This window comes from Stegastes partitus, unplaced genomic scaffold (genome assembly GCF_000690725.1).
Source record: "Stegastes partitus isolate 25-593 unplaced genomic scaffold, Stegastes_partitus-1.0.2 Scaffold1588, whole genome shotgun sequence".
NCBI lineage: Eukaryota > Metazoa > Chordata > Actinopteri > Pomacentridae > Stegastes > Stegastes partitus.
In genome coordinates this window covers 29,762-155,812 of record NW_007579319.1, presented here as the reverse complement: position 1 = coordinate 155,812, position 126,051 = coordinate 29,762, and the positions used below count along the sequence as shown (strand labels likewise).

General features: G+C 39.8%; 1 protein-coding gene across 1 annotated transcript; it reads left to right on the top strand.

The window, feature by feature from the left end:
* The first annotated feature begins 22,691 nt into the window (after positions 1-22,691).
* LOC103371447 (protein Jade-2) lies at positions 22,692-125,088 on the top strand. Its single transcript, XM_008300777.1, has 11 exons — positions 22,692-22,789; positions 24,792-24,946; positions 30,753-30,964; positions 35,576-35,743; positions 39,079-39,195; positions 45,260-45,736; positions 47,874-48,038; positions 87,608-87,725; positions 103,977-104,108; positions 118,836-118,981; positions 121,983-125,088. The coding sequence occupies exons 1-11, from the start codon at positions 22,692-22,694 to the stop codon at positions 122,772-122,774; spliced, it is 2,580 nt and encodes an 859-aa protein (XP_008298999.1). The 3' UTR covers positions 122,775-125,088.
* Positions 125,089-126,051: the final 963 nt, after the last annotated feature.

Genomic DNA, 126,051 nt, shown 5'->3' with positions numbered 1-126,051 from the left:
CCCCCCCTTTTCCTTATCTGCTTGTCTGTATTCAGGGCAGCACGCTGGGCTTTGATAGGGAGAAGGAGGGAGTTAGGAGAGTCTTCTGGCTTCTTCTTCTTCTTCTTCTTGAAATGGAAGATAGTGCCATTATAAATCACAGATTAAATTAGATTAGATTTGATTAGATTACGTTTGATTAAATCATCCCTTTGGGGAAATCGGGTCATCGCTGCGTCAGATAGCAGCCCGAAGCACAACTAAAAAAACAAAAATAAAAGCATGCAAATGAAAAGAGTGCAAATGAAGGATTGTGAGCGTGAGATAACCTACGTCATTGTGGAACAAGGTTCAGCTCTGGTAACTGGTGCTCTATTGCTACTAAAACACCCAAATTAGCAAAACTCTGAGGATTTCATTTTGAATGTTTGTTTCTTGGTCATTAGACATTCTGGTTGCTGGTTTTTTGGCTTGTTTTTTTGCACTAAGACAGGGAAAGAGAGAGGGATACATCGGCTAGAACTACACTGGAGGCATAATGACCAAATGGCATGCATCTTAACCACCAGGCCACCAGGATGCTTCAGGCTTCTCATTTTAGCCGCTGCTGACAGCCGCTTTTGACGGCGAGAAGACAAAACGCCGCCAGCAGATTGTCTCAGCCGCAGCTGATTAATGATGATGCCTGAAGTAACTTGCCAAAAGGCCAAAATAAAACTTTTGGGTGTCGTCTGTTAGATGTGCTATCTAAAAACTGGTGTCTGTAGATTAGATTGTAGAAGCACCTCACTGCAACAGCGCTGTGCTGATGTTTTTACAGCTCGACAAAACCAACAGATCTTTGCTGTTGAGCTGATGCTGTCGATCCTGTTGTGTCAGTTCCTGTATTTGGAATCTCCCAGGTACGCACATGTCAATATTTTCATTTCATCAGCTTCATTATTTTGAATCAACACAGTGGAAGTGATGGAAAAGAAGTTGTGGTTGTTACTCTATGAGCCCGAGGCTGTTTTCATATTAATTTCACTACCTTTACTTTGAAAGCTTGTGTCTTGGTCATTATAAAGGTGCTGTGTCTTGTTTTTCTTTGATAACAGTCTAGACAATACAGATTTTCCTTCATTTGATGTGATAACACTTCCATATTTTTGATATTAGGCTTTATATCACAGGAAAAAATACTTTATATAATGAAATTATGTTTTTACATTTATCTCGCCTTAAAAGTTTGTCAGTAGAGATCTATTTTCATGATTATCTACAGGAGAGTCTGGAATCTGGCAGTATCATAACCATGATGGTGGAATACTGTATGACTTAGCAGTTTGAAAAAGTATTTGCTTGGTGCCTAATGAAAATAGCCTTTTCCTTAATTTGTGTCCAGACTCATCACCCCCCTGCTCTTTGTTTACACAGCCTGCAGTTCAGCAGAGTTCAACTGAAAAGTCTCTGAATTACTGCTCCTTCATTGCTGCTCTCCGTTGAGTCAATGAGTCAAACTGTTTATTTACTGGCAAATTCTTAAAATGGAGAGACTTTAAACTTTTATTTAAGCAAAAATTTCAATACCACATGTCAGGAATGAGTAGTTTAGGGACTGTTAGAAACCTCAAATCAGATGATTATTTCTGTTTTTACAGTTTTGGGCTCTAAAAATGCTGTCATTTGTGTTTTGTTTTTGTTTTAATATTATTATTTATTTATTTATTTATTTTTAATAAGTTGCCTTTCAAGCCCAGCAGCAGGTTTTGTGGTTCAGAGGGTTAATGTGTCCAATATTTACATATAAATCCACGTTAATGTCGTCTTCTCATCTCAAGCTCAGATCATTGCGAAAGCTTGTCAGCATTACTTATCCTATGTAATCTGTACAATTTGACGTTATGCAGCTAATACATAAATGGTTGACCACAGATCTCAGTTTAAGCTTTCGATTTTTTATCTTCAAATATGTGTAAATGTCGAAAGATGAATACGCGATTGAAACACAACCAGAATTCAACAGGTGGATCTGATGCTGTGTTCGCATTCAATGAAATGCTATTGAGCCCCAAACCTATTACATAGTGAGAAGGTCGCAGGTGTGAAAGTGTAACTGATGGACTGCGAGGCAGAAAGGTGATGAGAGCACAGCGCTGCCTTTCTGTGTGTGTCTGTATACCGAAGCCTCATATAGAAATGTAATCCTTCCTCGCTATCAGAAAGGGCTTAGTGTTGTGTGTATATGTACGCATGCACACACACACAGACACACAGACGCACACACACACACACGTAGCAGCAGATACACACTATAACGCATTGCATTTGTTCCTGGAGAAAATTGAGTCATCCTTATCCCACAGCAGGTGAAAAGCAATTTACACACACACACACACACACACACACACACACACACGGAGCATGTCCAGTAAGTTTCATGACATCATCCAAAGCAGGATGACATGTGAGGGTGAAATTATACCAACCTTCTCTCTCTGTGACCTCCCGTCTTTTTTCAGTCCTTTTATCGTCGGCCTTTTTGCTTTTTTTTTTTTTTTTTTTTTTCCATCTCCACCTCATCTCACTGCCTTTTACATTCCTTTTTTTCCCTGCTCTCTCTCTCGCTCTCTCTCTCTCTCTCTCTCTTGCTCTGTAGCCCCCTATCTCTTTTCTCTTACTCTCTGGTCTCTTATCTTTTAAGGGAGCTTTTTAAAACAACTCCCACACGCTTACTCTGATCTGTCTTACAAAAAGCGCAGAAGCAAAAGCAGCACACACACACATATGGACACACTGTTGGCAATTTGCTTCATGCATGTAATGAGGAGTCCAAGTCCTCAAACACAATAGAGCTTCCTTAGACATTCACACATACGTACATATACACACAGAGACCCACACTGGAGATGCATTTCGCTTTCAGAGAAACTTGCATAAGTAGTGACACCATCTCATATTCATAAACGTTGCGATAATAAACACACATACACACACACACACACAGAAGAACAGAGGCGAGGCAGCGTTATCAGACTGAAAGCCTGTCAACATGTTTTTCCACAAGCCCTTTTATTTGCTCTGCAGTCTATTTTTCTGCAGCATTTTATTGGATCTGAATGAGGAGACGCATTTTAAAACTCCCCGGCCAGAGTGTCAGAGGGAACCAAAGGGCAGCTAAAGCTGTCAAAACGTGGCGCAGCAGTCTGCTTGTTTTCATCATTCTTACATTGATCTTGGGACTTTTACACAGCCTCGGATAACATGTGACAGTCAAACATGTGGTTTCTTTTTTTATTTTTTTACATGTGCTGTCCAGCTGTTAAACAGCTATTAATATGTAACAGGCATGAAGTTTCAACTGTGGGGAATGACGGAAGACTCCATAAAGATAAATTTCCATTTTCAAATGTAAATAGTGTAAGAAGATTGATGTGTTATATTTAGACAGGAGCCATACTGTCAAAATAATAGATGTTACTGATTTTAAGACAGCCCGTCATTTTGAACACATGGTTTTACAATAAAATAAGAGAAGCAAAAAAAAAGAAAAAAAAGAAAAAGAATTAAAAGCAAATAGAATATTAGAATATTACCATCCCACTATCAGTATCAGTGGGCTGAAAAATGACTGATCAGACATTTCTTTATTCTGGCGAAGACAGTGGTTTTACTTAAATATACTTTCAGATCTTAAGACTTGATATTTTGATCACTTTACTGGCTTACTAAGGCTGTGCTCAGAAAAACAAAACCCACTCATTCATTTTAATAATATATACATTGCCATCTTGTCAGCTTGAGAAATAAAGAAAATCTCAAAATCACTTTCTTTTACATGATGCATTTAAAAATGTGCACAAAATGAATTTTAAAAAAAAGATCCAGTCTTTGATGTGCCCGAGAAGCCGTTAGTGACTCTGCGACAACCAACAGTGACATGACAAACATTCAGGAACTTTTCGACTGAGCTGCAGGCTGTGTTCCGATGGAGCACATAGGAGGCAAGTATGGAAACATTTAAGTGATAAAATATCTGTAATATGTACAGCCAGATTTTTTCCAGTGATGGTAACATCTGTGGACACTTGGGAAAAAAGTTGTACAAGTTGATTCAAAGAAATGTAACTCTTGCTGTTTTCTTTTAGTTTGTGATTTATGGCATTATAGCTTCTAGCCTTGATTGTTCTGTTTCCACTGAGGTGCAGGACTTTTCTGCAGTAAAAAAATTAACCCACAGTGAGTAAAAAAATGTGACAGGAGCAACAGAAAATGCAGAGTGTTAAACTATGCTTGGCAATATGTGCGATAAAATGATTGTTTCTGTAAAAAAAGAAAACCTGTAAAAACTCAAATCTCACGGCGTTATAAAACGTTGTGCAGCGTTTTGGTCTCATAAGGCTTCAAGCTTGATCTATTTGTTCAAACTTGACCAGTTCATTCTCCCACTGTTACCTGTAACATCACACCACCAGCACCACCACTGCAGACGTGTGTGTGTGTGTGTGTGTGTTTTTATGCACACAGCTCTGTTTGCAGAGTAAGTCTAGCAGACACTCTGTGGTCGGACGGATAAAACACACAATCGCAGCAATATTAGCATGAACAAAAATATGTTCAGGGTTAAGATTTTAAGCGAGCCAGTGTGTGTGCTCAGCAGCGAGCTGAATGAGGGAGGAGTTTCTGTTGACAGAGCTGCACAATGAAGGCGTTTCCCACCAGTGTGTGTATGTGTGTGTCCATTCATTGTGTCTGTGTGTGGGTCCGTGTGTGCATACAGACTGTTGCTGTCAGTTTGTGTTTACTTGCGTCTGTATTTTGTGTGTTTCTGTTTCTGTGCGCGGTTGTCTATGTTTGTTTTTCTGCCTTTTCATGTGTTTTTCTGTGTGAATGAGAGTGTGTGTCTGTCTGTGTGCGCTTCAGCCAGCCACACACACACAAACACACACCCGGTGCCTCTTCTTGTGAACTGGCCGAGCGTTGTGTAATCATTTATATAAAGAGGTATTAGTGTTTCCTCCTAAAAGGAACATAGGGAACATTGTGGCTCCGTTGGGTGACATTCCTCTCCTGCCTTGAGGACACGACGTCTATGGAAAGCTTGTTAAGCTGCTGGTTCCCAAAACTTGTTCACATCAAAGTTGCCCTCATCACTCTTTACACAACAAAGTGCAATTTCTGTGAGATTTTTTTCCGCTTGGATCCTTGTTTTTGCAGTGCGTCGGAGCGTTTAAAGGGAGAACTCATTAGATATTCTGTTTGTAGTAACTTGTACCTAATGACAGTGAAGTGAAGTAATGGCTTTTGAATTTCCTGCGCCCTCTTAAAGGGACAGTCCACCTCAGAATTAGCTTTACCTCCTGATTCAGTCAAAATTCATATCGCTACAATATAAAATGAGGGGGTTCGAGGTATTTCACTGCATGCTTTCTCTTATTGAAGAGAAAGAGGGTTTTTTTTTTTTTTTTTAAAGGCATAAAGTGATAATCTAATTTCTCTTGAACATCTTGTGCAGTAATCAAGCACTTGGCAGCTTCCCTTTTTTCCCCCAATAAGCAGACTGAGAAAGTTATTGTTTATTCTTCCAGGAGACATGCTCAGAAAAGATCACTTTTGTTCATTTTAAACAGCCAGATGACTCACTTTAGTGGCTCTAGGAATTAATGTTGATTAATGTTTTTATTTATTTTTTTATTTTTAAGTGGCTCCCCATTTAGTTGGTATTCTGTGCACACTATAAAAATACCCCATTAAAAAAAAACTATGAAAATCTGTCAGCAAAGGTGGTAGAAAAAACCCCAAAACAAAACAAAAAACAAAAGCGCTGGAATACTGTAATGTTCAAATACAGTGGCAACTGGTAATATTAAAAAATGTAAAATTAAAAATACACTTTATGGTGTTAATGTGTTGAAATGCATTACCATTTGAAAGTTTTGGCCTGTTTTTCTGTTTCTTTTATTCTTCCAGTTAGCATGTAAATCAATACAGTTTTTCTGTGATTTCACTAGCAGTTATCTAAAATTTTAAAATATTAATCATTAATATTATTAAAATACTAAAATAAAAGTATATTATTTAAAGAACTACAGTAAAAAGAGATTGTTTTTATAGCCTACATGGATGCTCGTGTGTATGTGCACAAGGTGGAATGCACGTTGTTTCAAGCTGTTCTGTTGGTCAGCAGTGTAGACGGTACAGTAAATGAGTGGAGCTGAAGCTAGCTATGCAAACATCTCTGGGTTCTTGAATATCGGAACTCACATGTCACACAAAGCAGCCACACCGTTACTTATGCATCAATTTAAGCTTAAATATACTTGAGACAGTAAGTTATAAAAAAACATTAATGTTGATATACAGCTGTCATGAATGGGAAAAGTAGCTATAGAGACCAGAACTGTTATTTATACCAGGTTGTAAACATGTTGAACTGTAAAGTTGGACTTTTTAACATGGAGCGCTATGGGAACTGACTCACTTTTGGAGCCAGCCTCAAGTGGCCATTTGAGGAACTGCAGTTTTTGGCATCTTCGTAATGGCTGTTAGTTTTCAGCAGTGGAGGCTCTGTCTGTAGTTATTGATGGTATTGTGCTAACAAATGTAGCATTGTGCTAGTAAAGATGGAAGAAGACCACAGGCACATAAAGGCTCATCTTACTAATGTAGGTTTCTAATTCTCAGCTGTGCCGATATCTGTAAAAGTAGAACACATTCATTGTGTTATGCTAAGAAATCAGCAAGCAGAAGTGCAAAGCTTGTTTGTGTTGACCTTTACTTCAGCAGATAAAGATAATATATATTGCCAGCTGCAAATTATCAGCTGTAGGGAATTAAATTGTGTGAGTAGCTCGACAAATGAAACTTGCTAATGTTAATATGCCCATTGAAAGCCTGTTCACATCAACCAGCTTTCATGTTCCCAACTAAAGACTGTTTATTAGTGGAAGGAATTCCTCTCCGTCTGTGTGTGATTTCAAGTGCACTGTGTGTTTTTGCAGTTCAACAACAGCCTCGGAAGCAAGCTTTAATTCAATCATCTCACTGATTTTCAGCGAATTAATTATTAACGAGAACGTGCGGTTTTTGGAATAAAGTGAGTGGTGAACGTGAGGTGTGCTGAGGTATGTAGGCTTGAACTCTTGGAATGTGTCAGATTCAGATTCATGCCTTTATTTCAAGTTGTAAACATTAATTATGCTCCGTGGAGTGTCTTTGTTGTCATCTCAACCCAATCACTAAATTGTGGTTAGTTTTTACTCTGGTTCCTTAGAAATGATGAAACCTTTATGTGTTAGATCCACAATGCAGATTTAACCAACAACCTCAGCGCAGGTGGACACACGGTGAGGAAGGCAAAGAAGTCAGAGCAGAGAGAAATGTACCACAGAACATGAGGAATCTCTTTGGTGTCTCCTGCCTGCTCTCTATTGGACTTTCTCTCCTCTTATTTGGAGTCTCTCGCTGCCTGTCTTTCACTCCTGAGCCTCTCAACTAACTGGGTGGAAAATATGAATGAAAACATTCCCCCGCCTTGTTTGCCCAAACTCTGCTCAGGGCACAAACACAGCCCATCCCTCTCTCCCTCTCTCTCTTCCTCCCTCTCTCTCCTTCTCTTACCCCACTGCCTACATTTCTTCTCCTCTTGTTATTACGGGCCTCGTCTCTTTTGTTTAACATTGTTTGCACATTTCTGAGGACGGGACTGAAAGGAGGGGGGGGGTTGGGGGGTAGTTTTGGTGTTTCTTTTTTTTTTTTTTTACTGTTTGTGTAGGAACTGTGGGAGTTTGCAGAGGGGAGAGGGAAGGCAAACAGGGCAACACACCAAGAGTGGTGTGTGTGTGTGTGTGTGTGTGTGTGTGTGCGCCTTTGTGTGTTTGTATCTATTTAGGAGTGTGTGTGGTCACATGCATGCGTTTGTGTGCGCGTGCTCTTGAGAGCTGAAGTTTTGACTGTGTGTGCATGAGTGTGTGTCTCTGCAGTATCTGTATGTGTGTGTGTGTGTGTGTGTGTGCGCGCAGTAGCCTGCAGTGCTTTAGAGTAGTGGTGTTAATAAGCCTGAGTCATATCCATGACAACGGGCAGACCGCACTGGTATCTGAACCGCAGAACAAAATGGCAGCTCACTGTAAAACACATTCTGACACCGGCTTCCTGTGTACAAAGAGTCCCTGAAAAACAATCCTCTCAGCCACACGAGTTAAGAGGAGTTAAGGGGTGAACTTTGACCTAAAATGTAAACTATATGACAAAACATCTTCATCTGAGGTCAGATTTTTTAAACAGTCTCAAGAGAAGTAAGATTCATCTCCAGAAAGTGTTCCCCTAAACATAAAATCCTCTTAATTCTCCCCAAATTGCACTAGCAGATTTGAAAGGCATGTCATCTTTAAAAAATTGCCAAAACGCAACCATTTATCCAAGCCGGGAACTGCAAAAACAGAGAAAATATTTGGATTTCCAACTTTCCAAAAGCCTTTGAACTGTGACATGCTGTTCTGTTAAAATACTCAACCAAATCTCAACTTAAAACCAAAATGCTGTATTCTGCATGTCTCATTTAAAAATTCACCAAAAATAAACTGTTCACTCTACCCTGATTTTCTAAAAAACAAAAAATTCTGTTCTCCTTGGCCCAAACGTGAAGCCATTAATGAGTAAGTTGCAACCAACGGCCACATGATAAAAACTCATGGACTTATCAGGACAGAACTGCAGGTTTTATTTAAACAGAGCAGAAAGATGAAAACTATGCAAACAAATGATAAATCTAAGTCATGTTTCTCCCAGTATTGTAACACCTGTTAGCCATTTTGCATGTCTTAATACCATGTTTTTTTTTAACCTGTGTAATATAAATAATCTAAGAACTTCAACTTTCCTTTTTTCCTTTCTTATGATTTATAGTATTACAACTGTGTGGTACAACACAAAGAACATCGAGCTTCTACTTGGGCTTCAGAGTGTTAAAGAATAAACTTTGACATTAAAGGTAAACTTTATACAAAAAAATCTACGTCTGCATGTTTTTTAAACAGTTTTCCAAGCAGCAACATCCAAATGAGACTTTTAAATTGGCATGAAAAGCTGTTCCCCTGAACCTAAAATATTCAGTGACTTCTATCTGTAGCTCCACAGTCTAAAAGCACTTTACAGTGTTTTTAACATTCTTTTATAACTTGGCGTGTGGCTTCAGCTGCGTGGTAAACTGGCTAAAGCAGCTATAATCGATATTTTTATGATAGCAAATGACAATGTGTAAACTGTGTAACAGCAAAGGTCGCCTGTAGTGATGAACCTACACAGAATTATCCGCTGAATGTGCAGCTCCCCTGGGCTTAATGGAGCTTTACAGCGAGTTTTCTCAGTGACTTTAGTTGTCCATCCACAGACTTTAGCCTTTTGGTTCACTCGCTCTGCTCTCAAAGCATCATTTTCTGCCACAGCAGGCAGCTGTTTTCAGTGAAAAAACCCCTCTAAAATCCCACTGTACATTATCTGCTCAGCACATGAGAGCAGACAGACACAGTTGTAGGTGAACATGAAGTCAGATGTTTCCATCGAGAGTTGGTGGTGAATAAAAACAGGCTTAGTGAGACTTGCATTCCCCAGTTTGCAAAAAAAAAAGGAAACCCAACTCCAATTAAATGATAATGTCAGTGGTTTTTCTTTGTGGCTTCTGAGTGTAAAAAAAAAAGCAACAGCTTACTGTAAACGTGGTTCTGGTGCTCCCAAATACCCCGAAATACAAAATAAACCTAAAATATTTGTGTGTCTTTAATTTATATTTACATAAAACCATTTTTATTTGTTTGCATGTTTTAAATTTCACTATAAGAGAGAGCAACTCTGTTTCCTCCTGGTCACAAAACACATAAACTTGCAAGTAGTTGGCATGATCTTTTTATTATTACTATATATATATTTATATTTTTTTAATTCATCAGAACAAATGTCTTTCAACAGTATCACTCTGTTATTGTGATGGTTGTCTTCATGTCGGTCATGTTTGGTCAGCTACACTCAGCGACTCAGTTTTAGACAATGATGGCAGCAGCAAAGTCTGATTTTATTCTTGGTGTAAAAGCTTCCAAAGACTTCAAAAGTCTGAGAACTTCATATAATCACAGAACAAAAAGGCGGTTTATACGCTGTTCAGCAGCACAATGCACAAGTACCTGAAGAGAAGGAGCAGAGAGAATTTACATCTGTTTGCCTTACATACACTGTGTTTTACTTCACTTTACATACAACAACTATGAAAAAGTGACTGAAATGTGTCTTAAGTGTCAAGCAGAAGTCACTTTCAAGTTGCTGCACTGCATTGCAAAAATTTAGATTTTCTAACTGCAGTGTTGTCCAACAAGCTCATCGTCTACTCGAGTTAAAGACAACAGCTGTGCTAAAAGCTCAGCTACATTGACAAACAAACTGAAAAAACAACACAGTAACAATCTGTGCTTGTACAATATCCACCGAGTCCATGTTTCACTTAGTTTGTTTTTGATTATTTTTATTAGATTATTATTACTATTATTAGATTTTTGTGTGTGTTAAGGTGTTTGAGGGGTTGAGTTGCACTGCTGAGTCATCTTTTTAATCTATTTTTTATCATGTTGGCGTTTCACTTTCACTTTTCACTTATGTCACTAATACTATATTTTAAAATATTTTTTCAATAATATGTAAAAATTTGCTTACGTTTTGCATTCTGCGGTATTATACAATGACCCAAAACCTGAAAATAAGTTCGCCTTATTTTAATAATATTATAATAATTTCAATATATATTTTCACAAATATGTAAAGACTTATTGAAATTTTATTTTAAGAAGACATAAAATAAAATCCTTAAAATAAATACTAATTTTAACTTTTGGAGGAAGAAGATTAGTCAATGAAATAGTTCTATTGTTGTGGGGGAAAAAAGTTTTTAGTGTCCCTCCTACAATAAAATAGATAGAAATCACAATTTACAACAATGATGGAGAAAATGGCCAAATCATAAAGAATCAATATATTTTTATTCACTGATATTCGGTGCAGTCCTAACAGGCAAAGTTGTTGCTGATTGCAGGTGTGATATTTTTGGTGGTGATGGACAGATATTTTAAAACTAGTTGTTAGGAGTTGGAGAAAAAGAGAGAGAGAGGGGAGAAGAGAGTGACAGTGACATAAAAAGAGAGAGAGAAAGGGGGAAAGAGAGACTATAATGAAGCCACATTTTACATTCATGAGCTCCTACTTAAAATGGTAATTCTCTGTATTCTCATTTTTAAAAATGTTCTCTCCATCTTTGGTGCTCAGCGCTCATTATGGCGGTGTTTCTACACTGCACCTTCCAGAGATCAACTGTCAGTCACACAGTGTGGGCAGCTCCGTAACATCCTCTCCTTGGTATTTCTGTTGAAAAAATAAAGTTTTTCCTCCCTTTTAATCCCTCAAGCTAACTTATTTCTGCTGCAAGACAAAACGTGGACATTTCTATATTTCCGTTATTAACATTTACAGCGCATTGTGCCTTCTTCTGCTGCTTGTTGCTATGATTATTTTATCCCACAGTGGCCGTTAATGTTTCACCTAATGGGGATCATCTGATCTGGTTTGATAACAGTTTTATGGAGCATCTGTGAAGTTGAAAAGGGTTTTAGAAGCGATGCAAGAATCATGCAGTGAGATAGTCATGCTCTAAAGATTATCAGGTGATTATCTTGTAAGACTGAAGCCTGCTTTACATGATTTGTGTTTTGTGCACTGGCTGATTGCTCTGAAAGCAACACAGGGGTGAGTCATCTTGGAAAGGTCACTGTGCAAATGATGTTTGTGTGTTTGGGGCCGATGATTGATTTCATTGACATGAATATGACATGAAGATGACTCACTGCTCCCGAGGATCACTGTACAACAATTTCCAATGTGTGTGTGTTTGAGATGCACTTACATTATTTATTTCACATAAATATAACAAAGATGACTCTCTGTGCTGAGGGATTACTGTGTGTGTGTGTGTGTGTGTGTGTGTGTGTGTGTGTGTGTGTGTGTGTTTGGTATAAATATGAAATGAGGATGACTCACTTCTCCTCAGCAGCACTGTAACAATCCAGGAAGAGGTGTGTGATTTATTAACATGTGTCTGGTTCTGTCGGTCCAGTTCCTCCCGCTCTACTGTGTTTGGATGCATCTGTATTGATGACATATTGATGATTTGGGATGAGATCGGTTTCTTCCTCAGCATTCCCACTTCAGTGTCCAGAGACTGAATAAGTTCCATATTCACTCAGGAGGGGTGAACAATTTCTGATTAACCCAAAAATTCATGCTTGGGCTGTCAGATTACAGCTGCTTTACTCAGTATTGTTATATAAACAGTTGATTACATGACTGCTTGTAAGTGGAAGAGGTTACTTGTAATGAGAATAGTCAGCTGTCATTGCAGTTCAGCTCGGCTCTACTGCGTTCGTAGCCGATTTGTGGCAGCAGGCAGCTAAGAGAAAGCTACAAAATAACAGTTTGCAGGTAGTTTGCAAACATATGAGAGGATTTAGCTGCTGAAAAGTGAGACATTTCCTTCAGAAATTGATGAAGGAGCTAAAAGGAGAAAGAATATTGGGCTCAGATTCATGTCGTGGGGACAAACATGACTAAGGGCTTCTGTGGATCCATGTCCGCTCAATGTGTAAATCAGCTGCTGTTTGCTAAAAAGCTTTGCCTTTAGGGCTGAAGTAAACCAAAAAATCTTGTTTGACTGAAGTCGTGCCGACTCTTTAACTGATCGATTTGGGGAATAAAATCTGCACAGTATCTCTAAATGAACTAAATCAGCAACCGTGCGAAGAGTGAACTCTGCTGACTTATTTGCTTAAATGTGTTATAAAGGAAAATTACAAATGCTAATCGACCAGCATGCAACTTCCCATATTCCTATGATGTCTAAAAACAAAACTATATCAACTTATGATCCAAACACAGGAACTATACAGGAAGATAATGCAGATAAGTTCAGCATTTTCAGAGGATCTGCCGTGTTAGTTGTTGAGCTGTGATGTACAAAAACGCAGTTTGCAAAGTTTGCATTCAACAAAGTGCAGCCACACGGCATCTTCTTTGACATGGTGTCAGTTAGTTTAGAGGCCAACAATAAATCAGTTGGACTGATTAGTGCAGAAGTGGGTGAGTTCAGAGTTGTGAAAATGTTCACGGAAGGTGCTCACAGTTAGTCTGTTTCACCCACCGCCAAAAATAATGTATTAATCCTGAACGGCTGCTGATGTAGTGCTTCTCTCCTTATGAATATAACACCAACGATCGTCCTTCTAGTTAGAAAATTTTATGGGATTAGAGCCCCTGACCAAACAGCCAGTCTGTGGCACTATTTGCCATATCAGTTTACTGGGTGATAAAATGTTTAGTGTTGTGCTTGCAGCTTGTTTTCTCTGCAACCCAGTAGTCAGAAACATTGCAGAATTCATCACAGGGGAAGACATACAGCCCTGGTCTGGTTACAAATGCTGTGGCCAGACATTTTTGTCAGGAAGTTAACCCTGGTTTTTTATACACACACCCACCCACAGTGCACAGCGCTGCCCCTGGATGCTGGGGAGGGTAACCCCACGCTGGTTGGACGCTGACCTGATTGTCCTGCTCCAGTCTGCATGCAGATATGGGACAGTGTTTTAGAGTAGGGGGATTTGTAGGGGTTGGCCAAGGACAAGGGGGCTGTTGGCACAACACACCATCTCTCTCTCTCTCTTTCTCTCATTCTCTCTCTCACACACACACACAAAAACACACACAGAGTCTGGTGTGAAAACCAGGGGAAGAAAGAGGCGGATTACAGGGAAGAAAAGGGAATAGCCGGTTTTCTCAGCCGTACTGTGACAGTGAGGTATTTCAAGAATGAGAGATTATTTCACAGACCCGGTGTGTACGCACAGGGAGGGGATTGTTTGCATCTAACAAGAATGGCATGTCTGGACAAGTGGTTTAATCTTGTAGTCAGATTAACACCCTTATCAAGTTTTTTGGGACATACCGATCTGTTACAGGTTTTTATTGCGGTTTTAATTTATTTTGTCAGACTTTCCAGAGAGTAAAAGAAACGTCTTTGTTAGCAGCTTTAGCGCTCACTTAATACGTTTAAATTAACATTTTATTGCACTGGGCGTACTTGGAAAAAAAAGAACGTGCAGAGCTCATCAAAAGAATTTTAAATCTTAGTGTCAAATTAACTGAACTTGACACCAAAATTAAATCAATGAAAACTGGAGCAAAAGCTTCCTTCCATCGCTCCTTCTTTCTCTTCTTCCCTTTTTATGTTCCAGCTCATCTTACCACCTCCTTACCCAGATATATTACAGCTTTTTTCTTCTTTTCCTGCTGTTTTTCCACTTTCTCACCATACCTCCGTAGTGTTCTTCCTCTTTTGCTGGTTTTCTTTATTGATCTGGATCACATTATCATTCTTTTTTCCTCTGGTAGTCATTCGTTGCACTTACGGCTGATTAATTCTTCCAACATTGAGAAAGTGTGGCTTTCACTTTGCTATTAACCACTCTAGCTGTTTAACCCTCTGATCGCCAAGCAGTTTCTGGACATTTCACACTTTTCCTTTTGCATTTTTAATCACTGTGGGTTTATTCACGATCATGTGAAATCTTGCACCTTTATGGAAACAGCACAACCATGGAAGTAGGCTGAACTCAAAAAGCGCTTCGTTCAGTATGTATTAGTAAGTAAGTAAGTAGATTAGTATTTTTTTTTTTAGATTTGATTTTTAAAAATGTAAACACCTGGAATCAGTGTATATAGCTTTTTCCAGGTGCCTACATTTGTTCCCAATAGTGGGGCAAAAATGTTGTCTGTATGCACTATAGATAATCTTATTGCTTTTGTTTTTAATTTGTTTCAGTACTTGTCTAGTGTCTGCTCTGTGTATACACGGCCTGCAGTTCAGCCTGGTTCAACTGAAAATACCAGAATTTTTGTCACATGAGAGTTGATCAGAGCTGAGCCACTAAGGACTTCACAGGTGTACGAAGGAGGACAGATTTTTTTTTCCCCCCCAGAATCTGGCTAAAGCAGATAAATGTTGGCGCTTTTTTTAATTAAAAAAAAACCCCAAACAGACATAGAAAAATGTGATTATGGTGAAATATGGCAGCTTGTCTTTGGTTAGTTTGTCAGACAGAACTATATGTTAGACATGATTAGTTTACATACTGTCAGAAAGATGAAAATCCAACAGTTCTTTCTGATTTTACACTTCCTGTCAGTGATAACAGGTATAATTTTTTTTTCAAAGAAACCATTTCTTTTAAACCTGCCTAAGGGTTTTGGAATTTATAGGTTGAATACAAACTTTAACTACAACTCAGTATAACATGTCCAACTAGTGATCATCAACCTGCAGTGTAGCAGCGAATTACACTCTCACACAGCACTGCTTGATTGTGCCTGATTGGATTCTCTATTACTACATTTACCAACTGATAAAAACTCCTCTGCGTTTCTTGATGCTCTGTGATTTATAGTCAGTCACTTTCTCTGCTGATTCTGACAGATCATCTCATTTTGTGAACAGTGCAGTTAAATGCTGTTTGCCATGTAATTTAACACAACTTCTAAATCTCCCTGAATCTCATTCTGTGTCACCAAAAATGTAATAATTTCTCTTTGTTTTCTTCTCACTGTAAAATGCAGACGGAAATCCCGAATCGGGAAGCACTGGGATTTTAATTGTAGCTCGCGTTATTAGCAAAGCTGCCTTTGCGTGTTTTGAAGAGGTGAAAGTTTTTGTCAATTCTGTCTGCTGAAATGATGAGTAGTGCTGGCAAATCTAATCAGCTGTAGCCAATTAAGAGTTATTGTTAAAAAAGAAGAAGAAATTCTCTATTTTAGATAGGTAGTATAGAGTACAAAGGAAATCTCGCTGACAGATCATATCATATACTTTTTCTTTCTTCCTTTCTTTCATTCTACATTCCCTCATCTTCTACTTTCCTCTTTCAATCTTTAATCCCTCTTTTTCTACTCGACTCACTCGTCGTACTTTCTATCTGTCCTTCTTTCTCTCTGTGATCCTTCCCTCCTCCGTTTTTTTTCTTCTTCCGTTTTTCTGTTTAGCCTCATATATGTTTCCAGCCTTGTTCAGAAGCGCTTCCTGCTCTTCATGAGCGATCTGTCAGGAGTTGATGTGTGTTTAAACTAGACGTGTCCTGTGTGGGCAGAGAGTCAGACTGAGAACTGAGCTCAGCCGCTGTCACTCTGCCCACACTGGAAATGTCTTATGTAAACACCATCCACTTCATCCCTCCTTGAGAAAAGATTATTATTGACATTTTATGAAAAGGAGGGAAGTGAGATTTACACAGTGGTGAGAAACATATGGGCGCAGGGAGAGAGAAGAAGGCTAGACTGACTTTTTTTGGACCTTTTTTTTTTTATTATTATCTATCAGGCGTCTTCAAATCAAGCCGTATAGTTTCCACTGTGTTCCTTTTGGCTCACAGTTTCACTCAGTTGCCACTTCAGTATGTTAAACCAGGGCAGTCTAACACGGCAGTCCTGTAATGACTCCCACCTGCCTGAAGGTTATAATTTAAAGTGTTGATTCAACTTGATGGTCACTCTTGAGGCTGCTGCTGCTGCCGTTGGATTGTATTGTGTGATACTGAGAGGTGTCATCTACTGTCTAGACTTCATGGGTATGAACGGGGAGGTCAAAATATTAGGGTTTGGTGCCAGACTTGCCACTGTTAAGGGTACCGACCGAACTACATCAGTATTATTGAATCCCTTTTGCATTAAATCAATTGGTACCAAACTTTTTGGAGCTCAACCAGCCATCCTCTCTGTGCAAACTTAATCGAAGCATCTGCAGAAGGAAGGATTGTTGTTGGTTTTTCCTCTCAGAGAAGAGTTTATGAATGGTTACTAGCTGAATAGGATCACCTCTTCAAAATTTTTAGTCTAGCAATGTTTTTAAAAGACTCTTAAAAGAAGTTATTCGCAACAATGAAAGGAGTCTGGTGTTACCTTTCTAGATCCACAGCTCCTAACTGTGATGGAGAACATCCACCGTCTTTATTCAAACATGACTCATAGTGCTAACTAGTCTTTGCTGTCTGGACCAGCAAACATGAAACACAACATCTGGATAACTGATATATATGTGCTGGTAACGTTACTTCTCACACACTTGCAACAAAAGCAGTGCTGCTCATTTATTGGGCTTTCAAAGTTTATATTTAAAAGAATATGAAATGTGGTGAGGGGTGTTTAATTTTTAGGGCCGCTTTCTGCACCATTTCATCATAAAGTGTGACAAATGTAAAAGGATGTTCCACCCTAACCTGAGCAGCACTCCTGAACGGTCCACTTTCAACCTTCAGTCTAAACTAGTCAGGGTCTGTATGTCTAAATCTGGCTGAAAATCAGGTCCCAGCTTGTGGTCCATTGTTGGCGAGATGTGGCTAAATGTGCCAGTTCTCAACCAAAATGGAGCGAAATCCATATACACAAAGCCAAACCTGGCAACCGTCACTGTGCCAGAGCAGTTACTCGGCTGGAAGCGGCCCAAGAGTGCTGGTTATGTGGGAAAGGCCCACTGTACCTACGTCACAACCAGATGACTAAAGTACGAAGCACTTTGCAATTAAAATGTTTGCAGTGAAGCACTTTATTTAGTGAAGGAGTGCTGCGCTAAAACAAATACATACCAGAGCTAAAACTGAGAGCTGTGGACTTATTTCTTACAGCTGAAATTATGCTTTTGTTATTAGAGAAACAATATAGTACCCAAAAAAGATACCATTTGCTATCACATTCCATGCACTGGTATCAGTTTAAATGTGAGCGGTTCAAAACCCTACAAAATATCAGAATTTTCATTATTGTTAATATTGACTTTATTATCAGCATATTGCAACAAATGTAGAAAATAAGGACTACAAGCTGTCTCACTAAACTGTGTGTGATCATATTCCATATGTGCCTCAGTGTAGTTATTTCGTACAGGCCATTTGTTTGACATAATATTACATTTACATACTCATCCTGCTGTTTCTGGGAACAGAACGCCAACGCTGTAGATGATAAACTCAATAATGAAGCTTCTGCTGAGTTAAAATAAACTGGGCTAGTTCATCTGCTTGTACTTTTAGTACCATATATTACTTTGTAAGATATAATAGGACACATAATACGAGTGACCTGCCCCAGTTTTTGCATGAGAAAGTGAAATGAGATCCTGCGTGGACACATGATGATTTTCCTGGTAAGTCAGCCAAAAACTTGGTATGTTCCACTGAGGCAAATGCAGAAGAATTATTTGCATCAGTTATTTGACTCTTTTTTTTCTATCTTTCACGCACACACAAACGTATAAATCTCCCGTCCTCCCTGTCCAAGCTCGTATAACGTCCTATTCAGCAGTGTTACGCCACAAGATATACTTTTACCGTTCCCACTCCTCCGCTCCCCAGAGGCGCATCCCGCGAAGCAAACCAGCGACGCTCCTGCTCAGGGGCTCCGAGCTCCAGAGAGACCCAGGATGGAGGGGAGGTGTTTGGTTTTCATTGTTTTAAGAATCAGAGCCCCACAGTGTGTAGTTCCTCCTGAATATTTCATGGCGCACACACATTAAGATCAAAGCAAAATCAGCTGTCGTATTGTTATGACTCCAAGGAGGGAACATCTAAATATTCGCCCTCTGCTGCTCTTCTCATTAGAGGCCCTCAAGTGTAAACACAAGTGATTTTCAAGAGTTCTTTTTTTATAATTATTATTTTTAGCTGTTCTATTAAAGGGTTAAAAATGGAAAAGAAAAAAAAAAAAACAGAGAATCTCAAGCTCTGTCTGCAATAACGATTTGACCCGTTTTTGGTTAAAAGATATTTACCGATTTATGGTTGTATTTGCCTGGTTTAGGTCTTGTTTTATTGATATCGTTTCCCCAGACATTTTATGTTTTCTGTCTTTGAATAAAACATTAACCCTTTGAACCCTAACACATTTCTGATTTGTCACATTTTTACTCACTGGGGGGTAATTTTTCACTGCAATATGAAGTCCTACATACATACATATTACTAGAAAAAATAAAAACAATGACTCCAGTGTAAACACAGCCTGCAGTTCAACCCAGTTCAGCCAAAAAAGTCTCTGAGTCTTTGTCACATGACTGATTGCAGGGAAGAGTGCAGATTTTTTTTAATTTTTAATTTTTTTTTTAACAGATTCTAATTAGATCAATGACTTTATTTTTTTTGGCACATCTTTAAATGACACACATTGAACATTGATTTTGATGAAATATCCTGATTTTTAGCCAGGTAATTTTCCTGACTGAAAGGCAAATCACAATAATTGGTTTGAGGGGCATCAGAAAGTTCAAATTTTGATGTTTTTTTTCTATTTTCACAGTTTCTGGCTCTGATAGATGCTAGAATTTTGGCTGCTTTTTGTTAACAATACATGTTTTTGAAACTGGCTGGTGGTTTTCAAACAGTAGCAATCTACTGTTCACATTACAATGTACCCTACCAGGAAATGGGAGAACTGGGTCAGGAGGAGCACAGCTATTTTCAGCAGAACTGAAAGAAAACAGATGAGAAACGATCTTAATGGATGTAAAAACACAAGGGGAAAAATGACAGAAATATGTTCAGGACTTTATGCTTCTATTTCTGATAATGCCATGAATATATTACAATATTTCTTAAGAATGGAGAATCAAAAACACAAAAGCTTGACAGTGTTCTTTAAATTGACACATTTAAAATCTAATAAAAACATTTTTCTGCAAAAATTGAAAATCATTTCCCAGCCTCTGCGGAGAAGAGTGAGAAGCGAAACACCCTGTTTTGTAAAAACCGTGCACAAGAAGTACTATTTTCAGTGTTTACTAGCACACTTCAAAGCAGAATCACTCTTGTGCAACTTTAAGATGAGCCACAGTCTCTTGGCTCATATAAGCTTCTCACGCTTGCCTTTAATACAATAAAATGACAGAAAATCTATTTACAGCTTTACTGAGAGCTATAATTGTGTTCAGTGTTGACAGATGACTGTGCACTTTATCTCCACCTTTGTTGCCATGATAAAACGTGGACAATGGGAGACCTTGTGCACACACTTTTGTTTACCGACATTATGTAACGCAGCGAGTGTGTGCAGTTGCTGTACATGTGATTGAGGGATACGTGATACTTATCGGTGAAGGAACACTTTGTACTCTGACCCCCATCGGCTTTCTTCCTGTTAGATTGGATGACTTGACGTTATTATGAAGCAGTGCTTTCCTTTCATGTCCGACCTTATGCTTTCCGTCATCCAGGCTCAACTGCAGTATTACCAGAGTGTAAAAAAGTCATACTGAGTGGAAAATAGTGCTAGATTTACAAAACATGAGCTCATATTTCTTCAGAAACCCTGGGAATGTCTGTTCCAGCTGTTCTGAACTGTTATGCATAAGACAGAACGAGATCTAGTTCCATGCAGGTAGCAGCTGGGTGACTTCAGGTGTTGCATCCACTTTCAGTTTTGCTCTGATTTTACTTTCAGCTTCGGTATTATTGGTGTCAAAAATGTGGAATGTTCTTCTCTTATCTGTACTCATTCCCTTTTCCTTTTCGCTTTGTGCTAGAAGCCAAACAAACACCATCCGAGTCATAAAAACAAAATGTAATAAAGAGCATATTAGAATAAACAACACGAACAATATCATAAAAACCCAACAGCACTGCTGATAGCATCTCAGTGTATTACAATACTGACTGGTTATCACATTATGGACTGAATATTCAGTTTTTGCCTGGCTATACTGAATATTTCTGTCGCTACCAAGAAACTCGATGAAAAGACGAAAACCAAATCAATTGATCCCATTGACCAGTATTGTCCATATTGACAAAACCTGATAAAGGACATGAGGTTTAATACTCATAAGGTCCAGAAATGTGTATTAATTCTCCAGTTTCTGGGCGTTTTCTGATCCTGTCTTATTTTTACTCACTGTGATCTCATTTTTTGCTGCAATATAAAGTTCTGCAGCTCTGTTGAAACAGCACAACCATGGCCAGAAGTAGAATGAACTCCAAAATTAAAGGGACTTTGCTTAAATACCACAACTTTAGGCTTCAATTTAGTAGATTTTTTCGACAGACGGCACACCGTGATGAAGGAGGAATTTGAAATTCCAATGTTTCACTCCATATTTCTATTTATAGTTTTATAGTTTTAACCTCAAAAGATCCAAAGTCTTGTTTCATATGCATTTTTTAATAAAAAATTAAAAAATATAAAGAACTATATATGTAAAATAAAAAAGCAATAATAAAATAATCATTAAAATAATAATGATAATAATAAATTAACTACTGTGGTAATATAACCCAAAATGTGATGTACACGCATGTGGGTCTTAAGAGGTTTTAAGCTCTGATAAATGATGTAATTTGGCAATTAAAAAAAAAAATTACATGTTTTTCAAATCCTCTGGCTTTGGGGTTCAGAGGGTTAATATGGAGGTGAAATAACCCCCAACATACATTCTGTTTACTTCTGCTTAAGTGGTCTTTCCCTCCGAAAAAACTACAGCTGTTTTAGGAAAGTATTTTAATAAAAGAAACAACACTCTGTGTGTTTGAGTAGTTTTTAAATCTCCGTGTCTTAAGACTGAACCAGAAGGGAACAGGGAGGAGTTTTTTCTTTTTTCTTTTTCATGGGATTTGTTGCAAAGAACAAAATCTATCCAGTAATACCAGCGTTATCCTTTAATAATGCAGCGCCACCACCCACTAATGTAATAAGACACTTGTTGCTTTTAAAGTTACATAACTGACACAGCCGGCCCAGTGTCCCCAGTATGAAACCGATTCTCCCTCTACATGTGTGCGTCTCTTCTCTCTCCTTTCTCTGTTGCCACTTGGCTGCCCAGGCTGGTTTGTCTGGTATCAGATATCAGCCCGATGCTGGGCCAAAACAGGGTTCAATTTTCTGGCCCTTTGTCCTCACATAAATACATTAGAAATTTAAATTCATTAATGATTTCGCAGTTGCACACTGACCCTGCACTTGCGCTTTAAATTGGCCATTTGGAGAAATGGATCAGATCTGTGCTGCTGTGTCAATTTGAATTTCGCCTACGGGTGATCAGTAAAGGTACAGCTTATCTATCTAACAGGTAGATCTTTTGTTGTACATTTCTCTGTAATTATACCCATTAACATGTTTATTTTGTGCTACAATATCCTCCATATTGGTATAACTTTCATTTCACTGCTTATTTTTACTATAGTATATTTGTGTATTCGACACTTTAAAGGTGCATTTTTCACTTTTTTTCATTTTCTTTTAGTATATTTTACACTTTATTCTGCATTTTGTACTTTTATATGTTTTCTTATTTCTTGCTTTTGCTTTATTTCTGCTTATTTATTCACATTTGTGGTGGTGGTGGTCACTTCTCTCTTTGTGCTCGCTACTATAACAAGAGAATTGTCCTCTCGGGGATCAGTTAAGTATTCCTATTGTATTCTGTTCTATTCTTTTATTCCTCCTACAATTGTGGCAAAATTATGCAAGCTGATGTGTTATCTATAATTCATCGCCTGTTTTATTACGAGGTCTTTAATTGATCATTTATGATATTTTCCATTTCGTGTGTAACTGCGCCGGCAACACGCTGCTCAGTGAAGCCGCCGAATCAAACTGTGGCAGCTGCTTTTGCGATGATGACGGCAGCCGCGGTGGTGATAATGGGGAGGATAATGATAAGGATGAGGATGCTTGATGTGAGGGTGACGGCAGTGACGGAGGATGATGATAATAAGTAAGCGGTGCCATGATGAGCCGCTGAAGACGGGGGCTGAGCGGAGATCTGAGGGCTGCTGTTTGCTGCTGTGATCAGTTTGGCTTTTTAACACAAAGGTCCTACCAGGCGAACGTGTAGTAGCAGGGGTTTGTGTTGCTGTGCAAAACACAGAGAAGCTAAGTGCAGTGTTTTGTCTTTTCTCTGATTAGTCTGGTGGTGTGTCTCCCTGCGTGATGCCCTGTCTTATTTAGTGTATTTTCTGTGTGTCTGTTAGCTCCTACAGTGTCCAGATGTGTTATGTGGGCCTGTGTGTGTGTGTGTGTTTGGCTCTTTATTGGTTCCCAGTGGGTTGAGCAGAGTTCCTGACCCCATTTCCTGATGTTGTTGACAGAGAGACATTCGGGGGCCCGAGGCTCCAGAGATTAGACACTGCCTGGAGGAGCTTCCTGTCATTGCTGCCTACAACCACTTGATTTGTCATTGTTTCGTTTTTTTTCTCCTCCGTCATCCGTCAAACTCTACTCCAGTCTTTCTGGACAATGAGGTCAGGACCTGTCTGTAAGGGAGAACCCCCAGACATGAGAAGGACTTCCCAGTAATTCCTGTTGTCATAAGGAGTGCAGTGTGTCACGCAGCACTTGCTGTTTTTAAAAAAAGAATGTCCCCATAGATTTGTACGTACATGCAGCTTTGGGGGATAGCGTCGCTCAGACTGGTAATCATTAAGGACTTCAAAGTGACTGTAAACACTGAAAGAAAGACGGAGATGTGTATGGGGAGCAGATGTGAAAATCGGATATTAATTGTGGTAATTAATCAGTCTAATTCTGTGTGACAACCAGAGTTTAACATGTGACAGTGGTTTCATATCAAACAGTCCAACAGGGGTTGAGTTTAGGTCATAACAAAGCAATGAGCATTAGAGCTGCAACGGCTAACTGATTAGTTGTCAGCTGTTGAATTCATTTTTGATAATCGATTTGAAAAAATGCTTCTTAAATGTCTTTCTTTCCTCCTCTGTGACAGTAAACTGAGTATATTTTAGTAGTGGACAAAACAAGGTATTTTAGGATGTCACATTTAGCTTTGCAGACCAAATAATTAATTGAGAAAATAATTGACGGATGAATCAACTGTGGAAAAAAAGTCATTTGTTGCAGCCCTGATGTGCATCACATCCCAGTTCTCCGTTCATGTTGTCATGTTCTTCCACTAAATTCCCTCTGAGAAATTCTATAATTTCATTTTATTTACAGTATGCGCTCAAATTATCATAACCTCTAATCAAAATGCTGTTTGTGGCTGAAAAATGCTCAATATGACTCCTGATTTAGTTAATATTAAGTTATGTTGTCGAGCTCTTAAGATGGAAAATAGTCAAGGTCTCTATGCTGTTGTATATACTGAGGAAGAGGAAGTAAACATCTTTTTTTTTCTAATTCACTAAAATGAACATACAGAATGATTAAGATCATTTTACACCTTGTGCCCCCTTAGTTGTCCTTGTTAATGTCTCCTATAGTATCTCTTGTTTTATGCTTGAGTCCATTGACCAGGAAATGTTTTGGGGAAGCACACAAACTTTTAAAAATCAGTCAAGGTGAAGTAAGATAAAGTCTCTTTGTCTCCGTTGCTTGATGACCAACTGTGCATAATATGTGGCTATTTTTTATTAATTAGTAAAAATTGTATAAACTACGATTTTGTTCTTTTTTAAAAGGAAATTGCTTGACGTGCATCTTCAGTTATAATCCATTCAATTTAACATCTCATGCAGCCATAAAAGTCATAAATGCAGCATTAAAGCAGTACCGTAGCTGAGGTTGGCTCGTATTGGGACAGGTGTCGACGCTGCGCTGACACATAACCGCCTCCACAGGTGTCAGCAACCGCAGCGCTCTGTTGCTTAACTCGCTGGCATTATTGCACATTAACAAGTCCCAGAAATAGTTTTATTTAACCCAACAATAACAAGCTTCCAGACCACATGACAAACTCCCCGCATGTGCTTCTGTTCCAGGTTGCTGCCAGAGTTGACGGGCGGTCTGTGCGGCAGCGGCCAGGACGGGGAGGGTGATGCTCGGCCTCCTCCCACTCAACTCTACAGCTGCTACGACCTGGACGACCTGGATGTCGCCTGGCTGCAGCTGGTCAACCAGGAGTTCAGACAAATGGGTGAGTGCTGCATTACCCTGTGCATCATTACTATCAGCCAGAAGACAGTGATGTTTGACGCTCCTGTCATATTTTTGCTCACTGTGGGCTCATTTTTCTCTGCAATATAAAGTCCTGCACCTCTATGGAAACAGTGCAACCATGAAGAAGGAGAGTGAACGCAAAAATGTGTAGCATAACAGAGTTACAATGCCATAAATCATAACATTCCCTCTTTATGATCCGTCTCATCTTACCACCTTCTTACCCAGCTAGCTTTTTTTTTCTTCTGCTGCTGCTTTCTCGCTTTCTCACCATCCCGCCGTACTCTTTTGCTGGGTTGCTTTATTGATCTGTATGAAGTTATCATTCTTACTTTCACTTGTAGTCATTCGTTGCACTTATGAATGATTGATTATATTTTAGAACACTGAGAGAGTGCAGCTTTCACTTTCTTATTCCCCAGTCTAGTCGATTAACCATCTGACCCCAAGCAGTTTCTGGGCGTTTATTTGCACATTTTTACTCACTGTGGGCTCATTTTTCACTGCAATGTAAAGTCCTGCACCTCTATGGAAACAGCACAAAAATGGCTAGAAGTAAAGAGAACTTGTTGTTTGTTTACTATAACAACAACAAAAAACACTACAAAGTTGTACATACTATAAACATTTTAGTGTTACGTTTTTTCCTTTCAACACATTGCATCTCTGTAAGGCTTGAATGACTGAAAATTAATCAGTTATTCACATTTCTTGCTGTTTAAGCACTTTTTAAATGGGTTAAAGCATAACTGATAGTGACAGAAACATGAATGGTTGAAAGAGTTTCCCTTTCTATCTCGGCAAAAACACCTTTCATGATTAAAGATTTGGACGCAGACAGAACAAGCTGCATCGAGAGGGACAGCAGTGGTTTGATTTTTATTTAAGGACTTTAGTATTTAAGAACATTCAATAACCTGTCATGCTTTATTATTACAATCAGCTCATATCAGTGCCTTCCCACAGGAATAAGACTGGCAACTAGTGTTTTTGAGACAAAGACTGTGCTCTGTTCAAAAAGACGTCTTCTGGTTTTCTTTTACAGGTCTGTCTGGTTTCTTCATTTCCTTTACTGCCCATTTACAGTCACACAACCTTTATTAGATGCATTTAATCAAGCACAGATAGCTTTTCTAGTATTTTATCACAGGTTTTACTTCAAAAATTCACTGTAAGACATATTTCAATTAAGTGAATGGCCTTTAGAAACCTGCATATTTTTTCAAATAAGTCAGTCTTGTTTTTTTTTCTTCCACTCTCATTACCTCCTTCCTCTGTCGTTTTCATGTTCTTCTTCCACCTCAGTTTTTTTTTTTTTTATCACTCTCTCTCTTCTCTGCTTTGCTACATCCTCCATTTCTCCATGGTGACGACTGCTGACCCCGAGCATCTCGCTCATCTCCACCATTTTATTCGATATCTGATCGGCTCCTTTTAGATAAAGCACAGTAATTGTGTTTATAAATCCCCTCTGGGGTTTCAGGCCTTATTTCTGGTACACATTCTCCTTAAATCAAACACACACACACACACACACACACACACACACACACAGAAACTCTTCCTGGAGCAGAAGCGGGTTGTTTCTCATAACCTTCAGCGCTACACCAAACAAACAGACGGCTGATTGGTTCTGCTGGGTGAAGCTTCGGACACCTGATGGGATGATTCAGCATTTTCTATCTCAGTCCTCTGCATTGTTTATAGATATATATGAGTGTTGATGCTGGACATGCTGCAGTTATTTAAACACTTCTTCATTTGGGTTTTAAAGAGGAGGTTAGTTTGATTTTTGCAATTTTCAGCAAAGAGAGAACTTGTTTTCTTGCAGAAATAGAGGCCACTACAGCAGCCCCAAACACTGAACATCATGCAGTCTGCCTTCATAGAGAAAATAGCTAAGGAAGCGCTGCCACTATCAGTTCTTTCGCTGATTAGTTAATCAACCTAAATGATCCACCTTCCTCAAAAGAAAATGCACAGTCACCACTTCTTTTGCATTCATTTTACTTCGACAAACTGTACGTCATTGTATGTTGCTGCACAGCATGAAGTGTAAGCCGAAGTTTATATGTTAAAGAGCAAAACTGTACTGGGGTTAAACTGGGAACAGGAAGTAAACAATTAAAAAAATAAAAAGAAAACAGTGCTTATTATTTAAGTCAGCGGTGCAACTCTAGAAGAAATTTCAGTTTTCATCAAACCCCTTAACATAGCATCATAAACAAAGCACAGCATGGACATCGTGGATATTTTACAAGCAAGGAGCAGCTGCAGAAACTCCTTCTCTCTTTATTGTGTAATTGTAAATAATGCCAAATTCACAGCACAACCATCGTCTCTGACTTATGTATGGTGAGTTTGTCAGATGACGTCGCCGTTATAAAATCAGGATTTTAGTGATGCAAAGTAGCAGCTTGGTTAACATGTAGTTGTAATGTTATTAGTTAGTTAGTTGTTAATGTATTTGATCTGTTGTCTAACAAGAGAAATGGAAAAGTATGTAAATGAGAGAAGCTTTATTGGACATGCAGCTGTATGAAAATACAGTTTGTGTGAGCACAGAGAGCAGGAGAGAAGTAAACAGCTGTGGTTTGCCATCCAAATTCTGCACCTTTTTAACAAGCCATCTTTTTGCTCTGTGATAACTTGAAGTGCTATCAGACTTTCAAAACCCTGATTCTTTAGAAACTTTCAGACTGAACTCAGTTGAACTTTGCTGCTGCCACTATTGTCTACAACTATAGCATTGACTGTAGCTGACTGATGTCTGGAACCATCAATTATGTAGTGACATTCAAAAAAACATGTTATATTGAAAGGACTTTGTTTTTAAAAATCTGTTAAAAATGTTGGTTTTTCAACGTCTTTAATTAAACCGACCAATTGTAGCGACTCTAGTTGGTGTTATTATAATGCCTTCTATAGATTTGACAATTGTAAAGGCGCAAAAAAAACCATGAATGTTATGAAGATGAAAAGCGATACAGCCTACTGAAGCCTGAAGAGAAGAAGGTAGTGTATGTGTTTTGTGTGTTTTGAATGACACACACATTCTGTGCACACAAAATGATAAATGAATATCTCCATGTGCACACAGCTGTCACAAGCAAACACTCACAGAGAAGACAGATATACAGTAAAGTACACTCTCACTGTACGTGTGAATACTGACGTTGCCTCCTTCTCCTCGGTGCGTGTTCAGTCCATGATGTAAATGTCACAGCGAGTTAATATCTAACTCTGCTTCACCTTTTCTCAGCCGCTACAAGAGCAGCTTCCAAATCCACAGTCGCACCGCTTCTTCTTTTTAACTTCTTAATTCATGTCACCATTTGCGCTCAGGGCCAAATTCAAGACTAATGTGTGATTTTAAAAGTTGCCCCGCTTTCAACTCCAGCAGCAGATGTTGTCTTTATATTAAAGTTACTCTGCTGAAGCGCTGCAGAAGTAAAGCGTGTGAAACTGCAGCTCGGGTTACGCTTTAACTCTGCTGGCAGTGAGAGGTTCAAGAAACAGTCAGTAAAGTTTTTTATTTATTTGTTTTTGGGTGGGAAGAGATTGAATGACATACGTAATAGAGACACAGGATGTGCTGCTCCACTTACAGTAAAAAGAAAACCCCCCAAACTGAGAGCTAGATTCTTGAAATAAATCAATAAATAATCAAGTGCAGACTTCGTGACCGCATACGTTTTTTTTTTTTATTGCTGCATCGAGGAGTCTGACGAGAAATGTAAATTAATTAACTGTATTTCTTTTTTTTGTGTGGAAAGGGGCCCTTTGAAATGCTGATTCTAAAAGCGATCAACTTACTCTAAATGTTTCGTGTAACTTTAAAATCAAGATGCAGATATTGTGCCCGACCAAATGATTTATTGGACTCTACAGACTGTAATTAGATTTGTGTGTGCATGTTCTTCATTTACAGTCAGCATCCAGGATCTGTTGCATATTACAGTCGTGAATTTGCATCATCTAAAATGTTCTGAACAGTTATTCAAATAATCATCTCCAGTTCAGAAAAACAAAACAGTCTTTTTTTTTTCTTTTTTTTTAATTCCGGCTTTAATGCTTTACTGTTACCCATTTTGTTAATCACTGTAATCTCATTGCAGGTAATGAGATAATAATATTCCACATCTGTTTGCCACCGTCCTGGAAACCAGTGTTTGCTTTCCTGGTGTCTCAGTTCCTTTATTTTTTATGAGGACGAAAGCTTGCATTTGCCAGTTAAATCAGTTTTCATCAACTATTAACCAGCCTTAGAGCAAGGCATTACTTTGAGATGCAAATGGGGCAGGAATACTAATGCTAATGTCGACACACATTGGCACAGTGAGCACCGAGCTGTGCACAACAACGGCTTAATGGCAGATTCTGTCATTTTTCGGTTCGACTGCAAATGGGTTCGCAGAGCACATGTAGCGTTTGTCTTTTTCTTCTGGTTTGCAAAGAGTCAGCTGCAGCTCCACGTACTCCCACAGCTCTTTTTCAGCATGTTTCGCCTGAAGCCATCCCAACGAAAACACAAAGTGACCTTGTGAGATAAACATTCAAAAGAAAGCTGTGTGCATTTCCAATTAAAGTGTGAGACAAAGTGTTTTGGCCAAAAATAACTTGAAATTAGTAAATTGGCTCACTCCTTTTGGGTTTCATACGAACAGTTTCACATTACTGTTATCCTTGTCGCTAGCAAGACTTAAAAGAAACCTGCGAGTGTTGACCCTGTAACTCAACTCTTTGTTGTAATTGCTTTGTACAGGCTTAGTATTTTCTCTCATATTTATTCGTCCTCCCAGCGGTCATCTCTCAACCCCTGCTTTCTTGACTTTACATTTTTTGAGCAATCAGACGATCTTTTTGCTCGTGTCACATTTCTGCTCAGTGTGGGTTCATTTTTCACTGAAATATAAAATCCTGCGCTCACACACAGCCATGACTAGTAGTAGAGAGAACGTAGGAAGTAGAAGATGTCTAATATGCAGAATAGCAAAGTTCTAATGCCCTACATGATAAAAAAGAGGGGAAAATGCAAGTTTAATTTCTTTAAATATTTATTTTTAAAAATTGAAAACAACAGGAATCAGCCTGTACAGCACTTTTTCAAGCTCCCGCAGGCGTTATCAACACTGAAAAAAATGGTGGCTCTACATATTACAGATATTTTAACATCGAGATTTTAAATTTGTCTCCACTTGTCGACTATCTGCTGTGCATAGACAGCCTGCAGTTCAGCCCAATTCAGATGCAAAAATCCCTGAATTTTCTTTAGGAAACTGTTGGTTGCAGCTGGGTCACTAATGAGCTAGCAGTTGCATAGAGGAGAACAATTTTTTGTTTTTTTTACAGCATTTGCTTTGTGTAAACAGTATATTTTTGGCAAATTTCTTGTTTAAATATCAGGATTTTAAGGGTGCGTTTGGTTTTATTTTACCAACTAAATGGAGGGACACACATGATAAGTTCAAGGACAGACAGAAAACTGAAAATCCAATGATTCTCTCTGTTTTTACAGATTCTGGCTCTGATAAATAGTGTAATTGTGGCAATATTATTTATAGATATCAGACCTTTTAAACCCACTGACAGGTTTTGGGGTTCATAGAGTTTAAAAAATTTATTTAAAAAATCTGTGCAAAATCAAAACAATTTCACATTATGAAATTTGTACAAAACATAGGTGTCTAGTCACTGATAGACAACTGCCTAATAGTGTAATATGTAGCTATGATCAACCTTCATCTGAGTCCTCCCCCTGCTTTCTGTTTTCTCACCACCAGCCTTACCGGAGCTGGATGAGCTGACGATGGAGTGTGTTCTGGTCGAGCTGGAGAGTGTTTGCGAGGAGAAGATGCAGCAGGCCATTGAGACGGAGGAAGGCCTGGGCATCGAGTACGACGAGGATGTGGTGTGTGATGTCTGCCGCTCACCGGAGGGAGAGGACGGCAACGAAATGGTCTTCTGTGACAAGTGCAATGTCTGCGTTCATCAGGTCAGGAATTATGGAATTCATTTGTTTATCTCTCCTTCCTGTCTTCTTGTGGAATTATATGCATCAGTCATCCTTTGGGCTTTTTATGTATGCTTTTGCAGAATAGGAAAATCGCTTTTGGGGGAAAAAATGCTAAAAACATGAATGCAAATTACAATATCAAGGTCATTCAAAGGCGAGGTGTAGCTGCCATCTTCAAAGGGATGACTGAATAATATCAACAGCATGAAAGTTTACATACAGCAGCAGTTTCACAAATAGTGCCTGTGACAGCCTGAAGCTAGAGGGGCTCTGCTGTGTTTGTTACACAGTGACACAATGTTAATTATTGTGTTAACCCCTTCGGCACTAACACATCTTCACTGTCATCAGACTGCTGCTTCTTGCTCGCTGTTATCACACGTAATGGAAATCATCCCCCCACTATGGAGCAAATCACATTTTTAGGTCTGTCATCTAAAATTTCATTATCAATTCGAAAACAAACTAGAGCCTGACTGATGTTGGGCTGCTAAGGACGATGTCAATACCAGTAGGGATTAGGGAGTAAAAAGCTGTGATATCATTATATTGGCCGATATTCTCTACACATTTATTTAAGTTATATTGAAAATTGAGTTAGCTAGTTAGCAACTTGCTGTGAAGACACTGGTCGATTCTGCACCACTATCTGCTCAGCTGTAATGCGTACTCTGCTGCATGTGCTGCAGACAGCACTTAAAATATTGTAAACATTGGGGCAAGTTGGGGCTGCTCTGGTGGATTAACTATATCAGGAATTCATTTCTAAATGTCCACACGCATCTTCTTCTCTTATGTTCTGCAAAAAGTAAAAACATGCACGCCAATACATATGTATGATAGACTCCTCCAAACTCCTGGTTAATCCAAAATGAGCAACAAGGTGGAGTTTAAGAGGGGCTGATGTGGGACATACAAGCGTCTCTATGTCTTGGACTGTCCTGTGATGGAATCTACCTGTCACTCAAAATAGCCATACCCTTAATTATGCATCACTTTAAGCCTTATTATAATTTGAACTGGTGATTTGTATAAATATTTGCCCCCTGTACAGTTGTCAGTAACAGGGAAATTACACATAGAGACCAAAACAGTCTTTTTTATCAGGCTGTAAACATCTTTATAGTTACTGGACGGTTGGACATTTTAATATGGGGCTCTATGGGGATTGACTCACCTTGGAGGCAGCCTCAAGTGGTCATTCGAGGAACTGCAATTGGCTGCCACACTTATCATTCATCTTTAAAAAAACAATCCTCCTCAGTGCCTGCAACACCTGAAGAAAAATCATGTCGGTGGTCTAAAGTCGTGCCTAAGTTACCAATCAAGAATTGTTTTAGGGGTGTTTTTATTTCTTCTGCTCATGAAATCAAACTGGAAGAAATCAGAGTCATCAGCTCTGTTTCTTGTTCAGACAGAGGTACATTCTTTTTGTTATTCACTGTAAACACATGCAGTGTGGATTACAAAGTTTCTCACTAAAGCCTGTCTGAAATCTACACTCTTCTGCTGCTGCTGCACCTTTATTGGTCTCTAAAGTTGGCAGAAATGTGTATTACATCACCTCTCCTTTGCATGCACATGTTCATAGTACACAAGGTACAAACAATTTTGGGATCGGTTCATCAAAACATTACGCCGTAGTACTAAAAGCAGTCCAGAGCTCGCTGGGTTTCTTCAGTGTTTCCTCCAGTTTTTGAACAGGTAGGTGCCAAACACTGAGGTGTCATGGAAACAACATGCAACAAATAGTGAAAGAAATGGCTGCTCCCTGAGGTATTAAGTAATATTATTGGATTAAAGTGTGAGTACATCCAGCACTGGCTGTTCCTTCTTGAGTACGGTGGCCCCCCTCACCTTCAGCAGGTGAAACACAGGCCCTGCTCACTGAGGTGTTTTGTTTGATCAATAAATTCCTTTGATCAATAAACTGCTTTAATTGCTTTTAATGAAGACAGAGTGTTTGATGTCTCTTTTTCGTTTCCTCCTGCACTCCTGTCACTCTGACACAAGCGTGTCGGCGTCAAGTTTGGGTTTTTTTTCCCACCTTTCTGTCGTTTTATGTTCTTAGAGCTGATTATGTGTTCCAGCTTTTCAGACGTTTAATATGTGATTCATCCTTCCCCCTTCACGCTCGGAGCTTTCGGTGGGATCAAAATTTCATTTGGGCCTCGTCTAAAGGAGTGATAGTTTGACTGGACTCATCGGAAATGTGATTTGATCGTAGTGATGCAGAGGAGGAAGCAATGATGGCAGAAAGAGGAGACTTGAGAATGACTCCCTCGCCACAGTAAGACGCCCCATCAGGCAGTTAAGGAGTAAATCATGTCGGACAATAAAATCATTCTCTGTTTCTGACCCCAGGGACCGGATCTTATCAGATATAAGAAGGCATGCTATTATGCTGGCATGAAAAACTTCCACGGAACCCCTGTGTGTTAGCGGAAGGGGAATTGGGTGGAGCTCCGATGATACAATAACCTGCTGTGCTTTTAAAACAACACCAAGTGGCATTTCAGAAATGTGTTGCTTCCTTGCAGTGAGCTGAGACAAAAGTTTTGGGTGAACAATAATATGAAAGGAGGATTGTTTAAGAGTGTTTTTCTATGAGTGTTATTGGAGCAGCGGTGAGAATAGCCTCCAAGGAGCACTGAGATGAGGCAAAAGGGAACAAGGAGGGCTGCTTTTGTCACGTGTCACGCCAGATTTTGGAGATTCACTGACTCTATATGACAGAAGAGATAGGGAGCAGATTGTAATTTAAGTTTTTGTTTTAGAAGTGCAGCAACCAGTGAATGTATGCAGCTTCCAGAGATGAAGGGTAATGGGATTCTGGTTAAAAAAAAAACAAAAAAAAAACAAGACGATGGGGTGGCCTTGCGGTGGAGCTGGTAGAAATTATGCCTGGATTCAAATCCAGCCTGTTATAAATCATTGTTCTTCTCTCCTCCAGTCTGACTCCTCTCTTCCTACTTTATGCAAGAAGTTTTTAAAAAAAAAACAAAACATGAGAAACAAAACAGGTGTAAGCTGTTGCACATTTCCATAGAGAATATAAAATTGTGAATGTTATTTATTCACCTTTTTATGCCAGTGGTTGAGCATAAATTTGGCAGAAAGTGAATTTACATTGCTGGAAACCTAATAGCATACAATAGTTTTTAAATATGCTTCCAACATTCCAGGCAGCTCAATACCAGCAGTAGCCAGCAGGGACAGTTTCTGTGCTTGTAGAGTCATTCTGGCCTCCAAAATAAATCTGAGATTTGGCCACTAATTTGCTTGTGATGACCAATAAATAACCAAATTCACATTTAACTGTGTGCTGTAGAGGTGTAGGATACAGGTTTTCTACATATTTTCTCCCTTTTTTTTGGCTAAATGCTAATATATACACATATTTTTTTCACTTAATTGCAGAGAACGTCAAGTCTCTATAATAATACTACTCTATATATAATACTACTCTTATCACGATGGGCCACTGTTAGACGCAGACAGTGCTTTTCAAATTCACTCGGCAAAATAAGAAAACTACTTCAACTTACATGTAAAACACAACTGTAAACTTCATCCCACTTTAACAGGAGTGGATGATGCTCTCCTTGACAAACACTCAGCATTAGATGCAACCAGGGCAAATCTGACCTTTTTCAGAAGTTGCAAAGCAAGTAAATAAATGTAACCCTTGTGCGTGAATAGTGTTTTTAATACATTTTCTGATGGCTTGGCTTGTAAGTGCTGATGCTGACTATAAATTATCATGTTACAATAACATATATTAACAATTTAAAGATAAGGAAAAATAGTACAGGTGGCTGGAGTAAATACTGAATGGAATAGATTGTGTGTTTAAGGTAAAAGTCCAGTTCCTGTGAATATACACTGACTGCAGGAGGGTTGGAAACTATTATTTATAATTGGGCAAATGGGCTGCAAGGTGGCTCGGTGGTTAGCACTGTTGCCTCGCAGCAAGAAGGTTGTTGGTCGCTTCCTGGTGAGGACACCCGGGATCTTTCTGCGTGGAGTTTGCATGTTCTCCCTGTGTAGCGTGGGTTCTCTCTGGGTTCTCCGGCTTCCTCCCACACGGTCCAAAAACATGTTGAGGTTAATTGGTGATTCTAAATTGTCTGTAGGTGTGAATGTGAGTGTGCTTGGTTGTCTGTCTCTAAGTGTAGCCCTGTGATAGACTGGTGACCTGTCCAGGGTGTCCCCTGACTTCACCCTAAGTCAGCTGGGATAAGCTCCAGCCCTCCAGCCCCCCATGACCCTAGTGAGGATTAAGTGGTGTGTAGATGATGGATGAATAATTGGGCAAATTTTGTAGTGGAGTAAAAGCTAGCAGCTGGTTAGCTTAGCATAAAAACGACTAGCTCTGCTCTGTTAGAAGGTATCTATATTTGCCTACCATCTTTGATACTAATGTTAAAACCACAACAAGTGGATTTTGTTACCAATAGAAATAAGCTTTACCAACATCTTAAACATTTTCTTTAAAGTGATTGGGGTTAGGGTTTTGTGAAGCTTCTCTCTGTGTGTGACTCTAATCACCTCTAATATCTTTCCTCCCATATTTCATTCCGGTCGCAGGCGTGTTACGGCATCCTGAAGGTACCGCAGGGGAACTGGCTGTGTCGGACCTGTGCTCTGGGGGTCCAGCCAAAGTGTCTGCTCTGCCCCAAGAGAGGGGGAGCCCTGAAGCCCACCCGCAGTGGAACCAAGTGGGTCCACGTCAGCTGTGCCTTATGGATCCCTGAGGTGAGACCAAAGGAAGGACACGGAGGGTTTAGGTGGTGAAGAGGTTCATTTACCGTCTGATGTGGATTGTTTCTGTAATATGGAAACTGCAGTCAGCAAGTTAATCCTTTTCTGATAAAGTCCAGGATTTATTTGGCTGTAAACTGTTTCTACTGCATGTGCGCTCAGAGTTACAGTTTCCTGTAATTTGTACTGGATGCCGATAGGCACACAGTGCACAGGGGGAAAAAGAAAAAATCTGTAAAGAGAAAACTCCCAAAACATAAAAAATAGGTTTAATACTGTTCAAAAATAATGGTAGTTGTCTATGAAATAATATTTTTAACTGTTTGAAATACAGCAAAACTGTGTAATTTTACAGTCACAAACTCTAGTTGAACAAATTTCTACTAAAATACATATTTTGATGTGTACAATATTTTAGTTTAGGCCTGATTTTGTTTTTGTCAACATGTAAATTATATTTTTTGTCTGTGATTTTCCCTAACTCTTATGGGTAAAACAAGGGACATTTTATAACACCAATATAACTTTATTTTATTTTATTTTTTACCTTCTTTCAAACTCTTAATTAACAGTTTTTCAAACAGCAGTGAATATCTGTCAAATAAGGACATTTTTTGCTGATTTAAATACAGTAAAAATAGTGTATTTTCATAGTCCAACATTTTGTAAAAGAACAAATTACCATTTATAAAAAGTTAGATTTTTGTTGTGAACATTATTTATAGGTTTTGCTTATTTTTTATGCCCATTGTGTAAATGAATATTTTTTCCTGTGTCTTTATTTATCTGTAATTTAACAAAACAGGGAAAATCTTTAAATAACTGTAAACTGTTGGAATATGACAGATAGAAACTGTTGGTGAGTGTTCATTTTTTACAGTGTAGCTTCAGTAGGTTGGATTTTGCATTTTGAAGCCAGATATTTGATTACAGTCAGGATGGAGAGGACGGAGGATTACAGCGACACATGACTCTTTCAGCGTATATATTACATACATGCATCTGGAAAAAACAGAAACAACACATAAATCTTTTATGTTGCTGTGAGTTTAAGAGCCATTTGCACCTGTCACTTGTTTCCTCCAGGCTTTCTTGTTTATAATAAATGCTTAAAATACTTAATGTAGCTCCTTCAGTCAAGACCTCACTCTGTAAAGCCTGCAGATAATGCAAAATGATTCACGAGGAACCTGTTTGTCAAGTGTGCAGTCGAGCAGCCGCTCATTTTGCCTTTGATTTGTCTTGATAATATCTTTTTGGAGGCATCTATCACCTGAAAGCTCCAAATGGAGCCGCTCATTTCGGAGGTTCGGGGACTGGCTTCACGCCTCGCACACCTTTAAAACGCTAAGACAGTCAGTCATGTGTCTTCAGCCTATTCAGCAACACACTCCAGCAGCACATTTCTCAATAATAGAGTGGCTTTTGGCACCTCAAACCTTTTACTTCTAATTGCCTTCTGTCACCCTTGATTGGGCTAATTGTTTTCGTTGCTCCGTTTGCTTTTGTTTTCTCTTCCTACCGTGGAGGAGGGAGGGGGAAAGAAAAAAGAAAAAGATAATTTGCATGTCTGTGCTCAATGTGTGTTTGTGCATGTGTCCTTGCAAAGAGCTAAAGAGGTGTTAATAGCAGACCTGTACACATATTAACCTCCGCTACCGCACACGTCGCTGCAAGAGCTTGTAGATTTTTTTTTTTTGCAGAATATGATTGCAATGGAAAAGGCTGGTGTGTGTTTGCATGTATGAACGCACCAGCCAGCCTTCAAACGATACAGCCCCCCACCCCCCCGTAGTGCTGTGTGTGGAGCTGCTTTTTGCCCTCTGCCTCCAGCCCCCAGAGAGAGGTCTTCCTTCAAACTGCTTTTCACCACACACACTCTCAAAGACGCGCAGTCCTTCTTTTAAGACGCCTTTCCATTTAACAGTGTGATTTCCACCCATTTCCACTGAAGTGATTTCAAATTTAGTCAATTTTTTTTCATCTTCTGGCATTGAAACGTGAAGTAATTGAGGCTACAATACCCGTGAATGAGCATGTTAAAGACCTGCACGTGCTCACACACACACACACACCAGTATTCAAGTATTGACAAACCAAGAGGAGAAGATGGAGGGTTTGTGTAAGTGCAAACCTCTGGATGTGTGTGTGGAGGGGTTAGTATATGTGTGGGAATCATGGTTGCAAACAATCCAATCAATTAACTACACTACTCAAAAACTGGAAATCCTTTTGCCATCGATTGGCTCATACATCAACTGTATAAAAGAAGCAGGCATTGACAGTGACGGCTGTGGCATCATTGTCTGGATTGCACTTTCTATTGACATTCTCAATGGAGTGAAAATTGACCCCTACTCCAATTGAGTGTGTTGTACAAAAGACGTCAATAATAGCAGAAAGAGCAGAGGCTTGTTCTGCCGACGAGCACATGAGAGGAGAGGAAGAAAATCAGATAGAAGGACGAGTGGATGAAGAGAGGGAGGAGCACGACCTGCGGAAATCAGCCGTCAGCTTGTTAATGCAGGCGTGAAGGACAAAGACGAGAGGCCCCGCGTCTCAAATATGAGGCGATATGTGAAAGAGGTGGAACGGTTTTTCTGGAAAAAGAAACAGGCAGAGTGGAGGAAGGAAGGAAGAAAGAAATGGCGCTTTGGTGATGAGTGCCCTTCATTTGGTTCTGCATGGGTGGTTGGCACAAGTCAATGACTTTTTGGTTGTGTTTGGTGAAGGGAGGTCCGGGGCCAAAGCTGCTCTGAATGGACCTCTTAGAGAGAGTGAGTCACACTGAGCTTTATAATAACGTTTTTCCAAGGAGCACATGTGCCCTCGCTCTGGGTCCAAGGAAAGTTCTTTTTTATTTATTTTAAATTTACTATCTTGGCCTTGAAATTGAAAGACAATGAAGCTGTTTTTCTTAAAGGTTACAATACGGTGCTTCTTAACATTTATTGGAATGTTTAGTGGAAATTTTAATCAAAATTTTGATGTGCTGTGAAGCAAAAAAAGCTGGATGAAGTGACATAATACTATTAGGTGTAACAACTATTCATTTTAATGTAGTATTTCAATTGTTTGGTGTGCAAAATACTGAAAATACCCATACAAACACAAAGAGAAAACCAGTATCCTCACATTTTAGAAGATAGAACCAGAATATGTTTGACTTTTTGCTTAATTATAGTTCTTTCAGTCTACTAGTTGGTAGATAACTGGATTTTTTTCAGTGGTAAAACAAATCAAGTTGAAGTCTCCACACTGTGTTTGCTTTTCACAAATGGTGCTTCCTATTAAATGTGTGTATTCTGGTCTGTTCTGTGTCCCTGCAGGTGAGTATAGGCTGTCCAGAGAAGATGGAGCCCATTACCAAGGTGTCCCACATCCCTGCCAGCCGCTGGGCTCTGTCCTGCAGCCTGTGTCGAGAACACACAGGAACCTGCATTCAGGTACGTTACAGAACAGCTTAAAAGTGTACACTCACTTATTTTGAACCTCAGATTCTTCTTTTATAATGTCCTAAACCAACCTCCTCCAGTCAAAATCACATTTTTTTTTTTTACCTTGCTGACATGCTTATATGGTGTTTTTTATTTGCCAAAATACACACCATGAGCAAAATAAGCAGTCAAGGTAGTAGCTGAGCATTTTCACCTTGAAGCTGCAGAAGGCTGATGACAGTCCAAACTGAACGTCATGGTTTTATATGTAACAAACCTCAAGAATCAATCCTGTCAACTTACAGAGTTGAGCTTTCTGCGTCATTATTCTTCTTCAGAATCAGTTCGAACATGTGTGGCTGAATTACTCCAATTTTAGAACTTACCATGTGCAACATAGAGTAGTTTTCGTAGGTGAGCTGGTGTCGAGCTGCCTCTAGTGAGGAGGGCTGAGTGGAGAGAGATGTAGGGACTACATGCATCCAAACAATCTAGCAGCATCAACAGTGTAGAGTTAAATTCAAACTATTTTGAGTCAGGAAGGTTATTTTCATGAAGAAAATCTTCTAAATATCTGACTTTGATACACAGATGGGAGTTTTTAGGTGTTCAATCAATGACTAGAAAGGAACTTTAACTTTGCCAATTAGCAGTCTAAGTTCTTCATATCTTTTCTTCTGTGGAGGAGAAACACAATCATCACAATGTTTAGCTTCTTTTCTCTGCTTTCCTGGATTTGTGAAAAAGTTTAGCAAAGCACATTTGCTATGATGTTGAATTTTTCTCTGACAGTTACCGTCCACTAGTTAGAATCGTCTTTATTTCGTTCCTATTCTTTTACTTCTTTCTCTTTTTCCATTTTCTCACTATTCTTGGGTTGTACTTTAACTGGAAGTTGTGTAAAAAAAAAATGCTGAAAGTTTCTGTGAAATTTTGGAGTAGCAACAAAACTCCAACCCTCTGATCCTTGAATTCAGAAATACACACAGGTCCACCCACACAACACAGTATACACCTGTAAAAACACACCAGCACAGCAAAACACCTGTTGAGTTTTTGTAAAGTTTAAAATTCCATGCATGCACTATCGCAAAATGCCTCTCCACAACACCGATCATTGCATTTCTTAGTCTCTTGCTGGGCTGTTTGCATCTGTCTACAACCAGCCCCCCCTTTTAACATGCTGCTGAGTACGTAAACAAATCCCCCGCTGACTCGCTCACACTCACTCACTTTAAAGCCATTAGCCTGAGCACATTTAGCCGTAAAAGTGCCCTTAAGGTGAGCTGCGTTTCTGATGCCCCACGCTGCATGTGTGTACGTATGTCTGCTCTGCATACACACGCATGTCGGATGTATGCGATCGCGCTTGTTCGCTTAGCGGCTACGATGTATGCCGTCGCAGTATTGATACCGTAGATTAACTGCGAGCCCTTGAGCAAGAATTGCCCGTTGGGAGCGAGTGTCTCTCTCCTGTTTCCATAGCCGGAGGCAGGCGGCTGTACAAACACTCTCACTATCAGCTGCCACCTCACACACGAGGTGAAGATGCTTATACGACATGTCAGCGCGAGCAGCAGGAGCTCTTTGTAGGACACTAATGTGGGGAAAAGTGTGAAATAATAAGTCAGTTTGGCTCGCATGAGAGGATAGGAAATATGTCATTGGTGTTGATCTTTTTAACTGTTTCATATTTAAGCCTTGTGCTTTTTGATAAACTCTCAATCACCTCACGAACTCATTGTAGATCAAACATAAAGTGTACGATCTCATGAATTTGCAGCCGCCAACTTACAGCACACAATATCAGTTAGTGTGTTTTTAAAGTGCAGCAGGTCAGAGCGTCAGAGTTCTTCTATCCTCCACTATTTCTGATGGTGAAAGCCACTTTGTTGTACGATACTTCAAACCTTTTGACTAATAATGACGCCTCGTCGTGTTTCTTCTCATGTGCAGCTAATGACTGTCGAGTGTTCAGAGCAAAACATCTGTATTTAACAGCCTTCTGTATTAATTGGCAACTTATCTGAGTGTTATTAGACTCCTAATCACTGCTTTAGTAGAGGAAGGTGCACCGGAAAGGTCAGCCGGTCCGGTCTGCGCTGTATCTGTGAAAGCTCAAAGAGAGTGACTCTGTGAGCAACAGTCTTCAGTAATGGGGTGATACACTCAGCTAATTAGGAAAGTGTTTCTGCTTCATGGTTAGTTTGTGTTCTTCAAAGATTTCAGGAGGACACAGCAGCCCCTTAGATTAAAATACCTGCAGCTCTGCTATCAGTTTAACACATAAACACATATTGTAGCTGGAGCAGATCATGAAAACATGTTTTAAAGAATGCACTGATGACTCCGGTTGTTCAAACAGTGGCCTGCCAGTCAGCTTTTAGACGGAAAAACTCATTCTGTGCAACTAAGCGCTTTTCAAATATAGAGAACTTTGTGTAAAAGTCTAGTAGAGGTTTCAGAGTTCTCAAAGATATCTATTATGCTATGTTGTTTTAACTTGCATTGTATCGAATGATGGAGCCAGAAAACATACATTCTTGGTTTCTAATAATATAAACCTAATATGCAACAAGATGAAAATATGTATCTAATAATCTCAGTAGAACTAAATTATAATAATAGCAGTGGAAAATAAAAGGTCCTCAATAGAATTTAAAGAGTTGTTTTCTAAGTTAACTGTGAAAGTTAAGATTCAGATGAATTCAACTTTTATTACATTGTTATGTGAACAGCACATTGAGACCCATAAATGTTTGCAGATTTAAAAAACAAAGGTGTTGAAAATCAATAGGTATGAATGAATCAGTCTGTCCTTGTCGAAAAAGTAAATTAGTTTTAGGAATGCGCTAAAGAGCAAACGTAGGAGTAAATTAATTACTAAGCGGCTCTAACTTACAGGGAAGTGAAGGAGCGACTTGACACTAGAATGCTGTTTACATGATGACTCACATGTACACTTGTGTTCAAAGAAAGTTCATCACCCAGAAAATTCACATTTCTAACCTTGTTTGGCAATGGCATGCAGAGAAATGAACTAAATTTTGAGCAAAGTTACATTTGACAAGTGCTCTCAAAATATTACTGAATGAAAATTAGCAACCTTTACCAGCTTTGGTAAACATGTTTGACATTTATTGCTGAAAAATGATCGGGAGGCCTTAAAGTTGCTTCACTTTATCATTTTAAATGGAAAACAAAATGAAAAGTTCACCAGATGCCATCCTGACACGAGTGAAGGAATGCGTGCAACTATTGCAGAACGAGCTTTTATGGCTGAAAGTAACAACTGATGCAACATTACATCATCACATCTGCGTGTCGATGATATCTGATGTAATCTATAAGAAGTATTGCTCTATAGAACAATTACTATTTTAGGGGGTAACGTGTTTTCTTTGAACGTGGTGTACAATGTGTGTACTCAGAAGTAAAGATTGATTTATTTAGATATGTACATATTTTTTTTAGATCATTTGACATGATTTTTGTAATATTAGGATTGAGCTCTGTTAAAATAAAAAAAAAGTCTGTTTTAATATCGATGTTAAAAGCTTTGTTTTATTTGTATGAAATCTTTTTATGGCAGAAATAATAATAATAATTGATTGATTTTTTTGTTGTTTGCACTGGTTACATGTGCAAAAAAAAAAGTAAGAAAGTGTTAATTAATTAAATGAACTATTGCGTTTGAGTAACAGTCAATTACTCTGAATCACACATATGGCATTAAATGAAGAATTAAGCATTTACAAGCCAAAGAAAATGTGACATATTAGTAGTGAGTAGGCCTGAAAGTGAAGTTACATCATGCACAGGGTTTAAGATTGCTGCAGTCAGACAAACATGTTGTTGTCTACTAACCAACAGAAGTTCTCGGAGGCAGTGTGGGCACCGATAAAACACTACTAATGAATTTCTGCCAGAACAGAGCAGGTGCAGTCGAAAAGGCCAGATGAGTATTTTTTGCGATGACTTGGCTCATACCAAACAACACATCCAGGCGACTCCACGCTGTGTTCAACCTTTTGCCTTTTGACACCGAATAAGTGAGAGCAGCTGCAGCGGCTCAATCTGACATTTGGTTGGTAATAAAAATGGGTCTGTAGTGGAGACCTATGACTGCAACTCCACGTTTTAACATGATAAAGTATCTATAGCGGCGGCTTACACCGGCCAGATATGTGATTATTGGATCACGCCTTCTGTTCCTCCATCACTGACTGTTTACTCAGTGATTTAGTGGTTAGTGGGTGCGTCAGGTGAGATACGTCACCATTTTCACCGATGAAAGAACAGATGGCAAACGAAACACTCTTAACACAAGACAATACGTTGGGAGAACAACATAGTCGTCATAAAGAGTTAAAGGATCAAACTATCCAAACACCAGAAAAACCTTTTTTCAATGTCGGTGCGTATAGTGGTTTTGTTTTTATGTGCTTTTTGAAGTATTGCGTTAGAAAATGTTAATAGAGGCAACGCAAAAAAAAATAAAAATTGCAAAAAACCTGGTGCACTGGCTTGAGGCGGCTTTTTACTTTATTGAAAAAGAGTTAATGGTTTGGTTTTAAAAGTTAATGGGGAGAGCTCACATATGCTGGATAAACCAAAGTTCACTAAGACAGCTGAGTACCTATTGAAACAACAACGCTTTTATGTTTAATATCATGTTTACGCAATTAAAAATACTAGTTGTGCAATCTGCATGTGGAACAAAATCCACTGCACTTCATTCATTCATTCATTTTAGCAATTGATTGATAGCGACTGTCAATTAGCAGAATTCTTTAAAATTTGCATCCTTAGTTCATATATGGACCTTTTCATGACAGATTGAGCCAACAGATGTAGGGATTGTACATCACACAGGTAAATAATGTGCACAGCAGGCCACCCATTAGGATATTTCGCACGCATTCATTAGCTAGTTCACAAATTGTGCAAGTTGTGGTTTAGGAATGAAATCTTTAAATATCCTCCCACACACGAATAAACCTCAAGGAAATCACAGCGGGTAGCATGAAAACTAAAGCAGGTAGAAATCTCAGCAGCACTCAGGATACAGTCTAAGACAGATTCAACAAACTGCTGAAGGCTGGAAGGTGGTAATGACGGGCTGGTTCGTCTCACAGGGATGACCTATTACAGCTCAAAGACAGCGTATTGTTGTTGGGACCGTGACAGGGAGTGAAGCCGAAAATTCCAGCACAGACTATCCAAAATTCAAGGTAATTACAGCGAAAATGAAGTATAATGGCTGTTAAGGTTATGTAATTTTCGACTCAACACACAAACCGCATTAGGAAATGTTCAAAAGCCAGAACCGATCAGAACTGGACTGTTTCTTTGGGGGGAAGTAGTTCCAATTAAAACTTATTAAAGCTTTTAAAAACTTTCTATAAAGCAAGAAAAAAGGAAAAAGGATAAGAACTGGATAAGCTTAGCTGCCTCCTGTAATTATTTTTAAGCGTTAAATCAGAGAGAGGATGAGAGAGGGAGAGAAAGAGTGGAAATGTTAGACACAAGTTGTTTTCCAGATGGTGGAGTCACTACCATCAGTCAGGTTTTTGTCGCATACACAACACAGCGCAGAGTCACACACACACAAAAAAGAAAAACCCTGCTGAATGCTGAACTCCTCTGCACACACACTTACCCCCACACAGGCATTTACAAATGTGCATATACGTGCACACGGTGACAGCAGCGCACAGCCAAGAGGACTCAAACACACAAAATCACACTGTGCCTGGAGGGACACAGTGGGAGGTCGCCTCTTAGTATGACCTGTAATGGATAGCACTGAGAAACACACACACTTACACACATCCCGAGCTACCAAAATGTCAGCAGAAATGGGGGAACCATGTTTGTTGTGACTTGGCTTGTCTTTCTGCTTCACCGCACTTGTATTGGAACCTTGATAACGCAATAAATGGACCGAAAATGACACTTTAAAACAAACAGTTGTGACAAAGTGTCTGAGAAATTGAAGACAGGTTTGTGTGCGTGTGTGTGTGTGTTTTTGTGTGTCTGCCTTTAAATGTACCACATCTTTCCATTTCAGTGCTCCATGCCCTCCTGTATTGTGGCCTTCCATGTGACATGCGCCTTCGACCACGGCCTAGAGATGAAGACCATCCTGGCCGAGAACGACGAGGTGCGCTTCAAGTCCTTCTGCCTGGAGCACAGCTGCGCCGCCGCTAACGGTTCTGCAGCCGCCTCCAGTTCGACCGGCGTGAGCAACGGCAACCACTCTGCCACCAACGGAGCTCATAGCGCCGCCAGACCGGACTGGGCCGCCGGTGTGACTTCTGAGCTCCGGCAGGACCAGCAACACGAACCGAACGGCAGCGGCGACACAGAGCAGAGGTCGGTATCGCACATGGTTTCGGTGTCGGCGTCGGAGCGAGCTGAGCGGGACCAGCTGGAGAGAGAGAAGGTGAGCCAGAGGAAGCAGAAGCTGCAGGAGCTGGAGGACGAGTTTTACCGACTGGTTGAGCCGAGGGAGGTCGCTGAAAACCTGGGGTTGCCCGTCACCCAGGTACGTCCAGCTATGGGACTGACACTGAAATGATAAGATATGATACCACACTTGTCATGGGAAGAAATCGATTATCAACCTGGTCGATTATTGTGGCATATTCCCGATTATCAGTACCATAGTGGGCAATCAAAGTGATAGAAAAGTGAAAGATTAAGAAAACAGAGAAGAGCAGCAGGCGTAACTGCAGGAGACAAGCTGATCAATCTCAGTCGATTCCACATAAACAGAGGAGTGTCCTAATTTAATCACTCCTACTTCTAATTTACATTTTCAGTTAGAGTCACCCTTATTAATGAAGAAGCCTACTTATGAATGACAGGTTCACTGCAGCACATCTTGGTAAAACATTACATGTATTGTAAATCGGCCTCAAAGATTGGTTATAGATCTGTCTTGATAACCGACATTCGGCATCAGCGCTGAAGAAACCCATATAAGTGGATCCCTAACTTGCCAGTGACAGGTAGACCGCCATGTGTATCAAAAATAACTTACTCCTCAGATATAAATACAGCGTAATTACAAAGCACACAGGCAGGGTCAACAAGTTGAGTGGATGAAACGGCTCGCTGATGAGAGAGGTCAGAATAGCAACACTTGTTCTGACTAAGAGGCGGCGAGTATGCAAATACTGTAACCGCTCAGTGTGACAGCGACGTGCAGCTGAGCATCTCAGAGGACACGACTCGTAGAACCGTGAAGAAAGTTAATTTCTGTCCGCCAAGAACAAGGAGCTTGAAGGAGAACGCAGCCAGGACTGATGACATTTTTGGCGGCAACAGTGTAACACTGTATAGAAATACGACATGTGTTCTTTGTATTTGCATGCAGTTAATCTTGTATTTGTCACGATTTAGAGCGCTGGCTCGAGTGCATCAAATAAAGTGCTCCCTATTCATAGATAAACTGTATGATGAGCTACAGGCGTTTGTTTAGAACATGCTGTGATTAACTGGTCCCTGCTTTCCAAACATGATTACTGCTGCAGGCAAGTGCTTTTTTTTTATATTTATTTAAAGGAAGGCTACCACTTTAAGCAAACTGGTTTTTATACATGAAGAGGGAAATTCTGTAGCATGCTTTTATAGAATAATTGTTATTACTGATTTTTTAATTATCAAAGCAGCTTTTGATGTATTTACATTTATACATAGTAAGTGCAGTTTTTGTGATTTTCAAATATTCAAGTGCAGTATGACTACGTGGCTCCCAAAGATGGATGAGCTATTGATGTAATCTCCAGTACCATAGAGTTTTGTATCCTGCCAATGCCGCTAATGAAAGATTACTTCCTATGAACTTCAAGTAGTTTCTTGGTGTTTTTTTTCTCTTGGCACATTTTTACTCACCGTGGTCTCATTTTTTACTGCAACATAAAATCTTGCACCTCTGTGGAAACAGCACAGCCATGGCTAGAAGTATTAAAGAAAAACAAACAAACTATTTTATAAGAAAGAGAAAATAAACATTAAATTATTTTGATTATATAATTTACAAAAACTGGGGGGAAAAAAACTAAAGTCAACTTATGTACAAGTGTCCACAGGTGTTACCAACACTGGATCAATTGTTGGGTCTACACACTATAGATATTTTACTACTTATGTTTTTACTTTGTTTACATGCTGTCTGCTTTGTGTAAACTCAGCCTGTTGTTCAGCCCAGTTTGGGTAAAAAGTTGCTGAATTTTTGTTAAGTTACTGTTGCTTACAGCTAAGTCATGAACAGCTTTATGTTTGCCTTTACGGAATCTTCTTAGTGAAAACTGTTTTATTTTAGTCAGTTTTTCTAAATGATATGAAGGATAAAATTATTTTGAGGAAATATCACAATTTTAAAAACAAAAGTCACATAGGATTAGTTTAAGAAGTTACAGTTTCTTGTTCTGATAAATGGTCTAATTTTGGGAATGTTATTTTCAAAGACTAAGCTCACTGGCAGGTTTTGTTGTTTACTGAATATTAGCAAGGCAACAATACGGTAAACAGTATGGCAAAGGCTCACCTTTTTATTTTTACTGTTGTTCAATGAATTTTCTTTGCTGTTATGTTTGAAATACTCAATGTCTCAATCCAGCAACTTTCATGTGAGCATTACAGCAAAATAACCGGCCATATTTTGCCTCTTTTTCAAGGTGGACTTCTTGTATCAGTTCTGGAAGCTGAAGAGGAAGGCCAACTTTAACCGACCTCTGGTGACCTTAAAGAGGGACGAGGTGGACAACCTGGCCCAGCAGGAGCAGGATGTCCTCTACAGACGCCTCAAACTCTTCACACACCTCCGACAAGACCTGGAAAGGGTGAGTAGGAAAACCAGATGTATGTGTGTGTGTGTGTGTGTGTGTTTGGTATGAAGCCAGTGAAACTTGTTTAATTGCGCGGTGTGTTTTATTGTGGATGCACTCCTCGTGTGTGTTCAGTGCTTGAGCCATCCAGTATTGCTGATATAGTCAAAAGGTAATTTACATTTTTTCTGAATGTTAATTAAAAAGATCATTGACAGTATCATGTAAAGTTGGTTTTTCCTCTCATGAATATTAATGCTAAATGAATGAATAGCTCAGAGGATGAAGCCTTAATGAAATGACTCAGTGATATAATGAGTGACTGACTGATAGCCCAGTGTTGAAAATTTAAGTGAAAATCCACCCACCGCAGAGAATTCATTTGGCTTTCCTGTGATCTCTCCTCACTGGAACACATTTTTATGTAAAACTGAGGCGACACAGAACTCGAGAGTTTTCTCAGACTTGTTTTCTGGAGTGTTTCTTCTGACTCTGACTCTGTTTCTTCTGACTTTGGGACAAACTTAACAGAAAATGCAGTCTCAGGTGACCTAGAGCACAGAAATAGCATGTATATATGTCCCTTGGGATGTGGAAAGTTACCTCTTGAGTGGAATAGTGTGGGAGGCGTAGCAGCACCAACCAGACTGCGTTTTCTTTTCTCGGAGAGCCTCATGAGCCCCCTGCTTAGCAACACGATGTTGTTCCCCAGAGAAAAAGATGGTAATGCTTGAGCAGCTACCATGCCACAGAAAGAAGGGCTTTGATTTGGAGTCTGTAGGTGGGTGCTGGAGAAGGTGCCGACTTCAAAGTTCTGGTGAGGGAACTCAGAGGGGTTCTTGGAAGGAACAACCTGCCTGATCTAAGTCCAAGTGTTGCTTTATTTTTGAGCTTGTCTGTAAGAACCACCATATTCATGCATGGCGTGTTTGTAAGTTACAGGTTATGATATGAGACGGCTTCCCGCTGAAGCCCTCAGGCACGGTGTGATTTTGTGTGTACGAGTAGGTTACAAGAACAACTTGGGTCAAAGAAAAATATGTGATTATGAAGTTATATGCTCAGATCTTCAAGTGAAAGTAGTCCTTTACCCTGTTAACATGCCCATATGGTGTTTATTACATACTAGGAGACATGACGTGAGAGAAACAAGCAGTCACGTCTAATTCTTTCCACTTTGAAACTACAGAGTATCAATGACAGTCTATAAAACCACAGATTTTGACTTCCAGGGCTTCATATGTAACAAACCTCAGGAACCAATCCTGTCAGCTTGCGGGGTGGGGCTTCCCATATCATTGTTCTTCTTTAGAATTGTTTTCTCTTTCAAAGATTTAGAGTTGAATAACCTCAATGTTGCAGCTTACTATTATGTAGTGAGTAGTTTCAGACTTTTTGAATTGTAGATGAGCTGCCGTAAGTTGAGAAGGAAGAGATTATTTTTATGGGGAAAAAAACCTTTTAAATTTGTGATTTTGAAACACAGAGATTCGTTTTTGTGGCTTTAATCAACAACCAGACAGGAACTTTAAGGTGTGTGTCTTAGGCACTTCAATAAAAAAAAACCATAAAAGTCCAAATGGAGGAAGTTCAAATAATCAAAGTGGGGATAATTCACACTTCAAGTACTGTAGATGAGCTGGAGTACCTGGCTTCACCTCCAGGTGGACTTTCTTATTGTTTAATACTGTAGCAACCAGAGGAGACATGCTCTTCCATGTTGGCAAGCAGACATTATAGGAGTTCAGCTGTCAAAGGAAGCACCATGATAGAGACTTGTATGAGACTTCAGACCAGAAAATAAATGCTAACCTCAGCTGGGACAAATAAGGACAGGGATCCTACGTTTCAGTAAACCTTCTGATGGCCATTTTTGCAGCTTTTTAGTCTTTCTGTGTTACAACAGATTTGTGGTAATGCTGATCACCTCAAAATTCCCATCCTTGACCCTAAACCCGATCTCAAAATCGGGCTCCAGACATTCCTAGTTTGAAACATCTCATGTCAAATGGAAGCTTAGATTTGTTGCCTTGCAGAGCTGGAAGGAATCTGTGAAGGTGAAAAGGGAAAAATTCTCAGGTTTGGTTAGCTCATTAGATCTTTAAAAGGCAGACAGTCATTGTCAGACCAGAGCGACAGCAGCCTTTATGGTTGTGGAAGTAGAAGTTAAGAAAGACCATGGAGAAAGGCCTCGATGAAGGAACAATTTGAGAAACTCCTAAATCTGAGTGATGCTGTCTGAGTTGTCTTTGGGATTCCTCAAGATACCTCTGCTGCAGGAGTTCCTCAAGGAAGCATCCTGAACTCAAACAGTTCCTCCACAGTAGAAATTGGTCAGGAAACCAAAAGGTTCATCAAGGCTCTTCTAAGAGTGTAGAACACCTAATTTCCTCAATTCCATCTATGGCCATTTTTATGCACCAGTTTGTGCCTTTTCTGTATCTGTTGTAGTGGAAATGTCTTCATATATGTGTGTGTGTGTGTGTGTGTGTGTGTGGTGAGGATAATTATGTTTGCCACAATAGATTTAGTGGGTTGAGTTCATAATTCATATTTTGAGAGCATAAAAAGACCCATGGCTGAAGAAGAAAGACCTTCCCCCGTTGGAGGCATTAGTAAATCTTTGAGTAACAGTTTCTCTTTATTGTTCTACATATGGTGGGGGTATATCCTCTGCACCGCTTCCTGAAACTTACACCTGTGTTCATTCGGGAAAGTCTAGTGGCTATGGATTTATTTTTATTTCCCCCTTTAAAACAAAAGAAATATCTTAGTTAGCACAACAGAAAATCCAAGAAGAAGCTTTCATGCAACTTGCAGGGCTGAGGTCAGGAAGAAACTTGTCATCACGGCCAGATATTCGATAGAACTCACCGCCACTGTCTATACCTGATCTGTAGCAGTTCAGTTTTGAGGTCGGGCTGAATGGGGAAGTGTTCCCCCGCTGCCTTCAGGATCATAACTCTCTCTTGGCAGCTGACTGATAACCACTATGTATATTTCCCCGCTCGGTTTCTCGGATTGGTCGTGCCCATGCTCACAAACTCTCTCCAGGCTCATGTTCGCGGCGCTCTGATAGTTGATTGGCATTCACTGCTGTGGTATTCTCAAAACCTCTCTCTGACCCTGCAATCCACCCTACTAGAATCAGGAATTACAGCGGAGAGCCAACAGCCAAGCATCCACTGCAACCCCAGTTTAAGGGGATACAGTTAACTCTGGTTTGCCAAGGACAGGCGGCTGGACTGCTGCGCTGCGTTTTGCACTTGGACAAATGTTTTATATCGTTACCACAATTTAAAAAACATGGTTTCTTATGATATTTGCTTACTTTCTGATACTAAAAAGAAGCAGTGTTGAAAAAGTTCCCCCCAGAAACCTTCAGAACCACTTTATAATATATTTTCTTTCAGCAGACTGGAAGATAAACCAAATAATCTGGTTTCCCTTAAATGCTTTTTTCCCTACATTTCTTTGGCATGCGATTTGATACAGTGCATTTGGCTTGCCGTGGTTTTGGTTCAGCTTGGTTGATTTAATTTGGCTCACAGTAGGACAACCTTTTGGCAATTAGGAGGCTGCGTATCAACCAAATGACCTGCTATTCTTTTACCAAACTAAAAGACTAAAATGCAAACACGGGGAAATAATTGGGGGACATTTTTTAATTGCTCCGTGGTTTTCCCATTTAAGCCTCAGCTGGTAAGACCAATTGAGTGGACTTAAGTTCAGTTGTGATTAGACCAACGGATCAGCGTGCTTTGTCCAGCATCCCACAGGGTTAATTTGGCTTTTTAGATAACTATTCCTCACCTCTTAACTTGACATAATGGAGTGAAAAATCATTTCCCTCGGTGCAGCTTGTCGCTTCTTAACGGTGGCTTTTAACAGCAAAAAATTAAGTACAGTTTGGTTCAGTATGTAGGTCACGTTGTCGGAGGGTGGAAACAATAATGACACTATAGATAGAGAATTTGTCGCTGTGCAAATTGCTCTCAATATATATAGTATTTTCGGTGATAAAAACATAACTGTGCAGAGGTGTTTGCCTTCTACAGACTTGTGTAACTGTAGCCACACCGCAGTGGTCTCCGGTGGTCAGGATTTATTGATTGTTGCAGGCCTTGCTAACCTCCTGACCAGTCAGTGTGTCCGTGGACTCCATAACTCTTCTCCCTCCAGACCGCCCATTATTGATGTGTGTGTTGTAGAAGCGAACCATACCACTTCAAGCCTCTAAAGTTAACTCTGTTTATTCCATCAATAAAAAGGTACAAAAAAAAATCAGCAGAAAATAGCATCTCAAACAGCTTATTTTACTGACAGTATGTAAAGCAGCACAAAAACAGCTGTCTGTGCATCAGTCTGATTGTCTGTTTACTTGTTTGTCCATCTGTCAGTCATTTCATTTTTTGGCAAAGCCTGAAGGAATTATGTTTAATTAAGCAGTCAGTCACACAGAAAGGCAACACAACAGTTTCCAGGAGACACAAAAAGCACATTAATGTGTTGGTAACGCTTGCCATCTATTTCCATGTTCACATTTGTAGTTCTGTGCACTTAAATGTGTGTCGATGTGAAGCGTGTGAAAAATGCTAATAGAAACCCAGTACACTAAAACAAACTTAATGCACACACAGCTTGAATATTACATCCAAATGCTGCACAGTTACGTGGAGCCTCAGATCCCTTATTATTGACAATCTGTTGTTCTTGATGAGACAGATAATATCTAATATTAACATGGAGATTAACTGTCAGATGTTCAGTTTTCAATGACTTAAAATTTAGGGAAAAACCAACGAGGGGTCGACCAGTGTGTGTTTTTCAGGGCTGATACTGATTATTAGCTATCAAGGAAACTGATAACTGGTACTTGTTACCAATATACACTTGTAGTAAACATGTTGGTGTCAATATTTAGAATAACTCAAACTCTGTTTTCTTGTTGATAGTTATGAAATGTCTATTCCTGGTATGTACTGTGAGCATTTCCTATCACCCAGGTCAAGACTTAATCTGTCACCTGTCAGTAAGTCTGTCCCCTAGACATTTTATTTAACAGAAAGCATTCAAGATAATATAAAGTTGTGCTTCTCTTATGCGCAGTATGCTGTAATAGAATAAATGTAGTTTTCAACTGTAGTTTCATGAGCACACTACTGTTTGCCCTTTTTGTTAAATTGCACATAACTAGTAAAATCACAGATAAGAATCATAATTTACTGAAAGTGCACAATTTTTACTGTATTTACATTTGCCAAAACTTTTTTTTTTTTTTTAATCTTACAAATATCTGCCGTTATTTGAAAGACAAATTGTGTATATGTTAAATAATTATTTTAAATGCTTTTCCCTGTTTTGTTAAATTACAAAAACACATCTTGTACAATAATGGAAAAAAATATTAAATTACAAGCTGGCTAAAAAGAACAACAACAGCAAAAAATAAACAAGTGACTGTAAATAATGTCCACACAAAAATGAGTATTGCTACAAATGGTCATAATTGTATTCTTTTACGATGTGTGACCATTAAATCACAAAGTTTTACTCTATTTAAATAAGATCAATCATTATTTTACAGACATTTTCTATTATTTTGGAGTTTTTCCAGTGTTCAAACATAACAGTATTTAATCTTTTTTTTTTTTTTTCAACATTTTTTCTGGCACCCTTGTTGCCAAATTTTTACAGGTTTTTTTCTAATTTTTTATATGTAGTCCTATGAGTTTCCATATTGATCAGTTTTACTTCTCTATTATCTCAGTTACTAGCTACCAAATGCATGTTTTCACTGCTATCTGATTGCAGTGGTTTGTCTTTCTTACGTATTTCTTCATTATAAGAACATCAAATACATCATCAACACAACTGACCTCTATTTAGCCACATATTTATGTGATTAATGTTATGTAGCTTTATTAATCTGTGATCTCTGATAAACTTCCACACACTTGTAGACTAGACGAGCACTTGGGAACACTTTACACTGTTGACAATTACAGGTAATAGATCCCAGTGTGCTGAAAATATTCAACTAGGACAGACAGTCGGAGTGTAGTGAATGTCTCCAGTAATACTGTGTTCCCTGAAGGCTTTGGTTGAGTTGAACGTTTCTGTGAATGTGTTTCTTGCGTCTTACTTATGTACAGCTATTTTCTAAGTGTGTGTTGTCAAAGATGTTCCGAAAGATCTTCCGTCATCCGTTTACGTGCGTTTTCCAAAGCTGCACTGAACTCATCGTGTGTCTGATAATTGTATTGAGGTTATTTTCAAAGAAGCACTTATCAGCCGAGAGAGGTGCTCCAATCAAAACGTGACACCGTCTGTTGGTAACAGTTCCACGGGGGGATCGTGTTCACCGTGAGACCCGTTGAACTGAGGTTGCTGAATCTCTGTCAGCTCCACATCGAGCAGCATTCCTCTTTAACGTTGGGAGAATTGATTGTGCTTGCTGCTGGCAGGTCATCCATGAGGAGGATTGATCTCCAATTGGTCACATATTGGCCCGGCGAGTGTTGACAGCCCTCTGCTACTGATGCTGGTGGCTGTCGATATACAAGCCTTCTTTCACTTCATCCGTCTTCTTCAGTTTCATTCTCCCTGCTCTCCCCTCCTTCACCGTCTCTTTTCTTCTCCTGATCTTTGCTTCTCTTTCCTCACACACCTGTAAGAATCAGCCGTATCGCTGGTTGCTGGCCCGTATTTTTAACCCATACTCCTGTGTTTGGACTCTATTTAGCGCTTTGAGCAAATGTTCCACCTGTTATATTGTTTGGTTTCTTCCTCTCCGAGTTCAAGCGTGGGGTCTTTTCTGTGGAGATGGATGTGTGTTCGGCATTGTGTTTGTGTGTGTGTGTGCGTCGAGGCGAGCGTGTGCATCTGTGTGCAAGAGAGTATTCCAATCATCTCTGATTTGCTGGCAAATTGAAAAATCCCCTCCATCCTTCCATCCCGTCATCCCCAGACCCCAACCCAATCAGACCCCACGACCAAACCCTCCAGCCTGCTGCTTTTGTGAATAAATGTGTGTCTGTGTGTGCATGTTGGTGGTGGTGGAAGATTCCGGGGGCTAATGTTGGGGTGGATTATCCCCCTCCTCTTCCTCTTTGAAGTGCTGCCAATGGAACGAATTGCACCGTGCTGTCCCTAATGCACTGGTGAGCTTTCTCCATTTCTGTACTCCTCTCCCGAGTGCTGCCCAAAAAACCTCCCCTCCTCCCCTCTCACCAACATCACTCATCCAATCAGCGCGCAACGTGTCGAAGCAATGTGTGGCGCGTTGATTGGACAGCGCAGGTTAGCTGCTAAATGTTGCATTGTTTTTTTGTGGGGGAACAATTCACGTCACGAACCGTCGTTGACATAGGGGTTGGACTCACCTGCTGCTGGTAAACATATTAAATCAGCCAATTAACCCTCTGAACCCCAAGCAGTTTCTGGATGTTTTTTTTTTCTGCTCCTGTTACATTTTTAGTCACTGTGGGCTCATTTTTCACTGCAATATAAAGTGCTGCACCTCTTTGGAAATAGCACAACCATGACTAGAGGTAGCGAGAACTCAAAAATATCTTTTATGTAAAAATTGAACCCCCCCACCTCCTTAAATCAGCATGTGCAACATTTTTCAAGTGGCTACAGGTGTTACCAGCACTGAAAAAATGATGGCTGTATAGTACTTCACTGTAGATATTTTACTACTTGAATGTATTTTTTCAAGTAGTGTTTCAACAAAACTGTGCACCAAGATGGTTAGTTCAAGGACTGTCAAACAGTTTCTGGCCCTGATAAATGGTGTAATTTTAGTGCTCAGATTGGATTGGCATATGAAGAGTTTGAAGACCAGATAAACACCTTGGCCCATGTTCTTTGGGTCAATCCTGAGCACAGCTTGTGGAGAGCATTGTTACAGGAAGTGCTAAAGGAGGGTTAATATGGTCTGGAACAATATTTATGAATGCCAGGACACAAGATTTCCCAGCAGAACATTGCATTGAATAAGATGTAACTCCTTACCTATCAGTGGTTTTACATTCGTAAAGTATTAATTTTGGATTCATCAGTTTTAATCATAGACATTTATTTCTCTCGGATCATCCACAGAGGACTAAAACTTTGTATTGTCACCCCAACCAGTGGAGGCAGATGACTGCCTTACCTGAGCTTGGCTCTGCTGGGGGTTTTTTTCTTCACACTTTTGCTAAGTTCTTGTGCAAAGGGAATCAAATGGAAAGCATGGATTTGTTTGGTCTCTCTCTGTAAAATTTGTAAGGCCCTACTATGAGATGAGTTGTTGTGTATTGGCACTATATACAGATACATGGAACTGAAGTGAATTGCACTTACATTCAATGCTGCAGGTGCATAGTATCAGCTCACAGGAAGAGATGGCTGGTCTGCAAGGCTTGAGATGTCTGCAGAAGTTGAGGTAAGGAGGGGAAGAGCTGGATGAAAATAGGTTAGAGGGAAGGAGGAGCGCAGGGTGGAGGTTCAGGATCTGGAAGCACAAAGAGGAAGGAGCAGGCCTGGACACTGGAGGAAAGGCGCTGGAGTCCTGGAGGGAGGTAGAGGAATCAGGAGTTAAAATGACTTGCCCAGGGACATAAACCCGGGGAGAGCTGGGCCTGATGGAGGGAAAGCAGGTGCAAAAGAAAATCTTTTCCTTTCTCATTTCCTCCAGTATGTTTTCACGTCTATAACTACACGAGTCAAACAATTGCAGTTAGTCTTTTTCCCACCCATCGGTGCCGCAGCCAAGGCTGGCAAAGTGTCTGATGGCAGAGTGCCGCTGTGTGTCCTGCCCTCTGCTCTGCCTTGCGCTCTCACGGTAAAGACTTGGCAGCACACTCGGCCCAGCAGGTCAGCAGTCCCACACCCAGGAGGCCAGAACAGAACAGTACACTTATAAAACAGTCCACTTAAGGAAGGGGAGAGCCAGGGAAAGTTCTGATTATGAGTAGCTAACATATGTTTCATATAACTTCTTATTTTTTTCACTTCTGAGCACACACAAGCAGGGAGTATTTGTGGATACGGCAGTTGAAGAAAAAAAATAAGTAAGCAGCGCGTTGGACTATAGTTTAGGATTGTAATACTGCAAAGAGTCCAACAAGACAGAGGGCAGCAGTGGCAGCACCTCAAGCATGGAGCTGCAGGTTTGGAAGCAGCAGGTAAACTGCGTCGGTACACTTTGTGCCGTGAGGGAGGAAAGCCCATCAGCTAGTTTTCCTTGGCTGCAGGTTGCACGTTCACAGTTTGTTTTCTTTCCACAAACCCCCCTCGGTGCTCCGTTCTGTTTGAAAAGAACACAGAGGAAGTATGGAAGCTAAGTAAAGAATGAAGGGAAAATATACGTGAAACGTACACAAGCTTGTACCAGACGTTCTGCTGACTTGGGTTCACAGGGCGGTGAGTGAAAATATGGATAAGGGAAGGTTAAAGAGAAGAACTTTCCACATCAAAAGAAGCTAAAGACAAAACGTTTCTTGGCAGATGAGGCTTGTTTGTATCTTTATTATCTCAGGCAGCCAACATCGATGGATATTCTAGAATTTTTGCAACCTGGTTTGAAGCACATCCACGATTCATAAATGCCAAAATCCACATGACCCATCATAGAAATCTTCCAACTTCTCCATTTTCTTAGATTTTCTTCACTTTTTTTTTTTTTTTTTTTAAATGTGGTTGAAAGGAGCCACGAAAACACTTGGACTCGTCTCCTGACTTTTATTTACTTTTCTTAAGTCGTCTCTGTTCTACACAGTTATCCAAGAAAAACTGTATTTATGAAGTCATTTGTCCGTTTTTATGGCTCTGACCCTTATTTAATTTACTTGTGGTTTCAAAATTTTCATTTATCACTTGCCCGTGATCTTAGTTGCTTATTCTTTGAAGACTCCACTGATGTATTATTTGGATTTTTTTACCACCCTGCAGTTAGAAAACTCATATGGGGCAGATTTGACCCTCTGAAAGGTATATTATCATTTAGCAAATCACCAAAAAGACACAATTTATCAGAGCCAGAAACTGTAAAAACAGAGAGAATCATCAGATTTTCATCTTTCTAATGGTCCATGAACTAATTATCTGAGTCGTGCTGTTTCATTGGAAAGCTTAACCAAATCCAAGCTATGATATTTCATCCAAGTCATTTTATTTTTTGTACGTCTCATTTAAAAACAAACCAAAAATAAACCATTTTGCATTAACCACATTCTGCAATAACAAAAAAATTGGCGCTTCTTTTCGCAACCAGGAAGCAATGACTGATGACTGAATGACTGATTCAGCTGTGACCAACAGACTTTTCGGCTAAACTGCAGGCTGTGTGGAAACAAATGTAAAATGTAAGCAGTAAAATGTATTTAGTATGTAGATTCAACCTTTTTGTCTGGTTTTAATGTTGTGGCTGGTCAGTGTATATATATATTTACTGTATGACTTTTCCTTCTTCTTCCACCTTCATCTCAGAGTGATTTCTCTTTTTTACTGCCAGTGCACTCTGAAAGACAGAAGGGGGAATGTCGCAGGTAGTGAGGGATGTGTCATTTGACTCACCTTTTTCAGTTCATTTTCAGTTCATTACATTCATCTGGCTGATGGAGACGTACCCGCTCTCACCCTCTCAGCACCGTTCCCCCTCACCCTGCATATCGCACACCCACCCAGCAGCTCATCTGGCAAACCGTCTCCAGTGTTACGCAATGTTAGGTAGGGTCAGGGAGAGGACAGAGACATGGAAAGAGAGACAGACTCTCATGCTCTGCCTACTTGGTTATAGGATCCCGCTTTTTCTCTTGAGCGCACACACTAAAGTATATACACTCAAACACCGATGTCAACTCCACTTACATGCTTCACTGCCACATGCGCCTTTCTGCTCACGGCGCACATACACCGCAAGCTCATTCATCGCCTACATGCATACCGGCGGAGGCACATGCATCGCCTCCATACGCGCTGTTACAGCTATGCACATAGCTGTAAGGGGGGTGGGGGGGTTTCTAGCTGCAGGCCAGACGGGCCGAGTCATGCAGCAGACAGACCCACCCTGTTGGATCAGCATCAACCTGGCTCCCTACACGCAGCTCTGCTCCAAACCTAATACTGGCTCACTACACACAATCCCTTCTTCTTAGGCTGCTGTCTGTTTCCAAGATGCTTCAAGTTACTAGGAGAGGTCCAAGACAAGGCCCTTTTCTGTCCGCCAGCAACAGTTACTGCTAAATCTCAACATTCGGCAGCCACCGTAAGTGTTTTACCAGCCAACCAGGTCTCATTTGTAAATTTTAGGACAGACCTGGAAGTCGGCGTTGGCTTCCTCCCAGAGTGACGGGTAGAGTAACGTAGACTCCTGAGGGAAGCAGTCTGGTCCTTTCTGTAGTTTATGACCTCTCTGCTGCAGGATTTTGGCTTGCGTTCATGCTTGCTGATGGATTCTCCAGAGATAATTCCCATACATCAAAAAACTTTTAGTCAGGATGCATAGCTTTGAGGAGTGATCAAACACTGCACATCACTTGCTGTGTCTGAGATACATGTATATCAAGTCTACGGTCTGAGCTGATTCAAATTCGACAAGCTATATCATACCTGCTGCAGGGGGATTTATCAGCACATTTAATACTGCAGGATTCACTTCACACTGTAAATCAAACTAAATCCGGTTAGAAACATCAGATCTGCTTTGTGTTTTAGAGAGATGTTTTTATAACTGTAGCTTTGGCGGCTAATTTACAGCACGAGTGTGAAAGCTTCTCCACCCACCGAGGTCAGGATGCACTGTAGAGACCTGCTGCCTTGTTTAGTTTTACAACTTCAAGGGGTACAATGAAATCCTTAAAGTGCTTTTCCACTTAGCGGTGTGTTTTTGGTCAGTGTTGCTTCACTTGGTTGTTTAGGCTTCACTGTGCGGAATGATGTATGTGCAAAGTTTGGCAAGACTTTTTTAAAGTGGAAAGTTTCTCCGAGCTCACCTAAAATCTGACCTGAAGGCATCAAGCTGTGAGCAGGATCACAACTGGGACGGGACTTCTTTTCTTAATCCTACTTCTGCCCACTTCCTTTGGATTCCTGACCGTTACCGCCCAATGCAACGTGCGTTCCACTCCCGCCTGCATCCGAAAACATCCTGACCATTCACGGCCGCACAATGGTTTCATTGCTTTTGTTTCTTGCTTTGTTCAACAGAGAAAACACATTATTTTACTGTGTGGCATCAATAATGAGACTGATACCTGTTGCTTTCAACATAGCAAAACTACAATTGTAAGAATTACAGTTATTCTAGAGCACTAAGTACATCTTGCATACATTTTTCAATAGTATCTTGCTTATTATATTTAGGTAAGCTTTGAAGGAGAGCTTACTTCGACCATGAAAATGAAGCCGGTTGCATCTAATTTTTGCCCGTTCTTTATCAGCACTTTAAATATTTGTTGCAACAAAGTTCTTCTTTGCCAAATTTGCGCAAATGTTGGTTTTGTATTGCAAAAATCTGTTTTAATGTTGCTTTCAGCATCATTTGTTGACTCTTTCCCTTTGGTGAGCAGTTAATCCTGGAGCTTTCCTCTTGTTATACTAGACAGGTTTTAATATGGTTAAAGAATTTCTAACAAGGTGAATGGACTTTGTTAGGGAGACATTATACTAGAGACAAATTGTTTGTATTTTTTATATATTTCTTTAATATATCTTCATATTTTTGGTTCTTGTAGCTGAATATTTTTTAGCAGAATTATTGAGGTATAAAACCTGAAACTACTACTGATTTGAAAAACTTCAACGTAACTTTGGATAATATGTAATTGTATTTTAAAATTGAAGTTATTTTTCAAACTCACATTGAAGGTAACTGGAATTTTTTATACTAATGGATTCTCTTATTCCGAAACATGCAAAAATAACTTTGCAAGCAGATACAGATTAATTCAAGAAAATATTTTTTTAACCCATAGATTTCTTGTGTGTTCGTTTGTTTGTTTGCTTCCTTCAAATATATTACGTTTTAGTTTTTTTTTTTTTAACCATGTTTTCTTTCCCACATTACACTTCTTGCAAAGAGCTGGATACTACAGCAATGATGTCAAAGTCAATTAGACACAAGTTTTTTTTTTAATGATTTTTTTGTAAAGTGTTTTACTGGAAAAATAATGTATAACTGAACGCATTCCAGACATATTAAAAATGAATCATAAACTGTTAAAACAATTCATTGTTTGAGCCACAAAGACGATATAAAAAAGAGAAAAAGCACAGTTAAACAGGATAAATATAGCAGCAAGCATACGATCCCCTGCAGTCTTTAGTCTGGTTTTTGGAGCCAAGTGATGGGTTTAAAATCTCATAAGTAAACTGTTAGCTGAGTTTTAAAAGGTTAGAAATAAGAGCTGAAAAACTTCAAATCAATTCTAAAACTCGTTGTAAATGTGAAAATGCTCCTTTTCTCCCGTCTTTGATCTGCTTAGGAGTCTGGCTGCATCATTGTGTATGAGCTGAGGGCAAGAACAGGCTTTACACCTTCAGGTAGCCTCCAGCCCCATTCACTCTGCTAGAAACCGCCTGTTGAGATGCACTGCTGTTTAAAATGCTGCATGCTAAGCTCAACTGTGTAACACAGCCCTGAGGCTTCGAGGCTTACAGAGAGCTGCTCCTTTGGCACTCCACTTTGATAATGCTATGCCACAAGGTCACTGAGCTGCCTTCCAGGGCAGAGGAGAGATCAGAAACACTTCATTATGCCAACTATGTGTACTTTGGGTAAACTGGTGGAGAACCAGATCTGTAACGTCACATAAACACACTTACACATAAGTCACTGAATCAACCAGCTAATTTTTAAAATCTGCAGGGATTTTAACATGACGTATATGCAATGCTGATCATTATGTCATCTTTGCGAATAAATATGTGATTCAGAAAACAGAATATTTCATTAAACCTCAACACTGTCACAATCTGTTTTCAGGTCTTTAGAATTACTTCTGCGTATGTGAAGGAAGCTGCATGAAGTCTGATAAATTGCCTTCAGTGTTGGGTGGGACTGAAAACTACAAGTTTGAAAAAAGAGAAAAAATAGAAAAAATCCCAGAACTCTGCTCCTCATCTCTTCTTGAGGGTAGCTGCTTGAGGCAAAATTAGCTGCTACTCGCATAGCACCCCTGAATCTCAGACCAAACTGTCAGCAGTCGGGTTGCATTTAGACGATTTATCCCTCTGAAGCACAGAATCCCGCAGCAAGTTTGAAAGGCATGTTACTTTTTAAAAACTCTCTTAAATTACACAATTTATTAGAGCCAGAAACTGTAAAAACAGGGAGAATTATTGGTTTTTCAACTTCACAACAACTTAAGCATAAAATAGGAATATATATCATCAAAATCACTTTAATCTACATGTCTGTTTTTCTTTAATCTAAAGAATAACCTGCTTTATTAACCAAATTCGGTAAAAAAAAACTAAACATTCTATGTTTTTCAGCACAACCAAGAAACGATTAGTGGCCCATCTGCAACCAACTGTCAGCTGACAAAAAATCAGGGACTTTTCAGCTGAACTGGGATGAACTGCAGGCTGTGTTTACACAGAACAGATGGGAGACGAGGATAAAAACTAATTAAAAATGTAATAAGTAAAATATTCATAGTATGTCGAGTTGCCTTTATGGTAACATCTGTGGGCCATTGGAAAAATTTTGCACATTTTGAATTCAGTTTTTTCAGTTTTTGTAAAAATGAATTAACAAAGAAACTCAGCTTTCTTCCTTTTTTTGTTTGTAATCCTCATGGCATTATAACTATACCATACTGCACAAAAAACATTTTCAGGTTCTCTCTACTTTAAGTCATGGTTGTACTGTATCCATAGAGATCCATGACTTCATATTTCAGTTAAAAATGACTCCACGGTGAGTGAAAATGTGACAGAAGCAAAAAAAAATAAAAAATTGCTTGAGTTTCAGAGTTTTACAACACAAATTCAAGCACAATATGAGTTTCTTCTACAATTAAAAACCCTCAGAGGCCCAATGTTTGGCTTTCCTATCATTTGAAATATACAGTTTCTGATGCCCTCCCCTTCTGCTCGAGGCCTGTAAGTACTGCTGGAATCTACATTAATGTAACAGTAGAGCACTCCAAGGGAGCAACGTGAAACTTTCTCCTCAACTCTTGGGAAACAAAGCATCTGCTGACTGACTCCCGTCTCCTTTTTCTACTTTTATTTTAAGCGTCACGGTGATATTTTCCGTGACATTTCCTGCCGGGCTTGCTGCAGCGGCCGGTCTTTTCCAGGCGGCGTGAAAGGCCAGACCACACGGCCTTTTATCCCAGCAAAGTGGCGTGGCAGGCCAGCTTCAATTGTGCACCAGTTAAACCGCTGATAGTGGCAACAATGACTCTCCTGAGTGACTTCAACTCTCCACCCATCTCCCATCACTCCGCCTTTAACCTTTTTTTTATGTTCTTTTATCAACTTACTCTTTCTGCGTTTCATCCATTCGCTGATACAGGACTTTGTATGTAATGCTGTCCCCTTTTCATTCGTTTTACCAACTTCTCTCTTTTGAGCTGCATCTATATTTGTAAAATATCCTCACTTTCTCTCCATTTCTTCCTCCTTCATCACTCTGTTTCTCTCTATCACCTCCTCCTCCTCTGCCTCTTCCTCTCTCTGGATATCCTCACCATCCCGCTGCCCCTCTGATATGAGCTCTGTTGGATGAAATAAATATGAGGCAGGAGAGGTATAAATATTTATAGCTGCTTCGGCTGTATAATTCTGCACGGCAGTGTGTCGTTGCGCTGTGAGTGTGTGTGCATACATACATGTAAGGTGTGTGTGTGTGTGTGTGGTATATGTTTTCAGACCCTTGACCAGTGCAGGTGCCAAGGCTGCTGCAGAGATAAATAATTCACTGGAAGTTAAACCTTGAATTCACATCACTTTGATAAGACAATAGGAGTAACACGGGAGCACAAACACACACACACACACACACACACACAGTAGCACTGAACATATGTGCCCTCGCACATGTAGGAATAAAAGCATCCTTGCGCTTACACATGTTTGACACAGATGCCGTGTCGTACAGTAAACACGCATGACAACACGCGCTCGTGCAAACGTGAATATGCATGAAATTAAATGCACACATTGGCACGCACTGATACCAGCGACACACAAGCCCAGTAATACATCCATGCAGCACACTTGATGCACATACTTAAGCGACTGTGTTATGGATGTTACTAATGTAGGTGACTGCTGCACTGTGTGTACGCTTACTTTTGCACGCTGGCAATGTTTTGCTCATGTCAGCCATCTTCGCAGAGACTCGCACACTCCTACAGGCTCCCTGGCTGTGTTACACACAGATAGGGGTGCGTCAATAAGTAATGAGGGAGATATGAGGGCCCCCCGTTTGACCCGAGCCTTTTAATATTTTACTGTAGGGTCCCTCACGCGGCACCAGCCAACACAGGGCCGGAGCTCAACCGTAAAATCTCACTTCACAGGACTGGACGTCAAGTACCGCCCCCTAAGGTCCAATTTAATAACGTCCTCCTAGAGCCAGTCGACTCAAATAGCACTTTGTATAACTGTTTAAAAGAGAAAACTATTTCGGTAAGATAAAGAGCTCCTGTGCAGGGTTTGTGTTGGGAAGTATGCAGGATGAAAGGCAGATAGTGGCACATTAAGATCAGTCTATTTGTTGGTAATAACAGGAGGTTAATAATATTAGGTTGCTCACAGTACAAAAACACATCATTAACCAGCTGAGCCTTTGAGTATTTTGCTTGATACAGCAGGAAAGATGACTGTTTATCAATTCACCCTCCAAACTTCAGGCGTTTTTTTTGCTCCCGTCACATTTTAGCTCACTGTGGGTTCATCTTTCACTGCAATATGAAGTCCTGCACCTCTATGGAAACCTCACAACCATGACTAGAAGTAGAGAGAAATGCAATATGGCAAATGTATTATGTATTAAATCATGAAAAACTGATTTTAATAACACTATTTGTTTCCCGAAAAATTAAAAAAGAAAAAAAAAAAGGTTCTACAAAAAAAAACTATTTTTCTAATTAATTAGTTTCCATACTTACCACAGCGAGTATTTCAGCAGAAAACTTGCTGAATTCTTGTATATTTATTCACAGCTGAGTGAATCAGTTACACAGAAGGGTGCAGAATTTTTAGTTTTTTACAGGATCATGTTAGTATAAACTATTTATTTTTGGCATAAAAAAGCTTAGATATGTTTAGTTTTTAACAAGATCAAGGACTGTCAGAAAGTTAAAAATCTAATGATTTTTACAGTTTTTCCCTTTTCTGCCTCTGATACATGTTATTTTGGGATTTTTATAAGATAACAGGCCTTTCAGCGAGTTAATTGTCGAGCACACGGTCCACTTTAAACTGTCAGGCCTCTCTGTGCATTCTTTCTTTCTCACTTATACAATAGCAATAAATAATGCATAAGCACAACTTAGTTTAAAATTACAAGTATAACAACTCTATTTCTTCAGATCACAGCCTGTTTTTGTTAGCAACTCAGACAGCAGAGAAGCAGAAGGAAAAGTGTGCAGAACTTTGAATGCTGCCATTTAGTATAGATCAGCTCAGGAGGAGGCCAATCAGGTTTACGTCTGACTATATTGACTTGCAAAGACTCAGACAGAGCAAGATGTCCACTGCAGCCGGGAGGAATCCAGGAGTTTTTGTCTCCAAAAGTTACCTGCTAGAACTATTGATTTGTCTAAGTGTGAGTTTTATTTTACACTCCTCGTGTTGTGTTTTAGTTTATGTGCTTCTTGTCTCCTACACAAAGTAATCATTGCAACTAAGAACAGGGATTTGGACAGAATTAGTTTCCATTTCGTCATTTTGATTGTATTTTGAAATAAAATATCTAATAATGAAATACTTTATTTGTGTCAAACGTGGAATCAACCGCGGATAACTACTTTAGTGCTCATAACCAAAGGCAGATTGTTGTAGACATCAAAACCAAGATGCTATTAACAAGCTTTTTTTTTCTTTTCAAATAACAGGCACAAATTTACTGTTCGCCATCATAGTTAACTACAAACTGTATCCAGTTGACATATTAAAGACCTAAACTACATTGCCAACATACTTCAACGATGTTATCACGGCTGCTTCAGGCACATCTTTGCGGTTTTGTGAGCAGTTTTATGACCTGTAATGTAAACAGTCTCTTGACCAGGCATTTCTCAGAGACGATGTTTATTTGCTGGGGTGTGAGGTGCTTTGAGGTTGCTAAAGCAAGCATTTATAGGACGGTTAACTGTTTTTTATAGGAAGAGCATTTATCTCAGGGTGTCTTTGCAGTTAGCCAAAGCGGACAGATAAGAATCCTACAGTCATTACTGAAGCATAAAGTAAGGCATGCGGTTCCAGTGGCCTAGTTTTTGCATGTTTGCATATGTTTCGGTGCATTTGTGTCCTCATTCGTGTTTGCTTTAATGTTGATGAAACCGTGCGATGACGCCTTTCCACCTTCCTGGTAGTTTGACTGTTTCCTCGGGTGACTCAGCAATAACGGAATTAAAATCAAATTCTGAAAAAGAAACATCTCAAACTAACTGAAGGCTGGTTTTTACTGTTTTGATGCTCCCTGGTGCAGTATGTGTGGTGAATTCGCCACTTTCTTTACCGTCTAAACAGCTGTTGCATTCGTACAACTTACCAAACTTGGTGCAAACTACCAGCTTATTTGATATTTGATTTGGTTCAGTGCCATGATCTTTTCATAGACTACCTGGAGTTTTAAGAATCCTGATAGAATAGATCCTTTCAGTGGATTTGAGTACAGCACTTTAAGTAGATGGAAGCCCTTTTCATACATTCCTGTTAACTCTATGAAAGGCATGTCATCTTTTTAGAAAATCACCATTTATTAATGCTACAAACTGTAAAAATAGAAAGAATTGTTAAATTTTTTTTTAAATAAAACCTCTTTCAATCTACGGTTAAAGTTGTAACTTTTTATTTAAATTGAAATTTTTTTTAGATGAAATGTTTACTCTGAACAGAATCTGCAAAAGATCAAAAATGTTGTGTTCCTCAGCACGACCTTGAAGCCATCAGTGACTCAAGTGTGACCATCACTCACATAACAATATTCAGGGACTTTCTGGCTGAAGCGCAGTCTGTGTTTGCGCAGAATAGATAAGAGACAAGTATAGAAACAAAATGAAGTTGTAAATAGTATCTATAGTGTGTGGAGTCACCTTTTTCCCCCGTTTTGGTAACACCTGTGGGCACTTGGAAAAATGTTCATACTAATTTTTGTTGTTTTTTTTCTTCTTTTTTTCTCAATTTTTGTAAAATTAATAAACAAAAAAATCAACTTGCGTCCTTTCTTTTAGGATTCATGGCTTTCTAACCTTGTCACGCCACACAGGAGACATTTCTGAGTTCTCTCTACGTCTTGGTTGAGCTGTTTCCGTAGTGATACAGGACTTTATATTGTAGTGAAAAATGAGCTCACACTAAGTAAAAATTTGAAATGTGCAAAAAATGCCCAGAAATGAATCTCGGTTCAGAGGGTTAATAAATATTAAGGCCTGCTATGTCTGTCATTATGAAAGACTTTTTAACACATGTTCCCAAATCACTCATTGTTTTGGTTCAACATCACATCCTGATAAGACTTTCTCTCTGCTAAAAACAAACACTAACTTGCTCAGCTCACCAACCATGCAAGTAAAATAACAAGCACCACCCATTCCCCGCTATCAGATCTCTGTGCCCGGGCAGTTAGCTGAGAAAACACCCTCACCATAACTCATTTCAGCTCTTCCCATCAGGTTGCCGTCATAAAAACTCTTTTGCCAGGACAAATGCTCTCAAAACATCATTAATTCCATCTGCCGGAAACATTACAAACAAGCAGCAAAGGAGTTTGTCCCCTGACGCATGCACATATTTGCACTTTGGGACCTTAGAAGCCATATTGTTCTTAAATATTCATGTATATTTTTAGTTTAGAACTCTATGTGCATATGTTGGAGTCTGTGCCTTGGAATGCCCTTTTCTGATTCATTTTACAGTTAGGAGATGCTAAAAGAAGTAGAAAAAGAAGTTGACTTAAGTGGCTGTTAAAGATCAGTTTTAACTAGATCAATTGCTTAACTTGCTTTTATGGTCAGAGCAGACCAAACTAGCTGCCTGCTCTCTTTCAGCGGGGAAGCTTGACCCTGAGTCTGTAAATCCAGAGTACAATAAATTGAAGCTAATTGGGAGGTTACAAAAATTACAGTCAGCTGGGCCCACCCTGTTAGTGCCAAAAATCCATCACTTCCCAAACAGCGTTTCACCCCGAAGCTCTGAGCACGATTTTGATGACGTTCTCTCATGCTATAATTTTATCTCAGCCAGCCTCTCAAACCATTATGGGATAAAGCTTCCCTGCTGGGCACCCTGTAGCATCTGCAAACACATTCCTCAGACCTCCACTTACCCCTGGCTGGCCGGGTAATAAAACATAGCCAATTAGGCTTTACTCCTTGCTGCGTGAAGCCCTTCTCCTGCTGCTGACTGTGATTTGAGTCTGAATAACTTCCTCTCTGACTTCCCCTCCTGAGAAGAGGTGGATGGGGACTAACCTCTCTACTCTACCTGACAAATGGTGTGAAACTTCTCAGGAGGTAGCAGCACATCTGTTCATTAGTGCTGCCTCCTGAAATGTCACCATCGTACGTCCTTCATTTCTGTGCTGTTCAGACGACCGGAGCTGTCTGTCCTGCAACAAACATATTTATTTATTTATTGTGACAACTGGCATTTTGCCTTTATTTGACAGCCAGTAGAGGCACGAGACCTGGAGAGAGACATGCAACAAAAGTCCGTGTAATCAAACCGTAGACGTCAGTGTATGGTATTCGCCTTAGTCATGGTGTCTCACGTACGCTCGTATTTATGGTGTTTTTTTTAAGTGTACAGTATTTCAGGAAAGTTTGCATTCATAGCATCCTCTCATGCTTACTGTGGGGAACTAGTTGCTTTAATCCGTATGTAAATTAAAACGTAACTACGAGGTGCGATTAAAAAAAATTCTGAGACTCAAAAGAGAATCAAAAACCATACCTGATTTAAATTTGGCTGTCATCCCCATCAGAGTCGTCTCCTTGTGCAACGACACACCACTCTCAGCCCTGCTGTCAGGCTTGGAACGCTCCCTTGAAGTCCCCTTATGCAAGAATGTGTCTGTGATAGACACCGAATTCTCCTAAACTGTGTCAAAATGCGGATCTCTCAACTTGAATTTCATTCTGGGGAAGTGGAAGAAGTAACAGGGAGCCAAATGTGGCGAGCAGGGTGGATGGAGAGCAGCGATTATGTTGTTGCGTGTAATTACGACGCTCTGACCAGGTGCACAGTGCAGTTGGTGCATCCACTCGCCATCATCCCACAGTTTTAGTCATTTGCGAAACATTTTCTCCCTCAGACACTTCAGGATGTTTCAGCAGAACTCTTCCTTGAACTAATTCCCAGTAGTCTGTGAATGTCAAGTAAACAACAAGCATGCTTCTGACCTGGTGCATCTTTAAAGTTGGGTTTTTCATTGTCAAAACTGTTGTTTCTTCTCCTGTTGGCAGCCGCAGACCCATCTTTCATAACCAGTGATTATCCTTGACATGACAGTTGGCTCATCTTGGACTGCTTAATGACTCAGAATGCAATGTTTTTTTCTCTGCTATAGTTTGATCCCTATGAAAAAACACACATATGCACCTGCCACTGGTCACAAAATGTAGATAGTGTCGTGTCACATAGGCTTCTGACTGCCAGCACATGTTGATCACACTTTTACTTCTTTACAATTCCCACAATGCCAGCTGACATATAGGACAGCGATGAAGGCTTCCCATCTCAACCAACCTTTTTTCTGATGCTTTTGTTGTGAAAGTTACAGTTAGTTGAGTTTGTTGTTTGTCGTCCTCCTGCATTGTGAATGATACAGTAGGGTGAATATCATCGAGCCCTTGAGGCATTTTTTAGGCAAATAATACGAAAGTGCAACTTTATTTAAAATTACAAGAGGGCAATTGGAAGTATAAAAAACCCTCAATTTTTTAAATCACATTGTGTTTTAGTGACACGGACAGCAGAGAAACAGGAGAAAAAGCGTGCAGAAGTTTGAATGCTTCCATTTCGTATAGATCAGCTCAGGAGGAGGCCAATCAGGTTTACTTCTGACTATATTGACTTACAATCAGACAAAGCAAGATGTCCTCTGCAGCCGGGAGGAATCCAGGAGTTATCTGCCAGAACTATTGATTTATGTAAGTGTCAGTTTTATTTAACACTTGGTGTGAGTTTTTAGTCTCCTATGTGGTACACAAAGTAATCACTGCCTGCACAAAGTGTGAAAAAAACAATTCAAATAAGGATCAGTTTCTATTTGGCTATTCTATTGTATTTTTAAGTGCAATGTCTAATAATTTGTCTTAGACTGTATTTACTAAATGGATGTAGCCTTCAGATGTGAAAAGTGAAAGTAACGCAGAAATATTGCAACCCTGCATTGTGTCTTTTAGCCAGCAGGGGGAGACTCCTCTGGTTGCAAAAGAGAAATCGGATCGTATAGGAGTCTTTAAAAGAACAACCCTAGTTCTCATGATTTATTACTAAAGTAAATATTTTCCTACTGAGTTTACAGTGTGAATCTGTTATTTCAAGCCTCCTTCAATACAGCATGATGTTCATTCTGTAAATTATGGTCCCATTTAGAGTAAAATACACGATAAAGCAGGGTGTGGCTTTAAGGCTTGTACATATTTTATCTTTGCACATACTGAAACACTTTTTGGAATTTCTCAATTCTGTTGCTACTTTTTCTCTTTTTTAGTTCAATGCACAGAATCCCAGTCATACAATAATTTCTAATAACGACTAACATGGAAGGACGTTTGAGGTTGTACAAACAGATCTTGTTGCGGACTGCTTAAGCTTATAGGGAATCCAAATGTGTTGGATTGTTGGGTGTCTCTGCCTTTGTTAAGCGCTATGAGATGACTTGTTGTTGTAAATGTCCATCCATCCATTATCTATACACTGCTTAATCCTCACTAGGGTCACGGGGGGGCTGGAGCCTATAAAATCACACTATTCCAGAAAAACACTTCAGAATAAATGTACTTAAATTGAAATTAATTGTTGCATGAATTTGTCATCAAATGGCATGAGAGTTAAATAAGGAAGGAATTTATAAAGTTTTTAGGTATATGGAATAAATAGAGTTATCACATGTGCCATCCAACCTTTGTAATCTGGTGCCGCCAATTATAAAACGTAGGAACAGTCAAATTTGTTTAAACAAGTTCATATAACCATTATTTTTTAAGACAATAATTCTAAAGCAAAGTGCTGCAGACCACCAGCAGAAGAGTATATTTATGTATGTTGTGCACAACAAGGGATTCCTTAAGGAACTGTGGCAGGGAGGACTAGAAATTTCCAAAAGCTCAGACCAGTCTCTTCTTTAATCCTGTCAGGGCTTATGCATGCTGCATGCAAGACAGCCGATCCATGCTGTCTGGATACATTGTCAAGTGAGATTTTGGAGACAATTTAATCCCTCCCCAAATCCTGTTTTGTTTGCTGACATGAAACAGTTTGTCCAATAAAACCTCAATCCAATGGAGACGAGGGCTTTGGAGTAATAAGGTTTTCATAACCGGGATTTGATCTTTAAATATTTGCTATTAGACATGGTGTGGCGTGTACACACTTTCCTCTCGTTTTAATTAAACTCTGTGTGCGGATGCCTTGTTTGTTGCTCTCTCTGTTTTCTTCCCTCAGTTTCCCTCTTTATCTCTACATGGACAGTGCATGAGGACGCTGTAGGAAGGGAGGAGGGAGGGAGATAAAAGACGAGAGAAAGGTAAAAAAGCTGTTGGTTGGTGAGAAGAGAAACTGACAGAGAGGGTTGAAAAAGAGAAGGGGAAAACGGGGGGGGTAGGCAGCTGGACAAAGGAGGGTAAGCAGGGAGGAAGGAGGAGGAGGAGACGGGAGAGAAATGGATGTAGATTTGAGAAAGACGCAAGAAGAGGAAACAGAAAGGGAGAGGATTAGTGCACGTGGAAAAAGAAAAGGGGAGTACGTGATTGTGGAGGAATGAAAGGAGAGAGAGGAGCAGAGTGTTCGTGTCACAAGGTTTATTTAGAGTTTATTGTTTTGGCAGAGCTCCAGACTCCCTCCCCATATTCCTCCAGCAGGCATGTCTGTGTGAGTGTGTATATATACACTGCATGTGTGTACTTCCTGATGCATACCTGTAAGTGTAGGAGCGCTTCAAAGTGAACACACACCAGGAAAAAAAAACTGTGAAAGAAAGTTTTCACACCTCAGAAAACCAAATAGTTCAAGACCCGTAAATGTATTAGGATACATGTGAGGAAACACACACACACACACACAGACACACAAAGCTGAACATCTGATTGGAGAATGATGTTGCCATGGATCCCAGGTGGGCGTGGCTACAGTGTCAGTGACTGACTAGCAGGAGCTAATAAATCATGTAGTTTGTGTGTTTGCAAGTGATAGACTTTGGAGTGTGCGCTTGATTATTGCGTGTCTGTGTCTGTCTGTGTGTGTGTGTGTGTGTGTTGCGGCACGTCAGGGAGGGTTTCACAAAGCTTCAGTCTGCCGAATCCAGCCGAGGCAGCCTCCACTGTCTGTCTGCTCGTCTGACCCACTTTCTCCTCTTTCCTTCCTTTGTTACCTCCTTCTTCCCTCTCTTCTCTCCTCCCAGACCTTCCTTCCTTCCTTTCCTTCCTCCATCCATCCATCCATCCTCCATGCTATATGTAATTTCTACACATCCCTAATCCTTTCTTCTCTCATCCTTCTGTCGTCTTGTAATGTGGAACTGTTTTGCTTCTATGACTGGGTGAATATTGGGGAACAAGCTACAGCACGTTATTCGTTTTTCTTCATATTATTGAATTTTTCTACCTGTATCTCGTTCCCCACCAGCGTTTACGAACGTCCACCTGCCTTTCAGCTTCTTCATGTGTCATTGCCTACAGTATGCAGACTTTCTCGTATGCAATTCAAGAGTTATCCATCTTATGTTTTTAAACTTTTATCAACCCAAGATCTAAATTTATTCCTACCCTTAGCTTCAGGTCAGGTAGTGTTGTAGCACTTAAGATCAGAATTAACCTCATTTTTGCTTGGTTTAGTCCCAGTCTTAGATTTTATTTCAAGACGAGTCAAGTCCAGAGCTGAGAATATCACCTACCTGTCACTCAAAAGGTGTTTAATTATGTATAACTTTAGGCCTTAATACAATTTGAACAGATGAGTTATGTAAAAATTCAATCCTCATACAGTTGTCAAGAATAGCGAAATTAGCTTTAGAGACCACAATTTTCTTAATACCAGGTTGTTTCTGCGGTAAAGTTGATTAATTTAACATGGCAGTCTATGGGAATTGACTTGCTTTTGGAACCAACCTCAAGTGGCCATATGAGGAACTGCAAGAGGTTTCTGGTACTTTTGTGCTGTTTAATTTTTCTAGGTTAAATTAGGATTTAGGTAATCTTGAGTACAACAAAACTTGCTGGTGCTGGATGATATTTAAGTAACAGGCCCGTAACATTTTTAGACCTCTACTGATAGTCAAGCACAGTTATTGGTTCAAAACTGCACTTGAGCTTTCTTATTTGTTTTTTAAGTAAGTTTATGAGTAATCCTGTCCCAAAACCAACATGATCTGTTTAGAAGCTGAACAAAACATGTAAGATTTACAAAAACTGTCTTTATGTAAACTGTGATGCTGTCGGTAGCATTACAGCAAACAAAGGCACTAAAAACTGTTTTCAATGGTACATAGAAGGTAAGTATTGACTTTTTTTTTTTTGTCGTCCTCTCAGGTTAAAATGTACTGGTGCAGAAGAAGTGATTAGTTTTCTATTTCCAGCAGCCGGATTGAAGTAAACAGAAGCGTAACTGGGTAATAACTGCATTTCCTTTGAGACAATGTAGAGCAAAAACACAAAAGCCGAAGATGTTCAGCAACAAAAAAAAGGAGAAATTTAATATCACCCGTACATTCAGGCTTATTGTATCCAGATATTGCTGCTCTTATCTTGTGGGCCCCCACTCGTCGTACATGTCCCTGGTCTATTTTGGGTCGTGACCAGTAGTTAAAAGAGCCGAGATAATGCACGTTGGCCAGCGCTCCCCACTGCGTAGATGGTTATTGCTGTGACAGTTTCACTGGGTGAAATCAAGCCACCAACTGTTTTAGGACCCTCTGAGGGGCACTACACGGGGAGGGGAACATTCACACTAAGCTACTTTATCCTCCAGGTAGCTGATATTATCTGAAGGTCTTTGCAATTCACAACATGGATATTTGTGTTCCTGCTGTCAAGATCTGCTTTTATGGCGGCTATTATTTCATTCCACAGTCCTTTATGCAGTCTGTTTATGTTGCAGAGACGATGGCGAAGCGGGTCAAGGCAAGTTTATGTATGGAGAACATTTTAAATAGATTTCAAAGAGCTCTACATGTGGCATGGCTGGCAAAAAAAAAAGCATTAAAATTCAATGATCAAGTGGGTCTACTTTGATATGAAGCTGTGTTTGACACAAAGGTCTTAAGCCTTGATTTACAGGAGTTTAAAGTTTAAGCAAAATTCGCTTCAGTATGATCCAGATATGTGTTTTGCAAAGCTAAAGGCTGTTTTGTTTTAACCCTCAGAACAGCAACCGATCCGGCCCCAGAGGACCTGAGAGGTCTGGAGGGTCTGTAACACAGAAGCAGATCAGAGATGTATCTGGCCCTAAACCATTGTGTGCTTCTTAAACAAGTAATAGTATTTTAAAATCAATCCTCTGACACATAAGAAGCCAAAGCAGCTATCTAATAGCTGTCTGGTATGCACTTAATCCAGTCTTGTTAGATATAAATCTCTTCAAGCTCACTATGTTTAAAAGGAAGCGATCAACAATTTGGAAATATGCTTAGACAAGGAAATAGTCAGACATAAAACTGAATAAAGGCACTTGTCAGGGTTGGTTTGACGCTGAGCTTCTTGCTGAGGCAGATCAATACTGGTGATTAATAATTAGTTAGTTCTTCACAAGAGGTCTGTGTCATATGGCATCAATAAAGAGCCTAAAGCCTTAAGTGCTTGTTTATACACCCACGATTGAAACATTATTTCTATAGTTTGTTCCTAAACATGCTGCACGGTGCAGAGATTTGACAACCATGAGCTAAACTTTATCTGCAGCAGCAGTACATTTGCCAAATTTACATCTCTCAGACAGGTTGTTATTTTCCCTCTTAAATTTGTAATGTTTTGACAGATGAGGATGCGACATGTGGGAGTTATCTCACAGTCCCTGTAGGATCATGAATAAGATTTATGGCGTGTTGAACCGACCTTTAGCTTTGATGGTGCAGGTCGCTGGGGTGTAATATTTTTGAATGACGACTTTGAGAGGAAGGTTTGCAAGATGTACTGCATGTTTCTAAGTATGTTCATATAAGGTAGTTAATTACTATTTACTTATTAATAGTGGTTTTGTGTAACATGAACCAAGCAACACTGTAAAAATTACTTTTTTAGCATTTTTTTAACTGTAATATTTTTAATATTTTACTGTTGTCAGATTATAGATAATAACCAACAAAGACACAGTAAATGTCCACATCAAAAAATCTGTAATTGATAATTAATTATTTTATGTTTGACTGTAAAATTACATTTTTTTTTGTTTGTTTTCTTGTTGTTGTTTTTACAGATATTTGACATTATTTTTCTGGCACCCTTGCTAGCATATTGACAGTTTACTGATTTTTTTTTTCTTACAGTTAACCTTAAAAATGGTCACATACAGTATAATTCTACTTGTGGTTGCTTTGCATAAATGTAAAGTTCTGTATTTTTCTCTTTGCTTACAAGAAGACAGAAAAGTACCAAAACTTTAGGCATCATTTCTGCACTTTCATAGGGTATTTATTTGGTGATTTGCAGATCAAAAGAAGTTTAAGGTCTGCCTTGGCCAAAAAGTGAAAAAATAACAGATGTACTCCAATCAGCCACAACATGAAAAGTGCCTTCCTAATATTATATAGGGTGTCAACATGAGACTTTGCAGGTGTCCTGTGGTGTCTGTCACTGAAACGATGGCAGTAAATTCTGTGAGTTCTGTGGGTTGTAGGGTGAGGCCTCCATTAATTGAGTTTGTTCCAGCACATCCCACGGATGCTCGATCAGATTGGGATCTGGCAACATTAGAGGCAGAATCAACACCTTGTGCTCTTTGTCATGTTCCTTGAGTCATTCCTAAGCATTTTCTGCAGCTTAGCGGGGCATGTTGTCCTGCTGGTGGAGGCCGCTTGGGAGTGTAGCTGGCATGTTTAGGACAATATTTAGGTAGGTTGTACATGCTAAGTAGCATGCACATGCATGTCAGGACTCAAGGTTTCCTATCAGAACATTGCATTGTAACGGCATGATCTTCACCTGTTAATATTCTTGTTGACCAATTGTAAGCTCATGGCCTGTTCCCATTTTAGCTGTGTTTTGGTTAGAGATTATTGTCTGGTTCATAAACAGCTGTGTGAGAGCAATGACAATAAACTAGAATGGTAAATTTGCAGGCTCACAATAAGCTTAGTAAAGCCAAAGGGAGCTGCAGATTCCAGTGATCCCGTTTTGCATTTTCACATTGCCATTAATACTGATTGGAAAGTCTGAGGATTGACTGGAGCTGTGTGTGTGTGTTTTATAGTGTGCGTGTGCTAATGGTTGGGAGTGGGGCTGTGGGGTTGTTAGAGGTTGTATATGTGTGATCATATTGTCCTATTTTTATTTAGTACCCTAAGATATGTATAATATACTTTATTTACTATTGTGTCCAGGGACTGCAGATGGAAATTAGCTACATCTGCTATAATGCATCTCTTCTCCCATGAGTTTTCTGTTTTTGTGCACTGGCCTCGACAAATAAATGAAAAGTATTTCATATATTGCTCTTTTAAGAATATTGAGTGTAGCTGCTTTAACACACATTTACCATGACCCACAAGTCACCAAATCAATGTTAGCAGTTATTTTTATCATTGTGGTATAAACAAGCAGTTCGCTTCGATTGAACAGTTTAAACTTTTAAAAGTATTAATGTAGATGTGAGCAACAACTCAGTCTGGTTTAACTCAGCCCAGTAATCACAGCAGTAGAGCCAATACATACTTAAGCAACATGTGACAAATCAATGAACGGTTTGCACTTGTGATCACAGCAGAGCTCCTTCTATAACAAGCTGTCCACATTTAAACGTACACTCCGGTTTAATTATTCCAGTTGGGATTGTCTTGTTAGTAATTAACCCAGGCTCTCCATATTGGGTTTGGGGTGATATTGGGCCAATTAAAGATCAATAATCCTGATCTTTAGCTGGCTGCTTCCTCACAGCGGTGTCTGTGTATTTCAGGGTGAGTGAGCAGTCGATGATGCTCATTAGTAAGCAGCACAGGTTTGTAGTCAATATGCTGGGAGCTGAGAGGGTCAAATCGATACAGATCTGAGCTGGAAGTTAGTTGGAGAAGTAAAGAAAGAAAGAGACTGTTATCTTCTTTGTTTCTGGGCTTATTTGTACTCTTTTCTTCTCTGGCTTTTTATTTTACTCGAGCTATGCACTTGTGACTGAGTGGTATAATTTTGGGGTAAAAAAAGAAAAACAAGCCGCGTTTTCATCCTCGTATCAGATTGTTTTTCTCTTGTCGTTCTGGTTTTACACTATTTCTGCCTCGCTGACTCTCTTTGTAAGTATGTAGTCACAGAAATTCACCACATGTGCGTCACATATCACTTAAGTTGTTACCATGAAATCCATTTTTAGTCACAGATACACAGGCAGCAACACACTTGACTCAGTTTCTCAAAACAACACACAAACACTGACAAACAGACACATGTTCTAGTTTCTTTCTTCACACACAAACACATGTACATATGCATTTCCTCTTTGGTCCCTCCAGCTTTTAACCACAATCTCAGAGATCAGTTTGGGAATTAGTTCAGAGTTAAAAAGTCTTGCCACACAAACACACACCATCTTTCTCAGATTTGAACACTGCAGCTGACTGACGTGCTGCACAAACAAGAACACACCTACACACCACCTCCGATGGAAAGAAACACTCATTAACTGCTGTATGTTTCCGTCCACCTGAAATTGTGCGTTGACAACCCAAGTTGAAATGTCAAGAATAAAAATCTTAAATATCATGCTTTTAGCGCTTGGCTGAGGTGGAAAGCCTGCAGGAGAGGAGATATTTAAACGAGTCGATAAGCAAATAGATGCTGTTGGATTATATTCTGGAAAATAATAAATACTTTTTCTTGTGGAAAAACGTCATAAGGTTTATTTTGATAAGAGACAATTCACTGGAGTTTCACAAATAACTTAAATACTTTGACAGACTTAGAGAACCTGACAAAGTATTGGTAGATCCCAGTAATAATTTAGCAGTTTATATTGTACAGTTGTAATATTCATTGATCAGCAACATCATTAAAACCACCTGCCTAATATTGTGGAGGTTGCCCTTGTGAGTTGGGGCCTCCATGGATCTGACTTTTTGCAGCCCATGCCACAGATGGTCCATTGGATTAAGATCTGGGGAGTCTTGAGCTCTTTTTCATGTCCCTGAGACCATTCTTGAACAGTTTTTTGCAGTGTGGCAGCAAGCATTATCCTGCTCCAAGAGACCATCGGGGAATAATGTTGTCATGAAGACATGTACATGGTCTGCAGCAGTGTTTAGGGAGGTGTCAAAGTAACATCCACGATCACCAGGATCTAAAGTTTCCACCACAACATTGCCAAAAGCACCACACTGCCTCCACTGGCTTGACTGCTTCCTATAGTACATTCTGCTGCCATCTGTTCACCTCCTTCAGTCATTCCCTGGTCTAGTTCTGATGTTCACGTGGTAATATCTGCAGTTGACATGGATCAGCATGGGCACACTTTGATGCACTGACATCTTTCTATTATAGCAGCATTAAGGTTTTCAGCAGTTTGTGCCACAGCAGCTCTTCTGTGGGATCAGACCACGCAGGCCTTCACTCCTCATGCACATTACTAAGTCATGGACGCTCATGACCCTGTTGCTGGTTCACTGGTTCTCCTTCCTTGGACCACTTTTGGAAGCTGCTCACCAATGCATACCATAAACACCCCACAAGACCTGCAGATTTGGAGACGCTCTGACCTAACTGAGAGCAAGTCTCTCAGTTTCAACGTTGCCTATTTTTCCTGCTTCCAACACATCAACTTCAAGAACTGACTGTTCTCTTGCTGCCTTGTTTATCCCACCTCATGACAGGTGCCACAGTAACGAAATAATCAGTGTTATTCCCTTCAGCTGTCAGCATTTTTAATGTTGTGGATGATCGGTGTGTAATTTAGCTTTTATTTATACTTCTGGGGAAGTTTGCAGTTGTCGCCCATGACAGTGAAGTTTATATTTCGACTATAAAATAACCTGTTTTTGTCTCCATCACAATACATCAGCACAACTCTGGTATAGTTCTTGTACAACCAATTCTCCTTATCATCAATAGATCATTTATTTTGCTAACCTCCTGAAGATGTGCGTAAAAAGTTCTCCCCAAATGCCTACAAAGAGCTGCTGCCTCCTGCCAGACACCTGTTGATGTAATCGGCGCTCGATGACAGCCAGTTTGTGCGTTTGCGAGAGAGCGATACGTCAGGTGGTCGCGAACATGTGTGCACTAATTGTCAGGACAGGATGGCGAGTGCAGACAGAGGTGATAATCTACACTAACGCAGGACGAGAGGATGAGAGAGGCTTCCAGTGTGAAGGTCACGGAGGGAGATATGGACGGTATGAGAGGCGTTGGCTTGGCGCAGCACAGTTAATACACTTGTAATGCTGATTATCTCCAGCCTGTCGTGTCATGGATGGATGAGAAAGAAAGGAGGTGGGTTTAGTCGTCGAGGGATTACGGGAGGAGGGAGGATGGATGAACCGACAGGAGTAGCAGTAGATGGATGGTTGGAGGGAGAAAAGGGGGGGGTGCGTTTTCAGCCTGTTTCAAGCATTTTTCACCCCCAAAAAAAAGAAAAAAGAATTGCGATAGGTTAATTTTATCAGCTGTATATCACGCCTTGTTATATAATGTTGCACAGACTGTTTTTATTTTATTACTCAACCAGTGCTTTAAATCACCTCTCTGGTGCACCTGTCAGAGAGCAAATGATCTGTCAGGTTTAATTTTCACCAGCCAAATTAATGAACGTCTGCGAATATGTCATGTCGACTTTGTCATAACAAATGGTCACGAGCGCCTCACCTGACTGGTCGAAGGGGAAAAAAAAGACAGTGAAATTTAATTTAATTTGTTGGAACGTGATCATTTTTCACCGACTGACAGAAACGGTAGTATTAGTTCTGTAATTTCACAGAGATTTGATGTTACACGAGAGACATCTTGCATAATTACAGACGTTTCTACAGCAAAAAAAAAATGGATAACAGTATTTTCAAAATGCACAATACATATATAAGCATTGGTAATTTGTCAAAATACAGTATTTTTCATTATATATTTTATCTGTCTATTATCTATAGATAGATAGGACTTGATTAAACCCAAAGGAAATTCTTGTGCCAGATATAACATGGCAACAAACNAAACCCAAAGGAAATTCTTGTGCCAGATATAACATGGCAACAAACGTGCCCAATAGAAAAACAGTAAGATATAAGTATGATACATTGCTAAAAAAATAAAAATAAACACGCTAAAATAAGACTGCAATAGAAAAACTATATACTGCAAATGATTCTGAAGTAGTACAGTCATTACATGTGACACTGAAATATTAAATATCCATCCATCCATCCATCCATCCATTATCTATACACCACTTAATCCTCACTGGGGTCATGGGGGGCTGGAGTCTGTCCCAGCTGACTTAGGGCGAAGGCAGGGGACACCCTGGACAGGTCGCCAGTCCATCACAGGGCTACACTTAGAGACAGACAACCAAGCACACTCACATTCACACCTACAGACAATTTAGTATCACCAATTAACCTCAACATGTTTTTGGACTTGTGGGAGGAAGCTGGAGAACCCGGAGAGAACCCACGCTGCACGGGGAGAAGATGCAAACTCCACGCAGAAAGATCCTGGGTGTCCTCACCGGGATGCGAACCGGCGACCTTCTTGCTGCGAGGCAACAGTGCTAATGTTAAACATGAAGTTAAAAAATAAAATATAGCACATTACATTGACATGTTGTACATAGTTTCATTGCATTATTTTTGTTCATGTAAATAACCGTCATTACACAAAAAACATACATGTAAACATTCATGTGAAATATATTTTAATTATGGAAAATGACAATTTTTATGATATTGTCATTTTCCATTATTTTTTGTTTCTTTTGTTTTTTCAGTGTAACATGTAACTAAAGTTTTCAATTTCTTATTAATTTTTTTTTTTTTTTTCAATTGTGGAAAAGTTAGTGAGTGTTGTTGATCTGAGACCAGTTTTACCACCTGACAATTTGAACTCAACATATCTTGTCAGATTTCAGTCTGTGGTTCAACATGTCTAGATGATCGAGACGATGCAGTTAAACAGGATGAAAAGCTGGAATGAAGAGCAGAGCAGCAGAGCAAAGACAGACCCAGGAGAGAGATGGTAAAGGGCAGGAAAAATGAGAAAAGGTCAGAAATTTAATTGAAAAACTGCTGTTAATATAAAAAACATAAAGAACAACTGTATACATTCACTCCATTTACTACAAAACATTCTGTATAAAACAACATTTCCGGCGTCATCGAGGATTTAGCAGATATTACTGAATATCTTAAATATTGAAGTTGACTCTGACTTTAAAAACAGTTTTGAAAAGAAAGTCAACATCAATTACCACACCAAAAAATGAAAAATACATTTGACAAGTCTTTATTAATAGAAATATATATTTTTAAGACCTATTTGCTGGATAGTAACCTCTCACATCTCATACTTCTCAAGACTTGTACTGACTGAATATGTTTGTTTTTTTTTAATGCAGTGAAGCTTGAAAATTGGTGAAATCTTTTGGGATTTTTGTTTTTTATTTTTTTAGTATGCCAGGCCCAAAAAATAGTGGAAAAACAACACCCACAGGTTGTGGAAAGTCAGGAAAAAGTCAAGGAGAAAACTTATTGAACATAAGCATGGAGGTTTTTTTTTATTCACATGCTTATAAATTTGCAAGTACACTTCCACATTTGACATGTGAAATATTCTTCATGCTCCAAAAAGACCTTGTATTTTTATTTTTAAACTAACACCGGTTTGGTTTTATTATCAGAAAATGGAAAAGTCTGCGTTTCTGCTCAGTGCTATGGACAGCTGACCTTGATATCCAGAGTTTTGGTGGAGAAGGGGAGAAGTAGTCGGTGAAATGTAGAGGTAAAGGAAAGGACAAACAGAGAAAGTAAACAAACAGCAAGGTTCGACTGAGTTGTTATTTTACTCCGAATTCCCCTCGTCTCTCATCGCTCTTCCCCTTCGTTACCCCCCATCCTGCTCTCCACTCCCCTGTCGTGTTTGCAGGCAGAGGTAGTTGTTTTTGAAAACGCTACACACACACACACACAGACACACACAGTGTCCTAATCAAAGCCAGGCTCTGCACATTGTGTCCCAGTTGAGCAGCTATTTTTATCTGCAGTGCTCTAACACGGGGATGGAATGGGTCAGATAGGCCAGGCTGACGAATCCATCAAGACCAACAGATAAACAGTCAGCCCTGCAGGACTGCCAGCGCGCACATACGCACACCTACACGCACCCACACTGTTTAAGTAAACAAATAAACCAGCGATCATATCATAAATGCAAACTCGCACAGCCCTTCCTCTCGTTCCGCCTCTTTATCTCGCACTTTCTGACACACACGGCTACAGGTGGTTCCAGTCTAGGATGTGGTTTTGTTCCTACCAGTGCAACATTCTCTTTATGTCTCATTGTTTTGCGCTGCCTTTTTAATATCTGAATACATGGCTTTCTAAATCTGTCACACACAATCCTGTCCCATTAGCTCCATGACAAATCTTCAGCCTCACACACACACACACACACACGCACGATGTACTCAGATGTAGTTAGAGGCACATGATTACTGATTCACCGTTGTGAGAGAAATACAGTTGGCCGAGATCCAGTTTCTGGCTTGTTTGGGATTCAAGTGGTCTGGCTTGGACCCAATTAGTTTCTCTCCCTTCCTGCTTCTCTGTCCTGCTATGTTGTTATCACGACTATGTGTTGAATGTCTACAGCTTTCAGGGGTGCAATGACTAACTTAGAGTAGTTCATCTTTACTGGCCTATATGATCGTATGTAAAACTTGGGGCTGTTGAGGTGTTTTGATTTGGGGAACGGTGTGAATATAGCATTAGGTGTGGTGCTGTTTCAACAGAGGCTAACATTAGTTTGCATGCTTGTTATGTCACACTTTTGCAGACATCTTTGGTGGTTTCATTTGCTTTATGCTAAGGTAGTATTTGCAAGGTTAATAGTTATATAACCCCAAACAGTAGGCGTAAGGATTTTTTGTGGAACATGACAATAATTCATGAGACAAAAATGCACAACATTTATCTAAAATAGGATGGGTGGGGGAATTACAAGCTCACTGAAGAGGACGGAAGCGCCGTCTTTTAAGGTTCGAAACCCCAAGCAGTTTCTGGGTGTTTTTTTTGTTGTGTTTTGTTTTGTTTTTTTGCTCCTCTCGCATTTTCACATACTGCAGGTACTTTTTTGACTCCAAGTCCTGTACCTCTATGGAAAGCAAGCAAACACAAACTAAAAAAAATATCTTTTTGTGCAGTATAACCAAATCATAGCACCATAAAACTTATGAAAGAAAAAAAGTTGTCTTTATTGGATTATTTATTTTATAAAAGCTGCCCACAGATGTCACCAATACTTGGAAATTGTCTCTACATGCCATAGATCGTTTACTACTTTTATTTTTTTGCATTTGTTTTCATAATTGTCTCCCATCAGCTCTATGTGAACACAGCCTGCAGTTCAGCCAAACTGCCCCTGAATTGGTCACAGCTGAGTCACTGATGGCTTCACAGTTGTGCCGAGGAGAGCAGATTATTTTTGTTTACACATCACAGATGAATAATTCAATGACTGTCTTAAAATCTGACAATTCTTTCTGTTTGTATAATTTCTGGCAATGATAAAAGGTATAGTTTTGGGGAATTTTTAAAGAAAGCATGCCTTTAAAACCCGCCACACAAGAGTTCAGAGAGTTGACTGTCCAAAACAGAGTTGCAAAGAACATATTCATTTTTACTCCTACCATGATGACACACTATACGAACTATTTCTGATAGGAGACTCACTCCTACCTCTTTATCTGCTGTACAATATTTCCTTTTCTACCCCCTTTCACTCAAACTGTCTGCACATTGGAGAGCGTCGTAATTCTGTAGATCAAAGTTCAGTCTTATTGAACCGTGCAGAAAGCGAACAAGGCACGCTCATTTCATAGCTGGATTTACGTCTCTCTTCTTTGCTATCTGGCATGAATCAGGACAAATTTTCGCTTCAGTGCACTTGGATCGTCTCTCTGGTCTTGGCTTTCTTTTTCACTAACACTTTTTCCACTTTGTTCCTGCGGTTTCCGTCCACACTCTAAGCTAACATGGATCTGTGCTCTGTAATCATTTTATCTGTAGATAAAGTCAATTTGTTCACATGTAACAGCTACAGCAGCGAAGGGACCGCGCGTTAGCTCTTTATGCATTTCTTTATCTTTGAATGTTATTTACCCACGCTTCTGCAATGTCTGCCTCTTTTTCCACCTGTCTCTCTCAATTTATGTACATCTCTGAGCCCGTTACAGTCTAATTCTCTGATATTTCTCTTGCTTTCTTCTCTCTCCGTCTCCCTCTGTCTTATATGTTGCCAATACAAAACAGTAACACATGCATTTACAACCACAGATTTTCTTTGAACATCCATATGTGCTTAACATAAACATGCACGCTCACACATTCATCTTCCAGCTCTATGTTCTCAGTCCAGACACATATGCAGTTATATACTGCTTACAGGGCCATGTGATAGTAATTTGGCAGTATGGAGAAGCAGGAGGGCTCAGCTGGAGTTTGGGTTTGAGTGGAAGAAGAGTCTGGGATCCAGTTTATTGGCAGGAAACAGGACGTCGCCTCTTGACTCGTACCTCTTACTGTCTCATTATTGGATGCATACAGCATGAACCTCTGAGAGTATGACTGCTTCATAACCTTAGGATGTTTGAAAATTTGCAGTTTTAGAGGAGTGTTTGAGGAGAAGCAGTCAGTGACGTGTGGTGTGATATTTTCAGTGGCACTAAATTATCCTTCCTTCACCTACACAGAGTCATTTATGAGGAATTTAACTAGAGCTGCTTTATTTTTTTTGGTCAGTCTCTTACAGAAGAAAAACTGCAACACACTGAAAAAGCCATACCTCTGACATATATTGCCGTATAAAGTTGTTTTGCTTCACAGTAATAGATGATTTATACTTGGCAAACATGGGCCAGCATCATTAATTTGAGGGGTGTTTTTGTCCACCTGACAGGCGTATCTCTAGTACCCACTTTTGTCTTAGCTCTAATTTGGTGTCCACCAATTTCTGATAAAAATGTCTGGCTCTTTAGCTGCCACACGTTCCACTTTTGTCACCAGTGTGTCTCTGAATTTGTGTGTCTGCCGCTTGGTGTTGTACAGGTAGTGTTTGTTAAAATCAGCTTCCTGCTGCTGGACTCAGGGCTGATGAGATAAGGTTGAGATTGAACCAACCATTTACAAAGGTTCCATTTAACGTTCATTCTACTGTTCATATGTTTGCTCCCTCTCACGTTCATGTCTGTAGTGACCAACACACAAATTCAAGCATGCAGGTCATGTTTTGGTGTGATCTGCAGTAGCGTTGGGCGATATAATTTTTCAGCCAGACACTGTCAGTCCAATAATCGGATATGATCGAGCATGATGTATTCGTAGAGGTGTCTGAGACTATTTGAAAAAGAGTCTGATGTTTCCCATTCATTGATTTATTTTTGGCGGCCAACCACAGCATCAACATTGACCACCACATATTGATTTTCTATTTCTTTACTATTTAAAATGGGTGAATTCTCATTTTTATTTCAGAGCTGTGCCCTATTCTCGCTTTTTCTTTGTTTTTCTCTGACAAACACATTGACACTGGACTTGTCTGTGAACAACTACTTCCTCCCTGTGCTCGATCTGAATCAAAACATATGCAGGAGAAAGGTTTGTTGTTGGAGCTTCTATGCGGAATGGAATTAAAGGCAAGTTCATGAGTGGTTAGTATCACAAGGACCTCTGCACAAATTTGTCTGAAAGTGAGACCCAACTCTGCCATTAAGTTATTATGAGGATATAAGGCGATGCTTTACCTTTTCATATCCGCTGCTCCTAGCTGTGGCAGGGAGACCTCTGATTTTAGGTTAAGTGTATTTTCTCAAGCCCGGCTCATGGCTTATAAAGAGCCTTTGCGGTGTGGACCAATGTTGTGGTGACACTGTCAGAACATTGCATGAACCTGGTATGAACTGGGGCACTGAACACAATACACAGCATTTGTTAGCTAGTACACTGAAAGCAACTTGATCTTCACTTCACGGTGGCTGCAGCTATGTGCTGCTAACTTCCTTATATCATACATAAAAATCCAACTGTCAGTTATTAGTGCACCCTTTAAATTGTGATCTACAGGCTAAATATTTACCAGACCGTTAAATTAGCAAAATAAAACCATTAATTTAGCAATTTAAAAAAAACAACAAAAAAAAACGCCTGATACATTTGACTAATCAGTAGTTAAGGCTTTGGGCTTTGAGCTACTGATAAGAAGGACGAGGGTTCAAGCCCAAATTTCCTAACAAGCTGATATATGCAAAAGACTGCATTTCCTTTGTGCAGTGGCAATAAAGTTGAATCCAGTCTCTAACTTGAAGCAACAGAACCACAGATGCACTGAATTTGGAGATGGAGAATTCGTAACTCAACTGTAGGCTCACTCTTCCAGACTGTTTACACTTCATGATTGCACTGATCCATATTTATTACCCCCATCAGTATCACAACAGCACATCCGTCTCAGGGCAAAGCGTGAGCAACTTTTGTTGAATAGAAGATTAACGTGCCTGCCTTCTTTCATGTTCTGTAAGACAAATAAAATGCAAAAAAATACTGACAGTCAAGTGTCACAGCTGAAAATATGTGAGAGTGTGTGTGGGATTTGTTGTAATGTTTGACACAGGGACACAAATGGATAAAATGCCTTCATATATCTGTTTTTGTATCCACACGACTGCTGCTCATAAAGTATTTCTGTCTGTACTGTCCTCACTAAATCATGATGAGATGAGCCCAAGATGAAACACGCTGCCCGTGTCACACCTCTGTCTCGTTATTTCTGCTCATGATGTTTTGTTTTGTGTTTCAGGTGCGTAACCTGTGCTACATGGTGACACGGAGGGAGAAAATGAAACACACCCTGTGCGACCTCCAGGAGAAGATTTTCCACCTGCAGATACAACTCTTGGAAGAAGACATGGCTGGAGGTAAGAGAGAGACAAAAAGAAAACCACGAGCGCTTGTCTGCAGCCATTTAATTCCAGTCATCTAAACACACCGATGTAAAAACCTGTTACCTTTCACCCACTCAACCACTGTAGCCAAGGCCGCCAACACACACTCTGTCCACCCTGGAAAAAAAAAAAAAAGAAAAAGAAAAAAAGCTAAAAAATTTTGAAAGCTCAAGTGTATAACAGTTACATCCAAACCCTTGTTGCCTGAGTGTGGTGGGTGGACAGTTTTGGAAATGGCCTGTCATCATTTTTGCACAGTAGGCCACACTTGACACCTGCACAGCAAAGAACACTGGAATAATAGTTGAGCCAGATATTGTGACACGCACCATCCACATAAATGGAGCTCGATTTTCTATCCACTCTACACGGATGACTGACCTCGATGCATTTTTTTGCGTAGCTGCTCCGTGATGGAGAGCAGGAAGGATGAAGATGGCTGGTTGAGTTGATGCTGCTGTGTTGGTCAGATTTCTGCTCAAAATGAGATTTGTAACCTCAGTAGAAACATCAGGTTAAATCGAGTGTAGTTTATAGCATTTATTGTTTTAAAAATATTCAGTTAGATTTGCGTTTTCACCTCTCTGGGTTGTTTGCATTGAACTAAAATCAGCAACACATCTCGTAAATGGGCTTGCTTAATTACTGTCAGAGTACACTGATTGTTGTGATAATGCTAATAGCATAACAAAGTGTGGTTTTGCTTTTTATGTTTAGTTTCTGCTGATACCTGATGCCATTTTTCAAGAGAATACACACTTTAAGTATTGTATATTAGTTGTAGTACATGGTTGCTCCTACTGTTTAATACTGTCGTGACCAGAGGAGGCGGGCACATCCATGTTGGCAAGCAGAGGGCATTATGGGAGTTTAGCTAGTAAAAGAGCACCATGACAAAGTCTCCACGGAGGCTTAACGATCTCTAGCCAAAACACAAGTGTTGAATTATGCTGGGAAAAAGTAGTACAGTCTTCTCATGTTTCAGTTGCATATGAAACCGCCATGTTTGAGGCTTCTTACATGCACCTGTGTGACAACATATGTAAACAAACAATCAGACTTAGCTTCTTGTTGATATAAGTCAATGAAAAATGTCATTGTCAGTACCTGTTGTAAAGTATTACACAAATAAAGTCTGGACAAATTGTTTGAAGAGCCAATACAAATCAGAACAGCTTTTTGTAAAACATTGAAGTGAGGCTATGGCACTGACTGACCAATGCCTTCTGGTTTGACTATTCCACAGTCTGAGGACTCCTTCAAACACCAATCTGAACTTTGGTAAAAACCAACAAGACTGCATCAGAGCATCTTGCTGGTGTATGTTTAGTCAGTAGCTCAGCAATGTAACCAGAGGCCAAACAGCAGCAAGTCATAAAATATTACAGCTCAATTATAAAACCAAATAGGAATGAATGCGGGGCATCATTACTAGAGAATGTACAACTGTTTACAATATAACCAGAATTGAGTTCACCCCTGTGCAAAGTCAATTAAATGTCAAATGATTTTTACATTGTAATGCCTTACAATAACTGCATTATTCCGATGTTGAACAGTATGGTACAAGCTCATATTTAAGGAGTCAGAATTTACTAAATTACAAATACAGGCCCCACAGTAGAAACTCAATGCCACAAAAGTCAGTACAGTACTGTTAAAAAGAATTTGATCCTCGTCAGCACGGAGGATTCTAGATTTCTATGGAGGTGTTCTGTCATTCTTCGGAGTCTATTTTTTGCTTCCAATATTCATTAGGTTTTTTTTAATTTCTTTTTAGCAAAGTTCATCTTGCAGTTTTGTGCTAAACAGCAAGCAAGGGTTACCTATATGGACACGTCCATGTAGGTTGACATTATGCAGTTTCCTTCACACCGTCTGAGCTGTCACAGAAACTCGGGTTTCCATTGATAACCCTTGTGCCAAGTTTGAAGCACTTGTCCATCTGTTTTTCAGAGTTAAGTTGTGCCGCTGTCCATAGCGTCACTAAAGGCAGACGACCACTATTGCTCATCCTCTATCTTTTGATTAATGCTGCAAGTGTTTTTCCAAATGATTTTTAGTTTGTCATCAATTATTCTGTATTGTTTTCCATCTTTCTGAAGAGTCTCAATCAGATTTTTCAGTTCCTCTGCAAATAATTTCCATATGGAGTCAAGTCATGATGCAGACGTGCAGATCAGCACAGGTCATAGGTCCAACACTGAGAAAGTTTTGGTCTTCATAGCTCATTTTGTAACCCTTTTCATGCAGTTTGACTGATCGCAGGTTTTCTAACGTGTGTCAGTGATCAAAGGAGTTTGTTGCTTTGAGTTTCTCCTCCAGTTATATTTTCATTACAGTCTCCCTTACGTATTTGTTTTTGATTGTTTATAAGAAGAACTATTCCACTTGTCAACTTGGAAATAATGCGATTACTTAGAGATTACATCATTTTCAGTCATTTGACATTTACGTGATGTTGCACAGCGGTGAACTCACTCCTGCTGTATACTGCGAATAATAATGCAGAAAATTGTGTTAGTGTGTTGCTCAAAATAGATGAAGCGCTGCTCTCATCTGGGAAACAAAATCAGATGAGAGGACAGGAGAACTTACAGGAATTAAAACACAATGAGGTCAGTGAACTCTTAACCTTAAAGTACAAATCTCAAACTTTGGTAAAATATACAGAAGCAGGCTCCGAAGAATACTTACTGCTTAAATTAGTCTCATAATACACAGTGTAGCCTGGAGTTGTTAAAAGCTAGAAAGAAATAAAAGAAGTCTTTAAATGTGAAGAAAACTTACAATTACAATACTAAAATCATTCTACATAGAAAAGATAAAGAACCCTAACTTGCAGATACATGGCACTGTGCAGAATGTTCCACATTTTGTTTTATTTATCACATTGCTTCATACAGAGTGCAATAAATGAAGAAACAACACATACGTTATTTTAAGGTTTTTGGCAGGTGGGTTGTTTGTGCCACGGCTCCTCTTTGGATCTGGTTTGTTTCAGTTGCTTCAGTCGCTTCATGTAATCCCAGACTGACTCCATGAAATTGAAATCAGGGCTCTGCGGGGAGCCATGTCGTCTGTTGCACGAGCCCTTGTTCTTCTCGTCGCTGAAGATAGTTCTTGTTTGGGGTTGTTGTCGTGCGGCAGAATGAATTTAAGGCTGATTAGATGCCTCCCTGGTGGCACAGCGTGATGGATAAGAATCTAAACTGCTTCAAACGTTTGCACTGTACTGCGTGTCAGCTTCATAAAGCAAGATCGAACAGCCTTCTGATCTCCATCATTAAAACAAAGTTGAATAACACACCAGTATTTGTATCGTTTTCACACCGGCTGCCAGATTCCAAGGCTGCTGCCACCGCCACTGTTGTTGGTGATGACGGTTGTTATGTAGATGATGTTTAAGTGTAGTTGTTAAGGAATAATGAACGCGCCGTATGTGTCTTTGTTGCTGAACCTTTTAGTTTATAGAGTCGTGACCTGCAGCTGTCGTGGCGATGGCAGTGAAAGCTTGTTGTCATGGTAATGCCAGTAATGTCTTGCTGGCAATGGTAATGACAGTGAACTTCTGTCAGCCTGCTCCTGTGGATGTGTTGTGAAGTTAGTGTTCAATTTGCAGTGCTCTTCATTCCTGAGGAAGGCTACACACATCTACGCACTCAAGTAAATCGAATACGAGCACTTTCACTCTCTCTTTCTAACTCCCTCTGTGTTTTTCAGTAACACACTCCTAAAGGCACACACACGCACACACACTCTCTCACACACACACACACACACACACACACACGGTTACGCATACACACATGCAGTGCAGAGCTGCTGACTCAGCAGATTGCTGCCATCAGGTACCAGGAGCTGAGCTGTTGGCACTAAACAGCCATATCTATTCACACTGCCACAGGAGTGAGATTAGAGAGGATAGCTGTGGTGTGTGTGCGAGGGAGAGAGCGAGCACCAGAGAGTGAAGGATGAGGTTGTCTGCTGTAATGATTTGTCGTGTCCCTCAACATCTTTCCCTCTTATTTTCCCCACTCTCCGCTTCTCTTCATCCTCTTCTTTAATCATTCTTCTCCTCCATCTGCTTCTCTCCCTTCCTCTCATTTGCAGCGTCCTCCAAGGCTTGTATTTGCCTTGTCATTCCTGCTCAGTTATCTTGTTTTTGTTGTCTCGTCCGACATCCCGTTTCAGTCGGTCCATCAGTTGTCTCCGTTCGTTCTTCTTCCACGCAAACTGATTTTGGATACGATGTGATGCTGAAGTGACATTAAGAGTGACTAAAAGTGGCCCAGGGATGCACAGTTAATTGAATATTAATCACGATTTGGCCTTTGCACAATTAGATGAACACGATTAACTGCAATACTGACATTTAAAATGCAACCTGCTTGTAATGATTGTTTTTTTTAAGTTGTTTTTAACTGTGATTTTTTTTGTACAGTTTACAATTATTTTACAGAATTTTGTAATTACAGATAAAACCTGGTAAAAATCACAGAAAAGAGCATTAATTTACATGGTAATTGTCGATCAGTTGTTGACTACTAAATTATTTGCGAGCTATTTTGACAATGAATGAGTAAATATTTGAAGTGTGCTATATTATAGAGAATTACAACACTGTAACCTTTACATATAAATATTACAAGTGCACTCATGAAGTGAGCTGCCGTAACACCTAAGATTTTTTTTTAATAAACCTTGTGTTATTGATACTTCAAAAATAAGTCTATTAATCAATTCGTTTGTCAACTATTTTGATAACTGATCATTAGTTGAGGTAGTTCTCTTAGGGAAAAAAATCTAGATTTTGATTTCATTAAATGTGATGATTTTCTGGTTTCTTTACTTCTCTGTGACAGTAAACTTGAATATTGTAAACTTGAATATTTTGGGGTTTTGGATAAAATGAGATGTCATGTTGGGCTTTGGGAAACACTGATTGACAGTTTTCACCATTTATTGACCATTTATGGGCCGCACATCTGATGATAACGACACAGTCAGCGAAACATGTTGGATGTGAGCTCTCAGTACAGTGATGATGCTCACACTGCAAACTTGAATTAATTCTTGTATTGCCAATGTTTAATTTTTTGGCAGTTAAATTTGGTCTGACATCCGCTGTAAGCAGCACAGGAAGCTTTTATAACTGTATAATCAGTTTTCCAGAAGCCTTCAGACACCCTGAGCTTAGCCTCCCTACGGGCTCGTTTCTGTGTGAAAAACTCACATCCCTCCTCTAACCCACCGAAAAGAAAACCGCTAACCTCTGTCCGCCTGTCTGTCTTTCATAGTACTTCATCTGTCATCCACGCTCTGTCTGCCAGTCCGCCTGTCTCTCTGTCATGTTTATCTGCCTGTCTGTCATGTCGGGGGTTGCTCGCGTCACGGTACCAGCGAGGCGGTCGGTCGGTCAATATCCCTGCAGTCCCACATGCAGACAGAGAAGCTGTATGATGCTGAAAGTCCAAAGGAGTTAAATGCATCCAGTGTCATTTTCTAGGAAGTAATTTATTAATGATAACACAAGCAGAAACTCAAAGCAGTAATTTAAAACCTGAACAAGACCAACTGTGTCAACAATGTGACATGAAATATCAGTACTTCTGATACTTCTTTACCCAAGAAGTACCTGAGCATTCAAATATGTCTTAACAGTGCCTTTCAAATTAATATCTCCATGGGGCCATACAATTGTTGCTACAGCATGTAAATGTATTTACTTTATCAATTAGATTCAGATCAATATTTGGTTTGACTTTTACGGCCTGTCGAAAGGTCATAATATCCTCCACCAATATGACCAAGGCAAGGTTAATATTTCAGTGTCGAAAGTTTATTGAACTTGTGGTGAAACCTCCTCCAACCTGTCTGAAGCACTTAAAACAATTGATCCAGCTCAGGTTTAATGTCCAGAGACAGTTCGGTGTTTGACTCGGTTGTGTAGTATCAGGGAAGTCAAATACTGATTAATACTGATTTACAGCCATCTCAGCATTCCTGCAACACTCTTTGGAAGCCCGTTTGGTAAACATATCGAGCACCATCTGTGACGCACGTTGAATCTCCTAAATTTTGTTAAAACAGCAATACCTTAACTTTAGTTTCAGTTTAGGCAGGAGTCAAATCTGGTGAGTCGGTTAGGTAGAGAGGCAATTGTCTTGTTCACTGGTTGTCCACAAGGGATTTGTCCACAAGAGTGGTTCTGATAAATGCTGGGTTCTACTGTGACATGCTGCGGGAGAACATTCAGCACAAATGATCTGAACTGTGGCCTGATGATACTTGGATGTACCCTCTCATAGCACATTGATTCCACACTGATTTTTTGGCCATAACAACACAGTGGTCGAGCCCCACTGGCTCTGCTCACTTCCTGCATCTTCTTCTTCTTCTTACCCGAAATAAAATTCAAGTTGAAGTGTTGCAGTTTTGATTAGGGAGGCTTAGTGTGTGCTTGACATCCCTACAAGATAGGATTTCAAATCTCGTTCCAAGTGTTGCAGGAGAGCTGGGAGCAGTGTATCAATGCACAAGAGATCTTTTTTTTTTCTTTTTTTTTTTTTTATAAACACAATCTGGAAACTTTTTAATTGCATTTCCTGTGGCCAAACAGCATTTGTTCTGTAAAGCTACTGGCGCCGAAAACTGATTTATTTGTTTGAGGCAGTACTGATATGTACTCTGGTATCACACTTTTTTACTATAATTTCATTTATATACACACACCTGTGAGCACACATGTATAGGGTTGTAGCGCATTATTTTGCAGGTAATGTTTTTTTTGTCTTTAGAGGAAATGTTAATACTCATAAAAAAATCTGCTGGTTCAGTCACAGTCTGTACTGTAGGTAGGCTTTTTTTTCTTGAAAGCACACACACACACACACACACATACACACACATTGTGTTATTGTTATGCAGAAAGTGCACTACATTTATATTCTGGCTCAAACCCAACCGTGACAAGCTGACAGTGGTTAGTATTGGCCTCTCTGATCTGCTTTCAGCAAGTGTGTGTATGTGTGGAAGAATTTGAGGAAGACAGAGAAGAAATAAGGATGGAGGAAGGACAGGATGGAAGGGGACAAGAAGGTAATGGGATGAACGAGGGAGCGGAAGGAGAGGAGGAAACGTGAGAGGCGACGATGAGAGAGAAAGTGTGAAAGGACAGAAGAAAAGGTGGAGAGAGGGAGGAAGAGACAGTAAGGGAGAAACAAAAAAACTTTCTCACATTGCACTAATGAGCTCAGGTAAGAAATGGGACACAGTGGCTACACACACACACAGACTCACACGCTGCAGTTCAGTGCACCTAGAAAGAGGGAAAATTAATCACACACTTCAAAAAGACGAATCCCCCGGTGCTGTTGCACCTTCTAAACAAGAGTGGGAAGGAGGTTTGGAGGGAAGGATAATATTGCAGAGCTGGAGAGAAAGGCAACAGCAGAATGTAAAGACAAAAGCGGGGGAAAAAAGCACAGATCTGACAAAAACATGTTTAAAAAGGTTTCCACTGCTGATAGTTGGATTTGTGCAGAGATTACAACCTGCAGGGGGAAAGTTTCCACACATTCAAGCAGAGCCTGCAGGCGTCCTTGAAAACCCTAAGACTAGTTTTCCTCCTTTTCCAAGCTGTAGAACATATAAAAGAACAAGATCAGATTAGGGAAAAAAAGGGAAAAAATGTTGAAAAATGGTCCCTGGGAGATCAGAGGATAAGATGGTGCTCCTGTCAAAACAAAAAAAGAAAGAAATTACAATTTAGAAGCTGTGTGAAGCAGCGTTCCCTCTGGGAGCTCCCTCAAAGATCCCCTGGCGTTAATGGCCTCTGCAGTTTCAGCAACAGCCATAAAATAAATTGGAAAAAGGGGGAGAAATGTCTGGTAGATGTACCTGCACTCTTTTACAAATCTGCTTTATAAAAAGAAGAGTTTCATACAGTCATACAGTACTCCTACATCCTTCGCACCAGTTCCACGTCCACAAAGCCTCAAGGGGCTTTACAATCTGTACAGCATTTCACACCCACTCCAGACCCCCAGAAAAAACAACCAAAGAGGGATATCGCTTCCAGGAGAAACCGACAACAAATAGAGGTTCTGCACACAGAGATGCAACATATATAATCACAATGACAAAATTATAGGTTTCACAGTGTGCTTGATATTTACTCATTTATAGCACCTTGCACCAGATACCTGTCAGTTATATGGGGGGAAAAAAATGTATGCACAAGTGTGTTGTTCAGACCGCTTCAGGAGGTGTTCACTGACTTGGAAATTTTATTGTATCCATCACCTGCCTTTTGCTTTTCACCTTTTTGAGAGTTTCTTTGTCGTCATGGTGTACATTTCACCACAATATTGACTGACTCAAAGCTGGACCTTCCAGATAGACATGTATTTAGTACAGTTAATTTACTAGCTGATCTCTGTTTAACTAATTATGTGATCATGTAGGTCTGTCCTGTTAAAAACAGTGAATGCTTCAAAATATAAAATGCAAAATAACTGTTTGATTAAGATTATTTTGTAGATATGTCTTTTTCTCTTAGTAAGTTTTTTATTTTATTTTTTTTTAAATCTGCACTAAATTGATGTTTCTTGTTATTCACCAACACGTAGCTGATGTTTTGACTGAATGTTGGAAGTAATCATGCCTGCATTGAAAGGGACAAGTACAAAATGCAAAGAACATTTTTTAAGTTTCTAAAAAGCTTTTGGGGTTACTGAAAAGGCTTCTCCTGCCTCAAAAAGGATAATAGTTGACAATCCAGTACCATTTATCTGTTGATTAGACGCTGACAAGTACAAGTGCAACGCTCATTCTACAGCATGCTGGGAAAACTTGCTGCTGTTGTGAAAAGATTTGATGTAAATTGGCTTTATCAACAGTGCAAACTGCCCAGATAAGACGACTTTCTTCTATTATGCGCTGATCAGCCACAAAGATTCTTTCTTCTGCAGGTAAAATGCACGAGTTAAACACCTGAATGTAAACACAGTCATGTTTTTGAACTGCTGATTTACTCTAATTTCTGTCATGGTCACATGAAATAATTAGTTTTATTTGGAGAGTTGAAACCTGAGGTCTTTGTAAGTTAGGACAAGCTTTTTCTCTTCATCTAGTGCAGTAGATGAATAACCAAGTGTTTTTCACAGGCTCTAAACAACAGAGACAGGAAGGATGTTGGCTTTGTTTTTGATGCAGAGACACAGCTAAGTAAGGAAGCACATACTGTAGAAGCTCTCTGTAGTTTGTTTGAAAGTCATCTGGCAGTGATAAGGATGTCGCCGTGTAGCTGAACCCATATATGACCCCCACATAAAAAGAGCCTTTATTTCACTTTGAGGAGCCAAAAAACAAGTGAAAAACAAACAAGTTTTCCTCACGTGTCTGACTGCAAGCATCTTGGCATATAGACAATCTTTCAAACTTCCATCAAATAGATTTTTACATTTAAAAATCTGCAGTCTTCACTTTAAAACTTGCAGCCCATCATGCTTCCTACTTTACCTGCACATTGGTGTTTGGTTGTGCTCAGTGCATGCAGTTTTTTCAAGCTCAGATAAGCTTGTCGAACTCACAACTTCCACATGAAGACATTTCCAAGCTTTCTCACTAACCCAGACAACAATCAAACATGGACACGGATATTAAACTTTGCATTTTTCACACCTTATTCCCTCGAGTTTCATTCTCCTGTGATCTTCACAACATGTCGTTTATTCTTTCACTTCACCTCCCATTTTAATTAATAAATGGTGAGCATGAATTTCTTTATAAGCATAAACATCCTTCGGCAAAAACGGAAACTTCTTAGGCCTGCATAAACACAGAGCATAGACTTTTTCTTTCTTGCTTAACGTAAAACTCCGTACTGAACTATACTATACTTTCACACTCTCTTTTCTTTTGCACACAGACACACAAACAGAGAGAGAGAGAGGGGTCGTCTCAGTGTGAAATCTCTCTCTGGTCTTTCTCAGCTCCATTCATGCATGTCCTGCTCCTCCATGCTAAAGTAAGCATGAGGACAGCCTACTGCTCGCTATGACAGCCACACACACACACACACACACACACACACACAGAGTGTAGGCATGTACTGTGCTAACCAACACACACATAATTTGAAAAGGAACTATACTGTATGAGAGAGAACAGTTGCAATTTACTACTGTAGTCTTTCCATAAAATTGACCATTCTTTATTTTACAGTAGTTTGTGGCAGTAATCAGTCCATGGTTCTGTGCACCTCTTTGGTCCAGATTGAAATAATTCAGCAGCCCCTGGATGGATAGAGATGAATGATTCTGCACTGACATTCATGACCCTTAGAAAAAAAAGCTCACAGACTCTGTCCATATCATGTGAGTTTGATATTTGCAACTTTCAGTGAAATATCTCAACAATTATTTGGTGTATTGTACTCAAATTTGAGAATCCTGGTTAATTTCAACCTGACATATTTCTCATTAATGTGGTGCCTCTGTGGGTCATACTTACTTTTCATCTTCACCGTCATTGTAGAGATTTTGGGAAACGAGGAGTTGCATAAAACAGTTTGTGAATGGAGGTTAACGTGAGCTTCCTACAGTTTTCTGAAAAAAAAAAGGTGATTTGTTTTCAGTCTGACTCAAAGTCCACACAGAAATGAGCCACCTGCAAGGCACATTTTTCTAGCTGCATCAGGCGTTCCCATGTGGGGAAACTTCGCAGCTGACCCCATCACTGGAATATTAATTTACACGTGTCGGTTTGTTTACATGTGTGAGGCTGACTTGTTGGAAACTCAGCAGCTAAATACGATGGTGGATAACCCAGTGAATCGGTATTAGGACGGGCATTTTGGTTTGGTTCGCTATATTTGCTACAACCGAAGTCTACAAAAACAAAGAAAGAAGATAAATCAAATGGAAGACAAGATTTGGAGGATGGAGGCAGAAAGACAGCAGGACATCCTGAAAGAAAATGTGCCTCAGGAAGCTTGTGGCGTTCATGCGTTCACTGCCGACTGAGGAAGAAACGTGTTGCTGAAAGGAGGGGGACCTGTTGATGCCAGACTTTGCTGCCAACCCTCTATGTGTCCATGGATGAGAATATAGCTGTGGAGCTGCTAATGAATCTGTAGCTCTGATAAACATTGTCATTCTGGAAACAGTGTTTCACCTACCTGAAATCAACTGGAACACTCGGGTCTCTATATGTTAAAAGCTAATCCACTTTGCAAAATGGCTGCTTCAGGCGACCAGTTTCTGTGTTTACTTTGAGTCACACCCGAAAACAAACATTTAAGATGATTCATGTAAAAATTAGATTTCTTTGAAAAGCTGCAAGGAGCTTGTGCTAAATTACCTCAGTAAACATTTTTGTGCGAATCCTCATTTTCCCAGATTCCTAGAATGATGGTGAAGTCAGCACGACGTCAGGTTGAAATGAACCAGAATTCTCATTTAGAGTTCCCCTCAGGATGAACCATAATAACTGTGATATCCAAGATGTTTAATCTTGTACCGTCATCAAGTCAAAATTTTACCTCGTCTAATATGTTGATTCATGACCGAGTACCTGCAAAACTAATGGAAACCGCCTCAGTTGTAGTTTGTTAATTGGAAAATAATAGCATGCTGACACATTAGACTAAGATGTGTTTGTGCTCAAAGCCCTACTGTTGTGCATTAATACATCCTCACAGATGCGCCTGCATGGCTGTAGTTTTTGTTTTTATGGCACAAAACCCAGACATTAAAGCAAGGAGATTGGTTTTAAGCAAATGTTACCTGGTAGACAAATTTGCCACACTTTGCTTGATGTCCTGCTTTAAACTGCACAGTGTAATGAATAGGCTCATCTAGTCATGAGGACGACTGCAATCAATGCTGCTTTTGTAATGTAATTTTCATATTTTTTACATTATGGGTATATAATATTTAATGTTGCGCCAATAAAAAAGCTTTACTGGTGAACTTGCTGTAGGGGTCAGATCATCCATGTCGACTATTTCACCCAACAGAGGCTATAAGCAAAACACATAATCAAAATCAGCTTGTTTTAAACCCCAATTATAGCTGTAATCAACCTGCAGCTGTCACCTGCTGTACTGATTCATGCAAGTGCAGACATATATAAATATAAAAACATGATACACAGCAGCACGAGAGTCAGCGAGCCATGCAGTCATGACTCTCTTGTTTGTGTAAACAGCAGGAGCCTGTTACAACAAGACATCCCAACAATAAGGGCTTCCCATGTCACGTGAATGAGCGCAGGAGATCATCACTGAGCTGTATATGTAAGACTCACTGGAGTGTGTCTGCATTGTTTCCTTACATGCTGTGTGCGCAGACGTGCATGTGTTTGCGGTTAGCTGGTAAATGTAGAGCTCAGCAATAATCAGTTATTGTTCTTTCAATGGAATTGTGCCATATTTAATGATGGTGCTTAACTTGGAGCCCAAGTGATTAGCCAATTAATCTTTTGGATGATTGAAGGAAGATTAATCTGCTACTGTTTTGATAATTGATTAATCATATCGTTTTTTTTGTTTTCATGCATAAACACCGTTCATCAGGTAACTCCAGCTCTGATCACTGCATGCTGATTATCTTTGGGGTTTGGACTTTTGGGTGGAGAAAACTAGCAGTAATGAAGTGTTACATCTCAGGAGTTTTTAACGATTTTTAAAAGTCTTGACAATTAACAACAGATTAAACAACAATTAGCTGCAGCCCTAACTGATGTATTAAATAAATAAATACATACATACATACATAAATGCATAAATAAATAAATACATACATACATAAATAAATGATTATATATTTGATTCATATTATATTATTTATATTAAATACATTTTGTAAAAAAACATAAGCTTACCTGCTCTTAATATTACCAGACAATTTAAGTATTTACTGTTACTTTTGCTTTTGTTACCTACTTTCCAGTTTGCCCCATTACACTGATCTCTTACACCAGCTTACCACGAGTTTTACAATTCAATATTTATGACAGGGTGAATACATCAGACTATAGATGACTGCTGTCAGGTGTTATCATTTTGTATTTCATCATGTGTACCTATCAGCGTTTGTTGTGTTACCTGCCACACTCTCAGCTGGAGGGAGTGAGCGAGGTCTCCTGCAGCGAGAGGACAGCTCGCAGCAGGGAGCCGCTCTGCAAGGCTCTGTTACATGTCATACAGTGTGTGTGTCGGCATTCTAGCAGACCTGAAGGCCAACAAACAACTGATGTGTGTGCGTTTTGTGTATACATAAATATATATATAGAAGTGTGTCTTAAAGGTGGACCACATTTTCATTTAGAGATACAGGAATATGCAGCACGGTTTTAAACATGATCATTATCAATCAGCGCAAGTAACTGTGCTCAGTCCCCCGCCCTTCTTTCATCATGTAGATTTAGTTTTAATGCAGACAAATTCCCAGTAAAGTGTTTTCATTTCAGCTTTGTGCTGATAAAATTAAACGAAATGCAGTAAATTACAGCAGCTGTGCTTTGAGATTAGTTGTGCTGACATGTAAAGTAAGTGATGACATAGAGTTTCCCCTCATCTACCCAAAGAGGACTCGCTTATCTATCAGTGATCAGGGGCCCTGACTGATTTTTTATATTGGTTACACTGGTACACCTCATAAGCCAAAAAACCCCCCCAAAACTTCACCTTTTGTCACTGCAACAACAACTGCATGATGTAAATTCTGTGCTGTTTTTTTTATGAAGAAGAAGCCGTGACATACCCTGATCTCTGGGAGATTTATTTTGACAAGAACTAATGAAAAAGAAAAGCCACTGTGTAATAAGCTGCCCACTCCAGCTCAGCTCCCACAAGAGGACGGTGCAAAAGAGCTGACAGTGTACACAGACAATGGGTGCGGAGTTAGCAGCAGGGACTAATGGGGGGGGGTTATTACTGATTGGTCAACAGTGCATTCATAATTAGTGGAAGCAGCTGTCCTGCCCCTCCCCAATGAAACTATCTGCTGACCCCTCACCAAACCAAAAGTGACCCAACACCCCATATTATTTAGCTCAAACTTGATATCAGCTCCAACAGTGTTTGTAACTGGCAGATCAGTTGAGATACTATAATACAGTCTGACAGCAACAGCCAGAGCACGACAAGTTGGCAAATAACAGTAAACAGCATTATCAGAATTTAATATTAACAATAAAGTGCTCAGGGGACATTAAAACATCCAAAAAGACACAGGTTGTAATTCACTATTGACTCAAATAACAGTTTGGAAAACAATATGTGAAAATGTCTCTAGTATATGCAGATGCTCAGCTTGTACACAAAATATCACAGAGCTAAAATAGTACACCAAACTACAAAAACTCAGTTTTACGGGGACCAGTTGCAAACTGTACAAACACCTGACCTGTGAGTCAAGTCAAAGGGCACAGCAGCAGAGTTTAATACAGCAGCAGACGGACGGGAGGAATTAGTGACTCGCAGAGCAATCTGTGGTCTAACACAGAATTCACAAGCAGACACAAACTTGCTAAATGTCAGCCGCACCGGTGCAACATATTTGGTCGCACTCTGGAGCCCTGGCAATTTCTAGCAATGACAATATAATGATATAAAAAGGCAGACTATTGCTTCACCCTGGTCCACACACATAACCCCACAACTAGTTTTTGTTTTGTTGTCTGAACTCCCAGGCTACCTGAGGTAAAGTTAATCAAGGCCACATGGGTCCACATGGACAGCCTCAGTCTCACACTTTAACAGGAATACTAAGCAACCTTTACAACAAGCATTAATATGCATCCCAGGCATCTACGTTTTATCTGGGCACAGCAGAAGTGAAAATGTGCTACTGAGGACTGTCTCCATCACCAAACCTCATCAGGAGGTGAGTCACATTTGGCTGTCACCAGTTCTCACAATAACTCTTTCAGATGTAGTAAGAAGAAAAAAATCGTGCTACTACAGCTGCGTGGAAATAAAATGAATTGGTAACAAAAATGTACTTTTTCTGTTTTTGAGATGAAGATGAAGAATCTTGTTAAATTTTTGTAACCTTTTCACGATAATTCTTCTTTATTTTAGGGGTTACTGACATGACAAATCCGTCTACATCTTCCACGGGTCAATGACACCTGAACACGTTATTCCCTGCAACCACATTTTGGCTTACAACACTCACCTCCATCGCTTTTACCTTTACCTCTACCTATCCATTCAAAATTAATTAAGCTGGTTGCTCGCTGAGACTGATGTCAGCATAAAACATTTAAATGGGCAATAATCAATATTACACCTACTTAGAGAGAATTATCACCAGACATCGCTGCTTCCCTCTGCTTTACGGAGCTTTATAGTGAGTTTCCAGCTCATTGTTTAGCTGTCAGGTTCACAGTCTCACTGCTGTGGTTCGCTCTTACAACTTTCAGAACTTTATTTTTGGCCACAGCAGACAGTTTGGTTTTTTTTCCCTTTAAAAAGCTGAAAAAAAACCACAAAACTCACTGTGCACTACCTTTTTAGCAACAAGCAGCAGACAGACACAGTTGGCAGCCAGCTGATGGACATAGTGGAGCATTTAGCAGCTGAAGAGCCGCATATTTGCCCCAAGCTGGTGGAGACCAAAAACACGGCAAAGAGAGAGTAAATATTGGGATTATTTTTGCCAGATGGCCAGAGAGACATCCAAAATTGATGATGTTGCTTCCTAACTGCTGATCATGTAAATAATGTGTGCAAACTTTACTTCTTCATGGCTTAAAATTTAAATCCTAACAACAGTATTTCACTCTATGTTTCCTGTTTTTCTTATTTGTCTCTCTTTAAAAACTGTCCCTTTCATGAACTATCTCTACATCCTACTGTCAAAAACATTTTACGATCTTGCAAAACTGGAATTAATAAGTAAAATGATTAAATGAATCTTTTAGGAATTAATTATAATAGTGATTAAGGTGTTTTTAAAGAATGTTTATGTAGAGTTTCAATGGAGTACAGCTACGTATTGATCTGATTGTCCAAATAAAGGAAACGTGCATGTAAGTGTGCAATATTTCTCTAACTTTGATATTCATTGGATGCGACTTTCTCACTCAAATTTCACCTGAAAAGAAGTTGCTCCCCAGGCTCAGTGACACTTTCCAGCTAAATGGAGCTTAAATTGAATCAACCAACAAAATCCCTAACCTGAGCCTGTCTTCTGTGTCTCCCTGCAGAGAAAACCCAGAAGGGAGAAAAGAGGAAGCAGAATGGAGTGAAGGATAAAGGGAAGGAGAGGAGGAAGAGTAGTCCTGAGAAGAAAAAGGAGAGATGGAAGTCAGAGAACGACTCCCTGCTTAAAGAGCTAGGTACATTGTGTGTGCGTGGGTGGGTGTACGCCCTGCAGTGTTTGCGGTTTTTCCAAACTGATCAAATGCACCTCATTGCCTCGACATATGCCTGTGTGTTTGTGTGTCCATGTGAAACAAGGGTGCAGCACGTTTATAGCCTTGATGCATTGCTAATTTAGCTTTTTTGATCTGAAATGTCTTCATGAGGGCAAATTGCAGTAACAAAACACCAGAAAATTACAAAATATCAGGATTTTCTTGTTTCTTGCTTCTTCTTTTTTTTCACGATAAAGACTTTGTATGTCGAAACTTGGTCTTAAAAACGCTAACGGTGCACCGATAGTCTGCTATTGTCAGCATCCTTTCCATACAGGTGTGCTACATTTTTCACAAGCTTCATGCCTCCATCATCAGTGTTGTCATCCATTTTCTGTGATCGCTGGGGATCAAGTGTCAGGTTCGAGGGTAAAATGTTTTAATAGTTGACTACAGCTCAGCGCAGCAGGTCTAATCTGATACATCAATCCTTTGGCAGTGTAACATCACTCACAGAGAGAGATTAAGAAGCAACGTGAGGGAGAGATACAGCATGACTGGATGTTAATATAATGCCATTCTTGTAATTTGTACAGCTCTCCTCTCAGCTTTTCTGTTATGAATAAATCACCTTGTTTTAGCCCGTATAGACCTGTAGAGCGTTCTTACTAGAAGATACAGCACTAGTTATGGTCATACTGGGAAGTAAGGGAGCTTCTTAAGTCAACTCTTCCAGAGGAGTTACTCCCTAATCTTTTGTCAAACCCACGTGAAAAATGAAACCTAACAACTATTGCTGCTAGTCATTTATCAAGAAAAATGCCAAACATTAGCTACTTCCCAACAGAAATTTGGTGGTAGGTTTCTCTGTTCTATTGAATGCCGTTGGTTAAACATGTCACAATGATCTCTAGGAACTAAAAAAATAGGTCTTTGTGTTCATTTTCTGACATTTTACAAACCCCTCAATCTGGGTTTTTCATAAGCAAATAATGCATCAACAAAAAAAAAATCCACTGTGTGCAAAAATAAGAGCACAATACGGTCTGACCACGCACAATACATCCATCTAATCTGGTAGTGGTGCTGTCAAGAGGAGAAATTTTAGTACAAACTGTAAATCACAACCTACAGCATTTACAGCGGGACTCTTTACTTCATGTATCAACCATAAATCCAGCTTAATAGGTACATTTTTCTCATTTATTTAAGTGCAACTCACATCGCAAAATCACGTGTTGCTTTTGTAAATCAAAGTTGCATCATTCTGTCGAAACGGGGACTTTGAGGTGGACAAAACAGGCACAGAAATGACGGAAAACTGAAGACGGAGAGCATCTCTGTCACTGTTAATCCTTATCATTAATGAGCGACAGAGAGAGCGACACTGATAGAAAAAGGGAGAGGGAGGCCTGTCTCATCATTGTTGAGATAAGGATGGATGATAATGGCTGCCTGTCGTGTTAGAAGGTGATCCATCCCCACTAGCGATTATTACAGCCACATATGATGCTCAGAAGACAGATATTAAATGGAAATTGAGCGTACAGCTTATATGTATGTAGATATTTGTTCGTAACATTGACAATTTACGGGCATTTAGCTGGCACTCGTATCCACAGTGACTTGAAGTGAATGAGCAGATAAAGGCTTAGTGTCTCACTCGAGGACAGTTGATAGACGTTTGATGGACACACGGGCGGATGTGGTGATTGAATCTGAAGCTTTTAAGTTGTCAACACGAGACAAGCCACCTGCCCGACTATTGAGGTACAAATTAACATTTCAATGCGCTGACATCCTCATAAAAGTCAAAAAGATACACTTCTCTGGAACAGTTTGTCCATCACTAAGCAGCGGAGAGTTTTTTTTTTTTTTTTCTTTCCACTGAGCAGAAGTGACATGTTTAGCTTGGAGGAGGCTATGAGTCATAATCCAGGTTCATGGCAGAAATGCGTTGAATGATGTGTTAAATCAGGAGTGCAGATACCGAAGCGTCTCTATTCAGAAGCATACAGAGTTTTAGATTTTAAATTGAGTATTTATCCATCTGTTCATGTCCATCCATTATCGTGGCTTGTTTTGAAAGTTGGCACTCTCCGACGCGTCTGCTGCGCCTGTAAAGTCATATTTCCCTGACATCCTGAAAACATCATCAGTTTATTTTTTCAGATGCAGCTGCTTCATGGGACAGTAGCACTGTGACAGTTTGATGAGAGCTGGTGCTGTCGGTCGTGGCAGAACCAGAGCGCGCTGTCAGGATCAAACACACTGTTTCCTCCTTTCAGGTTATATCTGTCAGATTATCGCTTTTATTTTGGAAATGTTTCACTCCAGAATTACATAACCACTGGAATCCTTGTGAAAAAGGTGACAACCGTGCACGAGAAATGATTGATAGCATTAAAATCAAATAAATTGTTTTTGGGAGGTTTTTTTATTTTGTTTTTTTTTAGGGGCAGTAGGAAACCACATGGCTTAAAAAAATAAAAATAAAACTACAGACTGGATCCTTTGCAAAGCACTACATTATTACCTTTAATTTGGGGTTCTCCCATTTAGCAGCATCTGAAAAATAACCTTTAGGCTACATTATGAGTAGTGAAAACTCCCACCATTTAGCATTTATAGCAGTATACGAACATTTAGTTAATGTTTATAACATCCTATCATGGTGTAAGCAGATATGAGAACACTTATAATCTTATTTATTGTATAGTATTTGTCAACAGTTATAATATCTATATGAAGATATGTTATATTACTCAAACTATGTTTTTCTGTTCGTACACTAGCCTCCAAATATGGCTGCCCAGAAGAGGAAGATGAGTTATAGCTGCTGACAAATATATTACAGGGTGTTAAACTATTTAGGTAATATTTGTATAGTGCCTACAAATAGCAGGACTTAAAGTAAAGTGTTGCAATTGAAACTATAAATATAAAAACCTCAGGTTTAGGGGGAAAAAATGTCATTTTAAGTTTTTGTTATTGTGTAAGAAAACAATACAATAATTAACATGCAACACATGGTTCCAGGGGACACACAAGTTGTGACATACTGTGTGTTTGTGTGGGTGAATAAGATGCAAAACAAAGTCTTTCCTATCTTCAGGCTTTCTGTAAACGCCATCTCCTCTGCTGTAAATAGCTTCTATATGTAGGACATCAAGTAGGTGGATTTGTAGTCTTACATAATGCTTGTTTATGTATCTACATCTAATAAGTTATGAATATTCTTGCATTCTGTAAAATGCTGTGGGCTGCACAATTACTGTACATGATTGATATCAGACAGCATGATGAAAACAAATTCTGAGGACTAATTGCGCTCTCATATCATTTATGCTTCTCTCATCTGAGTTTATATGCATAAAAGCAGCTCACATACATGTAAATAATGGAGAGCAGACGTCAACATATAGCACAAAGGCATTAAAAATACATAAACAGGACATCTCAGCACACTGCAGCACTAAAGCAACACGTAGAACGCGGAGAGCTCGCCTTCCTCCTGTGATCTCACAAAACGAACATGACAGAAAGTTGCTGAAAGCTATGAAAACCACCTAACAAAGACTTCATGCCGTCATCAAAGGATGAAACCTGAAGCTGCTCTGTTGATAACGAAATGGGCTCTGACTTTGAGGGATTAGAGCATTTTGGCAGGAATTATATACAGCTAAGCTTAACCTCACTCTACTGTTAACATTTTTGTAACAGAAAATCCATATGTACATCCATAAAGATTTAGTTTCCACTTGTAGGGGTTTGGAGTTTTGGCTTTGTGTGTCAGCTGCAGCATTGAATTCTGAGAAACAGGTAGTGTTGTGTGTGTTACTCAGAGACTGGACTTGGATATTGCCAGATTTAACTGAGCAGCTTTAGAAAACTTGAAATAGGTCCTCTTGCCTAACCTTGCCTCAAAAGGCAATTCCACTTTTTAACAGTGTAGGGTTTCTTTTTGCAGTTTTGGCCAACATTCAGCAGTTGCCTCTTATAATAGATTCTCAATTCAAAATTGATTCTCTATTCAATAAACAGAAAAGAAGCACATTGTCTACAGGCTCCTACAGAAAAGACAGACATACGTGTGCCAGTTCTTTGTTTGAAAACTGCAATGATTTGGAGGTGCACAAACAGTAAAATGAACTATTTTAGTGAGCATCAACAATCAAAAAGTGGCCCACCTTTTCTCAGTATGTGTGCTTTACTCTGCTGTTGCTGCTACACTCCAGGAAACAAATTACCCATAATGCTGTACAGACGCAGGTCTTTTGAAATTGGATAGACTCAGTAATTTTCTCCACCTGATCAAAGTGTACATTGGCTTGTTTGCTTGTGCTGCGGTTCAGCGCTTCACACGATGATGGCATACAAGGTATTCACGAATCACCTTTGTATTGCAGAACTGGTTATTAGAAATCATTAAAGCCTTAATGCACCAGATGATTGCTTTAATTATAGATAAAGTGGAGGTAACGCTTGTGTATGCTGTACATCCTGTGGGTGCTGCGCTTCACTGTCTTTTCGTTTTCATAGACATGTTATTACCAACATCCCAGAGAAGATTTCTGGAATTTACAAATCAATTCAGAATTATAAAATTGTGTCAATCACCTGATTTGGCTTTTTTCTTCTCCACACAAGGATATCTGTGTGATCCAGAGATGCAACACGGGCAACCAGTTCCCTAATTTCACGATGCTAATTCAGTTATCAATTCTGTAATCAAAGCTCAATTTTACCACCAGATAAAAGCTGACATTAACTGACATTTTTCACCAAACAAGGTGTAAACACAACCCAGACATTTTGCCATGAAGTTGGTGAGGTGAACTTAACGGCTGTTATATACACAACTAGCAATTATTGGGTCATTTGGAATCCTTTTTCTGGCCATCTGTTAAGTATAAGCTCAGTCAGTGTTCACTCTCTTATAGTGTATAGCTGCTTTAGGTCTTCACCAACCGTTAGCTGCCACAAGCATGGGAAAAAAAACTAAGTACAGCTGATGAAAATTATAGGCTTTTTGACATATTTGGACAAGCAAACATTTGATCCTCTTTGATACAGTGCCTGCTGATTCTAAATGCTCCACTGTGTCAGCTGTTTGGCGCTGAGCAGGTAGTGTACTGAGGGTTTTAAGAGCTTTTTCAAAGAAAACAGCCTCCTGCTGCTGCTGAAAACAACACTATGTGAGCAGCGAGAGTGAACCAAGCCAGTGAAGTTGTGGGCCGGACAGCTTATAGAGTTGAAACTCACTATAAAGCTCCATAAACCCTGACGGTAGCAGCAGATTGAGCTGATAATCCTCTGTAGGCTCATCACTACTACACACTGGAAGTGCAGAAAATGAAACAATGATATCATGATAGCAATGCGCATGTGATCAGTCATGCCGGTAAACTACCTGGTTTACAACATAATGCATAGTTAGAGTGAGAACCTCTCGCTTCACTTTCCTACACATAGAATTTGGGTTTAATTCATTTGCCAAATAGAGACAAAACACACAAAGAAGCTAAAGATAAATTTAAATTCCAACTATTTCGTATCTGTGTATTTATCTAGCAATGCTAGGCTAGCAACCTGCTTCACATTGAAAAATATAGACTCAAATATTTAAATAGAATCATAATAAAACATTTGTGTGAACCCGTAAATCTAAAAACCTTACGTCAGCAATATAAGCAATGATGTCTTATTTTAGCGTAGACTTCTACCAACCATGAAAGCTTACCATCCCCACTTTGCAACATTAGCATTCGTGAGAATGATTGTAAATCAAGCTAAATTATCAAATTTCTCAACATTCAAAGTAAAAACAACTTAATCAGAACACTATTAACCAGACAAATAGCCAGTATCGCCAGTAGCTCATAGTGTAGTGGTCATTTGCTGACATACAAGATGACAGTTCTGACCGACAGGCATTAAGCATCACAGTAGATTTTCTCATGGTGGCTCTTTGCTAGCTAACATCTCACAATGCACTCTGCTCGCCGGTTATCTGCTCCACAGGTCACGATAGTGTTAAACAAAAAAAAATGCTAATCCACAATACATTTTCGGATTTGTATGTCCTTCTTTTTCTGCCTCATCTGTAAATATATTGTTATTTGGATATGTTTTTATTGGCAATTAATCGAATAATTATTAATCGGTAACATCACAACAATTATGGATTAAGTGGAATCTCAACATGACACAGGGGACAGAGCTGTTGTAATTAGTTACACAACTTGTGTACATATTAACTGTCTACGTCCACAGTTCACACAGTCGGGTCGTATGCCTTATTTTGATCATCCATTATGTATAGTTGTCAGATTGGTCACCCCGGTTGAAACATTTAGAATATTATGTGTTTATACGAGTGTCAGTCATTAAACATGATCTGGTCAAAGTGTAGTGCATGTGTACGCTTAAATATGCACTATACGGATTCCAACGTGTCCATCATCATGTGCATTTGCATCTTACTGTACAAGATACAATCTGGCAGAGATGTTTGAGCTTTTCACCCACACACAGGGACTATCAGCAATGACGCAGGACTGTCTCTCATTTCCTTATTTAACCAGAGCTGAGCAGATCCAACAGTGTTTTCCTGTCGAAGTGAATATGATCAATAAACAGGCAGATGATAACACAGGGCGACAGAGTGGTTTGGCTGTGCCTCACTTGCTTCCTGTTCTGATATTATCTGCCTTTCTTTTTTCTTTTTTTTTTAAAATCTATCTCTCCGTTTTCCCCTTCGTCTGTTTCATTTTTTTACAGTGAGTCTCTCTTCTCTCCCTCTCTGTCGGGCTCTGCGTTATAAAACTCGCTCTTTCTGTTTATCTTACCTACTCTCTTCCTTGGTTTTTTCCACCTGACTGCTAAGGGATAAGGACTGCAACTTGATGTTGTATACATGCTGGGAAATCATCACTCAAATTCTGTTTCCATGACAAACAAGCCCTTCTGTGTATGTGGCGTGCTTCTGTTGTTTGCGACTGCATCGTTTGTCTGCATTTGTGTGTCCATGTATGCTTTCCTTTGTCAGTTTTATATATATATATATATATCGTTCCCTGTCTCAGTGTGTCGTCTCTGTGTTTGTCTTTGCGTGCCGTATGTGTTCATATCTCACTGTCTCTGTGTGTGTGTTTGTGTGTGTGTGTGTGTGTGTGTGTGTTTGTGTGTCAGGCCATCTGTTCTCTGTCGGGTCTGGTCCTGACTCTCAGGGCTTTGTCTTCCTCCCTGTGTTCTGGGATCAAGTAGACAGACATGTACCATAACTCCTTCTCAGATGTGATGTCCCCTATTCACACTGTTTATTAGCGGAGCCCACATGCTGGTGGAGGTTGGGGAGAAAGAAAGGGTTTGTTTTGAATTCTTCCTAGTGTCACCCACATGTACTGAGGAGTTTGATCCTGAAAAGAGAGATGTATAAGAAGTATCAGTTACAAAATGTAATAGAGCATGTTTGACTCTTGTGAGATCTTACATCTCACATGTACTGGAAAACATCCGCAGAGAATTGACCAGTGAACTAATAGGGAGCGTTTCAGATGAGGTGACCTGCCACTCTGTTTTCTGAAACCTGGTATAAAACCTTTTTAAACCTTCAAAGCATGGCTTGTTTTACAGACACTCTCACATACCTTGGATGGCTAGCGACTCAGCACCAATCTACCACAACATTAACACCACAGACAGATGAAGTAAATAAAAGTGATCATCTCATTACAATACAAAGTTCTGCTGGAAAACCTGGCCCAACAGCAGCAGCCTCCCCCAGCAGTACTATGCACACCACCAAAAACTACTCAGAACAGACTTGAGGAACACAAGAAAGAGCCCAAAGCATTATGCTGGCCTTTAAACTCCCAGATCCCAAACCAACTAAGCATCCCTAGGATGTGCCAGAACAAACCCGATTCACGGGGGTCCCAAACTGTAACTCACAGAACCCAAAGTATCAGTTACCAACGTCCTGGTGTCAAACATTACACCCCAAGAGGTGTTGTTCAGAGATGCTTTGGTGGCACAAGGAGGACTATACAATTTAATTTAAGCCATACATATGTCAGCGTAGCCATACATAGTATTAGTGACAAAAATATCTTTGTCATTTATAACATTTTGTTCTCATTGTGGACACAGCCCAGTGTAACTTCTCGTAGAGGAACAGCTACCAAAACCAAATTAGTCAGCTCAGTCATTTCTATGCAGTCACGTTCTTGTGGTTACTACAACACTGTCACTGTTGTGTGACTGTGCAAAAATACACAAATAACCAGCAGTTTTGTTGAGTTTTTCAGGGGACAAAGCAGCTAAGTGGCAACAATTTCCAGGAAGGTGCAAGCTTATGCGCCTCTCTGGCTGCCTAAGTAGAAAAATTTAGGGAAATGACTTGTGCATTTACAGAAGAACAGTCTAAGCAGCTGATATAACTATGAGATTCCCATATCAGTCTTTAGACCGCTAACTGGAAATGTTTTGACTGTTGTCCTTTCAGATGGTCATTTTTCATGCTCCAGTTCTGCTTTTAGATGCCCTGATTCATGAATTATACAAAACCTAATTCCTCATTATTAGTAGGATCAGGTCCATCTTTGTTTGCAGAGCTGTTGTCATGAAACCTTTCTTTTTTTCTGAACTAAATGTGCAACCTATAATATTCCATCATATAAATGAAGTAAAACTGGAAATTACAACATTGTTCTCTATATTGTTCATTCAGCAAACTGCGAGTTAAAAAAAACAAAGGAAAGCTGTTTCATCATTTGAACACTTGGCAGTAGAATGCTTGCTAACAACCCAAGATATAGATTTGAGGTTTGCCGTTGTGTACATGAAACGCACCAATACATACTCAGTGTTTATTCGGTTGCTGAATCCAGTTGAGCATTGAAGTGAAAATTAATTTTCTGAGCAGCAAGTGTGTGTTTTTTTTCCGCTTTGAAAATTGGACGCAAAACCCAAGGACATTACAGCAGGTTTATGAATCAGCGATCACATGTTGGCCAGAATTACAGTGAGAGAAGTAAACAAATGAATCATCTTCAGAGAATACAGTATTTGGTCTGCTGATGACACCTCTAACACGAGCAAATGCCCCGTGAGCCTTGCCAGGCTATAATGAGAGAGGTCAACTGCAGGTGCAGGCTTTGTGCAGGCACTACAGATTTACAGCATTTCATTGTGGCAGAAAACACAACAGACTTAAAAATTCAGGATTGCATTGTGTGTGTGTGTATATATATATAGCAGCTGTGTGTCTCAACGCTTTAAAGGTATGTAAGAGTGGATTAGCAACAGTAGCACAACAGTAGCACAAAATAGAGCAAAGAAGATGTAAGAAAGGAGGTTAAATTACACATTAGTATACTGTAAGATCGTTTTACTTATGGAGACTTGGTAAGAGTGTATATAGACTAAAGAAAAAAAAGGTTTCTTTTGATTCCTGTCGAGCATTTTATTCTGGATGCTATTCCTGTGTCTATTGTGTCATTTCACTCCTTTGTTCAGATATTTAGTTTGCTCTTTTTCTGCTTGCTGCATTTCTTGTCTCTCCGTCATCGCTCTGACAGGTTTTGATCGCTCAGTTGCGCCTCCTGGACGTTTACCCTGTTTCAGTTTCTCTGTTTCTATCTCTGTCCTCCTCGTGGAGTTACCAGGGAGACGGTTGGCATCTGAGAACAATCATCAGACTGTAGTGAGGGCTTTAGACCTTGCACCACACTCTCTCCCTCTCCTTTGCGTACAGGGCCTGGTTCTGGCCCTGTCCTGCTGCTAGTGCATTCCTCACCCTGCACCGCATTAGCAGCGATGGCGATCATTGCTCGCTGCTAAGACATCAGCTGTTCTGTAATGCCATCCTGGGGCTTTCTGTCGCTATGAGACAACCTAGTGTTCACTCGTACCGACACCGACTCTCCCCTAACTCTTTCTAGGACATAATACAGCCTTTCAAAGAGCCTTTACTACATTAGAGGTGGTGGTTTTTGTAGCATTAGCTTGCAGTAGCACCAATACAACCATTATTTCAACACGAGACATGTTAGCTTTAGCCGAACTAGGAGGAGGAGTCAGTGTTGTCATCTGGTTTAAAAGATACAGTGCTACTATCTCTGGGCTTCCCATGGAAATACATATTGATTAATACTACAGATATGTCCTTGCAGAACGTTTTCAGACAGAAAATACCTAACAACAATTACTCTGATTGTCAGCTATCAAGGTAATCGCTGATATTTCTATAACTGTGTAATCAGCTTAATTATTTTAAGGGGGAAAAAATCCTTTGATTCCAGCTTCTTAAATAGGATAATTTTCTGGTTTCTTTTCTTCTCTTTTTTTTTTTTTTTTCCTTTTCTATAGACCAAACAGTAAATCAACAATGACAATAATCCTTCGATGCAGCATCAGGGTTCCAAATCTGAAAGAACGTGAGAAGAACTAAATAGCAAAAAAATTTAAAAAGCATTGAGATCAGAAAAGCAAAAACTGATAGCATCTGTGACATCTCAGCTCTTTGTTGTAGATGATGGAACTGCAGAACCACAACATTTGTATGTTGTTACAATAAGATGTAAAAGGTTGTCATTTAGGGGATTTTATTTTTTAAAAAAAAGGAGCTCTCCAACAAATGTCTAGGAGCCATGTAAAATCTCTCACATGTCTGTATTTTATAGCGAAATAGATGGATTTGTGGGAAAAGTGACAATTTTATGAGGTCTCACCGTGCTGAATTAAGTGGATGTTAGCCAAACACTAAATAAGGGATGAGATACAGCCTTTACAGCCTTTTCCGAGGTCTTTCCTAGGTTGTACGTGACAGAATTGTGGCATAGCAACAGACTACAAAGTGGCGTGTTTAGGTTTCTCTCCTACCTTCCTCTCTCTGAACTCTCCCCCTTTCTCTTTTCCTCTATCACCCCTCCCTGCCTTCTTCACACTTCTTCACTGTCTCTTTTTTTTTCCCCTCCGTCACCTATTCCCTCCCTCAGAGCTCTCCTGATTCCTGCAGAGACATGCTGCGTCATGGAAACAACCGGCTCAGTGTGCACGTGTATGTGTGTGATAGTGTGTGTGTGTGTGTGTGTGTGTGTGTGTGTGTATGTGTGTAGGATAGCTGGTGTTAAAGACACCCTAACAGCACCTCCTGCTGTCCTGCATGGCAGATTATTATAGGCAGTGAAGATTTACAAGGAGGCAGAGAGATGCTCAAACCGCAAAAATCTGCACACATATCTGTATATTTCATATTATGTCGTCTTAAATTCTCTGCATTTCTGATGGTATTTATTTGGGCAGTATGTGTTGGTAAGAGGCAGTTGCTGCCCAAAGAGAATAATTATGGTTTCTGGATAAATAAGAGCATTAAATTTAATTATTTTTCCATTCACTAGATGATTCAGCCGCTCACAGAGCCTCCAAACGGTCACGGAGGGAATTTTTATTTCTGGACTATTTTACCTCACCATAGCATTTGCATTTCCTCTGATCCAGGGAGAGAGGCTGAGCTGTGTTGTGATACAGTAGCATGCATTGTGGTTGACAGTGAAAGTCACAAGTCTGCACCGCTGCATTTAGAAAGAAAACTAGTGGAGCTGACACTGACTACATGCAGTGTTTGTGTTTGTGCAGTGATGGTTGTGCTGGCTGGAGCGTTGTATTGAAGCTACTGTATCCCGGACCTCCTGTGATGTGTTGGTAACATATCAGTCACAGAAGCGCTGCAGGGTCAAACAGTAGTACAGCTGGACACATCCATAGCGCCATAGATCGAACCACAGCAGCAGCAGCATAACCATATCCACCCACAGCTTCAGCCGTCACAGCCAGGCAGAGCAGCTGCAGCTGTGCTCACATCCAGCAGCTGGATGCTGTCGGAGAGCTGGCTTTTAAAATGAGTAATGAGCAGTAAATGCATCATGTAAAGTGTCACATCATCTCGTCTTTGTGTTTTAACTGGCAGTGTGTTGTAGCAGGACTGTATCAAGACACCAACTGCTTATGGATCAGGAAGAATACAAAACTTATTTTGAGATAACGCAGAGTGAGTAAGTAATGTTCCTCATAGTGATCTTTGCTCTTTGGAGTCTAATGTAGTTTTGATTTGCAGCACATATAATTTGGTCTGCCGTTATGCCAACGAGATAGCATTTTCCTTTGCTCACAGTGTTGTTTCTGATTTGTGAAAAACTCGTATTTATATAATTTTAAACCAGAGGAAATAGCTTTGATTGTTCTTTTTGTACTGACTTGATGTACTGATGTTGCTGTAATCATCCACATTTTGTAAAGATGAATCTACAAGCACAGGCTCATGTCAAATCAAGATTTCAGCAAAAACACTTGCAGTTTTGTCACCTGTATATAGAACACAGTATTGTCAGCACTTCTGTGTGTTCAGAGGCAACGCAAAGGAAGGAATTTAGCTAAATTTTAAACATAGAATTTATGTACTTGAGTTTTAGTTATTAATTATTGATTTAGTTATTTTATTAATTTTGTAATTTTTGGCTTTTATCACAAGAAGATGCACATTTTGTGTCGTTAAAGTGTCCTGTAATCACATGTGGAATGGTCCAGATGTTTAGTAAGACACAAAAAATAAAAATGTAACTGTTAAAACTACCAAAACGTAAAGCTAAATGAATTGAAAAGCCTCATCTACCTTGGAGTGGCAAACGTTGTGAGGAGTGAAAAATTGGCAACTCCTGTTCTCCTTGAGCCTCAGCATCTTCACAACAGGGTGTGTGAGTTTGTCTGTGTGCGTTGCGGAGTAAGAAAAGCTAAAATGCCACCGACACACACAGAGCTTTAGCAGCACTTCTCACAGCCCACGATGATAGAAAAAGAGCCATGAAAATCACCTAATTATACAGACACACATGCAAACACTTAAAAGCAGGGAGCATTGTCTGCAGCCTCCCACATACACACAAATAATGAACACGCTCATACTGCACACAGTCCTGGGCAGTGATAGTCCTGCAAACACACCAGAGTGTGGAGAAAGCAGGGCTGGAAAAGGAGACAGGAAACAGGATTTCTGCTGTAAAACAGGTTTATATCTTCATTCGGATGAAGTGACAGAAACAACGTGTTTGGATCTGGAGCACATTGTCACGTACTGTAAATGTCAGGTTTTATAGAAGTGTAGCGGTACACAAAATTCATGCTTTGATAGGAACCGCAGTTTTGATGATTTCTGTTTTTGAAACAGCAGAGAAAACATCAAATGGTTTTTAACTTTTACTATCAAAAACTGAAAATATTCGACCATGTAATTGTCTGTAACTCTTACTGAAGCAGTTAAAGCACCTAAAAGCTGCACATTGTCAATAAGAAAAGAAAAGAGTGGTTTACTATCTACTATAAAATAACTATACTAGAATATGCCCATAAAGATACATGCAGCATATTCATAATGAACTTAAGGCTAGAGTGCAGGACTTTTATTTTTAAGTTAAGGTTAAAAGTTTCCGATGATACAGATAAATAAAATAACAGACAGCTGGCGTTCCAAGGGAGGATTACGGTTTTAAAAAGAAAGCGAGTCAATGATGTTTGTGTGATTACTTTCACAAGCGTTGACTTTGTCACATTTTGTCAACACTAAAGACAGAGCCTTCTTATATTTAATAAACATATTATTGGAACCGTCAGATGGTGGTGGCCAGTCAACTGACATATACAATGTGAGCTGATAAGTTACAGATTCTCAGCATGAAGGAAGGTTGACTAAAACTCAAACTCAGTGTTTAATAAAAGTGGCACAATGTTTCCCAGCTACAACAGCTCCCCCCCATCATGCTATAGCTGCACGCTTCTATTACAGCAAATAGACAGATATAAATAGACTTCTGTGTTTTGCTCACAGGGTGTACCAAACAGGAAAAAAATAAATCATACTTAACCAAATGTCACATATCAAACAGTTTAGGACGAATACATATAAAATGACTTGCCTCCTGTTTGGACTACTGGCACCGTGTTCTCATTTAGAATAGTGAAAAAGTGCAACATTTTGAGGTGTTATGTGTGAGACTACCATCAGTTTGGAGATATTAACTTTGAGATGTTGGTATAATTAACAAAAACAATGAAAAATGTCACATGCAGCCTCCACTTCGCCTTAAATGTTATTCTTGCTCAGACAGAGAATTCTGCTAAATCGGTTTAGGACACAAAACCATGTACAAAACTGTAGCTGTTGGATGCATTATGCTCTCTTTACTTTCTGTACATTCAGACATGTTGTCATAGGCTTTCTTTTTTTGGCAAAGAGACTTGGCAGGTTTTGTCTGCCATTCAGCTCTGTTTAACTTGGAAAAATCCATCGCGGTTGAGTGGCTTCTCTATAGGATTCAACATTTTGAAATGTTTACTGTGTGTACTGTTGCCACTACTGTTTGTATTTAGGTGCCACTTCTACATTGTATGAGCTGAAGGTAACCTTGAACATAATTGTGTTGTTGGATACAAAAGTCTTCAAAATCCTTGGTGTACTTGCTCTATTTATGCCTTTTATTGCTGGATTTGAAAGACAATTACCTTCAACTATTTTCTTATTTATGAGAAATGAACAGCAACCCTGACCTGTTTGTTTTTGTTGTCCCCTTCTCTCTCTTTACCTTTTCTTTTCATTCCTACCAATCCCCTCTCATTTCCACCACTCTGCATCCTCCTCTTCCCTTCTCTCAGGTTTGTCAAAGTCCTTCCCATTGGACAACCCTTTGTTTGACAGCTGGCTCGCCCAGTCGGTTCAGATCACCGCCGACGACATGCTGAGCCAGTGGGCTCTGGGTGCTCAGCATCGAGACAAGAGCGGCAGCCTGCTCTCTGACCAGGTAGGACTTCAGCAGCTCGAAGCCTGGAAATGACACCTAAGCTGCTGACAACTGATAAACACAGTAGATTGGTCTTGATAACGCAGCAGTGAATTGAATTCAAATGTGGATGTTTAACTTGCTAAAAATTAAAAACTGGTCTAACTGGCAGACCTTCACTTCAGTGCAAACTGCACACAGATCAGACCACTTACAGGAGGAGGAGGATTATATTCAAACAGCTGAAACCAGCAACAATATCTATCTTTGATTGAATCACAGCCCACTTCAGTGGTGGACAAAACCAGTTCCAAGAGCAAAATATGGAGCTAACCCACATCCTAAGTTACATAAAGTTTTAAGTCATAAATGTATTTTTAGTCATTGAAGGGGACGAAGCCAGAATCCATACAAAACTGGCTTCTGAAAACACAGAAAGATGTGTAGGTGAGGCAAGTCCATTGTGACCACGCTGCTTATTATGTACAAGGAAAGCGCACACAGATGAGTTCATTTTTGCTCATTGCTGGGCTGAAATTTAGTACGGAGCTCCTTGTGAACCAACATCAACATGACTTCCACATCTGGGCCAAGCCAAAATATTTGCTCAGCTTAATTAATTTCCCTTTGGTTATGTTGTCTGAGTAAAATGGTGCACTGCTACAAGTCTGGGTTCGTGGCAGGATCATTTTAACAGTTTTTAGCAGCATAACACAACTCAAACTAGGAGCACAGCCAGCACTAAAAAGACGACTTTGGAATCATTCACACTGAGTGAATGTACAACAGGTTGCTGAGCCAGTCAAAGGATACCAGCAACCTAAACCATCCATCTGATTGTATTCTACATTTTCACATGAAATGACCAACCTACTAAACAGACAGATTTAGTGTGTTTATCTTTCCCATAGAGCTCCACTGTTGTCCAAAATCTACTAACCAGTGAAACATGCTCTTGCACAGGATGGCACATTCCTTCTATATCATAGACATTGGCACTGTAACATATTTTCAGCAGCTGCCTCATTTAGCGTCCTTGCTTCCATTCTAAATGTCTAATAATCCGCTGCTGGAAATAGTCCCAAAAAATGGACAGTTTGATCCTGTTTAAATAATATTCACAGTACCCACCTCTTATAGTTTTTTTTTATTTAGTAAATAGTGTACAGTATGTATCCTAGGGCTGCACTTTTACTTTTTTTTTCTTTTTTTTTTTAAACTGATGCGTGCGAGCTGTGTCATTGTCCCAGATCTGCAGCTCTTTTGCTCACTTTACAGCTGATTGCAGTGACTTTCACTATGCATTTCACAGCGGCTACAGTGTTAGCTATATGCTAACTTACTTCTCACCTACCTCCCACTACAAGGTCCCACTGGACCTCTGTCACAGCTACTGCAATTAAAGTGTTTACAGTGGAGCAACGTGTATAAAATATTTTAAAAATAAATCTCTAAAGCGTGTGGGTGTGTTGCACTAAAATAAATCATGTTAAAACTTAGAAATTTGGACTTTCAAAGCAGTGCAAAGTACCTGTAAACAACAACAACCCTGATGTATATTCTTTACATACATACAGAGTTGTTACTTCATTACAGACCAGTGGTCTTGGCACTGAGAGCCACAAACAGGTTAGGGAGATCAGAAAAAAGATGAATGTCATTTTGGCCAGCAAAATTATGGAATATCACCAGCTTTTTCCTAAAGGACATAAGTTGTCACAACACAAACAGCTGCTATATAGCAGTTTGCTATAATTCCATCAATGTAAAGGCGCTCCTGTGGGAGAAGAAATAGATCAAGACCCTTCCCTTTATAGCCAACCCAAATCAAGATAGGAGTCTACAAATGTGGGAGTGGAGCCTTTTGCTTTTCAAGTGATCGTTTCTCTGACGTTGTGGTGGCCGTTAACTGCCAGCACAGTAATAAAGTCAAGTCAGTGTTTTGGCAGCAAAATCTTCTGCTCTTCAAGTTATGAGCTGTTTGCATTGTGGTCATAAAACTGTGAATAATTCCTCAAGAGTGAAAAAATGTGTCTCTTTATTGTGCTTTAAAAAAAGAGCACATATTTTCTTCTGTTATAAGTAAGGAGTTATGCCTCCACTCTTGAAACCACATTCATCCACCCTTTTGATAAATATTTGTGACTCCTTTAACTCAGATTTTTGTCTGAAAATATTCGACACAAATCTATCTTTATTTACTGGAGCAAAGTTTGGAGTTTTTCCTCACTCCTGACTGTTGATTGATCAGTGGACAAGAGAGCTGATAATCAAAGCAGAGCTGCACTGTGGCTGAACTGCTGTTGTCCTCAAGAATGTGCTGTGTTTGTGTGTTGACTGGCAGGGGGCTCTAACCAGAAAGCGCTCAGAGCTCTAGTGTTTGTGGAAGTGTTAAGGAACAAAAAAACAGGAACGTGGTCATTTTCCAATAAAACAGAAACCTGATATACTGAAAAAGAGAGCTCTGCAAGAATAAACAGAACTTTTAAAAAGACGTTAAGCGGTCACTGACCGTTATTAAACAAGTGTTCAGTTCACAAGTTACAGTTAGACCTGTAGATAACATGAATAATAAACCCTCTTTAGTGCAATACAGAAAAACAAGCAAGAGATTCAACAGGACTATCTGATGAAGGAATGAAAGATCATAATGTGCAATGCTGTCATAATACATCAGCTTTGTCATTTGTTTTTTTGTTCGACAACAAAGTGTGACATTAGTTGCACACATCCTCCACTGGTGAGCTGTTGGAAATGTTGGTAGGTGGTAGTGGGTGGGGAGGTTTGGCTTCAAAATATTAGGCAGGAATTTGACGTAATAGACAATTTAATTGTTGAATTAGTCAACTTTCTGAATATATTATCTGTTTTTTGTGTTAAGCTTGTATTATTGTGCCTTTAAACATCAACCAGTTTAACTTTCTCTTCCTCTCTTCTGTTTTACTTTGATCCATTCTCCTTTTTATCCTTTCATCATCATCTTCTCTTTCTCACCACCTCTTTTTGTCGTCCTCTCATCCAGCTCCTGCAAGGCGAGGAGAGCCTGCTTAACCTTATGATGGAGAACTCTATGCAGTCCACCTGGAAAACACCCCAGCTGGGCCGCAAACCACGAGGGAGCAACAAGCCCCGCGCTCGTGGACAACCCACCGCTAACACCCAGGCTCACGCGCTGCTTTCTGCAGCGGCTGCGTCCGCCGCCAGCAGCCCTTCGACTGCAAAGAGCCTCTGGGCGAGTGTGGCAGAGGAAAAGTCCAGCCATGTGGGCCGGAAAGGGGAGAGATCCAGGAGCTCCTCCAAGACCGTGCACCACCACCACCTTCATCACCACCAGACCAGGAGCTCTGACCTCCACAGGGACCCACCGCCCCAGCCACCCATCTCCAAAATGGATTCCTGTCACATCTCTGAGGACCGTGGCTCATGGGACAGAATCCACACGGGGAACGGTGTTGCATCGGGGGCTTCATCTGGTTTCACAGCAAGCTCGTCTCCACCTCCAGCCTCCAGCCCCGGGATCACAGTGCCCGACACTGGGGCGATCCTTCGCGGCGGGGCCCCACGGCTCCGTCTGTCCCGCCAGGGTAAATCACGAGGAAGGGGCGTCGTTGGAGGCATAACGGGGCTCGAGTCCATGGACCTGCCACTTGCAGGAAAGGACACGTCCCTGTTGGACGCTGCTGAGACTGACGGGTACTTCTCTGACGGTGAGCAGAGTGATTCAGACATGCGCTCCAGCGGACGCAAACTCCGCCTGCCACAGTTGCATTCTGGGAACGAGGACCTGCTGAGGAGGAGCGTGCTGGCATCGTAAAGAACTGAGACTCAAATGGACAAACATACACACACACAGTTATCCAAGCAGAGTCCTGCTGGCTAATTGTTTTTCCATCTGTGCCCAGTAGACAGTCTACAAAAACATGGCTGGATGGCTTTGTTCAACCAAATCCCTGTCACATCTATCAGTGGGAAATCTCTTCAGCTCTTAACCTGCTTTGTTTTGGGGGGGGAATTTGAATGTAGCTGTTGCCTATCGTACAGTAAAGCTTCTCCACTGGACCGCAGTTTGTTGTTAGCTTACCATAAGATGCTATACATTCAACAAATAGGAAACAAACATTACCTTTAGTCTTTTTTTGTTTTGTTTTGTATATTTCAGATTCATTTTGTTTCTGGGCGTTGAAGTACCCAGTTCTGGCCTCATGTCTGTGGTATCTGCCAGGCTTGGGAACAAACACTTTGGGGCATTATTATTATTATTATTCAAGCTGGTTTCAGGGTATGCTTCATTCTTGGTCTACATGGCCTGAGTTGCATCCAATGAGTCCTTGTTTTCTTGAATATGTTCAGTGGAAAGACAATTTCACACCAGTTGGTCTGAATATGTATAGAGGGTGACGTGGGACAACATGTATTCAGCCTTGAAAAGCACAACAAGCTAGTCATAAGAGCTGTAATGTAAGCACTCGTGTGTATAATAGATGCTCATGCAGGGTTGGGGTCAATTTTCTTCCTGTTGACTCAGTTGCAAAATGTACACTGAAGCCTTCATTCTCAAATTTATTTTCACGTACTTAAAAACAAAACAAATCTCCAGCTTTTCCAGTTTTTGAATAGCGAACAGATTGACCCCAACCCTGGTGCTCATTCAGATTGTCACACAGAGACACAAACACACAAACGCAGACATACTGACACATTAACTACTATAAGCAAATCCCTTTTGCTCACATCACCGTCATTGAAATATTTGATCTGACTTTTGTCAGCCGTTTTCAAATTCTTCCTAATTCTGAGGTCTTTGGTTGTTTTGTTTTTTTTGCCCAAATCTTTGGAGAAAAATCATTGTAGAAACTCTGTGCCTTCTGTCGCTTGCCCTGTGGCCCTGCCTCCCCCTTTACCCATAACGACCTTCACAATCAACCAAACAATCAGTGAGTAGATCAATCAGTCGTTTCTCAATCGGATTTGTAACAATCAGACCAAAAGGAAATCCCGCTGTATTGGTTATTGAGCGTAGCCAGCATTGGGCTCCTTGTCACCTTAACTATTGTGTAGTGCCTGAAACAAGGATGTACATGCAGCATTTTGCCATTTATCAACAAAGAATCTGCAGCAGTTAGCAAAGCAGAGCCCCAACGTACTATCAGTGCAAAGAGCTGCCTACTATTCTGTGCCCCGTAACTACATGGCTGCAGTCCAGAGTCATCGAGGAACAGAGCTTGGCCAGGTCACACTGTGAGCGCCATGTTGCTGCGTCTTTGAAAGAGTGGCCCGCAAATAGATTTATCACTCAAGTTTTGCATATAAAAAATACATAAATTTTGGACAGAGTCACAAAGGTTAGTGAAACAAACACTGAAGCCTCATTTACATGTTGTCACATTGCTGCCTTATTTGGAATTTTGTGAACTGCTGAAACAAACAGTCTAAACTCATAAGGCCCGCTGAGCTTTTTTGATGTTTCAACCACATCTCACTGGCTAGATTTCATCACCTCAGAGTAGAGAGACATGAGCATCATAAAAATTGCATAGTTAGAAGATTTCTCAGTGCCCTTTTCTCCCCCAGAAATCTTTTATGTCATTTATATACAACACCAACTCACTGTGATGTTGCCATGAGCATCCAGTGTGCAGTTTACACACATGCCTCGATGAGTTCTTCTTAAGTATTCAGTTATCTGTGGTTACTATATGAGGCATTGGGTGCTCAGTGTAGCTTTCAGACAAGCGTCAAGAGGAAATAGTCATACTTCAGATCATCCATGTGTATCTATGCAGTTTATACATTTGATGGGGTAAGATACAAGCACTGTTTGATTCAGCTAAGCACTGAGCAGGTTTATTGCACCAACATGGCCACCGCGAAAGTCTGACCTGGCCACGGTCTCGTAACTGATGGCTCTGCTGCACGTGTTCCTCCTGTTAGATAAATGTAGACAGTGTAATAATCAGCTTCAGAGGCCTGCGCTCTTAAGTTCTTGAATTGAGTTGTAAATTTGTTTTTGAAAAAGACTTTTTGTTGTTCTCTCAGAGAGTTGTATTTTGTACTTAAAGCAGTCCATGGTAATCTCAGGGGTTAAAAAAAAAAACTTTTAAAAAAGAAGAATAAAAGGTTAAAAAATTTATGGAAAAAGCAACGTAAGACGTAGATACATATATATATATACATATTTTATATCATATACAGTATATATATATATATATAAAGTGATGTGCGTATGTCTAGAAACTTCCTTATTTGGCAAGCTTCACTGTTTGAACTCCAACGCAATTACTACTGAGCATGCTCCTTCTCTCAGTATGATCACATAAACATCAGCCCTGGGTCCAATAGTCTCAATGCTCATTTTAACTTGTTTGAGTTAGCAGGTGAGTTGTGACAGGTCAGAGAAAATCTGTTCGGGACGATCTTTTCGGTCTCTCACGTGTTTTGCAACAAAGACCACACCCATCTGGACCCAAATTGGATTTTTTAAAAAAGCATCACAAGTGATTTTTAAGGGCTGCTTGACCCAGGCCTGATGAATAGACATTCAAATAGAGGTGCAAGTCCATTCTACTTCCTCTGTTTTTGCTGTATGGACAGCTTCTAACCGGTCTTCTGGAGTGACCACGCCAAAGAACAGATCTGTGTATCAAGGCAGCATATTTGCATCTTATCTACACAAATACACATGCACGTGCTCCGTCTCTGGATTTCAAGATGAAGAATGTTAGATAAGGTGTCAGACAACTCCGCCAGCGCTGTCCAGGTCAGCTCGGCTTAAACCGGTTTTGCAACCTGGTTCGATCCAGTTCAGTCAGAAATGCTGTAAGCTCAAGGCACCTTGGTGTCACGCAACCTCCTCCACCACAGGGAGAGCTTTTAATTCTACCACAACAACACCGATAAACCCAACCTGGATTCTCCCAGACCCTGCATTCATGGGGGGTTCACATAGGAAACGCCTGTTGTTACAGTAACGGGCTGGTGATGGTCATTAGACGTAGACTCACACATATTAACCCCCTTCAGAAAAAGCCAAAAGCTGCTGAACTGAACACACAACATACAGCTCTCTCTCTCTCTCTCTCTCTCTCTCTCTC

Coding starts and splice junctions, on each gene's coding strand:
- LOC103371447 (XM_008300777.1), top strand. CDS start 22,692: ATGACGGCAGCCGCGGTGGTGATAATGGGGAGGATAATGATAAGGATG. Junction 22,790..24,791: donor ACGGAGGATGATGATAATAA/GTAAGCGGTGCC, acceptor CTTCTGTTCCAG/GTTGCTGCCAGAGTTGACGG. Junction 35,744..39,078: donor GTGCCTTATGGATCCCTGAG/GTGAGACCAAAG, acceptor GTGTCCCTGCAG/GTGAGTATAGGCTGTCCAGA.